Source organism: Crotalus tigris, unplaced genomic scaffold (genome assembly GCF_016545835.1).
Source record: "Crotalus tigris isolate CLP2741 ecotype Arizona unplaced genomic scaffold, ASM1654583v1 scf7180000019191.447624, whole genome shotgun sequence".
Lineage (NCBI taxonomy): Eukaryota > Metazoa > Chordata > Lepidosauria > Squamata > Viperidae > Crotalus > Crotalus tigris.
In genome coordinates this window covers 6,817-150,995 of record NW_024097426.1, presented here as the reverse complement: position 1 = coordinate 150,995, position 144,179 = coordinate 6,817, and the positions used below count along the sequence as shown (strand labels likewise).

Here is a 144,179-nt window from a genome sequence, read left to right as displayed (position 1 = left end):
TCCATTCAACAAGGGAAGGGTCAGTTGCAGAATACATTCAAGAGTTTTGCAGTCTGGTGGCCTGCTTGAGAGAATGGCCTGAGCCCCTGATAGTCTACAAGTTCCAGGATGGGCTGAACCCAAAGCTATATCATAACTGTCTACTCTAGGGGATGCCAACAACCTCAGGGCATGGTACCAGCTGGCCACTAACATGAAGCTAGACCTGATGGATTACTGACAGCACACTGCCCATGAGAGCTGGCCCTGCCAGGTGGCTGAAATATGCCCCACAGCACAAGGGGGGAAGGTAGGTACTCCCTTGGGTCCCAAGGAAAAATCCCGATGAATCCCAGGAGCCTGCTTCTGCTGCAAGAAGGAAAGCCACTGAGTGGCCAATTGCCTGGTTCTGCATCCATCATGTCAAGGATGAAACTTTGGCAGCTACATGCCTGTGTGTTTCAACTTGCCTTTAGAGTAAAGGGGGAAGGTGTTACTTTCAAGTGGGTTAGTATGGAGAAACAAAACTTCTACAATTTCCCTGAAGACTGTGAAACATTTTCAAGGACACCATAACATGTGTGGATTTGAAGCAGATGGTTCCCAAAATAAAGTGAACTTGTTTATATGGACTACATAAGACATTGGAGGTTTGGCTGGGAAAATTATTGTTTAAGTCTATGAATTGGTGTTGGAACCTCAGAGTTAATTTTGCTTTGACATTACCATGCAGTGTATTCAATAAACAATAAGAGTTTTGGAGACAGAATGAACCTGAAGTTTTATTTGGATTCTCGAGCTGGATGTTGACACAGCATCTGTATCACAGACCCCTACCCAACCCAATGAGAAAAAACTGCTGGTGAAGCCAAAGGAGAAGACACAAGTTGTGCAGCAGGTCATGGAGGTCTCTCCCCAGTCCAGTGAAGGGGAGAGAATTCCAGCTTCCAATAAGCTTGGTGTGTTTTTTTTATGAGACTGACAGTGAGGGGAAAGATGACCCGATGGTAAGTGGCACCATCACCCCAATGACTCCCAGGGTAGAGATCCTGGTGTCCTACTCAAGAGTAAAAGACACTCTCATGTCCCTGTTAGATTCAGGCAGCATCTGGTGCCTGATCAGCTTATCAGTGGTGAAAAGATTGGGGTTGAGACTCAGGAAATTAAGGCGGCCCATCAGGTTCGAACAGCTAGAGAGTTCCCTCCTGGTGTCTGATGGAGCCAGTGAGCGTAAGGATCAGGAAGCATGTAGAAACTATCTGCTTTATTGTAGTCCCTGGAATGACTAAGGCTATGATCCTAGGGCTAGTCTGGTTAAAGAAGTGGAACCTGGTGGTAGACTGGAGCGATAGCAAGTGGCACATGAGAGAAAGGGCAGCAAAGCAGCAGAAACTGAGGAAAGTGCCTGGAGACAGTCACAAGCCTGCACTTAGGGAGGCGGAAGTGGAACCAGCTTATGCACTAAAAGAGGGCAAAGAGTTAGAACCACTCATTCTGGAGGAATACTATGATCTTGCTAAGATGTTTAGTGAGAGGGAGTCAGATGTGCTGCCACCTGATCATCCAATGTACTGTGCCATTGAAATTATGCTGGGGGCTAAACTGCCAAAGCCAAAGATGTGTTCCATGACACCCAGGGAGATGGAGGAGCTTAGGGGATTCATAGACAAGAACTTAGCCATGGGTTTCATCCAACCAGCCAAATTCAGGGTGGCTGCCCTTCTGCTCTTCAGGGAAAAGGAAGATGGCTGCATGGATTAGGGGGATAAATGCCATTTGCATGGAAAACATGTACCCCTCCCCCAATGAAGGACATATTGGGTTATTTATCCAAGGGGAAGATTTTCACTAAGCTGGATTTGAGGGAAGCATACTGCCAAGTGAGAATTAGGGAAGGGGATGAGGGGAAGATCATGTTCAACTGTCCTTTGGGATGCTACCAATTTCAAATGATGCCATTTGGGCTGCAAGGGGCACCCACCATGTTCATACAACTGATAAACTAAGTCCTATATGAACACCTATATAAAGAGGTGCTGGTGTACTTGGGTGACATTTTAATCTATACTGAGACAATGGAAGAGCATGTAAAGCTAGTGTGAGCTATGTTAGAGAAGCTGCTAAAAGCTCAGCTGTATGAAAATCTAGCCAAATGTGACTTCTACAAGATTTGGTAGAAGATTTGGTAATCTCTAGGGAGAGAGTTGAAATGGATCCAGGAAAGATGAGGGCAATCTTAGAATTGGAGGCCCCATGGACCAGAAGGCAACTTCAGAGTTTCCTGGGATTTGCAAATTTCTATAGGTAATTCATTCCCATGTTCACACAGATAGCCTTACCCATCACAAACTTGCTAAAAACAGAGAAGGGGACAAAGCCCAGACCAAGTCATCCCTTGAACTGGACTGTTGAGTGCCAAGTGGCTTTCAAAAGCTAAAGAGATTCTTCACCACTGATCCTATCTTAAGTCACCTGAACCCAGAGGAACTGTTTGTGATCCAAGCAGACACTAGCAACATGGCAATGAGAGTGGCTTTATTGCACAGAAATGGAAAGGGAGATCTGTAACCCTGCACCTATACATCTTGGAAACCGTCTCACACTGGGAGGCAGTAGGCCATCTGGGAGAAGGAGTCTTATGCTGTCCACTGGGCCCTCCTCATCTGGAAACAGTTTTTAGAGGGCAGTAAAATCCCGTTTGAAGTTTGGACCGACCACAAGAACCTGGAAGCACCAAAGGCCCCAAGGAAACTGTCCCCTAAACAGGTCCAATGGGCTCAATACTTCAACAGGTTCAACTTCACCTTATGTTATTTACCGTGGGAAGAACTTCTTTGCCAATGCCTGGCTCAATATAAGAACACTAGGGAAGAGATAATTAATTCTATCATCATTCCATCTAAGCAACTTGCAGCACTGGAGCATGTGAGATACTTACAGAAGGACCCCCTTCAATCATGAGGAGACTCACTGATTTAGTGACTAAGAGAAATCCTGGGAGGGCAGAGTGGTTCCAAAAGCATAAGAGGAACTTGATGCTGAAACAAGGCTCAGTGTGAAAGGGGAGTAAAGTGTATGTTCCAACCAGCTAGAGAACCATGGTCCAACAAAGGAGTCACAACACCAAGCCAGTGCGGCACTTTGGATTTGTAAAGACCTTGGAACTTATAGGCAATTTTGGTGGCCAAGGATGAAAAAGGACATAGAATCCTATGTGGCAAGTTGCCCTGTATGCACATCTATGAAACACTTGTCAGGGAAAACCCCTGGATTAATGCAGCCAGTAGCCAATCCAACCCTGCCATGGGAGGAAATAGCCATGGACTTCATAGTCGAACTGCCAGAGAGTGGGGGGAATGCTATAATATGGACTGTTGTTGACCTGTTATCCAAGCAGGCATATTTCATACCATGCCTGAAGCTCCCCTCAGCCTGACTCCTAGCAAAAATGTTCGTGCAGCATATTTACAAACTGCATGGAGTCCCAAAGGGAATTATCTCGGAGTGGGGGTGCAGTTTACAGCAAAATTCTGGCAGGAATTTGTGAGCCTGATAGGCTCATCCTAGGGGATTAGTACTAATAAGGTGGTTAAATGAGCAAACTCAATGGTAGAGCAATATCTAAGATGTTATGTAAATTATCAGCAGACTAATTGAGATGAGCTGCTGTTGTTAACTGAGGTAGCTTACAAAAACTCTGTGCATAGCAGCCCAGGACTTACCCCTTTTAAGGTGGCTACAGGGGTTGAGTTCGTAGCCATGCCAGAGTTTCCCCCCGGGACCCCAACTTCCACAACACTGGTGGAATGGATGGATTCTTTGAGAGGCACATGGGTTACCATGTGCAAGGCACTAGGGAAAGCACAAGAGGCCCAGAAAAAGCAAGCTGATCAGAAGAGAGCCTTTCAAAGGGAGTTCAGGGTGTGAGATAAAGTGTACTTGTTCACCAACTATCTAAACCTAAGACAGCCCTGAAAGAAGTTAGGTCCTAAGTATATAGGACCTTTCTCCATTATGCAGCTTATAAACCTGGTGACAGTAGAGCCATAGATGCTGAGAAGTCTTAAGTGGATCCACCCAGTGTTTCATTGCAGTCTGCTAAGGTCTAAAGTCCATTCGAGATTCTAAGGCCAGTCGGAGGGACCACTTCGCCTCCAATCCTTATAAAAGGGGAGGAACACCATGAGATTAAGCACATTTTGGACTCTAAATATTACAGGGGAAAGTTACAGTACCTTGTGCAGGGCTATCCTGTAGTGGAAGCACAATGGGTAGTGCCAAATGATGTTAAAGCAGCTAGACTAATACAGAAGTTCCATGCCAGGTACCCTAAAGGACGAAAAGATCATAGGAAGCTCGCTCCCTGGTATTCAGGATGCTGCTTATAAGCACTTCTTGCTTAGAGCTCAAAGCATTGTTAGAGACCCCACACATCCACTTTATGGTCTTTTTCTGTTGCTTCCCTCTGAGAGGAGGTTTTGAAGTATTTCTAGCAGGACTACCCAATTCTGTAGTAGCTTTGTTCCCTATGCCATCCATCTGGTAAACTCGCGAGATTTGGGTTTCTTTTGTTGTTGTTTTTTTATAAATTTTTACAATTTTACAATAAAATCCCTCACCCACTCCCTCCCAGCCCCCCAAAACCCTCCCCCCTTCTTCCCAGAGCTGAATACAGGGTTAACTAGAACTAAAAAAAGAAAACCATTTAAACTTGAATACAATTCAAACAAATATAACTACATTCAAAAAACAAATTTTTAAATACTTTAACTCCAATATATATAAAAAAGAAGAAAAAAAAAGAAAAAAAAAGACAAAACAAGTCTACATTTCTAATCATTATCTTAAACTTTAAATATAAATTATTCAAAAGCTAAATAATATTTTCTAATATCATACTTATACTGTATAAAGTTTATCCATCTTTTCCACACTAATAAATATTTCTCTTGCATTTGATCTTTCAAATAAGCCGAAATTTTTGCCATTTCAGATAAATAAGAAACTTTAAAAAACCATTCCTCCAAAATCGGCAAAAATTCCTTCTTCCAATATTGTCCTATCAACAACCTTGCCGCTGTAATTAAGTTTAACATTAAAATAATTTCTTTATCATCACAATCAGATACAATACCTAACAAAAACAATTGTGGAGTAAATTTTATCCTTCTATTAAAAATTCTTTGAATATTCCACCATATCTTAATCCAAAAAACTTTTATACTTTTACATGACTACCAAATATGATAATACGTTGCATCCAGACAGCCACATCTCCAACATTTAGGTTGCAAATTTGAGTACATACGAGACATCTTTTGTGGATCAAGGTGCCATCTATAAAACATTTTATAAAAATTTTCCCGTAAGTTTTGAGCTTGCGTAAATTTAACATTCCTCACCCATATTGTCTCCCATATATCTAATAAAATCGGTTCTTCAAAATTGAGCCCATTTAACCATGCAATTTTTAACTAATTCATTTTTGTCGCCATGCACATGTATACATAACCTGAACTAGACTGTTGTTTCTCTGTGTCATATAATATATGTGGGTATATGCATAATTCTATATTTATTTATTTTGTCATATTTATGTAGTGTATATCAGAGATGGTGACCCTTTGGGAGCTGAATGCAATGAAATTTCATTTTAATGTATGCCAATTAGTGTACATTTAAAGTGACAGTAAAGTTATTATTCTATTCTAAATGGTAAATTGTTTATGCTTTTGTGTATTTGTATTCATTCCAGATGTATTGTTTTCCGGGGAAGGTCGACATGTCAAGAGTGGTTTATTTTTCACCTAGTTTCTTCTCTACTTTCAACTTGACAACAATAGGGAGGGGGTGGGAATGGAATGCCAAGAATCCATCTATAGATCATGAAGCTCTGCTCCCCCCTTCAAGGACACTCTGTGCAGGTGTTTGAATGATCCAGACAGTTCCCATAACAAATGGCACGTAGATGATTGGACAACGCAATGGACTAAGGGGAGTGGCCAAAAGGGGAATTCATATTTAATTATATGGATCTTTGGTTTTGCTTCTTTTGTACCAATTTAGTGTATTCCATAAAAGTATTAATTTTGGGAAGAACAATGTCCCAGGAGTTCCTTTTTTGGATTTGCTAGCTGGACATCCACATGACCGGACCTGTTTTCACAATCTTTTTTGCAGCAGTCATAAAGCAACCACCACAGTTGTAAAGTGAGCCCATTATTCATTATGGGCTACTTTTGGCAAAACTGAAGTAAATGCCAAGTTTTGGCAAAAAATCATAAAACACAATCACTTGACCACATGATGCTGCAAATGGCTATAAATACAGGCCAGATGTCAAGCACCTGACATATAGTGATGTGACTGCTGGGGGGCTGTCATAAGTTTGAACTGTTGCTAAGACAACAACTATGTATAATAGAGAGAAATGAACAGTGAAATGTATATTCTTTCATATGGGATGGAGCAAGGCTGACTCATCTCACACACGTTATTTAACATCTACATGAAATCATCAGGAGACATCTTACATCAATTCTAGATGAAGCATCATTGTTACCATGCTGATATCCAGGTATGTACAGAATCTCATTATAGAACCAAAGAATAAAAATGAAAGAGATCTTTACATGATGTTTGAAGGCTGAAAGACAGGACAAAACAAGTTGAGGTATAATTATAGTGATATATAAATCTTGTAAATAGCTATATACATGCATGTATATATCAAGATCATCTAGGTCCACCAAGATGTGTTTTAGACACATATAACATGGCCATTTTTTCTTTTTTGCAAGGACATGTCTTCAAGATTTCATCTGTTTCTGAAGAAAATAGCAGGCAGACTAAAAAAAATGCTTATTAACTAGTGAATTTAGAACCCATTTCAGTTCCAGCCACTAAATATAATTAATACATGCAATTCTGCAATAGAAGGTGCTACTTCTGTGTGGGCCAATGCAAGCAAAGAATATACCTGTCTGAGGACCATTAACATCACAAGGGTAATGACTGGGTTTTAATTAATCTCTGCTATATATTCAAACTGAATAAACCTCCTTTGTGTATTTCATGTATATCTAATTCATATTGCCAGAAAGTCATTGCAAATATGTCAGAAGGAACAAATATTCTTTAAGGCAAATGGTAAAAATACTATATAATTTTGGGATAAATAATGAAGCATGACTACAAAACTATATTGGCTGATTTTAACTTCAAATATGACCTTTGTTCTCTATGTCCTTCTGCACAATTATAAACATAATTATAAAAAAGTACTTATTATTTCAAAGATATTTATCTGCTAAATAAGTTTTAATTAATAAATACTAATGAAATGAAGTATTTTTTTTTGCGAACCGAACAAACTTTCATTAAAAAATTGTGTATAAAATACATGATAAAAATCATGAAAGACTTTGCAACATTACTGTTCCAGTGGCTGAGGCAATAGTTTTGCTGTTATTGTTTAATGTTTACAAATGTTAAGTCCTGGGAGCGGTGATGAATGAAGAATACACATGTCTCTGGAACAGCTCTTTATTATGCTTATTTCAAACTCCAACAACAACGAGCAAAGGCAAGCAGGCCTCGTTTTATACATCCCAATTCCCCAGACAAGATGACAACATCACTAGGCACTTTTGCGCTTTGCGCATGCGCGCTCAGCCAGCAATACTCAGTCTGGTCCCGGGCAGCTTTTGCAATTGCCCAGGACCCTTGCAATGTCCCGAGCCTGCATTTGCAGGCTCAGGACACAACACCCCTTCCCCCCTTAGCTAGAACACACATGGTACTTGTTCTTACAATCCATACAAGAATATAAAATAATTTATAAAAAAAATAATATTTTTTTTCCATCCTACAGACACTCCATTCCACTACAACTTGTTTGCCACTCTCTAATGTGTGCTTCGTGGGTTCTATTGCTACCCACATAGGTTCCAACTCCTCACCATAGACTTGTACTGTTCTTATGCTGACAAGAACCTGTTGGGAGGAACTCCCCCGTTCGGTCCTTCCAGCCAGGATTCCCCTTGACGGTGCGGCGCAGAAGAAATAGATTGTGAAACCAGCTACCAGAAAGAGGCTTAATTTCGAGGATCAGCGTTGAGTGACAATTCAGCTCGAGTCCCCGGCTAGCTAGACAGAATGATCTTTTAAACAGAGATTTTATACCTTTTTGTGGTTTCCAAATTTGTCATTTTTGATTGGTGAGTTTGAATCTGCCTTTTCTGATTTGTTGGTCAGTGACTATTGTTGGTTAAATTTCCTTGCTAATCCTGCCTGAAAGGTGTTAATTACTTTATTGTTGTGTCCTGATTGTTGCTAACTGGTTCCTCATTGTGTATGTCAAGTGTTTGCCATTTAGCCTCAGGCTGCTGTTGACCCAGTTTAGTTGGGGTGTTCCTAGGTTATTTCTTAGTTGGGCTGGGGAGGGGGTGTCCAACTCTCATCAATTCCCCCATTTTGGGCTATCACTGGAGTATCAGTGATTAGCCCAACTGGTTCATATATACGGTAGTGGTGATCAATTTGGCACATCATGAGAGATGTTTTCTTGCTCTGTCCCTTGCTTCTGATGGGAGTTGTGCAGACCTTTAGGCATTTTAACCCTAAAGGTGCTAATTGGCATAGGCAACAAAGGAGGGCTCCACCTATTGCCACTGTGATTATACTAACAATGAGGATTCTTAACTAGTGGAAGTCTGGCAACCATGAGAAGAGCCAGGAAAGGTCCCAGGATGACTGGTTGTGCCCAATGTTTTGTGCTAGTTCTCTTAAATGTTGGATGTCACCTTTAGCTTCCAGTCAGGTTTGCATACCCCCCAAAATTCTTCACAGCCATGGTTCTCCTTAGTACATGACCACTGGCTGCCCAGTTTCAAGGGTTGTTTCCTGCCTTAGCTCTTAATTCAGTGCATCCAGGTTTGTAATGCCCAACTGCCAGGCTATTACATTTTCTTTAAATTGCACATAATGAGTTCTAGGAATCCCAATCTGAGCTCAACAGTGCAAAATATTCAGGGCATAAGTTTGGGATTTTTCCTGTTGCTTCCTTAGTCAGGGCATACGAATTGCAAATCACCTGAGGGGGCCTAGTTCCCTCCCCTTTGGAATCTGTTGGAAGTTGGTCCCACAAAGCTTTCGTGCAATAGAGCAAAAATCAGCCTGGGGAACTTTACTGAAGGTAGGTGGAGGGGATAGACTCAAGTGTGATTCTGAATGGTGTCTGTGTGTGTGTGCATGTATGTGCAGCTACTTTTACAAAATAGTCAACACAAACATTCTGGATAAATTTTCCCTCTGTTGAGAGGAACTCCCCCGTTCGGTTCTTCCAGCCGAGATTCTCCTTGACAGCGCAGTGCAGAAGAAATAGATCGTGAAGCCAGCTACCAGAAAGAGGTTTTATTTCGAGGATCAGCGTTGAGTGACAATTCAGCTCGAGTCCCCGGCTAGCTAGACAGAGTGATCTTTAAACAGGGGTTTTTATACCCTTTTGTGGTTTCCAAACTTGTCATTTCTGATTGGTAACAAACTTACCATTTCTAATTGGTGAGTTAAAATTTGTCTTTCTTGATTTGCTGGTTTGTGACTATTGTTAGTTCCTTTTTCTTGCCTAAAAGGTGTTAATTACTTTTATTGTTGTGTCCTGATTGCTGCTAGCTGGTTCCTCATTGTGTGTGTCAAGTGTTTGCTGTTTTAGCCTCAGGCTGCTGTTGACCCAGTTTAGTTGGGGTGTTCCTAGATTATTTCTTAGTTGGGCTGGGGAGGGGGTGTCCAACTCTCATCAATTCCCCCATTTTGGGCTATTACTGATGTATCAGTGATTAGCCCAACTGGTTCATATATACAGTAGTGGTGATCAATTTGGCACATCATGAGAGATGTTTTCTTGCTTTGTCCCTTGCTCCTGATGGGAGTTGTGCAGATCTTTAGGCATTTTAACCCTAAAGGAATTAATTGGCATAGGCAACAAAGGAAGGCTCCACCTATTATGACTGTGATTATACTACCAATAAGAATTTTCAACCAATGGAAGTCTGGTAACCATGAAAAGAGCCAGGAAAGGTCCCAGGATGACTGGTTGTGCCCAATGTTTTGTGCTAGTTCTTTTAAATGTTTGATATCTTGTTCAATTAGCCCAGATTGGTCGGATAAATTGAAGCAGCAGAGCCCTCTGAATTCTTCACAGCCATGATTGTGCCTCAATAATAGGTAGTCAATGGCTGCTCTATTTTCAAGGGTGGCTTCTCTGATTTGCCTTAGTTCTCTGTTTAAGGCGTCCAGTGCATGGGAAGTGGTGTTTAAACTTTTAGCTAGGGTACATGCCAGGCTGTTTATATTCCTTGAGTTTCGTGCTGCGAGCCCTGGCACTCCCACTAGAGAGACAGCCAATGCAATATATTCAGTTTTCGTGAGAAGGGGGGTTTTGAAATCGCAGTCAGGAGGTAATGTGTGGAAGCTCCTTCTTTGCCGCCTTTGTAGGGAGGGCATTAGCATGGTTAGTTGTCCTAACGTGCAAGGGCCCCCAGTGGAATTTGCAGGCAGGTAGGAATAAGCTCTCAGGCCACATAATAGAAACCATCCTGTAGGAAGTTTCACATAGCCATATGAGAAGGTGATGGTCTTGGTGTTGTTGCAGACCTGTTCAGTGTTTGTGAGGTTGTAGCAGTTGGAGACTTTAGGCTGGTGGCATCCAGTCAGTGTGAAACAAGTAGCTGCTTGGGTTACTGCTGCTACTTGTAATGTGTACATGCTGTTGTCCTTTATGTTTGTACTGGTTCCCCAGTCAAAAATGTTATAGTATGAGGCTATCAATGAGTGTCCCCTTAACTTAGTATCATTGGTGATAGCTTTTGGTGCTATTGCTACCCCCATCAAGCATGTGGTTAAGATGTCTTTCACTGACCTACCTCCAGCAAGGCAAAAGTCTGTAGTGTTCAGTACTTCCTTCGCTAAATACTCCCACACGTTCCCCTTTTCCGGAAATAGTTTTGGTTCTATGAACCCAGAGGTACATTTCAAATATAAAAACATCATACAAGTTGCATATAAGATTCTAACAAAGGTAAACTTAATTCCCTCCCCCATTTGTTTCAATCTCAAAAAACGTTTTTAGTGTCCATTCTTCAGTTTCGGGGTTTTTCTTGAGCTTCAGGGGTGGAACCTTGGGTGTTGTCTCAGGTGTAATGCTGTGGTCTATGACTGCTGGCTTGATGTGGGTCCAGTGGATCCAAGCATTCCTTTCAGCCACCTTGATTGCTGTCTGGGTGGTTAGTAGAACTTGAAAGGGTCCATTCCACTTTGGTTGCAGTGGTGACTTGTGGCTGTATGACTTTATCCAGATCCAATCCCCTGGTTCAAAATGGTGTAGATTTTCTTCTAGTGGTAAAGTCTGCATCAGGGCGCTTTGCTTCCACAGTTCTCTGAGCCTCTGGTGCAGAGCTGTAAGATAGGATGATAAGACTACCTCCCCTTTCTCCAAGCAGAGGGACTGGGGGTCCAGGCCTTTGAGTGTGTCAGGTGGTCGACCAAATAGCAGTTCGAAGGGGGAGATGCCTATGTCTCGCCTTGGTCGGGTTCTCAGATGGAACAAAGCTATGGGTAATGCTTGGGGCCAGGGCAGGTGGGTTTCCTGACAGAGTTTGCCTAGGAGAGTTTTTAATTCTCTATTTTGTCTTTCCACCCCCCCTGAGGAGCTGGGATGTCCGGGTGCATGCAGTTCTTGCCTGATACCCAATGCTTGGAGAACATGCATGATTACTTGTGACACAAAGTGTGTGCCCCTGTCCATGTCTAAAACACTTGGGATTCCAAACCTGGGCACAAGTTCCTTTAGCAAGTGTCTGGCAGTTTCCAGAGCTGTGGCATGGCGGCATGGGTAAGCCTCCACCCAGTGAGTTAGCTGGTCCCTGCAGACTAGCACGTATTGGTAGCCGTTACTTTTAGGGAGCTGAATGTAATCCAGCTGCAGTTTCTCAAAGGGGCGTTGGGCCCATGGTCTTCCCCCTGTGTGTGTGGCCTTTCTTGAGGAAGCATTATTTGCTTGGCATACCTGACAGGTTTTAGCTATACGAGTGGCCTCACTATAGACTCCTGGGGCATACCACACCCTCCTTATGGCATCTACTATTGCCTGTGTCCCACAGTGCCCCTTAGAGTGTAACTGTTGACAGATCAGCCGTAGCAGACGTCTGGGGGCTATGGGTCTTCCATCCGGGACCCACCAAAATCCTTCCTTATATATTGCCTCGCATTTTTCCTCCCATAATTTCTCTTCCCCAGGTTCCAGCAATTCTTGGTATTGTGTTACTGGTCTTAATTGTAACGTGGGGAGCATGGTGAATGCCTTCAGGGGTTGAGTGGCAGCCCACTTAGCCGTGACGTCAGCAAAGTGGTTCCCTTTCGTGATCCTTGAATCGTCCCTTTGGTGTGCTTTGCAATGGATGACTGCTAGGAATGAGGGTAGACGGATAGCTTCCAACAGGTCAGATATGAGGTCCGCATGAGCAATTGGCTGGCCGCTGGACGTAAAAAACCCTCTCTGTTTCCAAAGGGCACCGGTCGCATGGCAGACTCCAAAAGCATACCTGGAGTCTGTATATATATTGGCAGACTGGTTCTCGGCTATTTCGCATGCCTTTTTTAATGCAATGAGTTCAGCTGCTTGAGCGCCGTAATGTGGAGGCAAGGGGGAAGCCCAGACTGATTCATGCAGAGAAACGACTGCTGCTCCCGTTATGCGGGTCCCATCCAGAAGGTAGGAAGAGCCATCGGTAAATAACTCTAGGTCTGGGTTGGGGAGAGGATTATCTGTTAAATCAGGACGTGGCAGTTCAGCATCCTGGACTAGGTGCAGGCAGTCATGTAATGCTTTATCTGTTAGGTTAGTTGGTAACAATGTCTCTGGGTTAAGCGTGTTGCAGCGTTCAAAGGAAATATTTTCCGAAGTGAATAGTTCTGCTTCGTATTGGGCCAGGCGTTGTTGGGTAAATGCCTGGGTTTGCGACTTTAAGAGTATGGCAAACACGTCATGGGGAACCCTCAGAGTGAGGGGGCATCCCAAAACCAGGTCCTTTGATCGCTTAACTAGCTCTACTGTGGCGGCCACTGCCCTCAGGCATGGAACAGCTCCTCTAGCTACCGGATCTAGCTGGACTGAATAATAGGCTACCGGTCTAAGGTTTGGACCAAACTTCTGCGCCAACACCCCTGAACCTATGCCTTTGCATTCGTGAATAAAAAGGAAAAAGGGTTTCGTATAGTTAGGGAGACCCAGAGCTGGGGCTGAGGCTAGGGTCTGCTTTATTTTCTCTAGGGTGTTTGCCAATTCCTTTGTCCATGCAATAGGATCAGGTTGGTCCTTTTTTGTTAGTTGGACTAAAGGTTTTGCTAATTCCCCAAAGGCTGGTATCCAGGGTCGGCAGAATCCTAAGACCCCTAACAGGGCACGCACCTGGCGTTTTGTTTGTGGGTGCTTCATTCTTAGGATGGTCTCGACTCTTTCGGGTGCTAACTTTCGGACCCCAGGGGCAATAATATACCGTAAATAGGACACTTCCCTTTTTAAGTATCTTTATTTAGCCAAATTGGTTTCCCAGCAAAGCCCTAAGCAAAGTCTATTTTTTTCTATACACTACACAGTCAAAGTCTCCTTGTGAGACTTCTTTCCTAACAGTCGAAGTCTCCTTGTGAGACTTCTTTCCTAACAGTCGAAGTCTCCTTGTGAGACTTCTTTCCAAACACAGTCGAAGTCTCCTTGTGAGACTTCTTTCCTAACACAGTCGAAGTCTCCTTGCGAGACTTCTTTCCCACAGTACAGTCAGTCGAAGTCTCCTTGCGAGACTTCTTTCTCCTAATACAGTCGAAGTCTCCTTGCGAGACTTCTTTCTCCTAATACAGTCGAAGTCTCCTTGCGAGACTTCTTTCTCCTAATACAGATTCTCGGAGGTGAGCGGCCACCTCCGCTCGGGGCTACTGCTTTAATATTTACTGGCAGAAGGGGTCCTGGCTTACCCAGAATAGGGTTCTCTTTCTCTGCCCACTCGGTCCTCCTCTCTCACCAGAAGGTCTCACGCTCCGATGCCCCCCCTTGCTTTCCCGAATTCCGCCGGTCACGGCTCCACTGGAGCTAGCAGCAGGTCGGGGTGCGGCTAGAGGGCACATGGAGGGAGCGAGCTCCAGCTGATTCTAAGAGGAGGATGCCTCACACACACACCCATGCATTCTTCCTTTCGTCCCCCCAGACCCTTTAACCTAATAGATTTAAATTTGGTGGCACTTACCCTCTTTCCTGGTAGCTGTTCGAGCGTAAGACTCAAAAACTCCCTTTGCTACCCGATGCCGACCGGGCAGGGTCCAAGGAGGCTTCCCCACGGATCAAAGTGTCCGCTGCCGGCTGGGTGATGACTCTTCCGGGCCCGGTCCGGTGGCTGGGTGAGCTGGAAGTCCCTTCGTGGTCGCCAGAGTGTTGGGAGGAACTCCCCCGTTCGGTTCTTCCAGCCGGGATTCTCCTTGACAGCGCAGTGCAGAAGAAATAGATCGTGAAGCCAGCTACCAGAAAGAGGTTTTATTTCGAGGATCAGCGTTGAGTGACAATTCAGCTCGAGTCCCCGGCTAGCTAGACAGAGGGATCTTTAAACAGGGGTTTTTATACCCTTTTGTGGTTTCCAAACTTGTCATTTCTGATTGGTAACAAACTTACCATTTCTAATTGGTGAGTTAAAATTTGTCTTTCTTGATTTGCTGGTTTGTGACTATTGTTCGTTCCTTTTTCTTGCCTAAAAGGTGTTAATTACTTTTATTGTTGTGTCCTGATTGCTGCTAGCTGGTTCCTCATTGTGTGTGTCAAGTGTTTGCTGTTTTAGCCTCAGGCTGCTGTTGACCCAGTTTAGTTGGGGTGTTCCTAGATTATTTCTTAGTTGGGCGGGGGAGGGGGTGTCCAACTCTCATCAATTCCCCCATTTTGGGCTATTACTGATGTATCAGTGATTAGCCCAACTGGTTCATATATACGGTAGTGGTGATCAATTTGGAACATCATGAGAGATGTTTTCTTGCTCTGTCCCTTGCTTCTGATGGGAGTTGTGCAGACCTTTAGGCATTTTAACCCTAAAGGTGCTAATTGGCATAGGCAACAAAGGAGGGCTCCACCTATTGCCACTGTGATTATACTAACAATGAGGATTCTTAACTAGTGGAAGTCTGGCAACCATGAGAAGAGCCAGGAAAGGTCCCAGGATGACTGGTTGTGCCCAATGTTTTGTGCTAGTTCTCTTAAATGTTGGATGTCACCTTTAGCTTCCAGTCAGGTTTGCATACCCCACAAAATTCTTCACAGCCATGGTTCTCCTTAGTACATGACCACTGGCTGCCCAGTTTCAAGGGTTGTTTCCTGCCTTAGCTCTTAATTCAGTGCATCCAGGTTTGTAATGCCCAACTGCCAGGATATTAAATTTTCTTTAAATTGCACATAATGAGTTCTAGGAATCCCAATCTGAGCTCAACAGTGCAAAATATTCAGGGCATAAGTTTGGGATTTTTCCTGTTGCTTCCTTAGTCAGGGCATACGAATTGCAAATCACCTGAGGGGGCCTAGTTCCCTCCCCTTTGGAATCTGTTGGAAGTTGGTCCCACAAAGCTTTCGTGCAATAGAGCAAAAATCAGCCTGGGGAACTTTACTGAAGGTAGGTGGAGGGGATAGACTCAAGTGTGATTCTGAATGGTGTCTGTGTGTGTGTGCATGTATGTGCAGCTACTTTTACAAAATAGTCAACACAAACATTCTGGATAAATTTTCCCTCTGTTGAGAGGAACTCCCCCGTTTGGTTCTTCCAGCCGGGATTCTCCTTGACAGCGCAGTGCAGAAGAAATAGATCGTGAAGCCAGCTACCAGAAAGAGGTTTTATTTCGAGGATCAGCGTTGAGTGACAATTCAGCTCGAGTCCCCGGCTAGCTAGACAGAATGATCTTTAAACAGGGGTTTTTATACCCTTTTGTGGTTTCCAAACTTGTCATTTCTGATTGGTAACAATCTTACCATTTCTAATTGGTGAGTTAAAATTTGTCTTTCTTGATTTGCTGGTTTGTGACTATTGTTAGTTCCTTTTTCTTGCCTAAAAGGTGTTAATTACTTTTAGTGTTGTGTCCTGATTGCTGCTAGCTGGTTCCTCATTGTGTGTGTCAAGTGTTTGCTGTTTTAGCCTCAGGCTGCTGTTGACCCAGTTTAGTTGGGGTGTTCCTAGATTATTTCTTAGTTGGGCTGGGGAGGGGGTGTCCAACTCTCATCAATTCCCACCAGATAGAAGTCCAAGGTGTTCAGTACTTGTTCTGCCACATATTCCTAAATGCCATCTCTCCATTAATACATTCAACTGGCTTGTTACAATACAAATGGGGCAAGAAAGAAAAGTTTACAATGAGTTTCCACCCCCCCCCCATAGTCTAATTTTCTCTTCTGAGGCTTCACATGGCACCAGGAATCTTTCCTTCTGCAGCTCTCACAGGCATCTGGGGAAATGGTAGGACTTGGGAAGATGTTCAGCTTAGATTGCATGGTTGCTTTTTAGTGGATGGCTGGATTCAAAACTCAATTCCATGGCTCAAATGGATGGAGGCAGCATCTGGGTCTGTGTGTTCTGCTTCCAAAGGCTTGGGAGAGGGTTTCAGGGCTGAAAGATACAAGAACAAGGTCTCCCCCGCCCTTTCTGGGTTGACTCTACCAGGAGAGGCAGACAAAAGGTATGGAGAACAAAGGACAGGAAAAGAATTGGAAGAGGGGTAGCTTGCAGGCAGTTTGAAAAGGGCATTAATACTGCAGTTATTAAACATAGACAAATGGGGAACAACAAAATGAAATGTTTCACCTTTGAACTTGACCATTTGCAACATATTATGGACAAGAACTTGCAACTTGAAAGGAAGAGGATAAAAAAAATGCTAGGCAGCTTGAGAATGCTGAAAACTCCAAATAATTTTAAAAGCCTAATATTTTAAGGTGTGCAACTTTCCAGAGGTAGGAGAACATTTATTCTAAAATAGACCACATCATTTTAGAGATTGAGAAATGCTTATGTTTTGGAAAGCTTCATAGTAGTTTCACCAATAAGTGATAGGATAAGAAAAGTAACTTAAGAAAATTATTTCCCCACACAGTCAGACTTGAACTTCAAAATGCTCTTGTAGATAGACACACATTTTTCAGGAAAAGGATAGATAAAACACATACAGTAAATGCAAGTGAAACTTTTCCAACAGATAAACTTAAAACAATCCCTCCTCGTAACTTAAGGCTGTTCTTGAGCGTACACAGAGAGAAAGAGGAAAACAAACAAACAAACACTTTTTTTTTCTTCACTCTGTTTGTTGGCCAGACAAACAGAGTGAGGTATTTCCTTTTTGTGGCTTATTTTAAGCAGAATTTCTAGCAGAATTTAAAATTCTTTTTCCTTTGGATTTGAAACAGTTAACAGTCACATTTACCTCTCACGCACAGACTTTGACAAACATATATACAAAGACAAGAGAACAGAAGTCTTAGTTTTACACATCCTAGTCATTCCCACCATAAATTTCAGATAACTCAAGTTAGGGAAGGCACACATTTTAAACATACCATGTGGTTGCATAGAGAAGAGAGAGAGAGAGAGAGAATCACTATTTCTTATTTTCCCTTTTAAGTACCTTTATTTAGCCAAATTGGTTTCCCAGCAAGGCCCTAAGCAAAGTCTTTCTTTCATACACTACACAGTCGAAGTCTCCTTGTGAGACTTCTTTCCTAACTTTGCATTGCTTACAGGGCCTTACCAGCTAGTTGCCCAAATCCAATTCTTTCATTCACTCATTCCATTTCATTTTCACACATTCTCTCCCTTTTCCCTAACAAAAGGTTCTGTGCTCTGGCCAACCCCCATGCTTTCCAGGTTCTGCCAATTAAACAGATCCTTTCTGCGGCTAGGAAAGACCAGAAGCAGCAAAATCCAATTGTGAGTGTCTACAATAGACTTTATGGTCTCTATAATGGTTTGGGGATCCGCACGAAAGGTGGCAGTATCCTTTTTCCAAACAACCAAATCGGACGGGGAGAAAGGGGTGTGGGTTAAAATGTGTCCTGTCTGGCCCCTCGGTCGCCCGGGTATGGGCCTGTTCAACAAGGGGGCCATGAAGGTTGGTTCAGGGTGATCTAAGGGAGACTGGGGGTTCAAGGCGACTTGAACCGGGTTTCTCTGTCTGGATAGTTCAGCCCAGCAATACCAGTAGGGTAGTTGGGTTGGTTCTATCCTTGACCTAAGTGCTTTTAGTGTTTTGATTTCTAGAGTACCACCATCGGGCCAAATTTGTCTTCCATTTTCATCTTTAAGCAAAGCCCATTTCTTACATAATTCCTTTAATCATTTCTTCTTCATCCCGGCCTGGACAGGAAGCTGATTCCTGACCCAGGCCCCGAGCAAGCTTTCAACCGGGAAACCTACGTCTGCCCTTGAATTGGAACCTCCCATGTTTCTATAACGGGATTTCCTGACCGCTAAAGGGCACTACACGTCGGAAGCCTCCTTGTGAGACTTCTTCCTACCACCACGATTTTGTGAGTCTGGAAAAAAGGGGACTTACGGAGCTTCTCTGGATCCCTCTCAGAATTCATGGGCTCCTCCGAGGGATCCTCCACGTTTTCAGACCAAAAAGGGGTCTGCAGAGACCTTCCAGTTTCCCTCAGAAGGTACGGGCTACTCTTCGACCGGCCGGCTTTACCCCACCGTTTACGGACACCTGGACCTCCAGTGTCCGTGGGCACCTCCACCTGCTCTCAGAGGTAGGCGGTCGCTCCCTTTTTTGGGGCTACTGCTTAAGTTTTTTACTAATGGAAGGGGTCCTAACTTGCCCAGAATAGAGTTTTCTCTCTCTTTCTCTGCCCGCTCAGTCCTCCTCTCTCACCAGAAGGTCTCATGCTCTGGTGCCCCCCTGCTTTCCCGAATCCTGCCGGTCACGGCTCCAGTGGAGCTAGAAGCAGGCCGGGGTGCGGCTAGAGGGCACACGGAGGGAGTGAGCTTCAGCTGGTTCTAAGAGGAGGATGCCTCACACACACTCATGCATTCTTCCTTTCGTTCCCCCAGACCCTTTAACCTAATAGATTTAAATTTGGTGGCACTTACCCTCTTTCCTGGTAGCTGTTCGAGCATAAGACTCAAAAACTCCCTTTGCTACCCGATGCCGACCGGGCAGGGTCCGAGGAGGCTTCCCCACGGATCAAAGTGTCCGCTGCTGGCTAGGTGATGACTCTTCCGGGCCCGGTCCGGTGGCTGGGTGAGCTGGAAGTCCCTTCGTAGGTCGCCAGATTGTTGGGAGGAACTCCCCCACATATGCTGACAGGAAAATGGACCAACGCAGCATATGTGGAGAAAGAATATGTGGGGTCTGTTTGGTCATGGTGAACAACCCTAGCAGTGGCTTATGGTCAGTGTATACCGTGAAATGGCGGCCATATATGAAATCATGAAACTTCTTAATGCCAGCCACAAGGGTCAGCACCTCCCTCTCAATCTGAGCATAGTTCCGCTCAGCAGAAGACAAGGTTCTGGAATAATAAGCCACAGGGACCTGTGTCCCATCAGCCAAAAGATGTCTAAGAACTGCCCCCACTCCATATGGAGAAGCATCGCAGGCAATGCAAACAGGTAACTGCTCATTGAAGTGAGCCAGTACAGCATTAGAAGTAAGCAAGGCCTTAACCTCATTGAAACTTTTTTCATGGACCTTAGTCCACTGCCAACAGGCTTGTTTGTCTAAGAGCCTGTGCAAGGGCTCAGCTATAGCAGCTTTGTTAGGCAGAAAGGCATGGTAAAAGTTTAGTAGCCCCAAAAAGGCTTGTAGTGCCCCTTTAGACTTAGGGCTTGGGGCCTGCTGAATGGCCCTTAATTTAGCTTCAGAAGGGTGGATACCTTGAGCATCTATCCTGAATCCCAAAAAGTCAGTAAAATTAACTCCTATCTTATACTTGTCCTTTTTTAACTTGAGACCTGCTTCCCTAAAACGAAGCAAGACAGTCCTTAATCTCTCAGCCAAGTTTTGAGGTGATTCTCCTGCAATGAGGACATCATCAAAATATGGACAGATTCCTGGAATACCCCTCAGTGTGTTTTCCATAATACTCTGGAAAATGCCAGGGGCTACATTTACCCTAAATTGCAATCTCTTCACTTTAAAAGATCCTCTATGAGTCACAATCGTCTGAGCCTCAGCAGCTGCCTCATCAACAGGCAACTGTTGATAGGCCTGTGCCAGGTCAAGCTTCGCAAAAACCTGCCCCCCCCTTTAGGGAAGCCAGAATGTGACTTACAACAGGTACTGGATAAGCGTGTTGCTGTAGTGCCTTGTTTAGTGTGCACTTATAGTCCACACAAATACGAATGTCCCCATTAGCCTTTAAAGGCGTTACTATGGGGGTTTCCCAAGAACTTGAATCTACAGGTTCTAGAATGCCCTGCTGGAGCAATTTGTCCAGTTCAGCATCAATCTTGTTTTTAAGATTGCAAACGGAACTCTCCTAGGCTTGGCCCTAATGGGTATTATGGATAGATCTAATCATAGTGAAACTGGAGGCCCCTTGTAGATTCCAAGCTCAGAGCTAAACACATCTGCAAATTCCCTGCAGATTTCTGCAAGACTAGACATTTGCAAATGGTGCAGTCCCCTGACCTGGATTCCCAGAGCCTCAAACCAATTGAGTCCAATAAGACTTGCACGTTCACCCCCAACAACCAACACATCTAAAGGACCCTCAAAATCCTTGTACTGTACCTTAAGGGTGGCCTCTCCCTTAACACACACCTTAGAATTCTGAGTCTGTAAGTATCACAGTGGATGGCCTGAGTTTCACTCGAAGGCCACTGCTGCTGCAAATCTTCCTGAATGTGTTGAGGGAAATTCTGGAGAGAGTGGAACCAGTGTCCAATTCCATGGATAAGGGAACCTCTTGCAACTTTACTTTAAGGGACAACTTCTTTTTTAGGGGGTTATGTGTGCCTGTCCTTAGAATACTTCTGTATGTTGCGCAGAAACCCACCCTATTTTGGCTGGGGACCTTGGTACCTTTCAGATGCAATTCTTCTTTAGGTTGTACCTTCTGACGACTCAGACATACGGCTGCAATGTGGCCTTGCCTTCCACAGGCCCTGCAAATGGCGAACCGGAACCAGCAGTCTGCTCTTCTGTGGCGTCCTCCGCATCTGAAGCATTGTGGAGTTATTGAAGCCTTTTCTGTGCGATCCCTCTGTCTTCTTCTGGCTGCCTGGTGGAGTTTATTCACCTCATCTTCAGGAACCTCTTCCGAATCTTCTTGCACGTTCTCCTGGTGGACAGCAACAGTCTCTGGGGAGCTTCTGGTGGGCCGCATGTTTTTTACTGCTCCGCCTGCTGCTTCCTCTGCTGTAACTTCTCACAGAGCATCCTGGAATGAAATGTCTTCTTTTGCGAAGATCCTTTGCTGTAAGTCTCTATTTCTCAGTCCACACACAAAACAATCACGCAGTCTTTCCTCTAAATCTTTAAATTCACACGGTCTGGCTGCTCGCCTCAATGCTGCGATAAAGTCCTTAGCAGATTCTCCTGCCCTCTGATCCCTTTGTTCAAATGTGTGCCTCCATGCAATGATGGACAGCTTGGGCTGAAAATGTTCCTTTAGAAGTTTATTTAAGTCTGTGTACATTACATCTTCCAGCGAAGCAGGAGCCATGAGGTTTTCAGCAATTTCAAAAGTCTCTTGGCTGCATACACACAACAACGTGGCAACCTTCAGCCCATCTTCACGAACTTGGTTAACCCTAAAATAGTTCTCTACTCTTGCAACATATGATTCCCATCGTTCCGGATGTGCTACATCAAATTCTGACAAGCGGCCAATTTTCGCCATTGTAGTTCATTCTTCACCACTCGCTTCTGCAGGGAAAGGGTCTCTCAGCCAAACTCACCCTCCAGCGATGCTGTACTGGCAGGATAGCTGCTGAATTTGATGCCATTTTCCCTTCCAGGACTTCTTTTGGGTAACTCTTAAAGCTTCCTTCTAGCTTTCCTTGTTAAGAATCCCATCCTTGTCGCCAGTGTTAAGTCCTGGGAGCGGTGACGAATGAAGAATACACATGTCTCTGGATCAGCTCTTTATTATGCTTATTTCAAACTCCAACAACAACGAGCAAAGGCACGCAGGCCTCCTTTTATACATCCCAATTCCCCGGACAAGATGGCAACATCACTAGGCATTTTTGTGCCTTGCGCATGCGCGCTCGGCCGGTGCCACTTAGTCTGGTCCCGGTCAGCTTTTGCAATTGCCAAGGAACCTTGCAATGTCCCGAGCCTGCATTTGCAGGCTCAGGATACAGCACAAAGCATGTACAATTTTGTAAGCACTGAACTGATGTCAAAAACGTGGCATATTTCTGCTCTCCAATTAATAGGAATAGAGCCAAAGGAGACAAGAACTAGGAGTGAAGAAGAAGCGATGAATTGCTCTTTCATTTGCAGAGGGATAAGGCCAGGATAGTTTTTTACTTCAGTGTCATTTCTGAGACCTAGGAATTACTTCCCACAATCCTAGATCTCTTAGCAGATGGCAGAAATTATAGCATGTCTCTTTTATTTCACAAACATTGCAACTTCATTGGTTGTACATAAACACATATAGAGGCACATTTTTCACTTTTGGGGGGGCAGTGTTCTGTTTTAAAGCACTTGTGGTTTGAACTCTTCTCTTCAAAGAACTAATTAGGTGGAACTGACCAGTTGTCAAATTTTTCCTTTAGCCTCTGCTGGTCACACAACTTTATTCACTGATAATGGTTATCCCTCAGGCTTGCATTGACTATATATGTTTGGCCATCCCCAGACATTACATAAGCTATACCATATATATAGTTGGGAAGAACTTGTTGTGATACGATATGGCTCAAGCACTCTGGTCCATAAAACTTCCCATGGTTGAACTATTTTAAAATATCCTGGATTTGTATCTAGGTGATCCCAGATACAAACTATCATGAATGAAGGGACCAGTTTGCCTCTCCTTTATATAAAGATGTTGAGACTCTAGAACAAGGGTGTCAAACTGCCGGCCTGCGGGCTGGATATATCATGTTGAAATCGTACCCATCCCAGCTCCAGCAGTGGGAAAAAAGTCACGATACGTCGTGACACATCATGTGACATGGTGAGTTTGCCACCCCTGCTCAAGTAAGAGTACAGAGAAGAGCAACAAAGATGATTAGGGGACTGGAGGCTAAAACATATAAAGAACGGTTGCTGAAATTGGGTATGTCTAGTTTAATGAAGAGAAGGACTAGGGGTGACATGATAGCAGTGTTCCAATATCTCAGGGGTTGCCTCAAAGCTATTCTCCAAAGACCTGAAGGCAGGACAAGAAGCAATGGATGGAAACTAATCAAAAAGAGAAGCAACCTAGAACTAAGGAGAAATTTTCTGACAGAACAATTAATAAGTGGAACAACCTGCCTCCAGAACTTGTGAATGCTCCAGCACTGGAAATTTTTAAAGAAGAGACTGGATAACCATTGATCTGAAATGGTATAGGGTTTCCTGCCTGAACAGGACTAGAAGACCTCCAAGGTCCTTTCAAACATCATCATCATCGTCGTCGTCGTCGTCGTTGTGTCCTGAGCCTGCAAAGGGGGTTGCTGCAAGCTGCCCGGGACCAGGCTGAGAGGCGCCAGCCTTGCGCGCATGCGCGAGGTGTGAAAGTGCACCATTAACTGTAGCCTTTTTGCCCGGGGATCCGAACACAAAAGTGGAGACCTGCGAGTCTCATTGTTGTTGTAGTGAGCTGAAGGAGAAATAAAGAACCATTACTTCTAACATGTGTGATCTTCATTCACCATCGAACGAAGGACTTAACACTGGCAACGAGGGTGGGATCTTGCAAGCTTGAAAGAAGAAAAGCTGTAAAGACTTACCCAAGGAGTCCTGAAGAAGGGAAGAGGGTGTTAAACTTAGCGTTGTAGCCTTCCAGTACTGCGTCGCTGGAGGTAAGCTTGGCTGATTGACTCCTTCCTAAGAAAAGAAGCAAGGATGGCGAAGATAGGTCGCTTATCTGAATTTGATGTTTCACACCCAGAGAGATGGGAGTCTTATGCTGCAAGAGTAGAAAACTACTTCAGAGTAAACCAGGTCAGAGAAGATGGCTTGAAGGCTGCAACTCTGTTGTGTGTCTGTGGTCAGGACGCATTTGAAATTGTGGAAAATCTGGCAGCCCCTGCTCCTCTGGAGTCTGTAACATACACAGACTTAAAGAAGCTATTGAAAAAACATTTCCAGCCCAAGATGTCTGTTATTGTGTGGAGACACACGTTTGAACAGAGAGACCAGAGGGCAGGTGAATCAGCCAAGGAGTTTATTGCGGCCTTGAGAAGAGCAGCTAAACCATGTGAGTTCAAAGATCTGGAAGAAAGGCTGAGAGACCATTTTGTATGCGGTCTAAAGAACAGGGACTTACAACAGAGGATCTTTGCAAAGGAAGATATCTCGTTCCAAGATGCTCTAAGAGAGGTGATGGCTGAGGAAGCAGCAGGTGGAGCAGTCAAGAACATACGGTCCATCAGAAACAATCCGGAGGCAGTCACCGTTCACTATGAGGGCGTTGAAGAAGGATTGGAGGAAGATCCTGAAGAAGAGGTGGATCAGCTTTACCAGTCAGTAGAAAGAAGGCAGAAGGAAGGCAAAGAAAAAGCCTCAACAGCGCCCAAATACTTCGGGTGTGGAGGTCGCCATAAGAGAGCCGACTGCAGGTTCCATTCCACTATCTGCAGAGCGTGTGGCAGGCAAGGCCATATAGCATCCATCTGTTTGGGTTGCCAGAAGGTACAACCTCGAGAAGAATTGTGTCTGAAAGGTACCAGGGTCCCCAGCCAAAATAGGGTGGGTTTCTGCACATCGCGCAGGAGTATTTGCAGAACAGGTACACACAAACCCCTCAAGAAAAAACTATCACTTAAGATTAGGTTGCAAGGAGTTCCTGTAGCCATGGAGCTGGACACTGGGTCTGCTCTTTCCATTATTTCCATTCATACATTTAAAAAGATTTGCAACAGCAGTGGTTTTCAAGCCAAACTGAGGCCATCCAACATAATACTAACAGATTTTCAAAATTCCAAGGTGTGTGTAAAGGGGGAGGCCACCCTTACATTGCAACACAAGGAGTTTTAGGGTCCATTAGATGTGTTGGTTGTTGTGGGTGAACAAACGAGTCTTATAGGACTCGATTGGTTTGAGGCCTTGGGAATCCAGGTTACTGGGCTACAACATTTGCAAACATTGACCCTAGCAGAAGTCTGTGAAGAGTTTGCAGATTTGTTTAGTTCACAGCTTGGGTCCTATAAGGGGCCTCCAGTTTCATTGAGGTTAGATCCAACCATCACACCCATCAGGGTTAAGGCTAGAAGAGTACCCTTCGCACTTAAGGGCAAGATTGATGCTGAGCTGGATAAATTGATCCAGCAAGGCATTTTAGAACCCGTGGATTCAAGTCCATGAGAAACCCCCATAGTAACGCCTCTCAAGGCTAATGGGGACATACGTATATGTGCAGACTACAAGTGCACACTAAACAAGATGCTACAACAGCACGCGTACCCAGTACCAGTAATCAGCCATATCTTGGCCTCCCTCAAAGGGGGGCGAGTTTTTCCAAAGCTAGATCTGGCACAGGGATATCAACAATTACCTGTTGATGAAGCAGCTGCTGAGGCACAGACCAGTGTAATGCATAGGGGTGCATTGAAGGTCAAGAGACTGCAATTTGGGGTAAATGTAGCCCCTGGCATTTTCCAAAGTGTCATGGAGAGCACACTTAGGGGTATCCCTGGAGTCTGCCCCTATTTTGATGATGTCCTTATTGCTGGAGAGTCATCTCAAAACTTAGCAGAGAGGTTAAGGGCTGTCTTGCTCCGTTTTTGAAGAGCAGGCCTTAAGTTGAAGAAAGATAAGTGTAAGATTGGAGTCATGTCTACTGATTTCTTAGGATTCAGAATAGATGCCCAAGGTATTCACCCTGCTGAATCTAAGTTGATGGCTATACAGCAGGCTCCAAGCCCCAAGTCTAAAAGTGAGCTGCAGGCTTTTCTGGGCCTCTTGAATTTTTACAATGCTTTTCTTCCTCACAAAGCTGCTGTAACAGAACTAGTACATAGGCTTTTAGACAAGCAGGCATCTTGGCAGTGTAAAAAAGTCCACGAAAAGAGCTTCAATGAGGTCAAGGCCTTGCTAACGTCTAATGCTGTGCTTGCACATTTCAATGAACAATTACCTGTCTGCATTGCCTGCGATGCATCTCCTTATGGGCTGGGAGCTGTACTTAGCCATCTGAGGGCTGATGGGACACAGGTTCCTGTGGCATATCACTCTAAGACTCTGTCTTCTGCTGAACGTAATTACGCCCAAATAGACAGTGGCTGGCATTAAGAAATTTCATGATTTCTTATATAGCCGCCATTTCATGGTCTACACTGACCATAAGCCTCTGTTGGGGTTGTTTACAATCAACAAACAAACCCCTCATATTATATCCCCTAGAATGCTGAGGTAGTCCATTTTCTGTCAGCATATGATTATACTTTAGTTCACAAACCGGGTAAGGAAATGGGCCACGCTGATGGCCTAAGTAAACTACCTCTCAAACTAGTAGAACCAGATCCTGATCTTGCCATCAATATTCTCTCTATTCAGGAGTTGCCTGAATCTTCTCTCAATGCTAGGGATGTGGCTGCAGAAACTGCCACCGACCACACTCTTACACATGTGTTGTCATGGGTGCTGTCAGGTTGGCCTGACAGGAGTCCAGGTACTGAGTTCCAAAGTTTCTGGCTCAAGAAGCATGAGTTATCCGCTTTTAAGGATTGCCTGTTATGGGGTAGCAGGGTAGTTATCCTGGCCTCATTGAGGCCTAGAATCTTGGTCTCTCTGCATGAGGGACATCCTGGCATTGTCAGGATGAAAGTGCTTGCACGCAGCCATCTTTGGTGGGCTGGGTTAGATAGGGATATCGAGGCTCAGGTGCACGGGTGTCAGTTGTGCCAACAGTCATGGTCAGAAATGCCTCAGGCCCCGGTTCATAGGTAGGAGGAAACTCAGGCACCATGGTCCAGGGTGCATATAGATTACGCTGGGCCCTTTCAGGGGCAATTTTTCTTGGTTGTTGTTGATAGCCATTCCAAGTGGCTAGAGGTTGTTCCTGTTTCCTCCACTACTACTGCCAGAACAATCCAGGAGTTGAGAGGCATTTTTGCAGCACATGGCCTCCCAGATGTTCTGGTTTCAGATAACGGTCCTCAATTCACTTCTTCTGAGTTCCAGGCTTTCCTTCAGGCCAACCTGATCCGACACGCGACTTTGGTTCCTTTCCACCCTTCCACCAATGGAATGGCTGAGCCTATGGTGCGCATCACCAAGAATGCCCTCAAGAAGCTGACTTACAGTAATTGGCATCACAGGTTAGCAGACTTTCTTCTTGCACATCGCACCACACCTTGTACTTCTACTGGGAAGAGCCTGGCTGAACTACGTTGGGGCCGCAGGCTCATAACTAAACTAGACAGACTGCACCCTGATTGGGTGGCGTCTCAGGCTTCACAGCTAGGGCACCAAGGAGCTTGCAAGTGGGTGCTCTGGTCTGGACTCGGGTCATCTTTGGATTCCAGCTGTGGTCTGCAAGGTATCTGGACCTTTGTCCTACGAGACTGGACTCTTCCTCTGCCATTCCGGGCCCTGATCTGGGGGGAGGTAGGTTATATTGTGCATTTTGAGGATCACTATCAGCAAAGAAGGCCCATCTCAAGTTTCCACAAGTGTTCCCAACAGGAATTCATTGGGACGGGGAACATTCCCCACACCATCACTTACTCCAGCCAGGGAGTCACACAGGGAGTACCCACATTACTCACACTCATCATACAGCACTCCAGACAGGGAGACTGCCCGGGGGTATCCAAACAAATCAAGAAATACAAGAGAACTGGCATCAACTCAAGGGAACTGGCCCAATTCCGCAACTGCTCCCAGAAGGAAGTCAATTGGAAGGGGAGTAGACAGAGAGGCAAATCCTGATTCTGGCACCTCTGGCACTGACTGGGGGGGGGGCACAAGGCATTGGGGCACAGCAACTACCCCGGACAATCCATCTGCTGGGATAGGGGATGAGGGGCTGTGTTCCCAAGGGAGGTCCATTGTGGACCACAAGTCCAAGGGACGCTGGTTGGGACTTAGAGGATCCTGCCAGCCAACAGATGGGCAGGTCAACCGGGTATGGGAATGAGCACAGTCCTGGCCTGCTGAGCCTGGTGGGCGAGCAAGCAGACCAGGCAACAGAACCAGGGTCACCTGGGTACCAGAAGCAGCAAAGAGTGGGCACACCTAACCCAGTAGGGGAGCAGGGAAGCCAAGGGTATTCCCTGGGTCCGAGGAGGTCGCAACTGGTTAAATACCACCTTAGGGAGTTTGTGACATTGCTGTCAAATCCTGGGGAAACAAGGTAGAAATGCCATAAATGAATGGTGAAGTTATTTGGTTTTGTTTTGAAGGTCAGATACAATTATTCCCAAAACGATAGCATGGTATCACACAAAGATGTGGTTTTAGAGTAACATCTATGTTCCACAGTCCATGCATTTGATTAATGGAATCTTATACCACGTCCCTTCATAAAGGTCGCACATGTGTGCGGAGAAAGCTTCATCTGGGGGGAAAGGGGTGTTGTGTCCTGAGCCTGCAAAAGCAGGCTCGGGACATTGCTATGGTCCTGGGGTTGTTGCAAGCTGCCCGGGACCAGACTGAGAGGCACCAGCCTTGCGCACATGCGCAAGGCGCGAAAGCGCGCCATTAACTGTAGCCTTTTTGCCTGGGGATCCAGACACAAAAGCAGAGACCTGCGAGTCTCACTGTTGTTGTTGTAATGAGCAGAAGGAGAAATAAAGAACCATTACTTCTAACATGTGTGATCTTCATTCGCCATCGAACGAAGGACTTAACAATCATCATCATCAGTATTATTTTCTTGTACTCTTTTCTTCAGATATGAAATTTAAACATAACTTGAAAAAATTCCTTGTTGCCATCCCTTCAAATGAATGAAATTGATTCTAATTGTTGTTAATAGATAAAAATAGCAGTTTGATCTTCCAATTAATATTTGCTTAATTTGGATATTGTTTATTCTTGATAAGTAATAGGTGACAGTATGTTAGTCAAATGGTTTTATCTTACTTCTAGATACTAGTTAAAACTCACATATACATATGTATATGTGAGTGAAAAAGGTGGGAAGATTCAGAAAATAGCTGAATAGCTATTTTTTTAAAAGTATCTGAATAGTTCATAAAACGCCTACTTGGTTGGCTCATATACATTAATGTTCAGAGGGCTGGAATATTTGAGTAATAAACAGCATCTACAATTATCAAATGCCTGAGCAGCATTTAATCATTTTCCAATACCATAAATTGCCTCATATATTTCTTTCCACCATGAGCATTACACTTTAATTAGACTAGATTAAAAAGTTTTAGGGATATTACATATTTATACATGAACTCTCCTAGATAATAAAAAGGATGAAGCAGATGCAATAGTAATGTAAATAATAACATGGGTTGAGGTTTAAAAACAGAGTTTGCCAAATTTCATTAACATAACTAGCCTGTTTCTACAAGATTTGGAAATATAAGAAATTATACAATCTAAAGGATGGAAATCCTTTAGTTGACACCCTGTTCAAGCCAGAATCCCAGTACTGCAGCATCCACAAGTGGTCATCCTCTTTAAACATAGCTCTGTTTAAGAGCAATCCACCATTTCCTGAGGCAATCAATTCCAATATACAACAGAAGTACTGATTTTTCCTGGTTTCCAAGTAGAAACTAATTTGCTTGTGATTTAAAGCTTTTTGAGTGTTTTTTGTCCTTTTTTCTGTAATAATTTGTGCCCCACCCCCATGTTATACATGACAGTCCTTCAAAAATTTGGAAACAGTTACTGCATCTCCTTGTAATCTTTTCTTCTCCAGGCTAAACATACCCAGACTCTCCAAGTGTTCCTTATATGTTTTTTTCTTTTGGCCCTTTTATCAGTTTTGTGACTTTTTCTATTCATGTTCCACTTTGTTAATGCCCTTGCTTAATGGTGTCAAAACTGGATATAGTATGCTATGATTAAGACCAATATTAAACATTTTCCCCAGTTTAATATGATGGTTCAACCAGTTTTGTATCCATTTAGTGATGACAGAATCCAATCCACATTTTGTCATTATCTCTACCACAAATCTCATGAGAATCACTCACCTTTCTTTTTTACTTGTTCTAAAATATACCTTAAGTTAATTTCAACAGATTTAACTATAGCTATGCTTCCACATATTCTTAACTTTATGGCTTAGCTATTGGGGTGATGGGTAAACCATAATGACCCAATAAAGCCATGACTATTAATTATTGAACTAGGTATTACTGAATAGAGCTACTGAAATAATTAGCTGTCAATCTCAGTTATGACCATATTCATTATTATTGAAATACAAGCAAAATATGTGTACTTGTTTCTTTAATTTTCCAGGATAAATGTCTACTAGCACTACAGTAATAAAAAAATTACATTTTAATTATTTTTAGAACCCTGTACCAGGGACAAAACCAGATTCTACTTTCCTTATTTCTTATCTTAAGCAGAATGGTTTCAGATCCTTTCATATTAATAAACCAGTAACAATTTTGTGACTGTTTTCAGCAATATGACTGAAAATAAAATGTGTATTTTTCATGAAGAAATTAGTTTCTATGAATAAAATAAGTGGGTCAACAATGTTAAAGTTCAAAAAGATTTAAATGATTGGCAAAAGCTACAACTATCGTTATTGGGGAGAATTTCAGTAGTGAAGATGAATGTTCTACCAAAGTTTCTTTTTTTGTTTCAGATGATACCCATTTTAAAGAAGGATGCTAATTTGGATGAGTGGCAGAAGGGTATTAATAAATTTATTTGGGGCAGGAAGAAATCAAGGGTAAAGTTTAAGATTTTACAAGATGCTCGAGAAAGAGGTGGACTTAAAGCACCAAATTTGAAATTATATTATGATGCGGCCACTTTAACTTTAGTAAGTGACTGGCTTAATTTAACAAATAGAGATATTCTTGTTCTTGAAGGGTGGGATTTATTATATGGTTGGCATGCATATTTAATTTTTGATAAGAAAGTAGATTTGGTCTTTAAGTCACATATTTTAAGATATGCTTTACTTCGAGTTTGGAAAAAATATTATTATAAGTTAAATTATAAAATACTTATTTGGGGGATCCCTGGACAAGCAATCCAGGGGGTTTCTAAGTGGGTGAATTTTGACAACATTTCGTATAAAGAGTTACTTATTTGGTCGGGTACTGATTGGCAATTAAAGTTTTCTGATGTGTTAAGGCAAGAAAACATTTTACAATCGTGGTTTCAATATTTGCAAATTGCGCAGAGATGGACTTTGGATAAGAAAGTGGGAATTACTTTAGTAGATGAAAATTTGGTAATTCAGATCAAGGATCAGAAATGTGCCCATATTAAAAGAATTTATAATGAGTTAATAAAATTGGATTCAGAAACAGAGTTAGTTAAAGATTGTATGATTAAATGGGCCCAGAATATTCAAGAACCGATCTCGTTGGACTTATGGGAGGTAATTTGGACTAGAAATGTTAAATTTACGCAGGCCCAGAATTTGAGGGAAAATTTTTACAAAATGTTTTATAGATGGCATTTGGATCCTAAAAAGTTGTCCTGTATGTACTCGAACCTGCAACCTAAATGTTGGAGATGTGGTTGCTTGGATGCAACCTATTTTCATGTTTGGTGGACTTGTAAAGTTATTAAAGCCTTCTGGATTATGATTTGGTGGAACATTCAAAAGGTTTTTAAAAGGAAGATTAATGTAAGGACCCACCCCACTTTGCATCTTAAGAAGACAGAACTCTTGGAATAATTCTTCCAACAGGAATCCTTTATTAAGAGAAAATGGTTGCAGGCATGCTAGACAGGACTTGGGGTTCAAGCTCTTCCATTCAAGGTTTTAAGGGGTTCCCCAGTAGTCCCACCCAATCAACCCCCCTTCCAGTGATAGTTTCAAGTATCACAATTCCACCCCCTTTCTTCTTTCTTCCATCTGAATGGAGACTTCAGGTAACTACATGAAAGGCAAGTACCCTGCTTTGTTATGATAAGGTTCTCTAGTGCTAATGCTTTGATGTTACAATAAACACACATTCAGCATTCAGCTCTTTGAAGTGTACTGAAGGAAGTGAGGGCCATAAAGCCCCTTTGTTCTCCCCCTTCTCTCCCTCTTATGGCAGAATCCAAAGAAGGCAGAATTGGGAGTTTCTATATTTGATAATTAAAGATGAAATATGATTGGATTCTGACATCCGGCCCCTCTTAAAAATAAGAGAGATCCACCAGGGGTTCGCCCTCCGAGCTGTCATCTGAGGCATCCACCGGCCCTGTGGTGTAGGCTGGAGTCCTTTCCCCTTGGTGAGCAGAGGTGGGGGTTTCTGCAATTTCCATCATTCTCATGGCCGTTTCTTTTGGCTTAGCTGAATACTTTCCGGGTTTGTTGATTGGGGATCTGTCTGGGTTGTGCTGGGGGGCCTTTGAGCGGCATTCTACAGCTCGATGCCCTTCTCTTCCGCACTTGAAACATCCCATTTGCTTCTTGGCTGTATCCGATGATTTCACCGGTTGGTGTGTCAGCTCAGGCGGGGGGCGGCTCCATTGTTTTCCTCGGCGGTGCCTCTTCAATATGTCGATCTCTGCTTCCTCTGCCAAGACGTACCATTCCTCAAGTCGATGTGGGTCCCCTCGGGGCAGGCAAGCATCATATAGATCATAGTTTAGTCCATCTTTGAAATGGCCAAGGAGGATGTCTTCTGGCCAATTCAGTTTGCTGGCAATGGCCCGGAATTCTTGTGTATACTCAGCCACTGGGCGTTTGCCCTGCCTCATCGTTGTTATTCTTTCACGGGCTTTGCGATCAGCCAGGGGGTCTTCAAATCGTCTTCTCAAAGAGGACATGAAACGGTTGAAGTTACTGAGTTCTGGGGCATTGGAGTCATGCAAGTTCACTACCCAATCCGCAGCTGGTCCATCCAGGGCAGATTGCACGATCCGGATGCGGGCTTTGTCGCTGGGAATATCCTGCCCATATTCCTCCATGTAGCTGAGGACTTGGGTTAGGAAAAACCCCAAGCGTGTTGGCTCCCCTTTGAATTTCACTTCCAACGGTGGACGTCTTGGAATGGATCGGTGCCTCTGTTGTGGGTGGTAGTGCCTTCCGTCCAGATTGCCATCTGTGGTCCGGTAGGGGGTGGGAGCTCCTGGATCAGTAGATGTCCCTGGGGTTGCAGGTTCCATGTCCTCCTCGGTGTCTCTCCCTTTGCGGCTCCAGGAACTGGGGCGGCCGTAGGGTTCAGTATTCTCCTCTCCTAGGGAGCTGAGAGTTCTCTTCATCAGGTCAATAGCTTTCTCTAGGATCCAGTCTGAGTACGGTGCCCAGCTTCCTCCCTCTTCACTTGCGTGCAGGGATTTCTCCATCTCCTGCTTCCATTCTGGTTGCTTGGTCCCCCGTCTCAGGGTCACCTTTCTTGATTCCTTTCCCCCCTCACTTTTCTTTCCAACGCCCATTGACCAGCGAGGCTTGTGGTCCCGTGTCTCCACCACTTCTTCTCCTGAGGAATCTGACCTCTCGGATCCCAACATCTGGCAAGGTTCCAACTGGGTCAGCGGCTCTCTTTCCAGGGAGTTTTCCCCCTCTCTTGCTCCATTGTCTGACATGGTAAATTTTTGCAAAATCCCCCGGCAAGGGTCTTCCTTCCAGGTGGATTAATTTTGCAAGTCCTGTCTAATGTAAGGACCCACCCCACTTTGCATCTTAAGAAGACAGAACTCTTGGAATAATTCTTCCAACAGGAATCCTTTATTATGGTTCCAAGCTCTCCCATTCAAGGTTTTAAGGGGTTCCCCAGTAGTCCCACCCAATCAACCCCCCTTCCAGTGATAGTTTCAAGTATCACAATTCCACCCCCTTTCTTCTTTCTTCCGTCTGAATGGAGACTTCAGGTAACTACATGAAAGGCAAGTACCCTGCTTTGTTATGATAAGGTTCTCTAGTGCTAATGCTTTGATGTTACAATAAACACACATTCAGCATTCAGCTCTTTGAAGTGTACTGAAGGAAGTGAGGGCCATAAAGCCCCTTTGTTCTCCCCCTTCTCTCCCTCTTATGGCAGAATCCAAAGAAGGCAGAATTGGGAGTTTCTATATTTGATAATTAAAGATGAAATATGATTGGATTCTGACAATTAAGTTTACTCCCCAACTGTTCCTTTTGGGAATTTTCGTGAACTTTAATGTTAAAGAAACTATCTTAATGTTGAATTTAATAACAGCAGCAAGATTACTGGTGGGTCAATATTGGAAGAAGGATACTCTGCCTTCTTTAGAAGAATGGGTATTTAAGGTTTCTAATTTAGCAGAAATGGCTAAAATTTCTGCTTATTTAAAAGACCATTCACAAGAGAGATATTTTAATGTATGGAGAAAATGGATAGAATATGTTCAGAAGAAATATGGAACTACAAAGTTTCACTTATTCTATGAGTAATGATTTTGTTTATAAACTTATGATGTTAAAGTTTGAAGAGAGTTAAGGGTTTTTATGATTTTGTTCATTGTATAATTAGTAAACTTAAATAGATTATGTTTAATATGTTTGCATAATCCTGTATTTTGCTCTGGGAAGTCGGGGTGGGGGTGGGGGGAGGGGGGTGGGGTGGATGGGTTGAAGTTTAAGTAGTTCAGATAAAGTAGAAATAGTCTTATTGTATATAATATTAATGTTTTAATTGTGAGAGAGGAACTGCTCGGGCATTTCCCCTGGACCGCATCAAGAGAGAGGAGAAGAAGGTAAGAAGTAAGTAGGAAGGTTGAGGTGAAGGAGGAGAGGGGGTGAGTGAAGAAAAAGAGGGAAAGAAGTAAGTTGGTTTGAGGTGGGATGCGGTTTGAGGGGAAATGGGCGGACAAGACCGAATGTGGTGTGTATCAATTTGTTTTATTTTTTATCTGAAGTATTTGTAAGATTGTTATGTATTGTAAAGTTGAAAATAAAAATTTTTACAAAAAAAAACCACCAATGTATCTCAATGTAAGGGAGTTTTTCTAAAGTTAAAAAAAGAGAAAAAATGATGCAACTCCAATATTTCACTTTATCAACTGAGGACTTTACTGCTTTACAGCCTGGTACCATCTATTAAACAGACATCAAGGTCATTTCATGACTGTTGTAGAAGGTGTTATCTCCAACTACATAGACACATGATTCATTAAAGCTAAAACCAAGCATAATTTTTGTTACTACAAACTAACTTTCTTTTCTAAATGCTGAAAAAACTTTTAACGCTCCATTTATTTAATTTATTTATATCCCACTTTTATTATTTTTGTAAACAACTCAAGTCAGCTAACATCTCTAATACTCCTTCCTCCTTCTTTTTACCCCCACAACAATATCCAGGAAGATGTGTTGGGCTGAGAGAGAGTAAATGACCCAAGGTCATCCAGCTGGCTTTCAGGTCTAAAATGGGACTGGAACTCACTGTATCCTGATTTCTAATCAATAGTCTTGGTCAAAAAAGAACAAATCAACATCCTTTCTTTTTTCTCTTCCAGATCATTTTTATTATAATAATTATTATAACACAATAAATAATACATAATAAATAATAATAAAATAAACAATTATAGAACAGCCATTTCATGACCATCAAAAATTTTACTAAATAATTACAGGGAAGAAGCCCTATGTTTATCCTATCTTAAAGTGGGTGAAAGGAACATAGTTTGGCCCTTGATGTGGTCTTTCAACAACCTTAATATATTGAGGTAGGAAGTCATGCATTGTGAGAAGAACATGCATCTGAAACAGCAGGGTCCTGGATCATTCACAGCTGCCTTACAGATTCCCTCTGGATTCTCCAATTTCTTTCCACTTTCTTTCCATAAGTTTAGGCAAATGTGTAACCAGGATCGTAGTCACAGTAAACTCTGCAACACATTAGAACACTATATTTTTCATTCTTTTTCATTATAACACTGAATGCTCCTTATATTGTTATGTATTTTACATAAAATATAACAATTCTCTATTTTGTCACAATTTTATTAGATGAGTCTCAGATAAAGAATTTTAGTCATATTTCTTTTATTAGTCTAAATATATGAGATTCACTAAAAATTATTCAAAGTTAGCTGAAGTTATATAAGGTACAAAACAGTAATGGGACTGTAACTTATAGTATTCAGAAACTATATAAGGCAAAATATTAAATGAGACATTTTGAATTTATCTAATTCATAATTTATCACACTTTTAAATCAAGTATTATACTGAATTATGGAAAAGAGCAACTAGCAAAAGTGGTGCTTGATTAAAAAATATAATATTTAAAGCTAATAAACTGATATAATATAATTTGAACTATTTTGTTTAACAACCTTTTTGTTCCTCCTTTCCTCCCTCATGCCAAAAACTCTTCAGACATCAAATTCTACTTTATATTAAAAATATAAAACTGTATATTAACATATATATATTCACAAAATCCTAAATACCTGTTTATATAATAATTTTTCATATCCTGATGTACAGCGCATGCTAAATGAATGTATACTTCAAATTTACTATTTAGAACATTTAAACCAATATATTAAAATGTTTTTAATAAAAACATATTAAGAAACAGAAAAAGGAAATTGAGGAATTTATACAATGTGATAATCTAATATATTAAATTATACTTGTACCCATTTCTTTTATTAACTGTGAATTCTGAAAATTATCTTTCAGATAACTTTCCCTATAATACTGATAAATGGTTATGCTATCAATATAATATTTCTAGTAATATAGAATTGCCTTTCATTAGTAGATGTTTGTTGTAAACATAAAATAAGAGGTAAATTTATAATTGTATTTTAAATGCTGTAAAGGAGATGGAAGCTACATTGTATTTTTTTTTCTTGCCTATGTTTCTTTACTTTTTTCCTTTCTCACATTTTAGCTTCTTTGATTTCTTCCTTTTTTCTTTTTCTTATTTTATATTAGTTCATATCTATCTTTCTGAAAATCTTTAATTAAATATATAAGGAACTGCCTCAATAAAGCCTCCCAAGAATGCAGAACTCTTGAAACGAACATCATTTCAAAAGGAGCTTTTATTGGAAGGTGTTGAAAGCAGTAATAGAAGGCAGGATCTGATGATTTCCCACATGAATCAATAGCTTAAAAGAGACAATGAAAACCCTACCCCAACTGTCCATCTGGACAATTCAAATAGGCCAATCTGCAGGTGTTAAAATGCTGTGGGAAGGTGCCGCTTCCAAGGCTGTTAGGTCTCCATGCTTCTCCCCAGCCGGAGGTAAGAAAATGGCCAGAGGCACATTTCATTCTCACCCTGAGGAAGAAACATCAAAGAGGATAGAGGAAGGAACAAAGCAGAGGAAATACACTGTAGCCACCCCGAGCTCCCCCTCTCCCCCCAGAGGAATGACAGAACCCAGGAGAGAACAGAAACCCCAATGCCCATAGAAAGACTGGGTTCTGATATGCCCCCTCCCCTTAAAAAATGAAAGATCCACCTGGAGAGAGAAGAAAATAATAACAGGGAGAGGCAAAAGATAAGGGTTAGTCAGGTTTATCAGGATACTGAGCATGAAATTTCTTTAGCAGCTTGGGGGCCTGACATGTCGCTTATGAACCCACTCATTCTGGGAAGATGGGAGGTTTTTCCAAGCTATCAGGTATTATGTTGACCCATGGTGCTTCCTAGAATCTAGGATCTCCTTGACTTCAAAATGTTGTTCCCTTTCCACCATAATAGGTGGAAGAGGAGGAACTGTGGCTGGCTTTAAGGGCGAGCTTAGCTCACTTTTTACTAAACTACAGTGAAATACTGGATGAACCTGTTTTACCATTTTTGGGAGTTCTAATTCTACTGTTACTGGGTTAATGACCCGTTTAATAGGGAATGGTCCCACAAACTTTGGTCCTAACTTCTTCGATGCTGCAGAGATTTTAAATACCTTGTGGACACACTTTAAATGGCTTAGGTTCTACTCACTTTTTATCTGCCTGAGCTTTGTAAGCTTCCCTAGCCTTGTCTAGCACTTTTCATGATAGTCTTCCTGGGTCATTGAGAAGTCTTCCCAGGCTTCCCTCCCCCCAATTGGTCTGGCTTGTGCACTGGAGTTTTCGAATGGCATTCTGCAGCCCAGTGCCCTTCTTTATCACATTTGAAGCAGGCCATTGAACATGGTGCCACTGTGGGTTTTTTTGTCATCTCTCATTTTCCCTCCGCAGCAGAGTGTCTCCATGTCTAGCCAAGCCATTATTGACTTCAGGGTTGGTCAATCTCGGTTTCCTTGGCCAGGATACACCAGTCATGAAGCAATCCGGATCTCCCCAGGCAATGCATGCATGGTACAGATTATCATTCAGCCCATCTTTGAAATGGCCCACTAGGACTTCCTCCAGCCACTTGAGGTAGCATGCCAGGTCTCTGAATTCCTCTGTGTACTTGGCCACCAGGCAATGACCTTGCCTCACTATTTTGATGTGTTCTCTGGCTTTCCAGTCAGCTAGGGGGTCCTCGAATCTCCACCTCAAAGCTTCCATGAATTGACTGAAGTTTCGGAGCTCGGGAGCATTGGTATTATGCAGGGTCACTATCCACCAAGCAGCTGCCCCCTTTAGAGCCATGGTCACCACCCTGACCCATCCACTGTTGCTGGGAATGTCTCAGCCGTGTTCCTCCATGTAGCTCAGGACATGAGCTAGGAAAAACCCTAGCTGTTGGGGCACCCATCGTACTTCATGCCCAAGAGTGGGACCTTCCGGTTGGGCTAGTGGGTCCTCCATCTGGCTCTGTGCTTATCTCCCCCAGCTGGGGTGGCTCGGGCTGGGGTTGTGGCTGTAGCCGTCAATTCTATAGCTACTGAGGTGCTGGTGGAGGGACCAGGATTTGCCAGCTCACCATCTCTGCATTCCTCCTCCTCCAGTCTCGGCACCACTGAGCCCCGGCAGGGGTCTACTTCTTCCTTCTTAAGATTTTTGAATGCTTCCACTATCAGACTTATGGCTTGTTTAAGGAAATGATCAGACTGGGTTGGTCTCTCATCTTCCTCTTTGCTGAGATTGAGTGACTTCTCCATCTCTCGCTTCCATCCTGGTTGATGGCTGCTGCACTTGAGGGTCACCTTTCTGGCTTTTGCTTCTCAGTCCTCCTTCTTTCCCATGCCAATCGACCCTTCTCAGCTTTTCCCGATTCTCTCTGGTCATGGCTTCGTCAAATGAGCTGAAGGAATCCGAACTGCTGCCACTCAGGCCAACCTTGGGGAGAGCTACAATCTGCAAAGGTTGCTTTCTTCTTTCTCACCACCGTGGTTTGACATCATTTTGCACAGTCCCCATGATAGGGTTTTCCCTCCGGGCTGACCACTTCGCAGATCCTGCCTAAAGTAAAGAACTGCCTCAATTAAGCCTTCCAAGAACGCAGAACTCTTAAAACAAACATCATTTTAAAAGGAACTTTTATTGGAAGGTGTTGACAGCAGTAATAGAAGGCAGGATCTGAGGATTTCCCACATGAATCAATAGTTTAAAAAAGACAATGAAAACACCACCCCAACTGTCCATCCAGACAATTCAAATAGGCGAATCCAAAGGTATTAAAATGCTGTGGGAACAGAGCAATAAGGTGTCACTTCCAAGGCTGTTAGGTCTCCGTGCTTCTTCTCCCCAGCCAGGTAAGGAGCTGGCCGGAGGCACATTCCATTCTCACCCTGAGGAAGAAACACCAAAGAGGATAGAACAGGGAACAAAGCAGAGGAAATACACTGTAGCAACCCCAAGCTCCCTCTCTCCCCGCAGAGGAATGGCAGAACCTGAGAGAGAACAGAAACCCCAATGCCCATAGAAAGACCAGGTTCTGACAATATGTATGTATAATATAACTGCCATGGCAAGCCAAGACCTTGAACAATCAAAGCAGCACAACAGGCATTAAGCACCAGATTCACAGAAGCAGGAGTCTACCACACTTAGACTTGACCTAAGGTATACACTATGTAGAGAGGTCTCAGAGACAATCCAACACATAGTAGCAGGGTGAAACAAAAGTGCATTTTCAGGAGGCAACTGGACTTTCTTGTTGTTGTTGTTGTTGTTTTTCTTTGAAGTTGTTTTGCTTCTCATCCAAGAAGCTTCTTGAGCTCTGACTGGATGGTGGGGAATGGAAGGATTTATATTCCTTTCAGACAGTTGGTCATTTGCATTCTTTTAGAGAGTCATTGAGGCCATTTAGAGCTTTACCTGTGTCCTCAGGGTCACCTGAGTAGTGCAAAGAATGCAAATGACCAGCTGTCTGCAAGAAATATAAATCCTTCCATTTTCCACTATCCAATCAGAGATGAAGAAGCTTCTTGGATGAGAGGCAAAACATCTTCAAAGAAAAAAAAGAAAACAAACAAAAAAAACCCCAAGAAAGTCTAGTTGCCTCCTGTAAAAGCACCTTTGGGACAACCATGATGTGGATGACTGAGAATCTCCATAGACATTTAGCAGGGTGAAAGTTGCAGGCAGGAACAGCATACACTGAATGGCACAATCAAGTAGCTAGTACTGTGTATAGGAACATCTGCAAGTATACATGCTAGACCCTTCCAAACCCAGATGGAAGGTTCCACTGAAGAATGTGGAGAATAACAGGGATAAGATCCTATGGGACTTCCAGATCCAAATGGATAGGCAGATATTGGCCAATCAACCAGACATCATGGTAGTAGACAAGGACCAGAGGGCAACAATGATGATAGATGTAGTGGTGCCAAGTGACAGCAACATCAGGAAGGAGCCAAAGAAGCTGGAGAAGTACCAGGGCCTAAAGTAGGAACTAGAGGAGATGTTAAAAATAAAGGCCAAAATGGTGCCAGTAGTGGTAGGAGCACTGGAGGTTGTGACTTCCAAGCTGGGAGAGTGGCTCCAACAGATCCCAAGAAAACATCAGAACTCTCTGTCCAGAAGACTATTAGGAACAGCTAAGATTGAGGAAGACACATACCACTCAGGCCTGAGAATATCTATCTATCTATCTATCTATCTATCTATCTATCTATCTATCTATCTATCTATCTATCTATCTATCTATCTATCTCTATCTACCTATCTATATCTCATTAGGTATCATCCTGAGTCTAGTTACTATATTATAAACCATTAATTCTCTAGACAGTAAAACATATTTATTTACAAATTTATAAATGTTACACTCTGTGGATTTTGGCACATTGCCATTAATGAGAGTTCATTTAAGAATTCAACTAATTTAGTTTCTATGAAGTGAATATTAAATGCTTTCAAATAGTGGTTTTGAGAAATGACAGTTTCAGTTTGCTCCTTCACTAGTTTCAGAGCCTAGAAAATTTTGGTCATTATGTAATTTTGAATTTATAAATAACTGCATATAAGTTGTAAGCATGCATTCAAACCTATAGAAAGAAGCAGGTTTAATTTGTTGTTGTTATGGAGAGATACTGTCAGTCGGCTTACTCAAAGATTCTTTGAAATGCACTGAACAATTTCACTTTGTGTTACTTTGACCCCTATTTATATTTAGCATGGTATAATACAACACTTCTTTCATTACTGCTGCTACATTAATTGTGCAGTTTTGCAAGGCAGACCAGAAAGGAAGCTCAACCAGAACAGCTAATTCAATTTTATTGTAAGGTTACATTAAAAAGTTTTTGCAAGTCTAAAAACAGATTTCCCCCCATCCCATCTTTTTTAAAGCCCAAGAAACTAGGGAAGGTCCCCTCTGAGCCACTTGTCCCATTTTAGAATAAGTTGCCCTTTATTGACCATTCCCTTGGCTTTATCGACCATTCCTTTGGCTTTATCTCTTGTCTCTGTCTCCCAAGGTCATCCCCTGATCCCATTATATCTACTCATGAAGAACTGTTATCCTAAAACCCATCCATTGCTCTCCATTATTTGCTTGAATAAAATTTCCATTAGAATTTCTGCACATTTAGCTCTGGTTCTGATAATTTTTGACATCAGAAACTATAATTCCAAGTCTTGTATTTTATGAAAATAAATGAATTAGAAGATGTTTTAGAGAGGAAATGTGGTTCTTTGAATTTTCTTACAAATATATGGCTGTTTTAGTCTTCTTTTGAATTGCTTATTGTAGATGGTGTAAACTGAATTCCACTAAGTTGTAGAAGCATGACAGAACTACTTTTATGTGCATGTATAGGAACTTCTTTTTATACTATAAAAGATTTAACTATGGGTTCAATATAGGGGACTCATAATATGCAAGCACATTTTCCTTTTAATTTGTATTCACAGCATAAACACTCAAACTTTTCATGAGCTGTTACAACATATGTTCCGAATATAAATTAAGAACAGTACATAATATGCAACTAAAAGCATGATGTATAATGAATCTATCATGTAGAAAATAATAATATGCTATAATAGTTCAGGATGAACTTTTATTGTAGATGAATGGATTAAGTATCATATAATCCACATCTTGCCTGAATATTTATGGGTAAAAGTAATTTTTTTTCCCATGGTCAGTCATTGTAGAATCTAGGGCTTAAAATGAATTTATATACTTGGGAGAGAATAAATGGTCAATTATTTAATCTATATAATGATTCTAAATCTACATGCAGAGATCATTGCTCAATATTTCAACTAATTTGTTTTGCATTTCTTTCTTTATGTGTGTGTAATGCTTGTAATGCTTGTGCTTGTGTTTGTGCTAAATAATAAATTCTGGAGTGCTTAAAATTTTGTAAAATTTTTATTGATACTAATGAAAGAATTCTTCTATTATGATAGCATATGGGGTAGAAATCATTTTAGCATACCATTCATTATTTGCACAACAGAGATATTTTACTATTTTAGAAAGCACTAGAAAATAGGCTTTTATATGGAAATCATTTTTTGTGAAAACATGACAAAAAATCCTGATAGGTGGAGACATATCAATAGATTTATACTTTAATACTGTTGAGCAAATGCAGGGATTGCTTACAACCCTCTACAAATACATATATAAAATATAAATTTCAAATTACACTAGGCCAAAATGCCACTTGCTTACCAAGTGGAATGAAATACTGTAATCTGGAAAAATCTTGTTTTTCTTCTCAATTGTATTTTTCCTATTATATGTACAAATAACATCTGAAATTACAGTAATTGAAATACACTAGTGTGATAAAATTGTTTCCATTTATTCAGTTTGTTTACTCTGTATATTATAGCACTTTTTGTTCAGCTGATATTACTATTTGCTGATGGTGATTGGTACTTTCCTCGTGTGAGTCCTCTTCCACTAGCAATTTCATGCTGATGCCATTCAATCTACTTCGCTGGAAACCTTATAAACAAAGGTTGGGCAGAATCTCTCTAAACCTATTTCTTTTTCATATGTGTGCATGTACAATCTAAGATAGTGAGCATTATAATTAGGATATAGTCTATAATGCTCTTAACTGAAAAAAATTTAAAGCTGCTTTTTTACACAATGTTATAGTTCTTATTAGTAATTTCTAAAAGGTTATGTTTCAGACTCTTGAGTTACACTGTGACTCTCAGCAGAGCTCACTCCTTGCGTCGTTGATACTTAATTTGATCCTTAAACATTTAGCTATTACTGTAATCCTTGGACATTATGGATATTATTTAGGTGAGATGTGAGTACAAATTATTTTATATGCTGTTTTATATGCAGTTTGGACTAAGTACTCTACTTCTCTGCCTAATTTTATACAGGTACTGTAGTATAGTATTTTGCAAAGTATTCTGGCTGTTAAATTAACAGGGACAAATATTGTCCGATTCCCTTAGGTTCTAACATATCAACATAGTTATATAAAGAGTTGAATATTGTGATTTTTCACTGAGCATATAACATACTTTGGATGTTATATTCCCCAAAGTTTTTATAAACACTTGATAATAAATATATTGAAACTTCTAAAAAAGAATGAATTGGATGTAAATAGATAAAGATCCAATTATTCCTCTGGGGTAAAATGTTAATATAATGAATATTATCCTCTGTTTGATTTTTGTCCTTCAAAATATCCCACTGTAAATACCAAATGAATATTTTCCTCAGATTGATAGCTTATTTAGAGAATTTATTTGGGATAGCCAACCAAGGCCTTCATGTCAGGGCTGCCTCCGATCAATCCCTAGGAAAGAAAACCCTTGACTCCATAGATTCAGCGAAAAGATACTTTTACTAGAAAAGAACTGATTGCAGCAAAAGTCAGGCAAGGTCTGAAGCAAAATGTGTGTGAAGAGACAAATTGAAACTCACCCCAGAGCCTATTTACCAGTAGTCAGGCAACCAGAGTTCAATCATTGGCCAAGAAGATGTTTTGACAATGACCCTGGTCCAAGTGCATTGCTCCTCCTTCATGTATGCAGTTCCCAGGACGGTTGGTCTTGAAAATGTTAAACAACCCAAACTGGCCTTTCTGAGTCCAGGCCTCCTCATTGCTTCTCAAAAATTCCAGTTTTACTTCCTGCATGCTTCACCTCCCAAATACTCATTTCTCTCCCCCCCCCCACACACACACTGTGTCCATGGCAGCTGGCAGCAAGTTTGAAGGAAAATGAGGATGGCTAGGCTGACATTCTCCCCCTCCCCCTGTAACAGAAGTGTTAGCCCTAAAACAAAACAAAACAAAAAAACCCATACACATAGGTAAAGCAATATAACAAGGTGGATTGATGACATCAGCAAGTATTTAGGGCCCAATTTACAAAAGAAAACTCAGGACCATATAGTTCGGAAACAAGCAGAGGAGGCCTTCAGCCTGTAGTGGATAGACAATGGCTAAATGATGAATGATGATGATGAAAGCAATATAAACCACTAATCCACCTGGGATTTGTTAGGGTATTTTCTGTGAAAGATTTGGAAGAGTTTAGATGCCCTGACATATTTAGCACCTACCCACTCAGATTGCAAGGGAAGGAAATGCTTCCATGCAAATGTTCACCCAAGCCCTCTGCAGGGATGTCACCCACTGAATCAAAGTTTGCAAGGAGCGGGGCTCCTGAGGATATTCAAGCATAGGAACAAATTCCCTGCTGGTTGCTACTTTAAACAGGGTAAGTCCAGTGCTGCTATGAATGGTATTATTGTATGCCACTTCAGCGAAAGGGAGGAGGTCTGCCCAGTTAATTTGCTGACAGTTGACCTAGCATCTCTCCACCATTGTGTTTGCATATTCAGCTGATCCATTAGTGCTCGGGTGAAAAGCTGAGGAGAACCTCTGGGTTGATCCAATTAATTTTACGAACTCCCTCCAGACCTTTCCTATAAATTGAACTCCCCTAACCAATATAATCCTTTTGGGGGCTCCATGGAGCCAGTAGATATGCTTTAAACATAGCTTGGCGAGTTTTTGGGTGGAAGGCAGTTCGGAACAGGTGATGAAGTGAGCCTGCTTTGAAAAGAGGTCTATATCAGTCCAAATTACTATATTTCCTCTGTTCTACAATAAAATCCACTGCTATCTCTTCCCAAGGTTGGGAAGGGTCTACTACTTGTAAGAGACCAGGTGGTGTCCCAGGTTGTTTTTTCATGGAGCACAAACTGCACAGTTCTTCACATAACTCTCAATATCCTTTTTCATTTGTGACTACCAAAACTGACATCTCATCAAATGTAAAGTTTTCAGGAACCCAAAGTGGCCAGCTTGCTTTGCATCATGGCATTGCTGGAGGGCTTAAATCCTAAGGGTACTGGGAAGGTATAAGATTCCTTCCATGCCAGCTTGTCTCAACAAGTCAATAGCTGTTTGTTGTCATTGAACCATGGTTGAGTCTTTAGCTCATCCTTGAGTTTCTGGGTTAAATGGCTGTCGGGCTTGACAGATTGCCTCTGAGTCTGACCTCTGGTGGTTACTTGAGAAGCTTTTTGTGGTAGGGGAATAATTGTGTTAATTACTTCCTCACGGTGGCTCTTATATTGAGGTATTCTGACAATGTGTCGGCCAGGATATTCTTTCCCCCTGGAATGTATTTTAAGGCAAAGTTAAAATGGTTGAAGTATTGTGCCCATTGGATAGGGGATAGTTTTCTCAGGGAATAGTTTTCTCAGGGACTTTAGTGCCTCCAAGTTTTTGTGAGTAGTCCATACATCAAAAGGTGTGTTGTTTCTTTCCAGGACAACCTTTTTAATGCCGTGACCCCCAACTGTTTGTAAGTCGAGGACTACTCAACCGGTCGTAAGTCGAGGACTACTCAACTGGTGCAGCACCGTTTGCAGAATGGGACTTTTGGTGGGCTCAGCAGGGCAGAGACAGCCTGGACAATTCCTATTGGCTTTTGAAAGCCAATAGAATTAGACTCTATTCAAGAGAGTCTATTCTATTGGCTTTCAAAAGCCAATAGAATAAAAGGGAGTAGCACAGCTAAGGAAAAGGGGGAAAAAATGGCGGACTGCGTTGTTTGGCGACACCCGTGAAATGGTCGTTTGACCCCAAATGGGGTCCTGATTCACAGGTTGAGAACCACTGTTCTAGGAAATGCCGCCAGGTGAGTAGTGCCAATCTTATTACAAATACCTCCTTCTCTCACACAGCCCACCACCTTTCTGTGTCTGTGAGTTTCGTTGAGGTGTAGGCACATGGTTGTAAGTCTCCTTTATTATTTCTCTGTAGAAGTACTGCACCTACAGCAACATCGGAAGCATCCACTTGGATAATGAATTGTTTCTCAGGGTTGGGGTGTCTGAGGATTGGCTCTTCTGCAAACAGTCTTTTGAGTTGTTCAAATGCCGCCTGGCATTCCAGGGATCTAAGTTATACCTTCCCAGTACCCTTAGGATTTAAGCCTTCCAGCGGAGCCATGATGCAAAGCAAACTGGCCTTCTCGTAAGCCCTGTTAGTTTGAGGATGATGGAGGAACTTAAGCCCTGGGCAGTTCCTAACAGCTTCAAAAATTCCCACCAAAACTGTGATGTGAACTGAACCCCCCTGTCTGAAATGATGCATTCAGGAACGCCATGCAACCTATACATGTGTTGCACAAAAATCTTAGGTAACATTTTTGTGGAGGGGATTATGGGGCAAGGGACAAAATGCACCTGTTTCAAAAAGACATCAGTAACAAATAATAGTGTTTTCCCCCACTTTATTGTCCATTGATATTTCTTTCCATGATGCCTGAGGGCTGGCCACAGTCTGCAAAAGTCCAGTTGGCTTCCCTGGTGGTTTCTTAGCCACTTCACAGATTGGACAGCTGGCCACATAGCTTTCAATGTCTTTTTTTCAAAGAAGGTCACCAAAACTGCTGCTTGATAAAGTGTAGGGTCTCTAGAAATCCAAAATGTCCTGCCAACTTAGAGTCATGAACCTCCTTTAAAACAGTGCTCCTCAAGCTTGAGGACACATACAATTTAGCCACAACTCGAAAGTCCATTGCACATAATGCAGTCATTTTTATGAGCAGCGAGCCTCTCATCAAGTTTTAGTGCTTCTTTAAGCTTCTCACACAGATCATTTGAAATCTCAGGCTCCTTTTTCTCCTGAGAACTAGTGGTTGCTGGGGTGGCTAGCTGTTTCAAGGGGGTGACTGGTTGAACCACTTCAGCTTTAATACTATTATATTGAGGCAATCTGGACAAAGCATTCACCATAATTTTTTTCCTTCTGAAATATAGTGCGGGTGAAATTGAACCGATTAAAGTATTGAGCCCAGGACTTCCGGTTTGCCATTGTGGCCATTAGAACATCTTCCACATTCGGTTTCGCTCCACTGGGGGACCCTGGAAAGGGTCGAGAGTCACCCTGTAGGGGCAACAAGCAAGGAGGGGACCCCACCTGATTGCGGGAGGGTGGTAGCCCTTCCGCTTGATCCAGGGCAGCCCTCCAAACCGGTAGATGAAAGACCGGCCATAGAAATATGGCTCGTCACTAGATTGCAGACAGCTGAAGTCAAACTTACCACTTTTAAAAGGTTGATGATTGGCAACATGATTTTTGAGAATGAAGGGATGAATTGCCAGTAGAAATTAGCAAAGCCCAGGAAATGTTGTAATTGCTTCCTTAGTGCAGGGAGGGCTAACTCTAACACTGCCTACATCTTTTATGGTCCATTTCTACTCCTTCATTAGATATACAGTAAGCCAGGTAATCAATCTTATCTTGGTGAAATTCACATTTAGAAAGCTTTGCATATAATTTGTCTGCTCAGAGTCTTTTTAGGACTGCCCACACCAATTTCATATGCTCTTCCATAGTCTCAGTATATTAAAATATTTTCCAAATACACCAACACCCCCTTGTACAAGTAGTCATGCAACACCTCATTGACCAGTTGCATGAACACAGCTGAGGTCCCCTGCAGAAGCATGCCATAGATTATGGTCTGGACCCAGATTCACCCTTCACTGACTTTGGGGTTTCCTTACACCTGGGGGATAAGATTTGTACTATCCGTGGCTACGATGGTGTTGATTTCGGGCTAGGTCAATCTCTACCTCATCCACCAGCACATACCAGTGTTGCAGAGTGCATGGGGCCCCACATGAGATGCAGGTGTTAGATGTCATCATTGAGGCCATTTTTGAAACAGTTGATCAGGATGTCTTCAGGCAATGTGGCTATCTGGCATGCCAACTCTTGGAATTTCTGGGTGTACGCGGCTACTGGCCGCCGACCTTGAGTAGTGGTCTTCATTTGAGTTTGAGCCTTGCACTCTGTCAGTGGGTCCTCAAACCATTGGAGAAGGGCTGCCATGAAGTGGTTGTAGTTCTGCAGCTGGGGGGCATTATCATTATGGAGGGAGACCATCTATTCAATGGCTGCATCCTCAGTGGTTGGTCTTGAAGATATTAAACAACCCAAGCTGGCCTCTCTGTGCCCAGGCATTCCCACTGCTTCTCAGAAATTCCAGTTTCACCTCCTGCATGCTTCCCCTCCCAAATATCCATTGCTTCCCCCCCCCCACACACACACACCATTTCCATGGCAGCTGGCAGCAAGCTTGAAGGAAAGCAAAGATGGCCAGGCTGACACTTCATCAGCTTAACTGAGACTACCATTTGAAGTGTCTCTTTGATTTAGCTTTTTTTCCAAAAGTATCATTGGGTTTATATTTTATCAGCCATGAATATTAGAATGAAAAGTTAGTGCAACTTTTTTTGTGGACTATGGTTTTACATAGATGCTGAAAAAAAATGACGGAATAATGTAGGATTTTATTGGCTAGTAAAGTCAACATGTGGCCTCATATTTTGAAACCTGAGGCATCCTAGAGTATGATTAAATATTGAATGAAATATTCAAGAACATATCATAAACCAAAATTGCTTATTTATGCTGTAGGCCCATGGCCATAGGGTAGAACTTTCTGAACCAATACTAATACAGCCAAATGGTCCAGAAGGGAATATTGGTACTGAAAGACACTGACAGTGGCAGGATTCCACTGCTCTCATCTCATCCCTTTGCACTTTTAGATTTTCAAGATTGATATCAACCTCCCAGGTAAATCAGACCTGGAAACATTTCAAGATGAGCTAATTCTACTTTATTGTAGAGTTACATTAGAACAATCTTGCAAGTCTGAAAGTACACATTTATCACCATTTCTTTTTAACCACTTGAAAAGTTAGGGTGGATCCTTCCTTCCTTCCTTCTTCCCTTTCTATTCAGTTTCAGGTTCCTCCCTCTTCTATCAGACCATTTCTAGGCAGCATCTCTTCCCTTCGTTTGCCAAGGTCCATTACAAATCTGTTTACTAAATCTAAGTAATGTCCTCAGTTACTTTGTTTGAGAAGCTAGTGCACCATTTTCACAAAGATGTAAAGTAGGAGATTTGATTAGCTTAGCTGTAAAAATACTAAATGTCTTTTTCTCTTTTTCCATTTTCATATACTCTGTATATTCAGCAAATAAAAACAGACACAGAAAATGGTTATTGGTTTGATAAATTGTTAAGATTTATAAGGAAATGACAAAATAGCTCTTCTGTCATATATTTTTCTGTAATTCTGTGATGAAGGAATGAGTTCAAATAGGCACTTAATTAAGTTAAATTTCTTTTCAAGAATTCAACTTACAGAAGGCAGTAAATAAGAAATTCATACTCCCTTAGGATACCAAAGCAGAATACAATTTGTAGCTCAAGATCAATAGAGCCCTTAAAAGGTAAATGGCAGAAAGTAGCTTAGTGGGTAATATGTTAGCAGTATTCCTATCCTCAAAACAAATATATTTTCTAACACTTCCTGCTTTTCCTATAGAAGAATTCCTACTGATTGTACATAATAAGGAAAACAGAGTAAATATTAAAAGGCCAAATCAATATTTGAGTCAATGTAATTTTTAACATTCTAATACAATGTCTAACATTCCAGTACAAGTAAAACTTCAATTTTTGAGAATGGGGAGACTTAAATAATCCAAATGATTTTTAGATTTAAATGTTTTCCCTCTTTCTCTTTCTTCCTGGAGTTCTACTATAGCCAGCTACAAAGACAACCCTAAGGGTATCATTCTCAGTACCTGCCTTAGAGACAATTGAAGGGACCAGTTTTTATTTTTATTTTTTGCATTGCTCTGTCAGCAAGGAAGTGTTGGTCAGGGCAAAAGCCATAGTGCAGGTAAACCCAAATTTTAAGGAAAAGCAGCAAGCAATGTCTGGAATGCTTCACCAAATTCCCTATGGCATCTATTCTTTCCAAAGGTATATTGCAGTTCAGTTTGTGTGGATGATGTACTTCCTCCCCCATTTAAACTTCAGAATTCCACATGGCACTCACAACCAGATTTATTCCTGGTTCAATTTCTCATATCAGGACCTTTCTCATCACCATATGGTTATTGGATTCTCAAATCTTTCATTCCAAAATGGAATTTAGATGCTATATTGGGCTCAGTTCCCAGACTATAATGGAAATGCTACAAATAGCATTTTTGATTAGACAAACTTTCCCTTTGTTTTATATGGAACCAATCACTGATGCTGCCAAAGAACCCATTTTCTTAGATCATCATAGTCCCCAAGGCACACAATATCTATCCTAAATGTGATTGCACTTGAAGGGAAAGACGAGATCTACAATTTGAAAATAACTTCCGCACAGTACTTTTCCCATTCCCTCTGAAGCATCTTAAAGCTTGTTATACAATTGTCTCACTCCTGTTGATTTTGGAAGTCTAAAACTGGTAGGAATACCATCTCTCAATTGGTGCTTCCTCCAGCTGAGCAACAAGTTGGCATACAAATTGCTAATACATTAGTACTTCACTTTTTCGAGTATTAACAAAGAATCATTCGGACTTCCAGTGGTGATGCTGTGCTGATGGCGGCTTTTTTCCGGCTGCCAGCCCTGTGATTGTGTAAAAGCGCGTGGAGAGCGAAAATCAGCTGTCCCGTAGCTTGAAAACCTCTCCCCTCGGGAGAAGAGGGGGAGGAGAGTTTCCCATAGGTACTGTAGAGGTAGAGCTCCCCTAGACCTCCTTAATTATTTGGAGGTCAGAGAGTGAGAGTTCCCTCGGAGCCCGAGGCTTTCTCCGCACTCCAGGACGTCTTTGCCCTGAGTTTCAGGAGCAAAACAAGACGCCGCATTCACATCTGCATTTTAAAGGGATTTGTGAGTAAATTAAAAGCAGACAGAGCTGACCAGGAGAAGTTAAAATTGCAAGTGCTGGAATCTTTAACTCGGGGAGAAATAATCTTCTCCATATTTTCATTTGACTTAAAAGGGAAAAATGGCACTGGAATGCTTTTTTTTTTTTGAAAAGACAGTGTCAAGAAAGAGATATAATTGGTAGCAAAGTTTAAGGGGGAAGTGAAACTTATAAGAAGTGGATTCATATAGGCAGGAAAATGGCTTCAAAGCGTGTAGGATTTTCTGCTGTTTCTAAAAGTACAATTTCTTCTCCGGTAGCACAGTCTGTAGTGCAATCTAAACCTAAATCCCCACCACCACCCACATTTACACTTAAAGATATTCAAGATGCTTTAAAGCAAGCAACACAAGAAATAAAGGAGGAGATGGCTGATCTCCTTGACAGTAAAATGAAGGAGGAGATGGCTGACCTTCTTGAGAATAAAAATAGAGAAATGAGGGAAGATATATTGCTTGCACTTCAAGGGTTAGCTACACACATTGAACGTTTGGATGACCGGGTGGATGAAGTTGTGGAAAATACTGAAAAACTAGAAAGCAGAGTTGTCAAAGTTGAAAATAAGATTGATATAACAGAGGATGAAGTTACCATCTCACAATATAGAGATATGGAATTTGCATTGAGAATAAGAGGATTAAAAGAGGATCCACATGAAGATTTGAAGGAGGAGGTGGCAAAAGCTATAGCTCCTATTTTGGGATGTGTACCTGAGGAATTATCAAGAGAGATGGATAAAATATTTAGGGTTAATTCATGGATTGCAAGGCAGAAAAATTTACCCAGAGATGTGGTTATTTATTTTTCTAGAAGATCACTTTGAAATGTAATTATTCAGGGTTTTTACAAACATAGATTCCAAATTGCAGATCAAAATATTATAATCTTAAAAGAGATACCTCCAAAAATTCTTAGAAAAAGAAAAGACTTTGCCTTTCTGTCTGAGGAGCTTAAAAATCAACAGGTCCAGTTTAGATGGGAGATACCTATTGGAATAGTGGTGAATTACGCAGGAACAAGATATAGACTTAATACAATTTTAAAGGCAAAAGATTTTTATACTTATGTCCTGAAAGCAGGTTCACCACCATCTTCATGACCTAAGAGAATAGAAGAAAGGCTAGAAGATAAACAACTAGTTGAAGGCGCAATGTCGTTGATTGTAGAAGATTTGCCGCAGGTTGTGCCTACTGATCAGAGTTTGGAGGTAAAGATGATTCAAAGGAACAGAAGATGACCCGTGCTGTGTATAGACATAAAGAAAAGGAGCAAAAGCAGAAAACTAATTCTGGACCATGATACAAGGGCCGATTATTATCGAGCCTGTGGGAGGGGCACGACGGAAGAGATCAACAGCTGATCTTCAAGCTATGTTCCAAAGGTTACAGGCCACTAAGGATGGCAAAGCTTTTGACATGGAATGTTAATGGCCTGAATTCAACACAGAAAAGAAAGAAAGTATTTCACTACTTGAAACAACATAAAAATGACATTGTTTGCTTACAGGAGACTCATATTGTTGCAAAAAATCAAAAGTACTTGATCAATTCTCAGTTTGGATCACATTTTATAGTTTCTGCCCCAGATAAAAAGGGGGGAGTGGTTACTTATGTAAGAAGAGATTTATCGGCTAGATTAATTGAAGCTGATGTACAAGGAAGATATGTTATTATTGAACTAGTGCTACAAGGCATGAAAGTTGTTATTATTGGATTATATGCCCCTAATCAACAACAAAAAATATTTTATAAGTTTTTATATCATAAACTAATTCAATTGGATTATAAATCTGTTATTATGATGGGTGATTGGAATGGTGTTTTGGATTCAAGTAAAGACAAGAAGGGATCTTTCAAAAATTCTCCTAATTATTCTAAATTACCTAAAGCCTTTTTTGATTTGAAAGATGATCTGGAATTTAGAGATATTTGTTGAGAATGGAATGTGGAAGATAGAGACTTTACCTTTTTTTCGGATAGGCATCACTCATTTTCCAGAACTGATTTTTTTTAATTACTACTGATCTTTTCCTCAGGGTCAAGAATGCTAAAAATTTTTCTAGAACATTGTCGGATCATAGCCCTGTATGGTTGGAGATATGCTGAAGATGGGAATAGAAGATCTTGGAGACTGAATGAAAATTTATTTAGATATGAGAGGCTTTCGCAGAAATATAGACAACATTTGAAAGAATTTTTTGCTTTGAATATGCATAAAGGTACTTCGATGGCTTGGGATGCTAGTAAAGCTTATATGAGGGGGCTTTTGATTTATATGAATAATGGATATAGGCGTAAACAGATGCAAAAATGTAAAGAGCTGGAAGAAGAGATTAAATTGAAGGAAAAGGCTTTTATTTTGAACCCATCAGATAATAGATTAAAGGTTTCTATAAATATGTTGAAAGAGCAATTTAATATGTTAATGGCTGATCAGATTACAACCAATTTGCATTATGCGAAAAATAATACGTTCTGTAATGCAAATAAGCCTGGTAGGTGGTTAGCTTATCAATTACAGAAGAAACAGAAATCATGTATTATAGAGAAAATAGAATATAAAGGTAAAGAGGTATATCAACAAAAGTTGATTAAAAAGAGTTTTTTAGATTTTTATACAAAATTATATGCTAGTGAAAATACACAAGCTTTAGATATAGATAGGTACCTACAGGCAGCACATTTTCCTAGACTTTCAAATAAGCAACGAAAGGAGATGAATTGTTTAATTACTTTGTAGGAAATTATTTGGGCAATTAAACAGTTAAAGGGGGGTAAGGCTCCTGGTACAGATGGATTATCAGCAATTTATTATAAAATATTATCTGTAGAGATGATAGAACCATTAAAGGAACTTTTTAATAGTATCCAAATTGGAGGAGAAGTGCCTCCATCATGGAGAAGGGCTTTTATATTGCTGATTCCAAAGGAGGATCAAGACCTTACCCAGCCTAAGAATTATAGACCTATATCGCTTCTGAATACAGATTATAAGATTTTCTCAAAAATATTGGCAAATAGATTAATGCAAGTATTGAAGCAAATGATTCATAGTGATCAGTCTGGATTTATAACTGGAAGATATATGAAATATAATGTAAGACAAATTGTTAATTTAATTGAGTATTTGGATAAGAACAACCAAGTCCCTGTGGCATTGATATTTTTGGATGCTGAAAAAGCTTTTGATCAGTTGAATTGGCAATTTTTATTGAAAGTTGTTGATAAAATGAATTTTGGGGATAAATTTTTATATTCTCTTAGGGCTATATATCAACAACAATCGGCACAAATCATAATAAATGGGGGATTAACAGAGACATTTAAAATTGAAAAGGGTACAAGACAGGGATGTCCACTATCGCCATTGTTGTTTGTTTTAACATTGGAGATTTTACTGATTAAAATTCGTGAATCAACTATAATAAAGGGAATAAAAATAAAACAGAATGATTATAGATTGAGAGCTTTTGCGGATGACCTGGTTGTGACATTATCTCAACCGATTCAATTGGTTTTAGACTTGATTGAAGTTATAACTCAATATGGGAAAGTTTCTGGTTTTAAGGTAAATAATAATAAGACTAAAATATTATCTAAAAATATGACTATGAAGGAAAAGGAAATGTTAATTCAATTGACAGGTTTCGAAATAGTGAAAAAGGTTAAATATTTGGGAGTATATATTACAGCTTCTAATGTAAAATTGTATAAAAATAACTATGAGATATTATGGTTTAAAGTGCAAAAAGACTTAAACAATTGGAAAAAAAATACAATTATCCTTGTTGGGGAAAATTTCAGCTGTTAAAATGAATGTTCTACCAAAGTTTCTCTTCTTGTTTCAAATGATACCTATTTTGAAAAAAGATACCAATTTGGATGAATGGCAGAAGGGTATTAATAAATTTATTTGGGCGGGGGAAAAAAACAAGAATTAAATTTAAGATCTTACAAGACGCACAGGAAAGAGGAGGACTTAAGGCATCTAATTTGAAATTATACTATGATGTGGTGGTTTTAACATTGGTTAGTGATTGGCTTAATTTAACAAATAAAAGTATACTTCATCTTGAGGGATGGGATCTATTATATGGGTGGCATGCATACCTAATTTATAATAAAAAAGTTGACAAGGTTTTTAAATCTCATATTTTAAGAAGTGCTTTATTGCGTGTCTGGAAAAAGTATTATTATAAGTTAAATTATAAAATACTAACCTGGGGGATTCCTGGACACGCGATAGAGGGGGTATCTATGGGTGTGAATTTGGATAGGATTTCTTATAAGGAATTACTTAGATTGGTAGGGAATGATTGGCATTTAAAATCATTAACTGAGTTAAAGCAAGAAAATATTGTACAGTCTTGGTTTCACTATACTCAATTGTTGGTTAGGTGGAAGTTAGATCAAAAGGTTGGTATTACATTAATGGAGGAGAATTTGGTGAAACAGATCAAAGATCAAAATCGAGCGCATATAAAGAGAATTTATAATGCTTTAATAGAATTGGATTTGGAAATGGAATTAGTTAAAGATTGTATGGTAAAGTGGGCACAAAATATTCAAGAACCGATTTCACTGGATATATGGGAGGTAATTTGGGTTAGAAATGTAAAATTTGCTCAGGCCCAAAATTTAAGAGAAAATTTTTACAAAATGTTTTATAGGTGGCATCTGGATCCTAAAAAGTTATCTGGTATGTATCCTAATTTACAGCCCAAATGTTGGAGATGTGGTAGTTTGGGTGCTACTTATTTTCATATCTGGTGGACTTGTAAAAATATAAAAGCTTTTTGGATTAAGATTTGGTGGAACATTCAAAAGATTTTTAAGAGAAAGATAAAGTTTACTCCACAATTATTTTTACTGGGTGTTATTACAGATTGTGATACTAACGAAACTAATTTGATGTTGAATTTGATAACAGCAGCAAGGTTATTGGTAGGGCAATATTGGAAGAAGGATTGTTTGCCTACTATAGAAGAATGGATGCTTAAAGTATCAAATTTAGCAGAAATGGCTGAGATTTCTGCTTATTTGAAGGATCATTCACAAGAAAGATACATTTCGGTTTGGAGAAGATGGATAGATTATATTCAGAATAAATATGGGACTAAAAAGTTCCACTTAGTTTATGAGTAAATCTTAGAGTATTATTAATAGTTTATTATAGTGGAATTTTTTTATTAGTTTTAATTATACGATATTATTATTATTAGTATTAGTATTGTTTAACAATTTTTATTGTTTAATAATTAGTTTAATAACTAGGATATTATGTTTATGTTTTTATTATTATTATGTTTACTTTTAATTTGTTTATATTTATGCTAAAGGGGAGTTAAAGCGCATTATGGATTTGGTTATTTATATAGTTGGCTAATGTTAGTTAGATTATGATTATTATAATTGTAACCCTGTATTCAGCTCTGGGAAGTGGGGGAGGGAGGGGGGGTGTAAGGTGGTTTGGTTTTGGGGTTTATATTGTAACTTTTATAAAACTCTTCAATAAAAAAAAACAAAGGATCATCCATGCTTCACACAGGAAAGAAAAAGTGAAATTGCTAATTCTTTCCCCTGCCCTACTCTGTATTTCAGTATATGCATGTATATCTATTGTTTAGCTCATAGATATTTTTAAGCTCTGCATTCAATCACAAAATGTTTTATAAATTTCCACTGAATGGAATGACGATTGTATGATACCATGGCTTTACAGCCAGGTTCTTCTCTCAACAGCCTGCAACTGAAGTTGTACATAATTGTTTTGATTTGTGTACGAGAAAGAAAAGAGAGGGGGAAAAGGATGAGAGATGGGGTGAAGTGAAAGTGTAATGATGTTGCCTATGAAGTATGAAGGTTTGCCAGAACTAGGTCATAGCTTTTTGGGGAAGTTGTAACTTTGAGTGGTTGCTATGTGACTGGTTGTTAAGTGAGAATTATCTGTACAATGACTTGAGATCTAATAGAGGGGCACAGAAGGTCCATTTTCAAGATGGTTGCCCTGTGAACTATGTGTAAGGGAAGTGTAATTTTGCACACATGCGCTGTAGAAGTGGAAGATGAGCCCTTCCCATAATGTATGAGGTAATTATATGGATTAGCCCTTGATTTACTTGGCCTCTCTAATAAAGTAGTAACTGGTTATATCTGGGAGCAGCCTTGATCAGCATCACATTCTTTAGGAAGGAAAGATAGTTTAGATGCTTCCTCTCTGTATCCTGGACTGAGGGCCAGCAAGAAGGGCAGAAGCAGTGAGCTATGGTCTTTTCTAGGCAGGACAGTGAATACAATGCACGGCAACATTTCTCTTTACTGCTGCCCCACAGAAGAAACAGACCGTTATATGGAAATAACAACTGAAGGAGGCAGGAAAGATGCAAAAAGGGCCTTCCGGATTCTACTTATATTATTTTGGGATGAAGTTAGAGAAATACCAAACTTGAGCAAAAACTAGCGGGCACTTTCCACTCTGCGAGGTTGCGTCTGGGCCCACTCGGTTCACCCAAGAAGCTGCCAGGAGGAGGAGGCAGGTCGGTGCAGTCGAAAAGGCGCAACAACGAAGCGGGACGCGGGCAGAGTGGCAGAGAGCGAAGAACCGCTTCCGCAAAGTTTTTCCTTTCCAAGCATGGAATGGGCGGAGAGAGAGAGAAAAAGGACCTGACCTCCCAAAGTTAATATCACGGTAAAGGTGCTTTTGGGGGGAGGCGACGGTTATTTTCAGCGTCTATTTTAGCTCCTTAGAGATCTGGCTCTGCGCATTTGGGTTCAAACGAAGTCAGTGATCGACACGCGCCTGCCCTTAAATTGCCGGGGGCGGAGGGATCTTTTTGGCAACAATCCTCCTTCCTCATCTTTTGCCTCCTACGAGTAAAACGTGGGTGGCGGGTGAGGCACCCATTTGAGACACTCCATTTCTTTATGCTTTCAGGGTTGCGCGCTAGCTTTGCGGAAAGGAGGGGGGCAGCTTTTGCAGGACTCGGCGGAGAGGACTGGCAGATGTCCCAAGCGAGAGAATCTCTTCCTTCGGGGCCTAATGGGCCAGAGCGTGCCACTTCGGCGGAAAGCAGCTGCCTAACCTCGCTCTCTTGCGGTGAGTTGTTGGGAAGTTTTCTTAGAAGTACGACGATCAAAGCGTAACCGCAACCCCCAAGTTTGGATTTGGGGTTTTCTGCCCCTCCGAGGCTTGCCTATGCTGGTCCCGCTGGCCTATGCCGGTCCCGCAGTAGGACGTGGTGTTCCACGTTTCACTTCTTCCCGTGCCTTTTCACTTGCACTTCAAAACACGTCCCAAAAACTCGAGCTCCTCTGTCGGTCCCGTTTTCCTGCCCTTTTGTTGCGGCGCCTCCCTCATTCCTAGGCGGGCTGAGGAATGCAGGAGTACGTGAAACTTCACTCACCTAATAACTCTACTGAAAGGGCTGGGTGGGAAGTTGTGATAGGCTTGTTTTCCTTCCTGGCCTTCCTCCTGCAAGTATTTGCTTAGGTAGCTGACCTGGAAGGCAGTATTGGCGCCTTGAAATAAATGTGAGTGATTGGTTTTCTTTCATTGCGTTAGATGTTAAGTTTGTCTGAAAAACAAATAGTTGAAACAAGAAGGGTTAGAAGATGTTCCTATGATAACATTATCCTGGTGATAACCCATAAGTTATGATAGGCTCTTCTGTTAATGAAATCAATCAGCAAGTCAATCAGAATACAGCTGGCTGGCTTAGTCGGCTTTCCTCCAGATTGCGGCTGCCTCTTTTGATCAGAGTTTTGCAGCGGCATTCCACAGTATGATGACCCTCCTTGCTTCATTTGAAGCAGGCTGTCAGCAGGGGAGCACAGCAGCGGTCTTTGCTGCTTCTCTCTTCTTCTCTGGAGTGGACTGTTTCCACAGTTTTCCAGAGTTGTACAGGTTGTGGGCTGGTCAATCTTCACCTCTTCGGCCAGGAGACACCAATCCTGTAATTGAATTGGGGCACCCCTAGCCATGCATGCATTTTACAGGTCGTCATTCAGTCCATCCTGGAAACAGCTGATTAAAATGTCTTCAGGCCAGTTAAGGCAGCATGCCAGGTCTCGGAATTCCTCCATGTACACAGCCTCAGTTGAACCCCCTACCTCACGGTCTTTATTCGATCCCGGGCCTTCCAATCAGCAAGGTGGTCTTCAAACCTGTGTCTCAGGGCGGTCATGAAGTGGTTAAAGTTTCAGAGCTCTGGTCCATGGTAGTTGTGCAGGGTAACCATCCATTGAACTGCGGTTCCTTCCAGGGCTAGGTGATGACCTTGACTCTGGCCTCCTCACCAGGGAGTGTTCTCCCATACAATTGCATGTAGGTGAAGACATGAGCCAGCAAGAAGCCCAGTTTGCTGGGGGTCTCCATCAAATTTCACCCTTAGGGGGAAACAGCTTTGATTCCTCCAGTGGGGCTCTCCCTCTAGGGGCTGGTGGAACATTCCCCCCTCTGGGGGCTGCAGGCTGTTGTGCCACTGGGGTGGCTGCCATCATTTCCGTAGATCCAGTTGTCCCCACTGCGGCTTCTGTTGCTCCTGACTCACTATACCCAAACTTGGTTTCTTCAAGTTGATCCTTTCTTTTGTTCTGGCATTGCCTGGATTTTGTCTTTATGTCCTCAAAAGGCTTCCACCATGTATTGCACGGCTTGTTTCAGGATCTGGTCGGTCAATTCCTGCTCTCCTTCGGATTCGTCCCTGTCATCGGAGAGCAGCTCCATCTCCTGCTTCCAGCTTTTCTTCCAGCTTCCTCGGGTAAATGTTACTCACTGGGCTTTTTCTTCCCACTCTTCTCTCTTCCCTATCTCAACCATCTTGGCTTCACGGGGCTTTCTGCATTTGCCATTTCCTCCATTCACCCGAAGGAGCTTTCTTCTGGGTGGGTCTTTGCAGTGGACTCTCTCCAGCACTCAGTCTCATCTTGTTCACTGCCATGGAGGGACATGATGTGCATGGTCCCCACGATAGGGTGGTTGCCTCTGTGGGTTGACCTTTTTGCAGATCTTGCTTAATGTAAGCTCCTGCCTCAACTACTCCTCCCAAGAAAGCAGAACTCTTGAAACAGGCATTGTTTCAAAGGGAACATTTATTGAGAGATAGTGATAGCAAAAGAGGAAAGCAAGATCTAAAGTTTTACCAATGCAAATTGCTACATTAAACTTTTATTTCACAAAACCCCTCCCCAGAGCCTCCAGCCAATCCACAGGTGCGAAGTTGTTATGGGAACCAGAGCTGATAAGGGATGGTTCCCAGGTGCTTCACCAGATCTCACAACGGAGTGGAGATAAGGCAGATAGCTCCTGGCACAATCCATTCCCCATTTCACACTCAAAGAGATACATCAAAGTTGAGGAAGAACAAAGTAGAGGAAATACATCCACAAGCCCCCCTCCCAACAGAGAAAACCCTCCTCCGTCCCACCAGAATGGCAGAGCCCCGAAAAGAAACACTGAAGGGGTTTCTGACAGGGACATTGTTCTTTCCAAAAGTAATACTTTTACTGAATCCATTACATTGGCACAAAAGAAGCAAAACCACCTCTGAATTTTCCATACAAAAGTCCGTATAATTAAACATGAATTCCCCCTTTGGACACTCCCCTTAGTCCATTGCATTGTCCAGTCACCTATGCTCCATTTGTTATGGGAACTGTCTGGATCGTTCAAACACCTGCACAGCATGTCCTTGAAGAGGTGGAGCAGAGCGGATGGATTCTTAGCATTCCACTCCCACCCCAGACAATTCAACCCCCCCTCCCTATTGTTGTCAAGTTGAGAGCAGAGAAGAAACTAAGTGAAAAGCACATCACTCTTGACACATACATTGAGGTGTTCTGGTGTTACCCACATTTCCTGTAAAGTAGTATCCCCTAATTATACTTCTGCTAGGTAGACCATCACTGACGTTCCAATGGAGGTCATTCATAACAATCCCATTTTTGTCCCTCACGTGAGCCTGAATCTTGACTGAAAGGGATCCAAATAATTGACTTTGTGCAAGATCTTAGCTGTTGAAGATGAATTCCTTTCTCTAAAATATTACCACAGAAGAAAGAAAGGGGATTTAGTAAAATTTTTCTAATGTCATAGATTTGGAGGTAGTTTCCTCAACCACCTATTGAAACCTAAAAAGATCCATAAGGTTTACTGTAGACTTTCTCTATGGAACTATGTTTTCAATAAGAATAGAATAGAGCTGGAAGGGACCTTGGAGGTCTTCTAGTCCAACTCCTTGCTCAAGCAGGAGATCCTATACCATTTCAGACAGGTGATTGTCCAGTCTCTTCTTAAAAATCTCACCCACAACTTCTGAGGGAAAGTTATTCCACTGGTTAATTGTCCTCACTGTTAGGAAATTTCTCCTTAATTCCAGATTGCTTCTCTTCTTGACTACTTTCCACCCATTGTTTCTTTTCCTGCCTCTGGTGCTTTGAAAAATAAGTTGACCTCCTCCTCTGTGTGGCAGAATCTCAAATATGGAATTGTACTATATAAAAAAGACCACTGTATTGCTACAGAAATGCACAAGACCAAAGATGAAAACCTCCTAAAATGCATATGGGTCAACATAAAATAAAAAAAGAATGACATTGCCATAGGTGTATACTACAGGCCAAGCAACCAAGCAAAAAACCTCAAAAAACAGATGTACTTTTTGCCAACCAATTAACAAATGTATGTAGGAAACACACTACAATAGTAATGGGGGACTTCAATTATCCTGACATCAACTGGAAGACTAACTCTGCACCAAATAAGATAAACTAGAAATAAAAGTTAAAATAAGCAAAAAAATGGTAAGAGAACACCTGATATAAATCACCAGGACTTAATGTATGACATCCCAGAGTTCTAAAGGAGCTGGCAGATGTCTTCTCAGAACTACTGTACCATATCTTTCAAAAATTCTGGAGCACCAGGGAACTACCAGAGGATTGGAAAAGAGCTGATGTGGTTCCCATCTTCAAAAAAGGAAAAAAAATAAACAGACCCAGGAAACTACAGACCAATCAGCCTAACATCAATACCTGGGAAAAGATAATCAAAAACAGATCTGCGAATATCTAGAAACAAGTAAAATAATAACTAAAAGTCAGCGCTGGTTTGTTAAAAATATATCATGCCAAACTAATCTTATTTCATTCTTTGACAAAGTGACTAAATTAATAGACCAGCGAAATGCTGTGGACATAGTAAACTTAGACTTCAGCAAGGCATTTGACAAAGTAGACCACAACCTACTCCTTAGTAAGCTAGAAAAAACGGGATAGATAGCATCACTACCAGATGGATTTGTAACTGGCTGACAAACCATACTCAATGAGTAGTCCTTAATGGTACTACTTCTACATGGAGGGGAATAAGGAGTAGGGTACCACAAGGTTCCGTCTTAGGCCCAGTATGCTTTAATATCTTCATAAACAACTTTAGATGAGGGAATAGAAAGGGAACTTACCAAATTTGCAGTTGATACTAAGCTGGCAGGAATAGTCAACTCCCTGGGTGATAGGCTCAAGATAGATCTTGACAGATTTGAACACTGGGGTCTACCTAACAAAATGAAATTCAATCTAGAGAAAAATAAGTCTTACACTTAGGCAAGGAAAACCAAAACTACACATAGATTGGGTGAAACCAAGCTTAATAGCAGTAACCATGAGAGGGATCTTGGAGTCTTACTGGACAATCAATTAAATATGAGCCAACAGTGTGTGGTGACAGCCAAAATAGCCAATCCTAAATTGCATTAATAGAGGGATTCAATCAAGATCACGTGAGGTACTAATACCACTCTAAAGCTTTAGTAAGACCACACCTTAGAATACTGCATCCAGTTTTGGTCTCCACACTATAAAAAAGAAGCTGAGACTCTAGAAAGAGTACAGAGAAGAGCAATAAAGATGATTAAGGGACTGGAGACTAAAACATATGAAGAATGGTTACAGGAACTGAGCATGGCTAGTCTAGTGAAGAGAACTGTAAAAACCATGCAGTTAGGAATTCTTTGAGATTAAGTACTGAAATACTGGAATACTGCTATGTTCCCCCCAGTCCTTCTTCTCTCTAGACTAGCCAAACCTAAATCTTGTAAATGTTCTTCATATGTTTTAGTCTCCAGAGGGTCTAGAGCCATAAGGTTCTGACCCTTGGCCATGCCTCCTCCGCCTCCCATCTCCTGCCTCCACCCATTTGCCTCCAGTGTTCCTCCTCGGCTGGCCCTCCCCCGTCCATTTTCCCTGGCCAGTGGGCCCCTTGTCCTCTGCCCCATGCCCTTCAGCCTGGCCAGTGGGTCCCTTGCCCTCCACCCTGTGCCCTTTGGCCTGGCCCTTTTGCCAAGGCACCCTTTGTCCTGCGCCTTTGGTGGGTGGCAGGCAGGCAGAAGCCATGGTGCTGCAGGGCGACAGCATGTGATGGGTAATCACAGGGGCTGTGTTGTGGGGTAGCAGGTGAACGGTGCTGGCGCAGCTTCTCCGATTCCGGGTGTGTGTGTGCACAGGAGAACGGCAGCTTCTCTGATTGCGGGGGGGGGGGGGGAAACCGCAGGCAAACGGCAGGGCCAGCACAGCTTCTACAGTTGTGGGGTGGAGCAGATGGGTGTACAGGCAAACAATACTGGCACAGCTTTTGCGATTGTGGGGGAAGGAAGCGTGGCGTGGGGCAGCAGGCCTACGCCCCATTGTGTGTCAGCTGTGCCAGCCCTGAAGCTGTGCCAGCCCTGCCATTTGCCTGCGCCCCCTGCAATCGCTGAAACTGTACCAGTCTTGCCATTCGCATGCACCCCCTGCAATCGCTGAAGCTGTGCTAGCCCTGCCATTCACCTGCGCACCCATCCACCTACCCCCCGCAATTGGAGAACTGTCCCAGCCCTGCCATTTGCCTGCACACCCACCCACCCCCTGCAATCGGAGCTGTGCTGGCCCTGCCATTCACCTGCGCACCCACCTACCCCCCGCAATTGGAGAACTGTGGCAATCCTGCCATTCGCCTGTGCACCCACTGCTCCCCACAATCAGAGAAACTGCTCCAGCACCATTTGTCTGCTTCCCCACAACACAGCCCCTATGATTGCCCATCGCATGCTGCCACTCTGCAGCACCATGGCTTCTGCTTGCCACCCAATTGGCTGGTGGCTAACTGTCCCATGCTTTGGCAAAAGAGTTAGGCTGAAGGGCGTGTGGTGGAGGGCAAGGGGTCATTAGCCAGGAAGAATGGGTGGGGAGGGCTAGCCGAGGAGGAACACTGGAGGTGAGAGATGAAGGAGGCGTGGCCAAGAGTGTGAGCCTAAAGGCCCCATTCTGTCTCCAGACCTTTAATTATCTTAGTTTCTCTTCTTTGCACTTTTTCCAAAATCTCAACATCTTTTTTGTAATATGGTGACCAAAATTGGTTGCAGTATTCCAGGTGTGGTCTTACTAGGATTTTATAAAGCAGTACTAATACTTTGTATGACCCAGTTACTGTTTTTAAGCCGGTCTTGGCCAATCTGTACTTGAACCTGTGATTTTTCCTACCTAAATGTAAAACTTTGCTTTTCTCCACATTGAAACTCATTTTGTTGGATAGGACCCATTTTTCAAGTTTGTCAAGATCTTTTTGGATTCTGAGCTTGTCTTCTGGGGTATTGGCTATTCCTGCCAGTTTAGGCTGTCTTCCTTTTTGAATCTGATTTTATATTGATTTTCATTATTTTATATATGACTTGAATTTAAAAGATACTAAATGATGCAACTTGCATTTGAAGAAAAAAGAAATACAATGCTCTACAACTATTTAATGAAAATCTCCTTGGGTGATAGTGATGTAGATAATAGAAAATAATTAATTAAACTTGAAATGCTTGATGATAATACACTTTCTTCTTTTGTAAGTATTTAACAGGATTATCTTTGCCATCTTGATTTCTGAAGAGCTATTTTATAAGAAGACCTACTATATAATATGGGTCATCCATCCACAATAAGTAAGCATAACATTAAAGCCTCTTCCTTAGTTGGCTGTAAGTTCTATTGAATACAGTTGTACTTATTTCCAAGTAAATCATGCATAGGATCCCATGATTGGTGTAATGAATGCTGCAGAGGTTAATGCAGCTGGCTTTAACACACATACATAGCAGCATTGGTTAAAAGTTATTTTAAAATTTAATTCAAAGTGCAGGGAAACCATCCTGATGAAAATGGTTTCTCTTCCATATTTCAATTGGTGGTACAAAAAAGTTCCCTTTGTCATGACAAAAACTCTTGTATTTCATTAATGGACTTACATTTTAGTCAGTGGTGGGATTCAGCCAGTTCGCACCAGTTCGGCAGAACCAGTAGCTAATTTTTTGTTGCCCAGGCCCAGAATAGACTTCCAGAAGTGGCATCCACACAGAGAACCAGTTGTTCACATATTTGAATCCCACCACTGATTTTAGTTCAGATCAGGATTGGAGAAGGAAGTGTAATCATTCACATTTAAAATTATGTCTAGAAACTTCACCTAGTGAAAAATATTTCATTCTGAGGCAATGAACATGGCCCATTACTCTGGTTTTATTTTTTTTAATTCATGTCAGAAGCATCACAATTAAAGTAAGGCATACTATATGATATAAAATTTAAAATATTAAGTGCAAGATTAAAATATGTACAAATTAAACAGATTTTGCCCAGAAACTGTTCTGTCAACGCTGCCATGAGGTCCTCAAGTGTACACTGATCGGGGCACAAAGGGCAGGTATACATATGTGTTGTTGTCTGCATGTCACCACAATCGCAAAGAGCAGAAGCAAGCAGATAACCCATTTGTTCAGAGTGTCTCTGGATCTTGTACCTGTGCGTAGTCTATTCAATAATTTCTATACTTCCTAGCTTTGATCAGACCCAGATGCCAGTTCCTCTGTTGGTTCCATCCAGTGTTGGTTCTTTATAGCTTTCCATAGATCCACTCTGCTTTAAAAATCTTCAAAGTCTTCCATTTTTAGGAAGCATTTCCTGAATTTTAGTCTCTGCTGGGCTCGTTGTAGGTCATATAGAGGGTGTTGTCTAGATATAGATGATTTAAGTCTCTCTCTGTATGCTGTTGCTTCTTTGAACAGCAGACGGGGTAATGCCAGCTAGATGGTAGATCTTATCTAGAGGGATAGGTTTAAGGCATTTGGTGAGAAGCGAAATGTGTTCAAGGAAAAAAATCCAATTGCCTTTTGAAAAAAGTATTTTTGGGACAACCATGGCCTGGATGACTGAAAATCTCTATAGGCATTCAGTAATAATTCTGCTAACTTCATTCAGAGCAGCATCTACTTTACCAGATGTGCTGATGTATACCAGACTGGACAGGTGTATTCGCCTGCTGAAGAGCAAAGAACTAGAGATGTTGTCTTAAGGACCCTTGGTTTGGCATCCCAGGTAGAGCTCATTAATTTCTTGAGGATGTTATTTTGTCCACTGACCTTCAGTTTAGTATTGGTACAGTGCTGCTTATATGATAGGGCCCTATCTAGAGTGACCCCTAAATATTTAGGGCTGTGACAATGCTCCAATAACATCCATTTCCATATAATATGCAGCTTCCTAGCAGCCTGCTTATTGCAAAGATGGAAGGCAGATAGCTGAGTTTTTGTTGAGTTTGGTCTTAACTGCTTATCACAAAAGTATCAATCCAGATCTACCAGGGCTTCAGTTAAACACTATTCAATCTCCTCAAATGTTTTCCCCTATATAGCCATTGCTTGATCGTCAGCATCCATATAGTTGTTAGTACTTCAGGGAGCTGCTGATCATTGGTATAAATATTAAATAGAGTTGGAGCCAATACACTATCTTGTGGTAAGCCGTTCCTTTGGTTCCTCCATCTACTTTGCCTTCCCTGGCATTCCACAAAAACATATGATTCTGAAGCAGATTCCTGATGATATTTGTAATTTTAAAATCTTTAGTCATATCATAAACTTTCTACTTCAGTCTACTGCTTATGTTATCATATGTGGCTATGAGATAAATGAATACAGATCCTGTTACATTGCCTTTGGGAATCCATCTTTGGTGTACTGGATTAACTTCAGAATCTGTGTGATGTAACTTTTTTGGGGGTGAAATCCATGGTATGAAAAGGTCCTACAGCCAGTGAAGATACTTTGTATCATTTGTATCATTCTTTCAAAGATTTTGTAGGTATAGCAAAAGAGAGAAATTGGACAGTAGTTCTTAGGGTTTTTGGCCTCTTTACCTGGTTTTAAAACAGCTACATCCTTAGCCTTTCACCAAATACCAGGTATCTTACATTGTTCCAAACATTCATTAAACATTTCTAGTAGCCACTGTCTTGTTTTCAGTCCAAATTGCTTTATCTGTTCAATCTAAACCAGCAGCTTTCTGTAGCCTACTCTTCCTTATAGCTTCTCTCATTTCTTCCACAATAGAGGGGGATGATAAGTTAGTCATTTCATCCTCCTTATTTCTATTGATCTTAATCTTGTGTTTTAGTGGCCTTTGATCTGGGTTGCTGTTCTTAAGAAGCTGACTGTCTATTTGGTCTGCAGTCGTATTGGCATGATCTCTAAGGTGATTTGGATCATTATTCAGGCGCCTCAACAATCTCCACGCTTTGTGGCTACTTGTGCTCATGTCCAGTTCTATTTAATCTTCATTAGTATTCACTTCAGGCTTTAATTAAAGTATAATTTTACATATGTTGTTGTTGTGAGTAAAATAAGAAGTGGAAGGTGTGTTGGACAAGTTCGCCGCATTGAGTTATTTGTAAAAATAATAAAGGTGGGATACAAATAAATAATACAAATAAAGTTGCTACAGATAATATATTATTTATTAATATATGTACATATACTTCAACATGATTCATTTAATGACTGAAACCTTGCTGTAGATTCTCATATTAACTGCATTTTGATGGCTATTTATGAGGAACAGGGCCTTTATAAGGATGGCACCAATTTTATAGAATGCTGAACCAAAACTTTGTCTTAAATTTAGATTTATATTGTTTTTTTTACAGAGAAATAGCTTCTGTTATGGTTTTTTTCCCTGCTACTGTTTCATCTTTTTACAGCTTGTATTACTGTATCTGATACATTGATTTGATTTTTTTTCTAGCAAGTTTTGGCCTGTGTCATTTCATATTTAGCTATTTCAATTTAGACTCTAAATTTTCCGATCATTGCATTAATCAAATGCTGCAATATATATTTTCATTGTCAAGGAAGTTCTTGAGTGTTTTGTGTATCTTAGTATCTTGACTCCTGCAGAGATTATGGGATTTTTTTAATGATATGTTTTCCTTGTTAATATGGTACAAAGAGTTCATCTTTGATACAACTTCGGATATATTTAGTTAGTATATATCCTTGAAGAATTAGATTGGTGTCTTAAAAGATATATAGCTTTGAGATTTTTTCTACACATGCATAGATATCTGATTTATTTAAAATCCATGGAGTTACAAACTACTTAAGAGAATTTTGTACATGGTTAGAGATTGTATCATACTTGCTAGTGGCATCATAGATGTTGTATAACATTCTCCTTGGAAAGATAACTTGATGCCTATCTAAAATAATAGTAAGGAAAGGACATTTCATTTTCCCAGTAATTAGATGCAATTTTAATCCTGCTATTTTATCCTGTTTTTATAATGTGTATGTTTTACATTTTAACTGTTAGCCTATTGTTAAATCATCCCAGAGATATTATGAAAATATCTCAGTGACTCAACAATTTCTGAGAAAACCAAAAGTATAGTATTTCTGTGTCACCCCATTTTGGAACTACAGCCAGACCTTTTTCATCTCAGATTTGTATCTTATATATTATTGTCTACCTCCCATTATTATAAGTCTAATAAATATTTAAACAATATTGTAAATATATTACCTATAAGTACTTGCAATATTCTGTTTTGAAGATCTGCCCTCTAAATTTAGAAATGGATGGGTTTAAAGTAGGCTTTGGAAAAGACTCAATGACACTTAGCATAAGCAATTTCAGGTTATTTATATACAGATAAATACGACAGGTAGTATAATGTTTTCTCTGGTGGACAAGTGATTTGATTAAATTCATGTTATAACTTTGTGTCTCAGTCAATTAATAATTTCATTGCCTTAGTCTAAACTGGGTCTTAACAACTACCCAAGGAATTATGCATCAGCATGCCATTTATATTTCCCTATCACTAGGTTCTGTAATTGTTTGATACAGTAAGAAGAAGCCACACTACAGTCACCAGATTGAATTGTAGCAAAGTTATTTGTCAGATTTAAATTTCTGTTCTTAATAGGGTAGTTTCTAATCTCAGTTCTGCATTACAAAACCATTTAGATATTTGAAAGAGAGCTCTTAAAAATACAGTTATTACTTTTTCATAGATATCAAAATTGTTCTTCATAAAGAAGTTGAGAATTTATCTTTATGGCAAACTGCTTGACTGCATCAGTAATACAGTTCCTTCCCTATTTTCTATGAAATCTTGGAACTGCTGTTCTTTTTTGGGCTGAGCTTAATTCAGTCCCAAATTAACAGTTTAATTAAGCAGTTTTCCTACTGGAAGATTGAAAATTTTTAAAATTATTGATAGCCATCTTGCTGTTCTTGCAGTGTTTACAAGGGCTTTAAGCACTCTCCTTAAGTGACTCTGAGTCAGTGACATAATAGTGGCATTATCTACATAAAGCAAAATCAACAGATGCTTTTTTGCCGATTTGATGCATGTTTTAACACTTTTTTGTAAGCATGCTAACAGTGAATTTGCATAGTCACTAAACAAAATTGAGCCAGTACACATCTTAATTCAGTTTGCTGTTGAGATCAATTTGAAAAGCTGTCCAACATCTTAATTTAGGGCCTAATTTTGCTATACAGTTTATAACTTAACAGTAATAACCTTTTGTTAGTGCTGAAGTTCTTGAGTTTTCTTCCAAAATAAGGGTTTCCAGAACTGAATCAAAAGCTGCTGTCATGGTTCCGGACTTCCGGTTCCGGTATGCAGTGATGCCGGTCGTGTCTGGGGACTCGTCTCCAGTCTGGCCGGGTTTTCTTCATTGGTAGACTCCTTAGTGGGTCGAAAGTCACCCTGGACTTGCTGGTGACTGCAGGAGAGCGGCAGCTTCTCCCATGGCTCCAACTATTTCCTTAGGGCCGACGTAGCAAAGATCATCCTGCAAGATGGCTGATTACCCTGCTGCACCAGCCGAAGTCACAATTACACCTAAGCATATCAGACCCACCGCGGAGGATCCGGGTGAGACCTTCTTTGCCCCTCTCTTTGCCCTCTTTGGTTTTTTTATTGCCTGTAAAAGCTTGGTTGGAATTACTTCCCCGTCTGGAAAAAGCAGCTTTTGTATATGTGGGAAGAAAGGCGCTGAGAACAAAAAATTGTAAAGACTACATTTTATTTTCATTCATTTGGGGATACAGAAAAAAATGCTTTTTCGAATTGTATTATTATTTTATATTGGAAGATTATTTCTTTCTCCACTTTTTTCCTTTAAAAGATAGAAAAAAGGGAAAAAAATGGTGTCTGGAAAAGATTTTTTTATTTACTGAGGACATCTAGTGGTGAAAAGTTAATATTGTAACTGTGGATTATTCTTTGGAGAGAAGGATCTGACCTTCAAACTATTCCTGGAAAACATAAGCTGATGCAGCTGTGGGAACTGTGGGGGTGGACACTGCTTAACTACAGTTTTTACTAAAAAGAATAAAGAAAGGATCTTCTTTAATTACTTTTAAAATGGAGAAATTTTACTCTCACTTAAATTGCAAGCTTATACTGGAAAAGATTAATGAGGCTACTGAAGAAATATGTACCATAAGGAAAGGGATTACTACAGAACAAAGAGCCAACTCTACCCTAAACTCTCAAACTGACTTTCAGATTACATTTGATTATTCTACAAACCAAAAGAGGAACTAAGGGAGATTAAAGAGGAATTTGCTACAATGAAAGAGATTACCACAGAACTAAGAGCCAGAAACTCTCCTTCAAACCTTAAAACTGATTCTCAGACTACATTTGACTATTCTACAAACCAAAATACACTAAAAGATGACTTCATTGAGAATGAAGTCAATGACTTCATTGAGGTGGAGCAGCACTTAGAGTGCAGTACTGCAGGCCACTTTAGCTGACTGTGTTCAGTAGGTCAGCGGTTCAAATTTCACCGGCTCAAAGTTGACTCAGCCTTCCATCCTTCCGAGGTAGGTAAAATGAGGACCCAGATTGTTGGGGGCAATGTAAAATATATATATACATTGCTTACTGGTGTACACCGCTTAGAGAGTGCTTGCACTTAAAGCGGTATATAAGTCTCATAAATAAATACAGAGGAGCTTATTTTACCTTACAAGCATCTTATCTATATTTTTGAGGATCAGAAAAAGCAAAGATTGAGATTTGAACCTTTAAAGCAGCAAGGCTTCAAGGACAAGAGAAATAGAGGTCCAATGCAGAGGACAGGAGGCTTTTTACTGTCTCAAATGGTATTACAAGTAACAAAGAGAGACCCATCGGCTGAAAGAGAAGTTCTGTTGTGAAAACCTGCTTGGCATAAAAAGAAGCCCAGAATAAGACTGAAAAGAGAAACTTAAAACTATATATACTGGATTTAAGGCATTTTAGAACTATGGATTGATTTAAGTACTAAGTTCTTGAGTTAGAAGTAAGAAAAATGGGTGATTATTAGAATATATACATTAAATAGAGTAAGAATGTATTTTTTGGAATAATAGGTTTATTTGTATGAAAAGTATTATGTAATGGAATGAAGAAAACTGAAGAGGTGTTTTAGATCGGGATTGAACTAATAATTAATTGAATGTTATTTTAACAAGATGATGTGTTTGTTTGATAATATGGATGTTATTAGGTTTGATAATTAATTGGATGAAATCAGAACCTTGTCTAATGGACTTAAATGATTTAAGGTTATATTTTGATATTTGTCAATTTAAAGAAATTGATTGATTGATGGATTAGATATGTATAGGATAGATCAATATTTTATTTTAATTGGGAGATATTAGTGGAAGAAGAAATAAATAAGATTTATGATAAAATTAAGGAATTAGGATATATTTGGAAAGGATATCTGAACTGATAATGTGGTTATTTAAAGTTAAATTTGATTATGGTATTGTAATTGCATAAAGCTCTAAAACAGGTTTAGGATTAATAGAAATTTAAGTTAGAAATAGACTATTTTAAATATATTAAGCTATTTGAGGGAAATAGAGAGGGAATATTTGATGTATTGATTGAGTTATTTATATATGTTTTGTCTTTGGATTTTTGATTACCCCAGCACCATGGTGTGTCTCGAGCACTTTGTTTTAAGAATTAAAAAACCAATAAAAATTTGTTTTTTAAAAAAAGCTGCTGTCATGGTTCCAATACATGAGACCAAACAAATCAGAACTCTGAGGGTGGAAGTTTCTTCAAAGAACATGTTTTTAGCTACATAATATTGGCACGGTCAAAAGTGAAACTAAGTCTGAAATTCCCTCCAATGAGTAACAATATTACAAAGTTAAACTCCCCCCTCCCCCGTACTATGCAATTAACTATGTTTCCCAATATAATAGTTTTGCGGGCTTTCTTTTTTTTTAAACAAGTTTTATTGTTTTTTTCATTTTACAGACAAGTGCTTAAGAAACAACGTGGTGGCAGGGCAATCAATTATCCACACAACAAAGTCATACTCATAAAGTTCAGATTAAATCATTAAAACCCCCTCTCTTTTCTCTCTAATAACATATTATATTCAAATTAATATATTTCAATACAACTAGATCAATCATATCAATCCTCAATAACCTTTCATCTAGATGGATCCATAAATCCAGATCCTGTATGAAGCTTACTATTTCAATTATTCCATATTTCTAATCTAAGTACATAGTTAACACTTCGGGAGTCTCCCCATTACCTTTTTCCTTAACATATTCAATAAACATTAATATCATTTCTTCTTTTTCCCTATTCTTCTTCCATTACAAAGTGACTATCAGTTCTAATATATATATGTGGGGGGGGGCTGTGAGGGAGGAGGGGTTTCTGGCGTTCTTGTAGTCTTCAGAGTTTGTTGGTGTGTGTGTCTATCTTGAGGGTGGTCTGTGTTTCGGCTCTCCAGATGGCGAGTTGTTTGGATTTGTCCCAAAGTACGGGGTGGATCTTGTTGCTGAGTTTGAGGTGAAGTGTGAGGAGATCTTTGTTAATTCAGTCTAGGAGGAATCTTTTTGTGTGAAGTTCATTTCTGATTAGGGCCAATTCTGTTCTTTTCAGGATGCGTTTGGTGGCTGCAGAGTTGGAGTGGAATTTCAGTTGGAAACATGTGGGGATTAAATTTTGATCTCGGCAGTTGCGTAGGAATGCGAGGTCGCATAAAATGGAAGCTCTTTGAACTTCAAGTTTTTCATAGGTCCTGGTCAGATGGTGGATTTCCTCCCCGTAGAGGTTCAATATTTGTTTTCTCAGCAACAAGATCCACCCTGCACTTTGGGACAAATCCAAACAACTCGCCATCTGGAGAGCCGAAACACAGACCACCCTCAAGACAGACACACACACCAACAAACTCCGAAGACTACAAGAACACCAGAAACAAACCCCTCCTCCCTCACAGCCACACATGAAACAAACAGTGCATAACATCTCAGATAGGATTCTCACCAAAGCCGAAACCAATGTCCTTTCCAAAGGATTCAACTTTGCAGTCGCTCCCAGATACATCCCCACTGAAACCATTATATGTGGAGTTGAAACCAGCCTGACCAAAATCAACCCCGACGACGCTAACAGAATGAGACTCGAAATCACCAACATCCTCTGCACCAGCAAGCCACCCAAAAGCAACTTACCCAAAGAGGAACAGACAGAACTACGTAACCTGAAAGAAGACACCAGCATAATAATCCTACCAGCAGACAAGGGCAACGCCACGGTGGTTATGAACACATCTGACTACCAAACCAAATTAACCAACCTACTCCAAGACTCCACATACAAACCACTAAACACAGATCCCACCACCTACCTGGAAAAAACAACCAGATCCAAAATAAAAGCCTCCCCCATTAGCGAAGAGATCCAGCAAAGAATCATTCCCAGAGAGAAATCATCCAGATGCCCCAAACTCTATGGTCTCCCCAAGATACACAAAGGAAGGAACCCCACTCAGACCTATAGTCAGCTCCATAGGCTCACCTCTACAAAACCTAGCCAAATTTCTCGCCAAACAACTACAGCCCTATGCAGAATCCATCACCTCACACGTAAAAAACTCATTCCAGTTTATAGAGATCATAAAGAAACAAAACTTACAGCCCAGCGACCTACTCGTGAGCTTCGATGTCATATCCCTCTTCACCCAAGTGCCTATCAAAGAAGCCTTGACAGCTATCCAAAACAAATATAACCCCCCCAAACACATCTTAGATCTGACCAACCACTGCCTATCCAACACATACTTCATCTATAATGGACAAAAATACAAACAAACAGAAGGAGCACCCATGGGATCACCCCTCTCACCTGTCATTGCCAACCTCTACATGGAACACTTTGAAACCCAAGCTCTAGAAAAATCGGATCACAAACCCAAACTCTGGCTCAGATACGTAGATGACACCTTCATAATCTGGCCACATGGGAAAGAAAAACTGGACAACTTCCTCACACACCTCAACAGCCTACACCCCAAAATACAGTTCACCATGGAAACAGAAGCTAACAACCAACTTCCCTTCCTGGATGTCTTAGTCTACAAGAAATCCAATGGCTCCCTAGGACACACCATCTACCAGAAGAAAACACACACAAACCGCTATCTGCACGCTCTCTCACACCACCACCCAGCACAGATCAACTCTGTAGCCAAGACACTCATCTCCAGAACAAAACGCTTAGCTGACGAACAACACCTAAAACCGAACTACACACTCTCACCAATGTACTAACATCCAATGGATTCCAAAGAAATAAGATTACAAACCTAATCCAAAAAGAAACCCCCACTAAAATCCAAGACAGAGAACAAGAAAACGGCAAAGCCCTCCTCCCATACATAAAAGCACCACAGAGAACAAGATCCTCCATAAACACAACATCAAAACAGCATTCTGCCAAACAGAAAAATATCCACCATCCTTAGAAACCCCAAAGATAAAATTGAGTTAGAAAATCAAGGAGTATATGAAATCCCATGCACTGCTTGTCCAACACATACATCGGACAAACCAACAGAAGAATAAGTGCACGCATTGAAGAACATAAGAACTCAGTCAAAAAAGAGGAACCAACATCTTCCCTGGTCCAACACCTTAAAGCCACAGGACATGAAATTGACTTTAAAAATACCAGAACCATTGCCAAAAGTGAACATTTTAATAACAGAATAATCAGAGAAGCCATCAAGATAGAAAAACGCCCACACAGCATGAACAAACGAGATGGTACCTCCCGCCTACCAGCCATTTGGAAACCCGCCCTTATTGACAAACGACTCCCTAACACAAAAAATGACACCAGACCCACACTCACAAAAACCACACAGGATGTCACCACCACACATCCACACAAAAAGCAAACCTAAAGCCACACCGATGATGAGGCACGACCACAAACCAGAAGCCAGACCACAGCTGCATCATTAGCCACTTTAAACCCCTCCAATCCATACATGAAGCAAACTGACACCCACCAACGCGAAGCCAAAAAATAGCAAGGCAGCCCACGATCTTAAACTCCCCTGCAACTCAGACCAACCTGAGCACAACAAAGCCTCCACCCAAACAGAACACTCCCCCAGCCAATCAGAGCACAGCCAACCCCCCACCCAATCAGAGCACAGCCAAGCCCCTAGGCAATCAGAACACACTTCCACCCAATCAGAACACAGCCAAGCTCCCACCCAATCAGTTCATACCCCCACTGGCAGTTAAACGGAAGAAACAGCCAAGACCACACATTGCTCCTCGAAGCACGAAGCTGAAAACACCAGCCTGAAGATGACGAATGAGACTTCGTCGAAACGTCGCCAAGACACTTCCAATTTTACACGGGAGAAAACCTGAATAACCAAAGACCTACACACACACACACACACACACACACACACACACACACACACATATATTAGTTCATATCAGAAAAGAAAAAGAACAAAGAAAAAAAACTAAAACAAAACAGAAAAAAGTGAAAAAAACCTAACAATCAATCCCTTAATATCTATATCACATTTCTTTAACCTCCTCAAAGTTACTATATCCAAAACATATTAATACATAGACAAACACCTTATTATTAAGTTCAGACATTTAATTAATTTTTATTCAATCTAACATCTTATTTAACTGTAGCCTTTTAAACTCATTACATAAAACCTTAAATCACATTCTTAAATCTTATTCTAGCTTTCATTTTATGCCAAACAGGTTTCCATAACAATGCCACTATATCAATAAAGAAGTCATTTTTTATGTCTTGTAGTATCCTTTGAATCAAACAGAGACGTCTTGTTTTCTGTTTTAGAAACCTAGCTCCTTTGTAAATAATCCCTTGTTATTTGGAAAAGTCAAATCTCCATGTTTGAAACCATTGAATGACCGGCTCAATTACGTTCAACTTTGTGGCTAATAGTTGTTTATCCAAGCTACCATAGTTCTCAGTTCATTGGGCTTGTCTGTCCATTTCTGTTAGTTTTAGGGTTGTAAGTGGTTTAATTACAGTCCTTTTTAATTCCTCAGAGATCTCATCAGACTGCGTATGAAATAAAATGGAATCTTCTTTACCTTTAGTTAATCCCGCTTCTGTTGTTTCTTGGTCCATAGAGTGCTCAGACAAAGTCTGGGAGTCAGTTTGTAAATTCAAAGCAGAATTTCTGTTTTTTATTTCCATCGTGAATTTTTTTATTTGCAAACATATTTCATCAGTAGCGTCATAAAGTTTTTCCAATATAGGTTTATAGTCAAGTTGAACCAACGGTTGCTCCATTTCAAAGATAATTAAAAACAGTCTGTATCATTTAGTAGAAGCTGTGTTCAGAGAACATTTAATCAGTGTCCACCCCCACCAGTACAGCTGTTAATTTTCTTTGTATTTTCTTTTATGGTAATCTGAAAATCAAGGTCAATCCAATCCTCAAAAAAGAAAGTTGCAATTTTAACTTTTTCCACAAGGTGTCCCCAGTACAATGTAAAATCTTCTCCTAGAGATCAGGAATCTCATAAACAAGATCAGGAAACACAGAAAAAAGAGGAATTCAAGTCCAATAGCAGATCAATATTCACAAATTTTTTCAAGACCCCAAAGTGAAAGAAAAAAAAATAGAAAAAAATCACTTTAAATTAATTCAGTCCATTTAAGCTTCTTTTTCTCACACTCACAAAAGCTGCCTTCTTAGAGTAGGGAAATCATTTCAAAAGTGCTCTTTACAGGCACAAAAGAAAAAAGAAAGCCAAGAGAAGGAGAAAAAAAAAGTCTCACCCGGCTCAGCCACGGTAGTTCCTGTGCTTAGGTGTTCTTTTGACTTCTGGTTCCAGCGGCTAGGTGAACGGCCATTTTACTGGCCGTTCTTTCCACCTTCGGCCCAAAGGAGTTATCTCTGTCCTTGGAACAAGCTGCCGCTCTCCCAAGGATGACCAGGACCTCCTCACCAATACCCGCCCCTCCAAGGTGGATTTTCGACCCAATTAAGGGTGTACCGGCAGCGGAGAATCAGCTGGCGAGGAGAGCCATCTCCTCGCACAGCTGCAAGCGCTGCAATCCAGAACCGGAAGTCAGTTTTGCAGGCTTTCTGACAGCATGCCAACCCTCCAATTCAACTGGTAGAAATGACCTTGGTTCCCACGGGACAGAGAATCATTTAGACTAGCAGAAAACCTCCATTTCCCTCTCCCATTCTTGTGGCAACCTAGAACGAGCAAGCTGGCTTCAGCCAGGTTCATTGTAGAGTTGACAGTCGGACCCCCCCTAAAGAGAAAGCAAATCCTGTAGGGAAACAAAAATAGAGATTAGGAATCCCCTTGAGGTTTTTGAAGATGCTCATCATAGAATTGTTGTATCAGTCTGCCTTAACATCTGAACTTTTCACCCAAGTAGCTTTTGATAATGGATAACCTTTCCACTGCACTAAGTACTGTAATTTTCCTTATTACATCTAGAATGCATTTGATTTTGTAGTATGTTTCCTCTTCTACTAAAAAGGGACCTGGCGTCTTCTTGGTCGTAATGAGGATTCCCTGACAGGCTTTAGCAAACTGCAATAAAAAACAGGGTGAATCTTTCCTAATAAATTGTTTTGATTCCTTGCCTGTCAGTGGATCCAGCAGCTGAATCCGAGGAATCGGATGAGGAAGTGCCTGGGTTCAAAGTGGGGTCTGCGGAAGGCTCTGAGGAACAAGAAAACTCAGAGCCAAATGTGGAGCCTGGCCCATCTACTCACGCTCAGGCAGAGACACAGCTGTTTTGGGGGCCAGAACTAAGCAATGAGGAGGAGCAGCTGGGGCCTGTCCCGGATGCACAGATGCACAGAAAGGAAAGGAGAACAAGACAACAAAGGGCTCCATAGGCAAAGTAAGAGTCACCAAGAAGGCACACCCTGGCTGGACTATAAAGAGGAGAGGTGTGGGAGGTGATGGTTGCTGAAGGCAACCGTTCATGCTATAGCTTTGTGCTTCTGTTGTTGGATTTCTTGCCTCAGGATTCTCAGACATTTAACCAGGTTTGTCGGATTTCTCTATGTTTGAGTGACTTGAAACTAGAGCATTCCAGCTGAGTCAGAGACTGATCTTGTTCATTTCAACAGCTAAAGGACTGGTTGAAGTTTGTTCCATAAAATCTGTGTCAAAATAAAATAAATAAAAGGAGTTTTTTCTTACAATGTCCTGCTTTGTTCAATGAAAAGGGGTTTTCCTCATAAGTAAGCAATTGAGCAGTACTCACGTAGGTGGGGATAGAACAGTTTGCCTTCAGTGCTTTAACCCCCACTACCATGTGTGGAGAATGCCCAGTTCTCCCAACAGCTGGCTTTGCTGGCAGCTCAAGTTGCTTAGCTTCAAGCTCCTGCTGCTCCACAACCCCATCAGAAGTGTCCAGTAGCGGTACCTGATAAATTTGATGGCACTCTGGATATGTTTCCAGCTTTTTGGGGACAATGCCAGCTCTTTTATCAGCCTGAGAGTGGCAGACTTGATCGAGATTAAGTGGGGTTTGTGATCAGCCTGCTCTCTGGTGCTGCAGCCCATTGGCTCACACCCCTGTTGGTCCAGCCTAGTCTGTTGTTGGATAATTTTGGGTTTTTTTGTGACTACATGCACTCATGTATGAGGACCCCATTAAGATATAGACTGCTACCCGACACCTAAAAGCTCTGAGGCAGGGCCAACACCCTTTACAGGGATATATCAATGAGTTTTGGCTGCTTAGCCAGGATTCGCCCTGGAACAAAGCTGCATTCATGGACGCTTTCCAGGATGGCTTGTCGGAGGAGCTATTGGATGAGCTGGCCCGTGTCGATGTTCCCCCAGACCTCAATGGGTTGATCCATCTCTGTTTATGGAGCAATGCTCGGCTGCGGCAGCATAGGATCGTTGTGCCACCCCAGAGACCCAGGCGGCCAAGGTGTGTGTGAGACCCCAGTTCTGCGGGAAGAGCCTATGGAGTTAGGTGCTGTCAGGCCTCACGGTGGCAGAAATGAATACACAACGTTCAGGAGGTTTGTATTTCTACTGTAGGGAACCTGGGCATTTAGCCACATTCTGTCCCAAGAAGTGATGAGGCGCATCAGCTACTGGGCCTGCCCTGCAAAAGCAACCTCATCTATCGGGAAATGCCCCGAGCACAACCTAAAAGGCATTTTGGGTCAGGCTTCCCCAAACACCGAGCGATGTCCATCAGATGCTGCACTCGGACCCCCACGGCACTTGATACTGGTGACACCCTTGATCTTCCCTGGTAGGCCATAGGGTATTGGTCAATTCTGGGGCCACTACGAACTGTATGGATGCTGTGTTTGTGGCCAAAAGGGCTGTTCCCCAATGCCTCGTGGAATCGCCTCTGTTAGTGGAGATTATTGATGGCCAGTTGCTTCTGTCTGGGCCAATTAAGGCCACCATACAGCTGTTGGGTATGGCTGTCAGCTCTCATGAGGAGGCCATTCAATTTTACATAACCTTTGACCTGCATTTCCCCATGGTCTTGGGCTTGGCGTGGCTCTGGATGCATGACCTGCAGATTTATTGGTCCCAGAAGTTGGTCACCTTCCCGAGTTTACAGTATGTGGTCACACCCACCAAGTCTGCACCATCCAGGTGAGGAGTCCCCCAGGGATTATCCGGTTCTCCGAACTGGCGACCTACACAGACATGTTCAGCGAGACTGAGATGGATCAATTGCCCCACACAGACCATATGACTGCCCCATAGACTTAGTCCCTGACGCGTCTCTCCCAGTGGGGCATTTGTATTCCAGGTCTGATCCCAAGTTGGCTATGTTGCGGGACTTTCTGGACAAAATCTGGCTCGGACCTTTATCCAGCCCTTGTCTTCGCCAGTGTCCACACTGGTGCTCTTCATAAAAAGAAGTCTGGGGAAGTAAGGCTTTGTTGCGACTATTGAAAATTGAGCGCCATTATGGTGCGTAACCGATACCCTCTGCCCCTCATCCCCAAACTTCTGGAATGGCTCTCGGAGACCAAAATCTTCACTAAACTGGACCTGAGAGGAGCCTACAACCTAGTTAGGATCCATCCCAGTGATGAATGAGCACCCAGTACAGCCACTTCAAGTATACAGTGATGCAGTTCAGGCTGACCAACACTCCCGCAGTCTTCCAACACTTCATGAATGACAGATTCTGGGACTTGTTATATCAGTTTGTTGTGATCTATTTGGATGACATTCTGATCTACTCCCCTTCATGGGAGAGGCATCACCAGCATCTCCGTCAGGTCCTGCAATGGCTCTGAGATCATCATTTGTATGCCAAACTGGAGAAATGCCAATTCTATCAAACGACTATTGATTTCCTAGGTCATTGCATTTCTCCTGAGGGCATCGCCATGGAGCAGAGCAAGGTCGAGTCCCTGCGTAGTTGGCAACTCCCACATTGAGTTAAGGATGTCCAGGGTTTGCCAACTACTATAGAACTTTCATCCCTGATTTTGCCTTCATGACTGCGCCCCTCACTCAGCTTCTTCAGAAAATGACCCCATTTCACTGGAGCAAGATTTCCAGGCTTTGAAGCAAGCCTTTATGCAGGAACCCATCCTGAATCACCCTGACCCACACTGATCATTTATCGTGGAAATGGATGTGTCCAACATTGCCATCGGAGCGGTGTTACTCCAAGCTCGTGTGCCCAGCAGTGCCTCTTCCCTTGTGCATACTATTTGCAAAAACTTAATCCGGCTGAGCGCAACTACACCATCTGGGAGAAGGAGCTACTGGCCATTGAGATGGCATTTGAGGCCTGGAGACATCATTTAGAAGAGGCCCGGCATCAAATTGAAGTCCCGACAGACCATAAGAACCTGGAAAATTTGCAGATCGCCCAGAAATTGAACCAAAGACAGATTCTGTGGTCTCTCTTCTTCGGTAGGTTCAATTTCTGCATTATATACACACCAAGTGGTTGTAACCAAAGAGTGAATGCTCTTTCAAGGAAACCAGAATACTCCCATATGGAAGACAAGCTTCCGCCTAGGACGGTTCTGCCCATAGAGTCGTTCTCTATGGTTTGGGAGCCAGTAGATGTATGGGCTCAGATTTGGGAGGCACAACAGCATGACATGTGACTCCCCATGGACCATCACGGAGGGACTCCTGAAATATCATGACCGGCTCTATGTTCTGGGAGGGCCGCTCAGAGGGGTCATTCTCACGCAATGTCATGATGATAATCCTGTGGCAGGACATTTTGGCTTTTCAAGACACTGAACCTAGTCTCCTGTACATTCTGGTGGCCCCGGTTATGACATGACGTCAGACCTATGTCATATCTTGTGTACGTTGTCGGCAGACCAAGTCAGTGAAGGGAACCCCACCTGGTCTGCTTCAACCCTTGCCGACGCCTGAGAGACCCTAGAGAGCAGTGTCCATGGACTTCTTGACTTCTGGATTCACAATGGTGTTTGTGGTGGTGGACATGCTGACCAAGATGGTGCATTTCATTCCTTGCCGTGGTTTGCCAACTGCCCTCTACCATTCACATGTTCATCCAGCATGTTTCCCGGCTGCATGGCCTACCTGATAGGATAGGCCATTTCAGATAGGGGGGCTCAATTTATGGCCTGTTTCTGGAAATGGCTGCTGAAGGCCCTAGACGTACAAATCTGCCTGTCAGTGCAGCATCCTCAAACAGATGGTGGGACTGAGAAAGTGATTGGAATCCTGGAACAATATTTGCGCTGTTTCATGAATCGGTAATAGGATAATTGGGCAGACTCTTGCAGTAGCCAAGTTCGCTTTTAACAACTCACAGCACACCTCCACGCATATGACACTATTTCTGGCCAATGTGGGGTATCATCCCTGACTTTTTCCCCTCACGCAGCTTGACTCACCAGTTCCCACAGCTAATGAATATCTTGCCGAGTTACAGGCTATCCATCAATTGATACAAGATATGCCTGCATTAGCTGTGGGAGATTGGGTCAGACCGGCGTGCCAAGAAATTGGATCACTGGTACCTAAGCCCTTTCCCTATCAAAGCTGTCATTAATCTGGTCGCTTAACATTTAACATTGCCATGTTTGTTACGGGTACATCCAATCATTCACCGGTCCCTCTTGGTCCCAGAACAACCGGCTTGTCTGTTGTGCCGACCAGAACGTCCCCTACCAGAATTTGTGACGGAGATGGCACTCTTAAGTATGAGGTCACCAGTATTCAGGACTCCAGTTGGCTGAAAGTCCGATTCCAATATTTGATTGAGTGGAAGGGCTATGAACCAGAGGAATTCACCTGGGAGGACGTGACCACTGTGCATGCTCCTGCCTTGGTGACGTTGTTCCACGAACAGCTCCCTTCACAGCGACATCTAGCCTGTCAGACCTGGGGAAGGGTCCTGTGGTGAGGGATAGTATTGTCATTCCATGCCTGCCAGCAGCTCCAGCAGCTGAATCCAAGGAATTGGATGATGAGGAGGAAGTGCCTGGGTTCACACTGGGGTCTTCGGAAAGCTCTGAGGAGCAGGAAGACTCAGAGCCAGATGCGGAGTCCAGCCCATCTACTCACACTCAGGCAGAGACACCGCTGTTTTGGTGGCCAGAACTAAGCAATGAGGAACTGCTGGGGCCAGTCCTGGATGCACGGATCCACAGAGAGGAAAGGAGAGCAAGACAACAAAGGGCAGTGGGGTGGCTCCATAGGCAAAGTAAGAGTCACCAAGACGCCATGCCCTGGCTGGACTGTAAAGAGGAGAGGTGTGGAGGTGATGGTTGCCAAAGGCAACCGTTCATGCTATGGCTTCATGCTTCTGTTGTTGGATTTCTTGCCTCAGGATTCTTGGACATTTAACCAGGTTTGTTGGATTTCTGTGTGTTTGACTGACTTGAAACTTGAGCATTCCAGCTGAGAACTCAGAGACTGATCTTGTTCATTTGAACAGCTAAAGGATTAGTTGGAGTTTGTTCCATAAAAGCTGTATCAAAATATAAGTGTCATGCTTCCGAAAGAAGCAGATTTTCAAAGAACTTTGAGGCTTTATTTACCTTAAAGAATCGTTTTATTTCTGCAAAGCTTCGGCACGTACATAATGAAGCCAAAAACTGAATCCTCCCACCCCCAATCACCCGTAACAAAGCATAACTCACTCCTTCATTTTACAGTCATCAATCACGTTCTCCAATTAGTTTGAAGTGTGAACTTTCCCTCCCGTAACTACTCTTATTACAGCTGACCTTGGAAATACTGTACTGAATTATTGTTGTGGTTAACTCTCCCCCAGTACATACTTTCCCACCCGCTGTTCTAACATTGTCTGACTTTAACTCTAGAAGTGATATGCAGGTTAAATAAAATATGTTTGCTTCTTCATATATGGTAAGCAAGAACATCCGATGTTAGCAGTCTTGACATCCGCCCCCCCTTACAAAAAGGACAGATCCTGGAATGTAAACAAAAGCATAGATTAAGGGTTATTTTTCGGTTTGTTGGGGTATTTCACATGAAACCTTTTGATGAGCCTGTCAGCTTTCACCTCACTGGATTTCACCCAGGTGGCTTCAGACAACGGATATCCCTTCCATTGTACTAGGTACTGTAATTTCCCTTTAAAGATTCTAGAGTCAAGAATATGTTCCACTTCATAGTGGGTCTGTCCCGCAACTACGAGGGGCCCAGGTACCTTCTTTGGGGGAGGTCTTAAAGTGGAGCCCCGATAAGGTTTCAACAAGCTACAATGGAAGACTGGGTGAATTTTCCCTAAAAGTCTAGGGAGTTTAGTTCTATAGTGACCGGATTGATGATCCTTACTATGGGAAAAGGCTCCAAGAATTTTGGTCCCAATTTCTTGCTGGACAATTTGAGGCGTAGATATTTAGTTGACAAATAAACCAACTTGGAATGTTCTTTGGGGAGCTCTCTTTTTATCAGCCTGCTTTTTATAGGTTTCAAAAGTCTTTTTTAAAGCAGTTTTTGTGTTTCTCCAAACTTATTCTCACCTCCTCACCCACTGGTCAAGTGTCTGGGAAGCGGAGGATATTCAGGTATTGGGCTGAACTCGTTTCCTGTGGCCACTCTGAAAGGTGTGTAGCCAGTGCTGCTGTGAACAGAATTATTGTACGCCACTTCCGCAAAAGGGAGGAGATCAGTCCAGTTCATCTGTTGGTAAGAAACGTAGCATTTAAGATATTGCTCTACCATTTTGTTAACAGATTCTGCAGCCCCATTGGTGGCAGGATGAAAAGCAGAGGATAACTCTTGAGATGATCCAATTAATTTAAGAAAACTCCTCCAAAACTTCACTGTGAACTGCACCCCCCTGTCCAAAATTATTCGCTTAGGGGTGCCATGCAGCCGGTAAATATGTTTCAGGAACAATTTGGTCAGTCGTTGGGCAGATGGGAGTCCTTTGCAGGTGATGAAAAGAGCCTGCTTCGAAAACAGATCTATCACAGTCCAGATGACAGTATTTCCACTACTTTCAGGTAGGTCTACTATAAAGTCCATAGCTATTTCTTCCCATGGTCTGCCACGGGTTGCAGTAACCCAGGGGTTTTCCCTGGAATTCTTTTAATTGTGGCGCATACAGTACAACTTTTTACATAGTTTTCCACATCGTTTTTTAGCCCCGGCCACCAAAATTGCCGGCGGGTGAGGTGTAGGGTTTTCAAATATCCAAAGTGTCCAGCCTGTTTTACATCATGGCTGTGTTTGAGAGCATTAAGACGGAGGGCTTCTGGCAAATATAGTTTCCCCTCTTACAAGCCAAGACATCCCTGCACGTTAGGGAGGGTTGATTATCTTTGAACCATTGATCGGTGAGGAGCTCTCGTTTTATTTTCTTTACTCCAGGGTCATCAGGATTGGGGACCCTGTGAGGTGTAAATTGAGTGGCAGTTTGTGGATTGGGGATAATAGCCTCGTTAATCTCTTCCCGTTCGCTTTTGTATTGGGGTAGCCGGGATAGTGCATCAGCTAGGAAGTTTTTTCCTCCTGGTATGTACTTTAGAGTGAAGTTGAAGTGGTTAAAGTACTGTGCCCATCGCACTTGTTTTGGGGTCAATTTATGGGGAGTTTTCAGTGCTTCTAGATTTTTGTGGATCTGTCCTGCTGCTTTGAGGCCAATGGATGGGTCCTCAAATCTTTCTCTCAGTCCTAGGAGAAAAAGGTGGGGATCTTGCAGTTCGGGGGCTTGTTCAGTATGTAAATTATTCACCCATTCAGATGCTTCTCCCTCTAGGTTGGATGCAATAACATCAACCATGGCACCTGGGTCCGGATAGAGATAGGCCCAGCGATTCAAGTGAGAGTGCACATGGTTCAGAAAAAAAATCAGCTTCTCTGGGTCCCCATCGAAGGTTGCTCTGAAGGGTGGTGCAAATACAGGCTGTTGCGTCCCCCACTGGGGCTGTTGCTGCTGACCCCACCCTAGCTGCTGGTTCCACGGCTGCTGGTTCCACGGACTCCCCTCTGTGCTTGTGGCCCTCCCAGCTGCTGTTGGCCCCATCCTGCCTGCTGAGCTCTCTGTTGCTGGCCAGTGGGGGCTGGTGGTGCCCCCTTCTGCTGTAGGCCTCTCAATGGTGGCTGTGCAAGTGGGGGTTGTAGTGGTCTTCTCTGCTGTTGGATTGCAGGGGTTGGTGACACCCTCTGCTGCTGCAGGCCCTCAATGGCTTCTGGGCGAGTGGGGGTTGTTGCTGGCCCTCCCTCATCTGCGGCCCACCGGCTGTCGCTCTCCTGGCTTTTGCACCACCCCAAGCTGCTGCAAGGCCTCTATTAGTTGATGTAAGCTCAGAGATGACTGATCACTCATCTGTGAGGTTGAACAATTCCCCATTGCTGCAGGGGGCCCAGGCTGGGGTTTTCTCTATCTGTGGGGCTTGAGGCCCTGGCAGGGGACCCCAAGGTCTGAAAGGCTGTTTGATCTGCGAGGGAGGGGCTGGGGACCTCTCAACGGGAGCTGCTCTTCGCTCCTCACTTCTAATTCTTCAAATCTTTCTGCCAAGTATTCTAATGACCCACTGCGAGCTGCAGGTGGGTATTTCCACTCACCCGAGTCTTCGGTGACAGACGGCCGGGCAGCTTTCCACTGGGGGGGGGATGCAATATGTAAGAATCCCTTTGTCGTGACTCACGCTCATCTGTTGGTAGAGCTGTATGGAAGCCTCCAGAGCCTCCACTCAGTTTATCCCAGTCTGATGACTAAATCAGCTCTCCTGACAGTTTTGGCTTTGCTCCCAGCTGGGAGATCTGCAAGAATTTCTTCTCCACCGGCTGGCTAGCTGTCGTTCCCCTCCCTGGGGAAGCTGCGGCTGGGGGGGGGGTGCTGGCCTCAGGCATTTCTTCCTCTTCCATGATGATATCTTCCCCAAATCTTTATCAAACTATCCCTGTTAGTTTAGGGATAGTGACTGGGGAAAGGGACCCCTAAATGGTTTTAAAAGTTTGTAGTTTTTGGCTTGATGTCATGGTTCCGAAAGAAGCAGATTTTCAAAGAACTTTGAGGCTTTATTTACCTTAAAGAATCCTTTTATTTCTGCAAAGCTTCAGCACGTACATAATGAAGCCAAAAACTGAATCCTCCCACCCCCAATCACCTGTAACAAAGCATAACTCACTCCTTCATTTTACAGTCATCAATCACATTCAATTAGTTTGAAGTGTGGACTTTCCCTCCTGTAACTACTCTTATTACAGCTGACCTTGGAAATACTGTACTGAATTATTGTTGTGGTTAACTCTCCCCCGAGTACATACTTTCCCACTCACTATTCTAACATTGTCTGACTTTAACTCTAGAAGTGATATGCAGGTTAAATAAAACATGTTTGCTTCTTCATATATGGTAAGCAAAAACATCCAATGTTAGCAGTCTTGACAATAAGTTTTTTTCTTACAATGTCCTGCCTTGTTCAATGAAAAGGGGTTTTTCTTGTGAGTAAGCGATTGAGCAGTATTCGCGTAGGCTGGGACAGAACAGAAACAAGGAGTTTCAACTCAACTGTGACAGGATTTATGATCTTAACTATGGGGAAGGGACCAAGGTATTTAGGTCCTAATTTCTTGCTAGGCAATTTAAGTCTTAAATACTTGGTAGATAGGTAGACTTTCTCCTCCACATAAAACAGCCTCTGAGGGGACTGCTTCTTTTCAGCTTGTTCGTTATATGTTTTTGTGGCTTGGGCTAAAGCTTTCTTTACATTAGCCAAAACGCTTTGCCATGATGTGACCCACTGATATAAGGCTTGCGAGGCAGGGGTTCCTGGGGATATTCGGGCATAGGAATGAACTCTTGGCCAGTGGATATTTTACATGAAATATGCCCAGTGCTGCTGTGCAGTGTATTATTATATGCCACTTCAGCAAAAGGTAGTCTCTTGATAGTTGACGTAGCATATGAGGTATTGTTCCACCATTGCGTTTGTACATTCAGCCAATCCATTCATGCTTGGATGAAAAGCTGACAAAAGCCATTTAATGGACCCAATTAGCTTGACAAAGTCTCTCCAGAACCTCGCAGTAAATTGAACCCCCTTATCTGATATAATCCTCTTTGGTGCTCCGTGGAGATGGTATATGTGTTTCAGAAATAGCTTGGCTAATCTTTGAGCGGAGGGGAGTACTGAACAGGCAATGAAATGGGCTTGCTTAGAAAAGAGATCAATGACAGTCCATATTACCGTATTTCCGTTACTTTCTTGACAATATAAGTCCATGGCTATCTCCTCCCATGGCTGGATGGGTGTGCTACCTGTTGCAATAACCCTGGGGGCTTCCCAGGACATTTCTTCATGGCTGCATAAGTGGCACAGCTTTTTACATAGCTTTCAATGTCTTTTTTCATTTCTGGCCACCAAAATTGCCGCCAGACTAAATGCAAAGTTTTTAAGAACCTAGAGTGGCATCATGACTAACACAGGGCTTGAATTCTGAGAGATTTTGGCAGGTACAGTTTGGACCCCTTCCAGGCTAAACCATCCTGATAGGTCAACAAGGTTTTATTTTCCTGGAACCAGGTATCACTCTTTAATTCCTCCCTGAGTTTTTGGGTCAAGTGGCTATCTGTTTTGATAGATTCCCTTTGCGTCTGACCCCTTATGGTTACTTGAGAAACTGATTGCAGCAGTAGAATGATAGAATTAAAAACTTCATCTCTGCACCTTTTGTATTGGGGCATTCTTGACAAAGCATCAGCCAAAAAAATCTTCCCGCCAGGGAAGTATTTCAAAGTAAAGTTAAAATGGTTAAGGTATTGTGCCTATTGGACCTGTTTGGTGGACAATGTTTGAGGGATCTTCATTGCCTCTAAATTTTTGGGATCAGTCCATACTTCAAAAGGCACTTTGTTCTCCTCAAGGAAGTGGTGCCAAGTTAGCAATGCCCACCTACTGCGAAAGCCTCCTTCTCCCAAACAGCCCACCACTTTTCAATGTCCGTTAATTTTTGAGAGGCGCAAGGTTGTAAACCCCCATTTTGGTTCCTTTGTAAAAGGACTGCTCTCACTCCTACTTGCATTGGCTTGGATGATGAAATGCCCCTCAGCGTCAGGGTGCTTGAGAATATGTTCGGCTCCAAACAGTCTCTTTAGGTGCTAAAATGCTGCTTGGCACTCCATAGACCATTGTAAAGGTTGATGTCAATGCTGCAAATATTGTATATTCTTGCTTTTGACAATATGTAGAATTGTCTGGTAATTATGGGGTTAATACAGAGCAGAAGGGGGGTTGGGGGTAAAGCCCGGGAAAGAAAGAGGAAGAAAACATTTGACCTTCACCCTAATTGGATAATGTGAGCTATGATGGCTAATTTAGGGAGGCAACATGCTGATAATTTAACTGCTCAGAGGAAGAGAACTTAGATCCTAGCATCCCTCCGTTGTGCCTGTGCCGACATTTTGTAACAATAAAAGACTTTTAGCAAAATAATGTCTGGAAGTTCTTTGAAATGTTTCATTAGCTGGAACCATAACAGTTGACAAGGTTGAGGCTTTCCCCCCATTTTTCCAGTTTTCAGTAGCTCAGTGGTTGGCCAAGCTATCTTAGCGAAAAAGAAAATGAATTACTTGTAAAAGTTTGTGAATCCTAAAAAACTTTGAAACTGCTTGTGGGTTTGTGGGGACTGCCATTCCACCACCACCTTGACTTTGGCAGGATCCATTTCCACCCCCTCACTGGAAATTCTGTATCCAAGGTAGTCAAGGCACTTTTGATGGAATTAGAGAGCTGGAATTTAGAGAGCTCATCATAAAGGTTAGCTCTCAGCAGCTTCTTGAGCACTTTGAGCACTAACGTGGCATGTCCCTCCATGGTCTCGGTGTAAATAAGGTTGTTGTCAAGATAGACTAAGACTCCCTTGTACAAATGATCGTGCAACACTTGATTATCAATTTCATGAACATGGCAGGGGCCCCTTGGAGACTGAAAGGCATAACCTTGAACTGAAAACTTCCTATAAGGCTGTTGAAAGCTGTTTTCCATTCATCCCCTTCCTTAATCTGGACCCAGTAATAAGCTTCTCTTAAGTCCAATTTAGTGAAAATTTTCCCCTTGGCTAAGTGGGCCAGCATATCTTTCATTAAAGGGAGGGGGTACATATTTTCCATGCTGACAGCATTTAACCCTTTAAAATCTATGCACAGTCTCAGTGATCCATCTTTCTTTTCCTTAAAGAGCACTGGGTCAGCTATGCATGATTTAATTGGCTGGATGAACCCCGTAGCTAAATTCTTGTCAATGTACTCTCTCAGTTCTTTCATCTCTCTGGGTGTCATTGAGTACATCTTGGGCTTCAGAAGTTTGGCTCCAGGTAGAATCTCAATCACACAGTCAGTCACCTGATGTGGGGGGAGGACGTCACATTCCTTTTTATTAAAAGCTTCCACCATGTCTCGATGTTCACTTGGTATTAGTTGGATCCCTGGCAAGTGTTCTGCAATAGCTTTTAGAGTTTCAAGAGACTCTCCTTGGGCCTTAGCTGTGGCAGCCCCCTGTATTTCGCTGATTGACGTGGGTGGGAGGTGCTAATCCCAAAAGTCCTCACTCCATCCTCCCACCAAATCATGGGGTGCCACTGACCCGAATGGCCACTGATTCTTGATGGACCCAATTCAATTTCTCCCATCCAGGTCATGGGTTCCTCTTTGGCTTTGCAGTCATGGCAGGTGCATTCTTGGCCTGGGGAACAGGGACAGGACAATCTGCAGCACTATGACCTGATTTCTCACATCTGAAAGTAGAGGTTTTCTGCTAGTCGAAACAATTCTCTCTCCTGTGGGAATCAATTTGGTGATTCAATCTGGCATTGCATCTTTAATTGTCTTCTTTGGAAATGAATGAGTTGAAGTAAACTAATCTTGTGTTTTCAATAAACAGAAACTGAATATGTTCATATTTTGCCTTTTAAGAGTTCAGAGATTCTCCTTATTGGATTTACACTGGCCCCACTCCATTTGACTTATACACGTCTTGATTATTTACATGAATCAACAATGATGCCAAGACTAGGGCTCACCAATCAGTTTTACCTTTAATAGCTCAGGGAAATAAAGTCATTACAAGGAGCTTTATTTGGCTTCATCTGATCAATTAGCTGTTTGATCTTGCTTACAGAATCTATGGACCAACTTTTTAATAGGCTATACTCTAAAAAAAAGAAATGGATTTTTATTTTACTAGGCATGTGTTAAGCTTAGCAGCATTTATTTGGGTGTCCTGGTGAAGATACCAAAAAAATAAGGAGTCATTTTTGTAGATTCAGTGACATATTGATATACACTATTTCTTTTTTTTCCCATTAAGCTTTTGCATTTTCTTTTGGTTTTAGATGTAAATTAACTGAATTAAAGATGGGATTTATTTATTAAAAGTATATGCCACCCATCTCACTATTAAGTGTCTCTGGGCAGCTTACAATATAATAAAAGCAAACATTAAAGATTTAAAGGTTTCCCCTGTCCAGTTGTGACTGACTCAAAGGGATGGTGTTCATCTCTGATTCTCAGTGGAGGGAGCCTGTGTCATCATATGGCCAGCATGAAAATATAGAACCTTCCCACCAAAGCTGTACCTATTTATATACTCACATTGGCATGCTTTCAAACTGCTAGGTTTTTGAGGATGCTTATCATAAAATTTCTTTACCAATCAGTCTGCCTTGATGTCAGTACTTTTCACTCAAGTAGCCTCTGATAAAGGATATCCCTTCCATTGCACTATATATTGCAATTTCCCTTTGTATAACTTAGAGTCAAGGATTTGCTTAATTTCATAATGAGTTTCGCCTTGAACTAAAAGAGGACCACATGCTTTCTTAGGAATTGGTCTCAATGACGATTCTCTAAGAGGTTTTAGCAAACTTCAATAGAAAACAGGGTGAATTTTCCCAAGTAAGCAAGGAAGTTTCAACTCAAATGTTACAGGATTTTTTTTTATTGAAAGTTTTTGAATTTTACAAAACAAATCCCTTCCCCAAACCCCCCTGCCCTTCCATACCCTCCCCCATCTCCCCAAACCTCCCATACCCTCCCTCAACCTTCCCAGAGCTGAGTACAGGTTAATTAAAATTTTTCAAAAAAAATAAAAAATAATAAAAAAAAACTTAAAACACATATAAATCCTAAACAAATCTAAATACATTAAATTAAACAGATTATCTTCTCTAAAAGATAATAATTGCAAACATTAAACACACATTATAATATACTCTAAACATTTTCTAGTATTATACTTGTATTATTATCCATCATTCTATATAGAATCCCCAAAACACAAATTTAAACATTACTTTCTTTAAATATCTATACCTACAATATAAGATCTAATCTCCCTCTTTCTTTACTCTAAAACACAAAAATAAGCATATAAACATTCATTATACCATTAAAACTGAATACTCTTTTGAATAGTTAAACTAAATGCTTAAATTTAAACTTCTTATCTAAAATTTTCATTCAATCTCCATAATCTTCTCTCCTATCAAATAAAAAAAAACTTAAAAAACATATAAATCCTAAACAAGTCTAAATATGTTTAATTAAACAAATTACCTCCTCTTAAAAATAATAATAATAATAGAAAGAGAAAAAGAAAAGAAGAGAAAAAAAGAACCAATCTTTAAACAAATTATAATATACTCTAAACCTTTTCATATCATACTTTTATTATTATCTTTATAATATACTCTAAACCTTTGCATATCATACTTATATTGTTATCCCAAAACACATATTTAAACATTACTTAAAACATTAAAATTCCCTTATACCTATTTAAATCTTTAACAATAACAAATTCCTTCACAGTAAACACATTCCTTCTCTTATCCATAAACCTCTTAAAGGTAGCTCCAAAGAATTTATGAATCTTACCTCTCCTGCAATCTCAATAGTCTTCTGAGTACTTAAACTAAGTACTTAAACTTAAACTTCTTATCTAAAATTTTCATTCGATCTCCATAATCTTCTCTCCAATAACCAGTTCCATCCACTATAAACACAATCCTTATCAGTCTCTCTTGTCCATAAACCTCGAAAGAAGTGCTTTAAAATCTGCCCTTAAAGGTAGCTCCAAAAAATTTGTAAATCCTGGTTCTCCCACAAACTCAGGAACCAATACTTGTGAAGCTTTCTTAACCTCCTTCTTCTGTTGGTCTTTTTCTTTACGTTTATATGTTGCACAAGTTGTCCTCTGCTCCTTCATCTCGACTTGTTGAGGCCCCTCAAACTGAGATTTCACATTTTTCATTAATATAGGCTCTTCACACTGCAATTCTGCCCTTAAAGGTTGCTCCAAAAAGTTTGAATCCCGCAGATTCAGAAACCAATACTTGTGAAACTTCCTTGAGCTTCTTCTGTTGATCCTTTTCTTTACAATTGTATGTTACACAGGTTGTCCTCTTCTCCTCCATCTCTACTTGTTGAGGCCCCTCAAACTGAAGTTTCCCAATTTTCATAAGTGTAAGCACTTCAGACTGCAATTCTGCCTTTTTTTCTTCCAAAGCTTTAAACGTGGTAGGTGGTGATGAACATACCCCCAGGACCGAAGTATAAAAGTCTTTTGCTTTAGAAACAGTATTAAGACTATAACGTATCCCCAGATAACTCACCACCATTCCAGTCGGAACATCCCATCTAAACAAAATTTGTCTCTTTTTAAGTTCATCTGCTAAAAAAGCAAACTCCTTTCTTCTTCTTAAAATTTTAGATGGGATCTCCTTTAAAATTATAACATCTTGTGAAGCAATTTGAAACCTCTTCTTATAAAAAGCTTGTATAATTTCATTGCGTAGGGATCTTTTCCCAAAATAAATTACCACATCTCTTGGCAAATTCTTTTGCTCTGCCACCACAGAGTTAACTCTAAATATCTGTTCAATTTCACTAAGTATTTCCTCTTTTTCTCTATTCAAAATCACCACAAAGTCCTTTGCAACCATCTCTCTCAGATCTACTTGCACAGACTCACCCAAACCTCTGATTCTTAAGGCATATTCCATTTGTTTATAGTGAAGCATAAGAATCTCATCTTGAAAAATTTCCATCTCTTTTTCCATGCTTTCAAATTTTTCCTCCATCAATTCCACTTTTTCTACTACTTCTTCTACGCGAGAATTCAGCTTTTCAAGAACAGAGGCAACTCCTTTTAGAGCCAAAACTATCTCTTGCCTCAAAGTCTTATTGTTTTCCTCTAAAATCTCTTTCATTTCTCCCCTAATTTGAAGTATAACATCTCCCATCATATCTTGCAAATCCTTCACCATTGTTGACTGTGCCAAAGAAGAAGGTAAAGCTATTGATTTAGATTGTTGCGCTGATGATGACACCGAAGAAGAAGCCACCTTAGGAGCTGTAGGGATTACTGGACGCTTTGGAGCCATCTTAAAAAAAATCTTTGCTCCTTCTTAGAAATTGCAAAAATTAAGCAAAGGAAAAAAAGAAATTAACTCCATAAAGTCAAAAAAAAAAATCCTTCAAGAGGAGATCATTATAATAAAAAAGGAGTTCAAAAAAAGAGAAGAGAAAAAGAAAAAAAAATAATTAAATAGAAAAAATCCATTCCATTTTTTAAAAGTACAAAAAGTACAAAAAACAAAACAAAAAAGTTAAACAAAAATAATAATACTAACACACCATTCCAATCATTAAAAAAAAAAAACAAAAGAAAAGGGAAAGGGAAAAAAGAAACACCAAAAAGCCTGCCGATCGCCATTCTATCTTCCCCCCCCAAAAAACACCGAAAGGCTTGCTGATCGCCATTTTACTTTCCCTTTCAACAAAGGAAAAAAAATAAAAAGAGGGAATATAAAAGTGAAAATAAATCTTTAAACTTAAAATCCAAATAAAATCAAAGAAAGCAAAAACTAAATCCTCTACTCAGCTCTGTCCGCTTCTAAGAAAAACTCACCAGTTCACTTTAATCGCGGAGGTGGTTGCAGCGGCTTGTTTTGTCCCTAGGGACAAAAGCAGCTGGGAAGCGGAGACAGTCTGAACTCCGTGGGAGCACTCTTTTCACCCCCCCCCAAAAACTTTGGGGGTGCATAAGAGGCTCTGCCACTATTCAGACAACCCTCTTCCCCCCCCTTTGCCCGGGAGGGGTTTTTTGAACTGCTGAACAGCTGATGTCTGCTGTTCATAGCGATTCAAACACTTACCCAGGAGGACGGCTACAAAGTAGCCGCCATCGCGCGCACAGATCCACCGGAAGTCCTCAAATGTTACAGGATTGATAATTCTAACTATAGGGAAAGGGCCAAGGAATTTCAATCCCAATTTCTTATTGGGCAATTTAAGTCTTAAATATTTGGTTGAAAAACCTTTTCCCCCACTCAAAATGATCTCTGAGAGGACCACTTCTTTTGGCTTGTTCCTTGTAAGGTTTTGCAGTTTGAGTTAGAGCTTTTTTTTTCTACATTAGTCCAAACAGTTTGGTCTAATGTCTGTGAGGCAAGGGGTTCCTGAGGATATTCAACCATAGGAACGAACTCTCTGGCGGTTCCTATTTTAAATGGAGTAAGTCCAGTACTGCTGTGCACAGTATTATTGTAAGCCACTTCAGCAAAAGGTAGGAGGTCAGCCCAGTTAATTTGTTGGTCATTAATGTAACATCTGATATATTGTTCTACCACTGAGTTAGCTCTTTGCCAATCCATTCATGCTTCGATGAAAAGCCAACGAAAGTCCTTGAGTGGATCCAATTAACTTGAGAAATTCTCTCCAAAATGTTGCTATTAATTGAATTTCTCTATTAGATATGATCCTCTATGGGGAACAACAGGCCATTCCGCCATTCCAGGTGACTCCCCGTCGGCACCTCCCATAGGGGGCTGACTATCCCTATTTGCCCACCAGTGGGAAGTCACCACCACGGACGCATGGGTGCTCAGCACTGTCCATCATGGTCTTTCCCTGGAATTTGTCACCAACCCCCAAATCGGTTTCTCTCTTGTCCATATCCCCGAAACCGAACAAAGAAAAGACTGATGAACGAAGCCGTTCAACATTTATTGCACATATGGGCCATAGAACCAGTACTACTGGACCAGAGAGGTCAGGGATTTTACTCCATCCTCTTCGTTGTTCTCAAGGCATCAGGGGGATGGAGAACTATCCTTGATCTCAAAGACCTAAATTTCCATCTTGCATACCACAAATTCAAGATGCAAACGCTTCGCTCCATCTTGGGAAGCATAAGAAAAGGGGACCTCCTGACGTCCATCGACCTCACGGAGGCTTACCTTCATATTCCTATCTCTCTGGCCCACTGACGTTTTCTACGGTTCGCATTCAGGGGACGCAACTTTCAGTACAGAGCACTCCCATTTGGCCTATCATCGGCTCCCAGGGTGTTTACCAAGATCCTGGTGGTTCTGGCAGCTCATTTAAGGATGATACCAGTCAGAGTCCAATGCTATCTGGACGACATATTAATCCAGTCATCGTCCACCCGGTCCATTCTGTCGGATCTCGAACTGGTGATAAAGCTGCTCCAGGAGCACGGGTTCTCGGTAAATTTTCCCAAGAGCCACTTCGTACCCACAACAAGCTATTACACCTCGGGGCCATCATAGACACAGTGGAGTGCCGGGTGTACCTATCTCAAGAACGCCGGACCAGCATAAGGGAGTCTGTTCTACAACTACGCAGGTGCCGGTCAGTAACGTTGGCCAGTCTCACCCAATTGTTAGGGAAGATGATCTCGGCCATAGTAATTGTTCCGTGGTCCAGGCTCCACTCCCGGGAACTACAATGGTTCATGCTCCCCTTCCAGAGGTAGAACCTCAGTGCATCCCAACAAAGGGTAAGACTCCCACAACAGGTGTTGCAGTTCCTCATGTGGTGGCTATCTCCAGCCATGCTCAGAAGGTCATGCTTCAAGGAGCCAGACAGGTTAGTACTCACGACCGACACCAGCCTGTTCGGCTGGGGAGCACACCTTCGGTCTCAGTGGGCGCAGGGCCGTTGGTCCACCTCAGATCTCCAGCACAACATAAACTGGCTCGAACTACGAGCCATCCATCTAGCCCTCCGTCACTTTTTCAACCTAGTGGCATGGCAGCATGTACTGGTCCTCACGGACAATGTGGCAGCCAAGGCTCACGTAAACTGCCAAGGGGCATCCGCTCTCGGACTCTATTGACCGAGTCTCTCTTACTGGGAGCCTAGGCAGAACAAAACCTGGCATAGATCAAGGCCGATCATATTTCAGGGGAAGCGAACACCCAGGCTGAATTTCTGAGCAGGACAACGGTAGATCACTTGGAATGGCGCCTCCATCCGAGGGTCTTCAAAGAAATTTGTCCCTGCTTCGGCCTACCAATTGTGGACCTCTTCACATCCCTGTCCAATGCCCAGCTGACTCGCTTCTTTTCCTGGTTCCCATCCGCTGGGATGGAACAGGCGGATGCTCTTTGGAGTCCGTGGCCACAGGGCCTGCTTTACACTTTTCCCCCTCTTCCTCTCTCGGCGGTAATACGCAAACTTCTTCGGGAGCGAGTGGAGATACTCCTGGTGGCCCTGTATTGGCCAAGGAGACCTTGGTTCGCTGATCTGATGAGCCTTTCCCTTGCAGACCCTTGGCGGATTCCTCCAGAACGGGTCTCTCTCAGCCAAGGGGTTATTCTCCATCCAGAACCCCAATGGCTCCAGTTAGCCATCTGGCACTTGAGCGCTCAATCTTAACAAGGGAGTTTTGCTCGCCAGGGGTCATCACGGTAATCCAGGCCTCTCGCCACCCTTTCACGAACGGGATGTTCATGGAAGAACTTTTTTTTTTTATTGAAAGTTTTTGAATTTTACAAAACAAATCCCTTCCCCAAACCCCCCACCCTCCCATACCCTCCCCCATCTTCCCCAAACCTCCCATACCCTCCCTCAACCTTCCCAGAGCTGAGTACAGGCTTAATTAAATTTTTTCAAAGAAAAGAAAAAAGAAAAAAAAACCTTAAAACACATATAAATCCTAAACAAATTTAAATACCTTAAATTAAACAAATTATCTTCTCTAAAACATAATAGTTGCAAACATTAAACACACATTATAATATACTTAAACATTTTCTAGTATTGTACTTATATTATTATCCATCATTCTATATAGAATCCCCAAAACACAAATTTAAACATTACTTTCTTTAAATATCTATACCTACAATATAAGATCTAATCTCCCTCTTTCTTTACTCTAAAACACAAAAATAAGCATATAAACATTCATTATACCATTAAAACTGGATACTTTTTTGAATAGTTAAACTAAATGCTTATATTTAAACTTCTTATCTAAAATTTTCATTCAATCTCCATGATCTTCTCTCCTATCAAAAAAAAAAAACTTAAAAAACCTATAAATCCTAAACAAATCTAAATACGTTTAATTAAACAAATTAGCTTCTCTTAAAAATAATAATAATAGTAGATCCCATAAACATAACTTAAAACATTAAAATTCCCTTATACCTGTTTAAATCTTTACCAATAACAAATTCCTCCACAGTAAACACATTCCTTCCCTTACCCATAAACCTCTTAAAGGTAATTCCAAAAAGTTTGTAAATCTTAATTCTCCCGCAATCTCAATAATCTTCTAAGTACTTAAACTAAGTACTTAAACTTAAACTTCTTATCTAAAATTTTCATTCGATCTCCATAATCTTCTCTCCAGTAGCCAGTTCCATCCACTATAAACACAATCCTTATCAGTCTCTCTTGTCCATAAACCTCGAAAGAAGTACTTTAAAATCTGCCCTTAAAGGTAGCTCCAAAAAATTTGTAAGTCCTGGTTCTCCCACAAACTCAGGATCCAATACTTGTGAGGCTTCCTTAACCTCTTTCTTCTGTTGGTCTTTCTCTTTACGTTTATATGTTGCACAAGTTGTCCTCTGCTCTTTCATCTCAACTTGTTGAGGCCCCTCAAAATGAAATTTCCCATTTTTAATTAATATAGGCTCTTCACACTACTTCTCCCGCAGATTCAGGAACCAATACTTGTGAAACTTCCTTGACCTTCTTCTGTTGATCCTTTTCTTTACAATTGTATGTTACACAGGTTGTCCTCTTCTCCTCCATCTCTACTTGTTGAGGCCCCTCAAACTGAAGTTTCCCAATTTTCATAAGTGTAAGCACTTCAGATTGCAATTCTGCCTTTTTATCTTCCAAAGCTTTAAACGTGGTAGGTGGCGATAAGCATACCCCCAGGACCGAAGTATAAAAGTCTTTTGCTTTAGAAACAATATTAAGACTATAACGTATCCCCAGGTAATTCACTACCATTCCAGTCGGAACATCCCATCTAAACAAAATTTGTCTCTTTTTAAGTTCGTCTGCTAAAAAAGCAAACTCCTTTCTTCTTCTTAAAATTTTAGATGGGATCTCCTTTAAAATTATAACATCTTGTGAAGCAATTTGAAACCTCTTCTTATAAAAAGCTTGTATAATTTCGTTGCGCAGGGATCTTTTCCCAAAGTAAATTACCACATCTCTTGGCAAATTCTTTTGCTCTGCCACCACAGAGTTAACTCTAAATGCCTGTTCAATTTCACTAAGTATTTCCTCTTTTTCTCTATTCAAAATCACAGCAAAGTCCTTTGCAACCATCTCTCTCAGATCTCCTTGCACAGACTCACCCAAACCTCTGATTCTTAAAGCATATTCCATTTGTTTATATTGAAGCATAAGAATCTCATCTTGAAATTTTCCATCTCTTTTTCCATACTTTCAAATTTTTCCTCCATCAATTCCACTTTTTCTACTACTTCTTCTACACGAGAATTCAACTTTTCAAGAACAGAGGCAACTCCTTTTAAAGCCAAAACTATCTCTTGCCTCAAAGTCTTATTGTTTTCCTCTAAAATCTCTTTCATTTCTCCCCTAATTTGAAGTATAACATCTCCCATCATATCTTGCAAATCCTTCACCATTGTTGACTGTGCCAAAGAAGAAGGTGAAGCTATTGATTTAGGTTGTTGCGCTGATGATGACACCGAAGAAGAAGCCACTTTAGGAGCTGTAGGGATTATTGGACGCTTTGGAGCCATCTTAAAAAAATCTTTACTCCTTAGAAATTGCAAAAATTAAGCAAAGGAAAAAAGAAGTTAACTCCATAAAATAAAATAAAAAAATCCTTCAAGAGGAGATCATTATAATAAAAAAGGGAGTTCAAAAAAAAGAAGAGAGAAAGAAAAAAGAATAATTAAATAGAAAAAATCCATTCCATTTTTTAAAAATACAAAAAGTACAAAAAACAAAACAAAAAAGTACAATAATAATAATACTAACACTCCATTCCAATCATTAAAAAAAGAACAAAAAAAAAGAAAAGGGAAAGGGAAAAAAGAAACCCCAAAAAGTCTGCCGGTCACCATTCTACCTTCCGAAAAAAAAACACCGAAAGGCTTGCCGATCACCATTTTACTTTCCCTTTCAACAAAGGAAAAAAAAATAAAAAGAGGGAATATAAAAGTAAAAATAAATCTTTAAACTTAAAATCCAAATAAAATCAAAGAAAGCAAAAACTAAATCCTCTACTCAGCTCTGTCCGCTTCTAAGAAAAACTCACCAGTTCACTTTAATCGCGGAGGTGATTGCAGCGGCTTGTTTTGTCCCTAGGGACAAAAGCAGCTGGGAAGCGGAGACAGTCTGAACTCCATGGGAGCACTCTTTTCACCCCCCAAAAAAAACTTTGGGGGTGCATAAGAGGCTCTACCACTATTCAGACAACTCTCTACCCCCCCCCTTTGCCCGGGAGGGGGTTTTTGAACCGCTGAACAGCTGATGTCCGCTGTTCATAGCGATTCAAACACCCAGGAGGATGGCTACAAAGTAGCCGCCATTGCGCGCGCAGATCCACCGGAAGCTCCATGGAAGAACTTTCAATCATGGTGCTCCGGCTGGCATTTGTCCATCGCGGAACTCACGATTCTCAATATCTTGGACTACTTGTTAGACGCTCTGGAGAGGGGCTTGGCCCCAAACATATTGCGCAGGCAGATCGCCGCTCTTTCCACGGTCCTCATTTGTAACTCCGTGGAGTCATTGGGACAACACCCTTTACTCCGTTCATTCCTTAAAGGGACCGCTAACACCAGACCCCCTACAGTACACAGATACCCTTCATGGGAATGCCACGGGTCTTACAGGCCCTTACCAAGTCACCCTTGAGCCCCTAAAGAAGTGTGACATTCGCTACCTGTCCCACAAGGTGACATTCCTGGTGGCAATCTCGTTGGCACGTTGTATCTCTGAATTGGCGGCGCTCTCAATCCGCAATGACCTATGCGTCTTCCACAGGAATCGAGTGGTCCTTCGACTTGACTCTACTTTCATCCCGAAGGTCAATTCCTTATTTCATAGGTCACAAGAGATAGTGCTGCCGGATTTTTGCCCTAACCCATCGCACACGCTACACCGGCAATGGCATAGTTTGGATGTCCGTAGGGCACTTCGGTACTATATCTCACGGACATCGGGATTCTGAAAATCAGAAGTCCTCTTCATATTGTTCCACCCTTCCTCCAGGGGTCGGAAGGTTTCCTCTTCCACTATTGGCAGGTGGATTAGGGCATGCATTGCCGGGGCATATCAAGCTGAGTCATTGCTGGTTCCTAGATGGGTTACAACCCACTCCACATGGAGTACAGCCACCTCTGTCGCATGGGCCACCCAAGCTTCCATTGAGGAAGTCTGCAGCGCGGCCACATGGGCTTCGCCATCTCCTTTCATTTGACACTATAAAATTGATAGGTTTGGCTTGGCAGAGGCCTCCTTCGGTAGGAGGGTTCTCCAGCAAGTTATTCATCAAAGTGCCACACCAGACCAGACTACTTCCCACCCTCAGGGACAGTAGGCTTTGGTATGTCCCATTGGTGGATTCTCCATATCCAGTGCTGGAGAAGGGGCGTTGTCTTACCTGAACACCTTTTCTCAGCACAGAGATGGAGAATCTACACCCACCCTTGTAGGTCATCTAGGCCTAGGGTTAGTTTAGTTTTGTGAGCCAGAACGTCTTGCTGTCAGTCAATGGCTTTGCTCGCGTCAAGACTGGGATCTCTATGGTCCAGGACAGGCGTGGCAACTTTGGCTGACTTGGTCTGATTGGGCAGGAATACAGTCTAAACCGATTGGTGGATTCTCATCTCTGTGCTGAGAAAAGGCGTTCAGGTAAGACAACACCCCTTCTTGCTTACAGGCAAATGATATTTCTTGCAGATCTTCCAATGCACCTTTGTTGCTACTTTGTCATGCCGCTGCTTGTAGTCAGTCTGTGTGATCTTCTTGCAGCAGCTTACCAGATGGTCCACTGTTTCTTCAGCTTCTTTGCATAGGCGGTACTTACTGTCTGTTGCTGTATTCTCAATTTTGACTTTGTATGCATTTGTCCTTAAGGCTTGGTCTTGTGCAGCCAAAATTAGTTCTTCAGTCTTTTTCTTCAATTTTCCTGTTCTTAGCCATTGCCAGGTCTTGTTATATCTGCTTTTCCAGCTATTTTTTTAATGTACTGGCCATGTAGTGCTTTGCCTTCCCACGCCTCTATTCTGTTGTTCATTTGGTCTTTCTTGTAGGCCAGTTTGGTCTCTCCAGTAGTCAGTAAGCCTTCCTGATATACTAATTTCAGTGCATCTTCATCATTGTCCTTCAGATATTCTTCCAAAGCCATTTTTTCTTCTTCAACCATCTGATGTACTTGTAGCATTCCACGCCCACCTATTTGCCTTGGTAGATAGAGTCTGTCAATGTCACTGCGTGGATGAAGGGCATGATTCATTGTCATTATTTTTCTGGTCTTCCTATCCATTGCTTTTAGTTCTGCTTGAGTCTAGTCCATTATTCCAGTTGTGTATCTAATGACTGGAATTGCCCAGGTATTGATTGCCTTCATGGTACTTCCTCCATTGAGTTTGGACTTTAAGATGGTCTTTACTCTCTTGATGTATTCACCTCTAATCTTTTTCTTGACTTCAGTGTGCTTGATGTTGTCAGCTTGAAGGATAACCAAGTATTTGTAGTAATCTTCCTCATGCAGACTCTTAATGTTATTTTCGTGGGGCATCTTGATTCCTTCAGTTTTCACTATTTTTCCTTGTTTGACAGTAAGTGTGGCACATTTGTCCAAACCATACTCCACTGGAATATCTTGGCTATATATATAGACAGTGTTGAGCAACGATTCTATTTCAGATGATGTTTTTCCATACAGCTTCAGATCATCCATGTAAAGGAGGTGGGATAGTCTGGCAGATGTTTTTGATGTTTGATAGCTAGGTCCTGAGTTATTCAGTATTGTTGACAGAGGAAACAGTGCAGTAACAAATAGTGGTGGTGATAATGAATCTCCTTGAAATATTCCTCTCTTGATATTAACCTCTCCCAGTCTCTCACCATTGATCTGCAACTGTGTCTTCCATTGTGCCATCGATCTTTGCACAAATTTTCTGATATTTCTACAGACTCCTGTTATTTCTAGGCACTTGACTATCCAGTCATGGGGCAGAGAGTCAAATACCTTTTTTAGTCAATCCATGCCGCATTCAGGTTGGTATTACTTTTCTTGCAGTTTTCCAAGATCATTTTGTCTATTAGGAGTTGATCTTTTGTTCTTCTGCTATTGGGATGGTTTCCTTTCTGCTCAGGTGGAAAGAGATTGATTTCAACTAGATGCTGTTGTACTGCATCAACTACCACACCTATTCTGTTCCAAACTGAACAAGCTGCTTTCTGAACAATCCAAACAGAAAAATAACTCAGGAGAATAAACAGAAATATAGCTTTATTCTGGGAATTCTAGACAATGGCTTTCAGTCACGTGGAGATGCATCCAGTACATGTTTGCAATATTGGTTTATTCCACAGGTAAATTAATATTGGATTTTCCCCTCTTCTCTTCCTGCGCGTCACATGTTGGCAAGGATCTCCTAACTGTGTGGCTAGGTACCATGTGGCTGGTGAACAAAGGATCCCATCTGGCTTGTGTCCAGGAAGTCTCTCAATGACTTTTGATACTCCTCCCGCTGACCCATCAACATACGTAGCATTTAACCCAATAACTGCCAGATATTCTAACATCCTGATACATGCTTTCTAGTTAGGGTCCAGAATAAGCTATTTTGAAGAGAATTTGAAGAACTTCTCTCTTTGACCACTAGGGGTCGCTACTTGTAGATCAGCTTCAGAGGTGCTGTCTGAGGGTGGAGATGCCACTGGGTGTGTTCTCCTGCGTTTGTGGGTACTTCAGTATAGTTCACCCCTTCACCACTAAGGGTCACTTGCTGCGGGTCAGCTACCAGGGTGCTCTGGCTTCGGGGTTCACCCTTTGTCCACTAGAGGGCCTTCTCTGGGTGCGGTTAAAGGCTTGCGTGTAGTGCCTCCTTTAACCACTAGGGGGCATCTGAAGAAAGGCCAGCCAAATTCTTCCTATTACCATTTTACTGCTAGTGGCCACTGACAGAATATAGAGGTACAAACTCCCGCCTGGCAACCACATTACTGCTAGCAGCCACTGAGAGAATGTAGAGGTACAAACTCCCACCTGGCAACCGTTGAGTTGCAGGCTGGAACCCTGGGTCATCAGCTGTGATGATAAGCAAAAGAATTGGCTTCACTTTCTTCTGCCTAAGTTCCCTCAAACTGGAACAGCTTGGTGTTCAACTTGAGTGAGTGAGTGAGTGCTTTTGGTAAGTTCACTCTGTGCCCTCTAGGGGGTGTTGGTAGCTTGGGATAACTTTAAGTAGCTTGCACTTTAACTAACAGATTCACTGCAATGCTACTGGGGTTGGTTCTGCCTCTGTAACCAGATGCCTTGTCCCATAACTTTGGCTGAAATTCCAAGCTGTGGCTGGGAGAAGAGGTTAATTGCTTTCCTTAGTGACTTGTTGCTAGGGCAACTGGATTAATAAAACAGCATTCAGCGGAGAGTTAATTGCCCTTTTATAGCTCTCAGGGGCCTCTTGCTGTTCTCTTTGGTGTTAGAATCAGGCTTTACATGCAAGAAACAATAGTGTAGATTTCTCTTTTTCTACTTTGTGATGTGAACATCACAATATTTCCTTGTAAACAGATCCAAAGGCAATTTAAAAACACTTTATAACTTTACTTTACTTTGAAGCGTTGGCTATCAAGCAGAATTTGACTGGTAATGAATCTTTGCCAGCAGAGGCTTCTCATTATACAGATAAACTTTGTAGCCTTAACAGCAAATTAGCAAAACAATGCATCTGAATCACACCTTGAAACACTTGGCCGCTAGACAAACACACTGACTTTGCTTTGCAGGCTTTTAAAGGCATCAAGAGAATCTTTACTTCCTTAAGGACTGACGTAGAGGAAGGCTATAAATTTACTTTTCTGCCTTCAAACTGTTGCAGGAGGTCAGAGGAGAATTAATCTTTATCCATTTAGTATTCTGTTCCAAACTGAACAGGCTGCTTTCTATACAATCCAAACAGATAGATATCTCAGAAGAATAAGCGGAAATATTGCTTTATTCTGGGAATTCTAGACAATGACTTACAGTCACGTGGAGATGCATCCAGAAGTACATGTTTGCAATATTGGTTTATTCCACAGGTAAATTGATATTGGATTTTCCCCTCTTCTCTTCCTGTGCGTCACATGTTGGCAAGGATCTCCTAACCGTGTGGCTAGGAACCATGCGGCTGGTGAACAAAGGATCCCATCTGGCTTGTGTCCAGAAAGTCCTCAACGACCTTTGATACTCCTCCCACCAACCCATCAACATACGTAGCATTTAACCCAATAACTGCCAGATATTCTAACATCCTGATACATGCTCTCTAGTTAGGGTTACATGGACCTATACGGTCCAGAATAACACCCGTTAGCAATTTGAAAGTTGTTGGTAAGCAGGTAATTGGCCTGTAGTTGCCTGGTGTTGCCCCTTTTGCTGGATTTTTCATTATTAGGTAGGTTTTTCCAATTGTTAGCCACTTTTCAATTTCTGCTCCTTGTAGTATATTGTTGAACTGCTTGGCAATGAGTGGGTATATAACAGTTAGATCAGTGGTTCTCAACCTTTTTAATGCCATGACCCCCCAACCGGTCGTAAGTCGAGGACTACTCAACCGGTCATAAGTCGAGGACTACTCAACTGGTGCAGCACCGTTTGCAGAATGGGACTTTTGGCGGGCTCAGCAGGGCAGAGACGGCCTGGACAATTTCTATTGGCTTTTGAAAGCCAATAGAATTAGACTCTATTTAAGAGAGTCTATTCTATTGGCTTTCAAAAGCCAATAGAATAAAAGGGAGTAGCACAGCTAAGGAAAAGGGGAAAAAAATGGCGGACTGCATTGTTTGGCGACCCCCGTGAAATGGTTGTTCGACCCCAAATGGGGTCCCGACCCACAGGTTGAGAACCACTGAGTTAGATGTTTCAACCAAAACCCATGCAGTTCATCTTCACCTGATGCTGACCAATTTTTGATCTTCCTTGCTCTTTTTTCTACCATTTTTGTTGTTATTACTAGTTCTTTCATTTCAACTTCTGTTTTATTTGCATCCTTGTTGTATTTCTTTGGGTTACCCCATATCTGCTTCCAGAACTGCACTGTTTCTTCCTTGTCAGGTACTGACGGATTCATTGCAGTTTCTCCATTGATGGATGGTAGAAACATTTCTGATTAGATTGAAATTGGAGGTTCTGCCTATAATTTGCAATTCGAGCTTCATATCTACTGATTTTCCTGGCTATAGCTGTTATTTGTTGCTTTATTATTTCCAGTGCTTCCTTGATCTTCCTTGTTTCTAAGTGGTATTTCTTGATTAGGTATTCTTTGGTTTTCTCATTCTTCAGCTTCTTTTCCTTCATCTGTTCTAGCTTGCTTGCATGTGATCTTACCTTGCTGATCTTATTTTCTAGTCTAACCTTCCATTTTTGTAGTGCACTGTTTGTTTGTTTTTCTTCTTTGTTGATTTTGCATCCCATTGTACATTAGTTAGTTTGTTTCTTGCAGTGAATTGGTGCTTATACTTGATATTGCTTAATTTAGTGCTTTTTGGCTTTGGTTGCATGTAGTTTGGACTAGAGTCACAAATGACGCTAGCCTTTCTTCTGTTAGTTTTTGGAGAGCTTTCCCCAGACATCCAAATCGACCAGCATCTCCCCAGGATCAGTGAGGCTTCCTTCCTTCCTTGCCATCTCTCCGGGGTGGCTTTGGGCCCATCTAGGGTCCCAAAACAGAGAGAAATCAGCCGTAGGGCGTGGATCTTTACGATCCCTTGGCTGTCGTGCTATCTGCGCAGAACCGGAAGCCCCTTAAGTTTCTTATTACTCTTATTTTCTCTATTATACTATTCTCTATTATACTGTACTGGCAACCAGTTTTAATGTTAGGTTAATAAGACTTCCCATATTTCTCAAGAAAATTGCTGAGATTAGTCAGATTAATTAACTGCTGCTGTTTTGGGTTTTTAGTACTACCTTCTGCGAATCCTGATTATATGGTACTATTTGCCTTCATTCAAATACTCTTATGAATCAGAAGACTTACATTGTTAATAAACTTAATCTGCTTCATTTTAAATCATAGAATCATAAGGATGGAAGAGGCTGTGGAGGTCTTCTAGTCCAACCTCCTATCCAAAGCAGGAGACCTTAATCCATCCAATGCTTGTCAAGTCTTTTCTTGAAAGCCTCCAGCAATGGTGCACCCACAATTCCAGGAGGCAAGCTGCTCCGTTGATTAATTGTTCTCACTGTCAAGAAATTTCTCCTTAGTTCCATGTTGGATCTCTCTTTAACAAGCTTCCACCCATTGCTTCTTGTCCTGCCCCCAGATGCTTTGGAGAATAAGTCACCCCCCTCTTCTCTGTGGTAGTTCCTCAAATACTGGAAGACAGTTATCATGTCATCCCTAATTCTTCTCTTCATTGGCTAGACATACCTACAGTCTTACTTATAATCAATATCTTAACTGTGCCATGTTGAATACCTGAGAAGCATCAGGCAGCTTTCAGTTAACTAAATGTGTGAGTCTGTCACACTGATTCTAGCTAAAATGTTTAAGCAAGAGAGTAACAGTCATATAAATAGGTATATAGTGCAATATATACTGTAAACATAGAAATTGGAACTTTCTAATTAGAAGTCAGTTATTGAACCCACCCAAATATTCATACTTTTTTAAAAGTCACTTAATTCCAAGTATGCTTATTTAGTCACCTTTCAAAAATTTCTTTCATCTTTCCCCCTTTCATCTTTTCTCCCCCCTTCTTCTTTTTATGGCAGGATACCTATGAGGCCCAGCCAAGTGAGGCAGAGCTGGCAGTGATATGCAGCAAGAAAAGCGGAATTGATTAATTCCTTCTTTGCATCTGTCTTCATGCAAAAGGAAAATATAGCTGAACCTACCCACTGTGAGAGACAGAATAGGAATGTAGATCAAACTAGGCAAGAAATTGGTAAAATCAAACCTATCCACTTCAGAGGAGTTCAGGTTGCCAGGATCAGATAGTTTACATTCCAAGGTACTGAAGGAGCTGGCAGATGTAATCTCGGAACCATTGAATGAAAACTTTCAGAGTTCCTAGAGCGAGGGGACAGCCAGAGAACTGGAAAAGAACTGATGCAATTCCAATATTCAAGAAGGGGAAAAAGTGGATCCAGGAAACCACAGACTAATCAACTTGACATCAATACCTGTGAAAATCCTGGAAAAGATAATCAAACAGCAGATTTGTGAGCACCTAGAAATGAATAGGATAATCACTAGAAGCCATCATGAGTTTATTAAAAATTGAACATGCCAGACAAATCTTATTGCCTTCTTTGATAAAGTGACTAAATTAGTGGATCAGGGAAATGCTGTGGCTATATTATATTTGGACTTCAGTAAGGTTTTGACAAAGAAGACTATAGCATACTTATTGGAAAGATAGAACAGTGTGTGATTGATAGTTTCACCCCAAAATGGAATTGCAATTGGCTGACCAAACGTGTTCAGTGCATAGCCTCAATAGAGCTACATCTACATGTAGAGAAGCATGTAGTAGGGTACCTCAAGATTCTTTCTTGGGCCCAGTGCTCTTTGACATCTTCATAAATGATCTAGTTGAGGGGATAGAAGGAGAACTAGTCATATTTGCAGACAACACCAAGTTGGGGAGAATTGCCAACACGTTAGAAGACAAATTCATTTGGCAAGGAAAAAAAGCTAGAATTAGATTGAAAATGCTTCAAGAAGCGAAAGAAAATGGAGGTTTTGGACTGCCGGACTGGACTTTATATTATTAAGCAGCTGTATTAACATGGCTAAAAGAATGGATAATCCTTAGAGATAGAAGACTACTATACCTAGAGGGACATGATCTACAACTTGGGTGGCATGCCTTCCTATGTGTATAAAATACACAGATACTTTCAATATCATTATATAAGAAATGCACTTTTTTTAAAATGGGAAAAAGTACAAGCGAAAATTTACATGAAAATACCTGGATGGCTCTCAATAATGGAAGAGTTTATTCACCCAAACCTAACTAACTATGGAAAAATTGTGACTTATAAAGACATTTTGAATAATGAAGGGAAATTAAAACAGAGACAAGAATTGGAAGAACAGGGTATTGACCTACCATGGTGACCATATTTGCAAATTCAAACAAGTTATGAAAAAGATGTTAAAACATCTGGATTTTATAAAGAACAGACAGAATTTGACAAGATATTACTGACATCAGATGAAAAATTGATTAAGAAACTTTATAAATATATGTTAAGGTTAATAATGGAAGAGGAACAAGTTAAAGAAACAATGATAACATGGGCAAAGATTTTTGGACATAACATAGAACTAGAAAATTGGCAAAGTCTTTGGGAAAGAAATTCTAAAATAACAAAAGCAGTGGCATACAAACAAAATCTATAAAAAGTGTTTTATAGATGCCATTAACACCGGTGAGGTTAGCAAAAATGTTTAAAAACGTATCTAGCAACTGTTGGAAATGTAGACAAAACCAGGCCCTTATTACCATCTTTGGTAGACATGCCCCAAAGCCAAAAGATTCTGGTCAAGAATACACATATGGAACATCATAGCAACACGGGAGTAGGGGAACAAGGCTCCATTCCCCATGCCCAATTTCTACTTGCTCGGCGGTCCAAAAGGACCGAAAGCTGCCCCGTAGAGGCAACTAGCCAAAGGGGAAAACTTTGTAGATTGCAGGCCATCAGTAGCTGTCCCGCTTGATCCAAAGAAGCCCTTGGGATTGGTGAGAAGAAAGGCTGATCATACCCATGCTGCCAGCCAGAAGCTGCTAATTGTCGGAGACAACGCATACAAACAAGCGGAAAGAAAACAACTGATCTGGGTGAGACTACTTTCCTTACCTCTCTACAAGTGAAAATACCGGTTCTGGAAAAAGCTCCCAAAAGCAAGAAATCCCCAAGCTATAGGGAGAGGAGGATTTTTCTTTTACTCCTCCCTCCTGAACAATAAGCGGCAGTTTAAGCTTCTGGGGAAATTAAAAGTGACTTATAATAATATTGTGAAGATAAATGAGGGACTGAAGAAGGATATTTTGGGAAGCTTTTACATTTATATATATTTTTTTCTATTTCTTGTTTGGAAACCATTGGATTATAACTTCGTAAACTTTTTAAAGTTTGGCTGGAATGGACATCTAATGACATCTAGTGGCAAAACTAAGAACTACATTTAGCCTTGTATCTTTAACCTTATCAAGCTGTTATCACTGGAGCCTCAGAACTTGGCTAGACTCCCAGACACAACTTACAGTTTAAACTTTTTAATGTCCTTGGAATCTATAGTACTGGAGATTGTGGCTGGAAAAGAGAAGAATATTTTTGGATTGCCTTTCTTTACAGGGTTGATTATAATTAAAAATAAAAGTTGTTTTGAAGTCATCTGACTTCTCTGGATTACAAATACAGCTTGACCTGGAATTTTTACAAGCTGTTTTGAGACAAGAAACAAGAAACCTCTACTAGCAGAACACTTTGGATTACAATTTTGACAACATACTTTTTCCTTTTTTCACTTTTTTTCTTTTTCTTTCTTTCTTATTATTACTGTTAATCTCTCTTCTTTGTTAGGAGCCTATTGGATTACAAATTCTGACTTACTTGGTGGATTACAAATTATGATTAAAAGACAAAGATGAGCATCTCAAAGCTATCTAAAGCTGGAAAAAAAGTAACTTCTACTCCCTTCTCTGCTTCTGCAAGTCCAGTTTATCAGAGATCAATTGCTACAATATTCCAACAAGAAAAGGCTAACAACTTCCAGAAGGAGACACAAGTGACGCTACAAGCAATCCAAGAGGCAATTACTACTCATATGGCAGTTACAACGAAAAATCACGAGGAGATGAAAAGTGATTTTGATAAAATGAATAAAAACATTAATAACATGAATTCTCAGGTCAAAAATTTTAAACAGATGGTCACAATAAATCAACAAAGAATTCAAAAAATAGTAAATAAATCATCTGAGGTTGACCAGAAATTAGAAAAGTTAAAAAAATTAAAACCAGAAATTGATGCCAATAAATGGAGAATTAGAAGACTTGATAGCTGTCATGGAAATGGAAAAAGCTTCTTACTTGTTAATATTTCAAAATGTAATGAAAGACAAGGAAGAGGACCTCCTAGACCTAATAATGAAATTATTGCAGACACATTAGAAATTGAGAAATAGGAAATGGAAGGAGAATTGGATCAGATCTATCAAGTCAATTCAAATTATTCTAGAAGAAATAAAGTTCCTAGAGAAGTGAACATTAGATTTCTTAAAAGATCCATAAGAGATGAGATTTTGAGAAGAGTAAGAGATGAACCTTTGAAATACAAAGAAAAAGAAATTGTAGTTCTCAAACAAATCCCTAAGAGAATAAGAGAACCCAGAAGAGAATATCAATTTCTAACAAAGAAGAAAAATAACATCTCTCATAAGAAACCAGCATGGCTGCATAAAGGCAGGTAAGGCACCCGCTGGGTCGCACATGCTCCAGCAACCTTCCCTGTGCCCGCCGCTGCCCCGCTAGCCTTACCTTGACCACCACCCATTCGGGGCAGTGGCAGGCAGGCCCAGGCGCTCCTGGGCGGCCACGGCAAGTGGCAGTGACGGCGCAGGCTGACCACCGGCTGTGCCACCAGCTGGCCCAGCCCAAGGCAGGTAAGGAATCCGCCGGGCCCCACGCGCACCAGCAACCTTCCCTGCGCCTGCCGCTGCCCCGCTAGCTTTACCTTGGCCACTGCCCATTCGCCGCGGCGGCAGGCAGGCCCAGGCACTCCTGGGTGGCCACGGCAAGCGGCGCCGCCCATTTGCGGCGGCGGCAGGCAGGCCCAGGCACTCCTGGGTGGCCCAGCCCAAGGCAGGTAAGGCACCCACCAGGCCCCACGTGTGCCAGCAACCCTCCCTGCACTCGCCGGCCTCCCACCTCCCACCCCCGGCCCTTTTTTACTTACATTTTTAGTAGTTGCTCAGCAGGGAGGAGTGGAGGCTTCCAGACAGCTCGCCTTCGCTGCAGACAACTTGCAGTACCGTTTGCAGATTGGGGCTTTTCGTGGGCTCAGCACGGCAGAGACAATCTGGACAATTCCTATAGAATAAGAGGGAGTAGCACAGCTAAAGAAAAGGGGAAAAAATTGGCGGACAGCCTTGTTTGGTGACCCCCGTGAAATGGTCGTTTGACCCCAAATGGGGTCGCGACCCACAGGTTGAGAACCGTTGGACTAGAAGATTAAGACCTAGATATAATTGAAAGAGATGGAAAAGGAAAGTGGGATCCTGTCAATGAATACAAACAGACTGAAGTCCTCCTGAAAAAGGGAAAAAATATTTACGTAACTATTTAAAAATAGAGATAATTTGCCTCCAAGAAACATATATTAAGAGACATTATAAATTACTAGAAAAACTGAAAATTGGTAAACTCCATTTTGCATTAGCACAACAAAAGAAAAGAGGAATAGCCCTATATATTAAAGAAACAATGAACCCTAAACAAATTTATATGGATGAAGAAGGAAGAATATTAATGGTGGAAATAATGATGGACCAAACAGATACTGATGGTAGCAATGTATGCACCAAATGATAAACAAGAACAATTTTACCAAAAACTATATACTTTTTTTTTAGAATTGGACTATCAGAATTTTTGTATAATGGGAGATTTTAATGCAATAATAAATGGAACTTTGGATTTATAAAAGCACCGAACAAGAAAAGAAATGAAGAAATATATTACCTAAAGCATTTTTAAAAATGGCAGAAGAATTCTGTATTCAAGACATGTGGAGAGAAAAAAATCCAAACAAACTGCAATATACATTTTATTCAAATAGACATAAATCATGGTCTAGAACTGATATGATATGGATATCCTCGGAACTTAGCACAATGATACAAGAAATAGAGATAGAAACTAATATCTGGGCAGGTCACAATCCAATAAAGATGACTTGGAGAGGAGCCAAGACAAAATTAAGATGGTCCTTGAACAAATCTATGTTGAAAGAAAAAGAATTTATACAACTAGCGACGAAGGAAATGGACTTCTTTTTTAAAATACATAAGAAAGAAGAGACGTTGCTTCAAAATGTGTGGGACACAGCCAAAGCCTATTTCAGAGAGTTGGCTATAACCTATATTGCTAAAAAGAATAAAGAAAAAAAACAACAACAGTTAAAGTTGAAGGAAGAATTTAGAAAATTAGAATTAGAACTACAAATAGACCCACAAAAGAAAATACTAAAAAAGCAAATGGAGATAATAAAACATAAACTAAACCTAGTAGTGGCAGAAATAATGGCTCAACAGGTTAAAAGGGTTAAACAGAACTTTTTTTGCTGAGGAGATGATTAGCATATAGACTGAAAAAAGAAAAAGAAAAAACTGATAAAAAAGTTGCAAGACTCAAAATGTGAATTACAGTTTCAAAATGACACAATTAAAAATATTATTAAAGACTTTTATGAGATACTTTACAATACAGAGGAAATTTCAAAGGAAAAAATACAGCAGTACCTAAAAAAGCAGACTTATTAAAAATTCCAGACAATATTCAAAACATATTAAATGGAAAAATATCAATGGTGGAGAGATTACAGAGGCCATAAAAAGGCAAAAAAATGACAAGACCCGGGCCCAGATGGATTACCTGCAGAGCTGTATAAATCATTACAAAATATACTAAGCCCAATATTGAAAGAACTGTGTAATGAAATACTTTTGGAGGCTAAAATTCCAAATACATGAACTGAACCTAACATCACTTTAATGTCCAAAGAAGATTCTGATTTGATACAAATAAAAAATTACAGACCAATATCATTATTAAATGTAGATTATAAAATTTTCGCCTCAATAATAGCAGAAAGATTAAAGAAATTTCTGACCGAATTTATACATACAGACTAAAATGGCTTTCTACCTAAAAGACAGATAAAAAATAACACAAGAATGATCCTAGATGTTTTAGAGTACTATGAAATTCATCCAGGGAAACAGATGGCTTTAATATTTCTAGCTGCACAGAAAGTGTTTGACAACGTAAATTGGCAATTTATGTTCCAGCAACTAAAGGAAATGGATTTTGGAGAAAACTTTATAAACGTAATTAAAACAATTTACCATAAACAAACAGCCAAAGTAATTGTAAATGGAGATTTTACAGAAAACTTTGACATTAAAAAGGCACAAGACAGGATGTCTACTTTCTCCACTTGAAGTATTGAATAGAAACATCCGGTAAGATATAGAAATTAAAGGACTGGAAATAAAAGATGAAAAATACAAACAACAGGCATTTGTAGATGACTTGGTTTTTATATTGGAAGAACCACTTGAAACAAGAGTTCAGTTTATGGAGAAAATAGAAGAATTTGGAGAAGTGGCAGGGTTGAAAATAGAGAAAAGACTAAAGTGCTAACTAAAAACCTAACAGAAGAACAAAAAATCCAACTAGCAAAAAAAAAAACCCCTTCAAATAGTCAAAAAAGTTAAATATTTGGGAATTTATTTAACAGCAAGATGTTGCAACAATAAAAGAAGACAACTATAAGATTGTTAAAACAAATAAAATTGGATTTGGAAAAATGGAAAAATTTACAACTCTCAATGCTGGGAAGAATAGCAACAGTGAAAATGAATATCTTACCAAAAATACTCTTTTTATTTCAAATGATACCTATAAGACTGGGAAAAACTTTTTTTGATGAACTAAATACAACAATACAGAAATTTATTTGGCAAGGAAAAAAAGCTAGAATTAGACTGAAAATGTTACAAGAAGCGAAAGAAAGTGGAGGACTTGGACTGCCGGATTGGACGCTATACTACCAAGCAACTATATTAACATGGGTAAAAGAGTGGATAACGCTTAGAGACAAAACACTATTATACCTAGAGGGGCATGACCTACAACTTGGATGACATGCCTTTCTGTGGTATGGGAAGATATACCTAAATATGAGCCAGCAGTGTGCTGCAGCTGCCAAAAAGGCCAACACAGTGCTAGGCTGCATTAACAGAGGGATAAAATCAAGATCACGTGAAGTATTAATACCACTCTTCAATGCCTTGGTAAGGCCACACTTGGAATACTGCATCCAGTTTTGGTCACCACGATGTAAAAAAGATGTTGAGACTCTAGAAAGAGTACAGAGAAGAGCAACAAAGATGATTAGGGGACTGGAGGCTAAAACATATAAGGAACGTTGCTAGAATTGGGTATGTCTAGTTTAACGAAGAGAAGGACAAGGGGGGACATGATAGCAGTATTCCAATATCTCAGGGGCTGCCATAAAGAAGAGGGAATCAAGCTATTTTCCAAAGCACCTGAAGGCAGGACAAGAAGCAATGGGTGGAAACTAATCAAGGAGAGAAGCAACCTAGAACTAAGGAGAAACCTCCTGACAGTGAGAACAATTAATCAGTGGAACAGCCTGCCTCCAGAAGCAGTAAATGCACCAACACTGGAAGTTTTTAAGAAGAGACTGGACAGCCATTTGTCCAAAATGGTGTAGGGTTTCCTGCCTGAGCAGGGGGTTGGACTAGATGACCTCCAAGGTCCCTTCCAACTTTACTACTATTACTATATATCAAAAGACACCATAAACTTTTTTCCAACCAGACCACTGTCACAATACTTTCCTCTGCTCTTGTCCCAACTGTAAAAGATAAAGGACCTGTGAATATTTTTGCTGGAAAAAGAGCTGAGGACAGCTATTTGGTTGTAAAAATCTTCTTCTAGAATATTTCCCTTTAACCTACCAGGACCCTAGCTGTCACCTCATCTTTTTTTTCAACACAATGGATACAGACTGTAGGGACTGTAATAGTACTAAACTAATTTCCAACACTGTTCTTCTTGATTTCTTTCTCTTTTATCTTTAATGTCAATCTGTCCATTTCTGCAGATGTGTATTTCTGACCAAAATCTTTTAGCTTTAGGGCATGTCCACCAGATATGATAATAAGTACCTGGTTTTTGTTTACATTTCCAACAGTTATTTGATGTATTTTTGAACATTTTCACTAATCTCACCGGTGTAAGATGCCATCTGTAAAACATTTTGTATAAGTTTTCTTTGTAAGCCATCGCTTTCATTAATTTAGCATTTCTTTCCCATAATCTTTGCCAGTTTTCTAGTTCTATATTATTGCCCGTGTTATCATTGCTTCTTTTACTTGTTACTCTTCCATCTTTAAGTTTAACAAATATTTATAGAATTTCTTAATCAATTTTTCATCTGTTTTTAGCAGTATCTGGTCAAATTCTCTCTGTTCTTTATAAAATCCCGTTGTTTTAGCATCTTTTTCATATCACGTTTGAATTTGCAAGTGTGGCTTTCGTGATAGATCAATACCTTGTTCTTATAAATCTTGTTCCTTCATTGTCTAAAATATCTTTACAGATCACCACATTCTCGTAGTTAGGTTTGGGTAAGCAAATGCTTCCATTGTTGAAAGCCATCCAGCTATTTTAATATAGATTTTCGCTTTTATTTTTTCCCATTCTAGAAGAAGTGCATTTCTTATAAAGTGGTTTTGAAAGTATCTATGTATTTTGTTCTTAATAATAATAGTAAAGTTGGAAGGGACCTTGGAGGTCATCTAGTCCAACCCCCTGCTCAGGCAGGAAACCCTACACCATTTCGGACAAATGGCTGTCCAGTCTCTTCTTAAAAACTTCCAGTGTTGGAGCATTTACTGCTTCTGGAGGCAGGTTGTTCCACTGATTAATTAGGCCAGTGGTGGTGAACCTATGGCACTGGTGCCAGAGGTGGCACTCGGAGCCCTCTCTTTGGGCACACACACCGTCTATCCAGCCCCGTCTCCTCCCACAGCCCCCTCTTCACAGCAGCCCCCCCAGAGGAGAGTCGCCCCTGGGCACGGCCCACACGAAGCAGTGCAGCCAAGGACATGGTTGCCGGGCAGTGGGGACAAGATGATGTTGCGGGGCACGGGCGGAGAGCGTGGCCGCCATGCTGCTGGGCTGCCTGGGTGATCTGTGGCGGGCCGCGGAGGTGGTGGGTGGCCCATTGGGCAGGGTGGAGTGGGGACGGGCAGTTTTTGGGCACTCGGTCTCTAAAAGGTTCGCTATCACTGCCTTAGGCACAACAAGATGGAGACTATGTTATGAAGACAAAATACTCAAAAAAAGGAAAGAAAGAAAAAGAAAGAAAGAGAAAGAAAGAAAGAAAGAAAGAAAGAAAGAAAGAAAGAGAAAGAAAGAAAGAAAGATCAGGATATTTGGATAAGCCTTAGTAAGACCAGCCTGAAGTCATGTTCTGAGTACCACAATTCAAGGAATAGTCAGTAAAATGGGGGCAAGTTTAAAGAAAGGCAGTAAAGAAACTAGAATTTAATTTTTTTTGAAGCAAAATTAATGGACATAGATAGGTTTAGTCTTGAGAATATGCAACTTAAGGTGGATATTTTTCAGATCCTGAGGTTATAAAAAAAACTGAAAGATTTGTTCTCTCTGCTTGTTTCATAGTATGTGCCATTGAATAATGAGTCTTAAGGTAAAGCAGATTGAATACTAGAAAATATTAGATTCTAACTGAATATTAGAAAAAAGACCACATTTCTGACAGTATGAATAGTTTGAGAGTTGAAACTATTACTGAGAGATAGGATGGTTCCTTTTCATTAGATGTGTTCAAGTAAGAGCTAGATATCCATCTGTCAGATAGTTTAATTTGGTTTCCTGCACTTAGTTTTGGACTTAATGATCTAAGTGACCTCTATCACTTCTATGGTTTTATGATTCCAGTTTATCAAAAGTAACACCAAGTGACAAAGAATATAATAGCTGAGTTTTGGCTGATGTATTGACTATGAACTTAACCCAGACAAAAATGAGCATTCTTACTAGAGTACTTTGATGTCTCAGGGTGTCTTGGTGTTGCCTGTATCAGGATCAGTGCCTCAGTATTTTTAGTGTGAATTGCCCTCAAGTATAGAATAGTTTTCTTTAATCTGGGCTCTCTCCTTAATTGTGAATTTCAGCTCCTTGAATTTCTCTGTTACCAAGTTAAATTCTGAAGTGTATACATAAGGAGCATGCTAAACTTTGCAAAGAATGGCTAGGAAATAGGAAAGGACAAACTTGCAGAATACAATGTTTCTATGGCAAAAATTACTGCTGTCTACCTTGAATGCTCTTTTAACTTTGAGATGTAGGGGGTAGTTGCATTTAGGGATCAAAGTTGAAATCTTTAGGTTCATATGCAACAGTAGCCATGAGACCATAGACACAAAACATGAGTAATAAAATAAACTGTTTTATTTAAACAGTTTCAATAATCAATTCCCATTCACACTCTCATTCACTCCCTTTAGTGCACCTTGTCTTAGCAGGCTAATGAGGTACAGAAGAGGGACAGGTCTAGTGATTAATGAACCAGGTTAGAAATCAGGAGACTGTGAGTTCTAGTCTTACTGGAGGCATGAAAATTGGCTGGGTGACTTTGGGCCAGTCTCTCACTTCACAGGGTTGTTGTGGGGAAAATATAAGGAAAGTATATTAGGTACGTTTGCCACTTTGAGCTAATTATCAAAATAATAAAGGCCGGATTAAAAAATCTAAATAAAAAAACCAGATCAAAAGTTTTCCACTAATTCTTGTAATGTACTTTACCCGCAATCGTGGGAACTTCCGACTGGCCTGGTGACCCCTCCTTATTTTGTGTCAGTGACCAGCTCCGTCAGCTGGTGTGGCTCGTGCAAGAGTGGCCGCAGTCTCCGAAGTTCTGGTAAAAGGACCCGGGGTTGCTGCCTCGATTCCAACGGCACCTGCATCCTCAGTTGTGCCTGGGTTCTCTGTCCACGACACGGATCAGCTCTCTCTTCCTTGAGGGAATGAAAAGCAACTCTCAGCATGTTGATGGCTTGCTCTAGGAACCGGCTGGAGTGGGCTGGTCTTTCTTCCTCGTCTTCGCTAGATGGAGTGATCTCTCCATCTCCACTTTCCATCCCGGTTGTGACTGCTGCGTTTGAGGGTCACCTTCTGGGCCTTCTGCTCCCAGTCCTCCTCCTTCTCAATGCCCATAGACCACCTCGGTTTATCTCGGTGCTTGGCAACCACGGCTTTATCAGAGGAGCTGGAGGAATGTGAGCTGCATCTGCTTGGGCCAGCCTGGAGGGAAACTTTCTCCCCCATGGCGGCTTCTCCGTACCTAAATCAGACATGGTTTGAGTGGTCCTTGCGGTAAGGATCTTCCTTCCGGGTTGACCAATTACTGCAGATCCTAATGTGAGGACTTGCTTCAAAACCTCTTCCCAAGAAAGCAGAACGCTTGGAACAGATTCATCCCAGAAGGAACTTTTATTAGGAGAAGTTGACAGCAGGCATAGAAGGCAGGATCTGAGGGTTTTCTGCTCAAATCAATAGGTTAAAGGAGCAAAAAGCAAATCCCACCCCAACAGTTCATCCGGTCAGTTCAAACGACCCAATCCCCAGGTGTTAAGTCCACTGTGGGAGTGAGGCTGATAAGACTCCGTTCCAAGATTGTGAAAACGTTGTTGGGTCTTCACACCTTCCCTTCTGCAGCGAGAAATAAGCCAGATGGCAGGAGGCACATTCCTTTCTCACCCCAGGTTGGCATCAAGGGGAGAATAGTTCAAAGAACAAGTAGATAGAGGAAGCGGAGAAGATACATTATAGCAACTAAGCGAAAGGCCAACACACACACAATCTCCCAAAAGCCTCCCCCCTCCCACCAGGAGTTTGCAGAACCCATAGAAAGGAAAAGAGAAAGAAAGGAAAAGAAAAAGCCCCCCCCCCAAAGAAATGGGTTCTGACATCCATTCTTCTTTTATAGACTGCATATACAACTTTTTTCCTGTGAATGAATCTTCCCTTCTCTGCTGGAATATACTATTAAATAGTTTGTCTTTTAATGCAGACTTCTTTTTCTAATGGAATATGATGCTAAGTTGTTTCCACTTACTCATTTAGAATGCTTTTTTCTCACAAGCTTAGAATCTTCTATTGATCTTCTATTGATATAAATTGATGCCTGTCTTTCCATGGTCAAAAATGGTATATCAACTCATTTATAACATTTCTAATTTCTTTTGCATTTCATATGGGGAAAAGTTTGTGTGTAGGAAGTTATTGTGGATAGACTATAGATCTGTTGAGTTTCTGAACAACTGTAGTAGATTGAATTTTGGTGAACAACTATTCTTTCTAGAGTGTATCAGTTACAAATTCCTAAAGGTCTATCTGTAAAGTAATTGTTGAAACTTATTTATCACAGTAAATGTTTGTCTGGATCCATTTTTTTTCTTAGGCTAAAATCTGAAATTTGATGTGAAGGACTAATACTAAGGATGTATGGACTCTGATTTATATTGCCATTTAATATACACAATGTGGGTCTTTTGTCTTTTGGGTCCAAAGTCTGTATCTTTTGGGTCACATGGATTATAAGATGTACATTGGAATTTCTTAGACTTTTGAAACACAAATGGTGATTGCAAATATGTTAAAATCTCACTTTAAACCATCAATTTTTTTTTTTAAATTGTTGATCCTGTTGGAAATTCTTGAAGTAAATTTGAAAATAGAAAAAGAAAATGTTAACTATACCTTAATATTTTGTGGTTCTTAGAAAACAAGAATGAAAACAAAACAGCTGTAGGAGAGATAAGAGTGCCAGAATATTCAAGTAATCAAAACATACAAGCAGATACACAAGACCAGCCCATTTGGGGAAATTGCAGTGATGGTAATATTATCAGAAGTAAGTATTTGCAAAACAGCAAAGCAAAAAAAAGTTCCTTTTTTTGAGTGGGAAGGAGGGAGTTTAATGTAAACTTGAAGTTTAATGTATTACAATATGTTACCAAGTATATCACATTTCTTCCCAAGAATTATTTCTGTAAATTTTCTGTATTAAAGAGGAGAAACTGTAACACAGATAAGTTATATGGATGATTTTAGTTAGGTTCATATGTTGTATTGAATTATAAATCATTTATAAAGTATAATGGCTAGATTCACATAATGTTCTACCCTAACCAAACAAGTCACATTGTAATTTAGGGTGGTAAATCCATACAATATTTGAATTGCTGTTTTTATAATTATAGCAATATATGTTATATAGTTCTGGTTATTTTCCAAGATGACGTATTTTGTTAAACTGCAACAGAATTTGTTTGTTTGTGTTTAGTTTAGAGGTCTCCAACCTATGGGCCACGGGGCTGCGTGAGTGGCTGGCCAGTATATGCATGGACTTATTTCTTCCGAGAATCTGCCTGAACTAATATGACATCTCTTATATAAGAGAAGGGTCTTATTAGGGATTCATTAATTTACGGAGCAATCTTTTTATTTCTTATGAGTAACAAGTGCAGAAGTATTTCATCAAGATAAAGTTTTTCTCCTTGTGAAATGCAGAAACAAATAAAAATTCACAAAATATATTAAACAAGATATGTATTATAATTCGTGTTAGTTAAGTTTATAGAATAATGTAAACATTTCTCACATTATTTCATGTATCATATTATTTTATATATGATTCCATCATGGATGCAAGTCAATACTATCAAGTAAATAGTGCTCTTGAAAAGGTCAAGCAAAGATGGTCTTGCTTAATATGTGAATTGGAAATTATGAAGAAATCTCAGAAGTGTAGCTATACCAGAAAGTCCCAAAAACAAAACAAAACCATCTTTGGAGAAGATAATAGTTTTTGGCAATACTGTTTTGCCAAAAACAGTACATGAAAAAAGTGGTGAAAACAGCATTAAAGAAAAATTACTGTGCTGCAGATTTTTGATCTGTTAACACAGTGGTTCTCAACCTTTTTAATGCCGCAACCCCCAACCGGTTGTAAGTCAAGGATTACTCAACTGGTCGTAAGTCGAGGACTACTCAACCGGTCATAAGTCGACTTTCCCTGCCTGGGAGCGCCGAGCATACGTGGTGCCACCCCCTGCGCCGGCCGAGGCGTAGCTGGCAAGGGGCAGCGACGGTGCAGGGCAACCACAAGCTGGGCCATCAGCTGGCCCAGCCCAAGGGAGGTAAGGCACCCGCTGGGCCCCATGCACACCAGCAACCCTCCCTGCGCCCGCCAGGCTCCACCTCCCACCCCTAGTCCTCTTTTACTTACATTTTTAGTAGTTGCTCAGCAGGGAGGGGTGGAAACTTCCAGATAGCTCGCCTTCGTTGCAGACAACTTGCAGCATTGTTTGCAGAATGGGACTTTTGGTGGGCTCAGCAGGGCAGAGACAGCCTGGACAATTCCTATTGGCTTTTGAAAGCCAATAGAATTAGACTCTATTCAAGAAAGTCTATTCTATTGGCTTTCAAAAGCCAATAGAATAAAAGGGAGTAGCACAGCTAAGGAAAAGGGGAAAAAATGGCGGACTGCATTATTTGGCGACCCCCGTGAAATGGTTGTTCAACCCCAAATGGGGTCCCGACCCACAGGTTGAGAACCACTGAGTTAGATGTTTCAACCAAAACCCATGCAGTTCATCTTCACCTGGTGCTGACCAATTTTTGATCTTCCTTGCTCTTTTTTCTACCATTTTTGTTGTTATTACTAGTTCTTTCATTTCAACTTCTGTTTTATTTGCATCCTTGTTGTATTTCTTTGGGTTACCCCATATCTGCTTCCAGAACTGCACTGTTTCTTCCTTGTCAGGTACTGACGGATTCATTGCAGTTTCTCCATTGATGGATGGTAGAAACATTTCTGATTAGATTGAAATTGGAGGTTCTGCCTATAATTTGCAATTCGAGCTTCATATCTTTCTTATATTTTCTTTCTATAATTCCCAATAAAAAAAATTCCGGTTTGGCCTTTATATCTATTAGCAAAATTTCTTCCAGCCATTTCTTTAATAAGTTCCAAAATTTTTATGCCTTTGGGCATTGCTACCACATGTGATAGTAATTCCCAACGGTCTCTCCACACTTCCAGCATATCGAGGATTTCCCCTTGTTCATTCATGCTAATCTTATGGGAGGGAGGTGCCACCTATAAAACATCTTATAGAGGTTTTCCTTATAGGAGGTTGCTAGAGTAATTTTTAGATTTTTTTTCCCATAAACTTTGCCAATTATCCAAATCATTGTGCCCAAAATATTTACACCAAATTATCATCGTTTCTTTCACCTGTTCCTCAATCATATCTTACTCTAATAAATATCAATATAGTTAACTTATAGTCTTGTCTTCCCTACTAAATAAGATTTTATCTAATTCTGAAGAGTCTTGCTTTATGCCCCGTTCCTTTTTGTCTTTATTAAATTTGGATTGGATTTGAAGATACGCCCACCGTTCCAGATCAATTCCTTCTTCCTGTAAGGTATTTCTCGCTTTTAATTTATACTCATGTAGATTGCCGTAAAGTTTAATTTTTATTAATATTATTAAAATACTTAGTTACAATCAGGAATTTGTTACTCTTTCATTTAAAATACTGTTCCATTTAGAAAATTAAAATTGTAAAACAAAATTTGAATGTAATTATAAGCATACTCTTAAAAAATACTGTTCATGAAGAAAATCTATGTAGTCCCAAAGAGCTAACAATATTTATAGCAGATAATCCAACAACACCTTTGAACTGGTTGTCATCAATTTATATTTACTTATTTGCAACGATAAAGTGAATATGAACTTCACCATTTTAAGTATGAAATTAGAATTCCGTAAATAATCTTATCTAGTAAGAAGCCTTGAAACAAGGTGTTGCAGGGTTCATTCCAAAAACACATATTTACTTCCAAAATGTTAAGTTTACTGCTAAAGCAAATTAGATATTCCCTGCTCATATTATGCTTGTTGTAACAAAAAATATTGCAAATATCAAACAATTCTGTTTGATCTGTAACTTTAAGAAAGGTATAAAAGATGTTATGTTAGTTTTAAAGAAAACAGTTTAAGACATTGTTCCCCAGAAAGGAATATCACATAGTACTTTCTCTCCTCATTTGCTTTTATTACCATGTTTCAGTACCTTTATGATTATACTCATGTTATAACAATAATTAATTTGGGAAGTGATCTAAGTCTTCCTTCCAACTCTAAGTTGAAATTGCAGTAGACATTGAAGATTGTAGTATCTTGTACATTTATTCAGATTTAATCTTCCTGTTGCTCAAACAGGACTTCTGCTTTGTGATATTTAACAAAACAAGAAGCATCTCCCATAGATTCAGACTGTCATGAATAATTAATAATAATCTCAAGATTAAATAGCCTATTATATGCTGATGTTTTACAGATAGAAAGGTCACTGCCATCCATCACTTCAGCTTCAAATTTATCCTCTTCTTCACTAAACATCTACCTTTTTCTTTTTGAAAAGGCATATTTTCATCCATAAGGGAAGAAGAAAAGCTTATGATGGACATTTTACTATAAGTCTACTGTTCAGTAAGAGGAGAAATTTAAACGGGATATGACTAAAATGAATGCCTTTTAAGATAAAGCATGACATTTTAAAAAATTAAATTCTCTATGGTACTAGAGAAATTGAAGTGGCTATTTTTGCAGAGTCCCCATTTGCAAGAATTAGTGAATTGTCTTCTGAGAGGTAATCATTTAAGGTTGCTTCACATGATCATCTTTTCTCATATGATGATTACAAATATGCTAGTTTGCTTTTGTGAAATCTCTATTGCAAATCAGCTCTTACTAGTAGAGATTCTTTATCGGTACAGTTGACAGGCCTCACTAAAAGCTAATTTGTGCTGAAGTTTTTCCAAACAGACAAAATGATAGTTAACAGATAGTGATTTTAATCACGCATGGGATTTTCATTCATAGACAATGTGGTATTTTTAAGGTGATTTTAATTTGGAAATCAATACATGAATGAGAAAACACTATTTGCATATTTCAGTGATGTACTTTTATATCAGTCTTTTTTTCAATAAGGTCTTCCCTATACAAGCTGATCTTAAATCTGAGAAAAGGCAAGGACTCAAATTGATTCCCCCAGAAGGAGTGATTATAAAGTAGATTAAATTTTAGTACAGAGAATATATTACATAAGCAAAATAACTTTTCTTTCTTGGATAACATTTGATGTTTTTATGTTGCTTTTATGTTTTACTTAATTAAAATTTGTAATAATGGCTTGGAATAACCCCCAGCAAACATAGAGAAATTTGCTTTGGATTAAAATGCATAAAATTATGCTATGTGTGTGATAATTGGTCATTATTTATTTGTTTTTTTTATAGTATGGCACATTCACGTCACATTTTGATAAAAATACAAGAGATAAAAATGCAAAATATGAAATCTAAAATATTATAAACATATGTCTAGATTACAGATATAATTTTTCTCAGTAGTGGGATTCAAATACCTGAACATCCTGTTCTCTGCGTGAATGCAGGGCTGGGCTTCCGAGGCCTAGAATGGACTTCTGGAAGTGACATCCATTCACTTCCTGTGGGCTGTTCTCGGCCTGGGAGACCTCCTCTAGGCCTCACAGGTCTAGAACGGACTTCCGGAAGTGACATCAATGCACTTCTGGTGGGCTGTTCTAGGCCTGGGAGATCTCCAGGTCTCCGAGGCCTAGAATGGACTTATAGAAGCAGCATGGGTTCAGCCGGCTCTCCGAACTCAACAAAATATAGCTACTGGTTCTACCGAATCAGTGCGAACCTGCTGAATCCCACCACTGATTTTTCTGCTTCATTTGTCACAGCCAGGAAATCAGCAAAGCTCCATTTAGGTTCTGTTTTGGCCCTCTGTTACTATATGTTGGATAGTTTGTTTTTTGGTCCTGCAGTGACAATTCAGTGATGGTATTTTGCTCCATTTATAGAAAACATCTGCATATCTACCATGGCCAGTGCGGATTTGATTCAGTGTTGTCCATATTGCACAGGGCTGGTCAAATCCAGGTAGTTTTTCCAAGATGCAAGGCAAACTTCAATATTGTGGGGGAAGTTTTCTATCCAATATTGTTTCCACATATTGTATATGTTAAAATTATCTTCTACAAGTATTTTAGCAGTAGAAACAGTTGAATGTCTAGGTCTGAATCATTTTCATTCCAAGCAATTGGTCATTACATTGTAACTACAGCTAATGGTTTGCTTACTTGATTTTTATCACTTTAGCACAGTGGTTCTCAACCTGTGGGTCGGGACCCCATTTGGGGTCGAACGACCATTTCACGGGGGTCGCCAAACAACGCAGTCCGCCATTCCCCCCCCCTTTCCTTAGCTGTGCTACTCCCTTTTATTCTATTGGCTTTTGAAAGCCAATAGAATAGACTCTCTTGAATAGAGTCTAATTCTATTGGCTTTCAAAAGCCAATAGGAATTGTCCAGGCTGTCTCTGCCCTGCTGAGCCGCCAAAAGTCCCATTCTGCAAACGGTGCTGCACCAGTTGAGTAGTCCTCGACTTACGACCGGTTGGGGGTCGCGGCATTAAAAAGGTTGAGAACCACTGCTTTAGCACCATCCAAAATCCCTGAATTGTATATTTTTCCCAAACTCACTGAGAACAGTGTATTTGAAGTAAATGCTACCTAAAGCAATACATTTTTGTTGTGCTGTATCTTCCATAACTACTGTAAAAGAAATTGATTTTTTACAGTAGTTATGGAAGATACAGCAGTTACTAGAAAATCTTTATTCCAATACCAAATAATAACTACTGGTAAAGGATGCTAAAATTGCTAAATAGTTGTACTTATTTCATATGCTAGTAAGAGATACTCAGGATTTTGCCGTTAAATAATACATACAACAAAACTACCACAGAAACAAGTTGGTTTCAAGAGAAGCAGAGGCACCTAAAATCAGACTGTGCAAATACACAATTATTAGTCAGGAAAAGGCAAGAATTCCCAAAATATTTTTGCTTTATCTGTTATTAAAAACTAAAAATTTTGTCTGTGTAGACTTCTACAATCATGGATAGCCCTTAAAAGTCATCTCCATCTTAAAGAATTTGAATGCCGACTAGGAAGCGACAATTTAGAACAGCATATGGATTAACTAAGAAAGTAGTTCTTTGGCTCAAAAATCCACAGGCGTGGTGGTTACACTCCTGAAATAAAGTAATATTTGTTTCTTGGGGAAAAAATTGTGAAAAGTCTAGACACTATGCTACAGAGTACAGATACTACACTGGCAGCTAAAATATGCACTAGCTGTGTGGTTAGGAAAGCTGGACCATCAGAAAGGCTGAACAGAGAAAATGTGCAATTTTGAACTGTGATGCAAGAGAAAATAGTTGAAGTCACCTTGGAGAGCAAGCTGAATGTAACATTGGATTTGCCCCTGTACAGTTCTGTATCTAGTTTTACTCCCCCTAATGTTCACTTGGACTTGGGATCAGGTGTAGAAAATGGAAGCTAAGTAGAGAATTGGATATATGTGTGATACGGGATTACAACTGTATAGAATATTACAATGATCACTTTCTTACAGGTTCTAGAGACTTGCAAAAAAAGTTCAAGCTTTGTTTATTTTATCTTTAATAAAATTCTGATGGTAGTAAATACTTTAGCAATTCATTTTTAGTAAAAATAGGGAAACAAGTACAGAAGACTTATTATTAAACATTTTCCATAAATATATATAAAAGGATAAAATAATTGGTTTTGGAAATATATAACAAAGAAACTGGAACAAGGCCATACTATTTTTTCTTGATATTTCTGGAAAAAGCAGTGTTCAACTTTTAACTGAAGAAACTTGTCATCTCTAAATTGTTGCATACATATTACTTAGTTCTTCAAAAATATTAAAGATCAAAGAAAATGCTCTAAATATATTGGTTCCCATTCAGTTAATTCCATAAGATAAGGACTTTTGAATACCCCTGCCCTCAGCTATATTGAAACTATGTGAGCAGAATAGAGATTTATATCGTCTGAACTGAGAGGAGGAACAGAATTTTAACTTGGGAAAAAATAGCATGGATAATTTCCTCCCATTACAGCAGTCTTTACCATCTCTTCTGCAAATGTTCTGTTACAAATGTTCAAGAAGAATATGAAAAATTTGTCCTGTTCACTTTTCTTTTAATACTGATTTGATTTGACATAATCCTATATTCTAATAGTAAGAATCCTTCAACTGTTAGGAAGTTGGAAACTAAAGTGGCTACATTTTATGGCACTGTTGTAAAATAAGAATTGTAATGGCATATCTTTTCAGCGATCCTTGGCCTGTTATTTATTTATTTATTTATTGGAACTCTTGATTTGGCTCCTTTCCTTTTTTGTTTTTCCCTACTAAATAGACCCCACAACGTGGATTGTATGGAGAATGAGTAAGTAGCTTGGTCACCCAATGAATTTCTATAGCTGAAGAAAGACAAAGATCTGGGTTTTCAGTGCCCATCTAACACATTAATCATTACATTGCATGGGCCTCTTCATACTTTATTGTAGTAGAATATTCATATGAGAGGCAGATAAGAATTATATTAGTAATATATCTAAAATACCTTTGCCGTGTCATGAACATTATGTGTAAGGCTTGCTGTATTTAAGGCATACCTGAATTCTCATTTCTCTCCCACTATGAAGTTGAAAGACTTTTTCCTAACAAATAAATCTAATGTTAATATTTTTAAATTATGAATACTGAATGCATATTTCATTGATGTCATCATTACGTTACTCTGCTGTGTAAAATATCTTAATGTGAGAACATATGTATTTTGTAAAAGATTTAGACTCTTTTGGAACTTATGCAAGTTCAGCATCTCTTGGCTATTCTTTAGGAACCTACTCTTTCGTTGACTGTGGCACAGGCCTAGGGTGGGAAACTTTCTTGTAAAGGCAGAACTGTCAAACTGCCAGCCCACAGGCCAGATTCGTCATGGCGAAATCGTGCCCACCCCATTGCCGACAATGGGGAAAAAGTCGCAATACATTGCGACACATCACGTGATATTGTGAGTTTGACACCCCTGCCTTAAGGAATGGATTTATAATGCAATTCCTAAAGAACCGCAACGGTGGGAGCATAAGATAGCATTTTTCAAATACATGAAATAAGGTAAAAGTCTATTCTGTTATTTCAGAATGCAAGACAAGAAATAATTGATTTAAGTTACAAGAAGCAAATTCTGATTGAATGTTAGGAAAAAGCATCAAAAATCATTACCCAAAGACATGGACTTCCAGAGTAGTTCAGAGCATGGACTTCCAAGCAGTTACCAGAGAACCATCAGTTTGGGAAATTTTAATTTGGATTCTAATTTTATGGTTAGATATGTATGTAACTGTCAATTGGGTACAAGATGTTCTAATCCCACTCAGCTGGGATGTTCTGCCCTCAGCTGCAGGAAATTATATATACATATTTGCCTACTGTCAGAGGGAGAGAAGGGGGAGAACAAAGGGGCTTTATGGCCCTCACTTCCTTCAGTACACTTCAAAGAGCTGAATGCTGAATGTGTGTTTATTGTAACAAAGAAGGGTATTTGCCTTTCATGTAGTTATCTGAAGTCTCCATCCAGACGGAAGAAAGAAGAAAGGGGGTGGAATTGTGATACTTGAAACTATCACTGGAAGGGGGGTTGATTGGGTGGGACTACTGGGGAACCCCTTAAAACCTTGAATGGAAGAGCTTGAACCCCAAGTCCTGTCTAGCATGCCTGCAACCATTTTCTCTTAATAAAGGATTCCTGTTGGAAGAATTATTCCAAGAGTTCTGTCTTCTTAAGATGCAAAGTGGGGTGGGTCCTTACATTAGACAGGACTTGCAAAATTAATCCACTGGAAGGGAGACCCTTGCCGGGGGATTTTGCAAAAAATTTACCATGTCAGACAATGGAGAAAGAGAGGGGGAAAACTCCCTGGAAAGAGAGCCGCTGACCCAGTTGGAACCTTGCCAGATGTTGGGATCTGAGAGGTCAGATTCCTCGGGAGAAGAAGTGGTGGAGACACAGGACCACAAGCCTCGCTGGTCGATGAACGTTGGAAAGAAAAGTGAGTGGAGAAAGGAATCAAGAAAGGTGACCCTGAGACGGGGGACCAAGCAACCAGAATGGAAGCAGGAGATGGAGAAATCCCTGCACGCAAGTGAAGAGGGAGGAAGCTGGGCACCGTACTCAGACTGGATCCTAGAGAAAGCTATTGACCTGATGAAGAGAACTCTCAGCTCCCTAGGAGAGGAGAATACTGAGCCCTACGGCCGCCCCAGTTCCTGGAGCCACAAAGGGAGAGACACCGAGGGGGATGTGGAACCTGCAACCCCAGGGACATCTACTGATCCAGGAGCCCCCACCCCCTACCGGACCACAGATGGCAATCTGGACGGAAGACACTACCACCCACAACGGAGGCACCGATCCATTCCAAGACGTCCACCGTTGGAGGTGAAATTCAAAGGGGAGCCAACACGCTTGGGGTTTTTCCTAACCCAAGTACTCAGCTACATGGAGGAATATGGGCAGGACATTCCCAGCGACAAATCCCGCATCCGGATCGTGCAATCTGCCCTGGATGGACCAGCTGCGGATTGGGTAGTGAACTTGCATGACTCCAATGCCCCAGAACTCAGTAACTTCAACCGTTTCATGTCCTCTTTGAGAAGACGATTTGAAGACCCCCTGGCTGATCGCAAAGCCCGTGAAAGAATAACAACGATGAGGCAAGGCAAACGCCCAGTGGCCGAGTATACACAAGAATTCCGGGCCATTGCCAGCAAACTGAATTGGCCAGAAGACATCCTCCTTGGCCATTTCAAAGACGGACTAAACTATGATCTATATGATGCTTGCCTGCCCCGAGGGGACCCACATCGACTTGAGGAATGGTACGTCTTGGCAGAGGAAGCAGAGATCGACCTATTGAAGAGGCACCGCCGAAGAAAACAATGGAGCCGCCCCCCGCCTGAGCTGACACACCAACCGGTGAAATCATCGGATACAGCCAAGAAGCAAATGGGGTGTTTCAAGTGCGGAAGAGAAGGGCATCGAGCTGTAGAATGCCGCTCAAAGGCCCCCCAGCACAACCCAGACAGATCCCCAATCAACAAACCCAGAGAGTATTCAGCTAAGCCAAAAGAAACAGCCATGAGAATGATGGAAATTGCAGAAACCCCCACCTCTGCTCATCAAGGGGAAAGAACTCCAGCCTACACCACAGGGACGGTGGATGCCTCAGATGACAGCTCGGAGGGCGAACCCCTGGTAAGTGGATGCATCACACCCATCTTCAAAACAGTGACTATATTAATCCCCCCATGCCCGAAGCTGTGAAGGTGAAAGCCTTAATAGACTCTGGCTGCACCCGCTGCCTCATTAGCCCAACACTAGTGGGGAATCTGGGCATCCCATCCAGGAGACCGGAACAACCAATCTCATTTGGCCAGCTAGATGGATCCATAGGAGGGGGGGTGCCAGCTACCCTAGCCACTCTGCCAATACACCTCTCCCTGGGCAACCATGAAGAGGACTTAACGTTTGTGGTGACCCCAGGTATGGAATGCCCAATGATTCTAGGGATGGAATGGTTGAAAAAATGGAACCCCTGGGTAAATTGGAGGACGACAGAAATCAAATTCCCGAAGGGGGACCCTATGGACTTAAAACCCCAAGAGAGGCTACCAGAATCAAGAATAGAAAAAGCATCCATAGGAGAGGAAAAAAGATTAACAGAAATACCAGAGGAATATAGGGACCTTGCTGAAGTCTTCAGTGAGGAGAGGGCGAATGAGCTTCCCCCCCACCGACCCACAGACTGTACCATTGAATTCAAGCCTGGGGCAAAACTCCCGAAGCCCAGATTATACTCCATGAGCCCAAAGGAGAAGGAGGAAATGGAAAGATTTATAAAAAAAAACCTGGAGAGAGGTTTCATTGAGCCAGCCAAGCCTAAAGTGGCTGCCCCGGTCCTTTTTAGAGAGAAGAAGGATGGCTCTTTACGTTTATGCATGGATTATAGGGCCCTGAATACAATCAGTGAAAGCAACCTATACCCGCTGCCCCTCATGAAAGACATGCTGTCACACCTATCGAAAGGGAAAATTTTTTCTAAACTAGACTTAAGGGAAGCTTACTATCGCGTGAGAATCAAGGAAGGGGACGAATGGAAGACTGCATTTAACTGCCCCATGGGGTGCTATCAATTCAAAGTCTTGCCATTTGGATTACAAGGGGGCCCTGCAGTCTTTATGCAATTAATCAATGACGTTCTAAGGGAGCACCTATTTAAGGGGGTCCTTGTTTACTTGGACGACATTCTTATCTTTACTGAAACAAAAGAAGAACACGTCAAACTTGTCAGAGCGGTTTTAAAGAAGCTGCGAGCCGCTCACCTATATGCCAAACTCTCAAAATGCGAATTCCACCAGGAAAGGATAGACTACCTAGGCTATCGCATATCCCCACAGGGCATTGAAATGGACCCAGAGAAGGTCAAAGCAGTACTAAATTGGGCACCACCCCGCACAAGAAAGCAACTACAAAGTTTCCTGGGCTTTGCAAATTTTTACCGCCAATTCATCCCCTCATTTGCACAGATAGCCTTGCCCCTCACTAACTTACTAAAAACGAAGGGAACATCCTCAGTAAAACCTAGCCAGCCACTAACATGGACAATGGAGTGCCAAGCAGCATTTGAGAGACTAAAGAGACTTTTTTCTGCCGAACCAGTACTAAGGCACCCAGACATGGACAAACCCTTCATAATACAGGCAGATGCAAGTGATGTGGCAGTGGGGGCTGTGCTATTACAAGAAAATGATGATGCAGTATTGCAACCCTGTGCATATACATCCAAGAAACTCACGGAAACAGAACAGCGCTGGCCCGTATGGGAGAAGGAGGCTTATGGGATACGTTGGGCATTACTCACGTGGCGACAGTTCCTGGAAGGCAACAAAATCCCCTTCCAGGTGTGGACTGATCACAAAAATTTAGAAGCCCTGAAAACTTCCAGGAAACTCAATCCCAAACAAGCCCGCTGGTCCCAGCATTTTCACCAATTCCAATTTAAGCTCAAACATTTACCAGGAAGAAAGAACTCACATGCCCCAATATAACAGCGCACGAACCACAGACTCTAGACCAATAATGGCAGAGTCACAACTGGCAGCGCCAGTAACCACAAGAACCCAAGCCAAAATAAAACCACAACTGGACAGCCAAACTGGGATTGAATTCAGAAAAAGTTTGGAAACAGATGATTGGTTCCAGAAAAACAAAATGTGTGCACAATGAGAGACGGATTGCCTTGGGTAGGGGAAAAGTTATATATACCAACAACTCAAAGACTAACTTTCATGCACCTTTGCCATGACACAAAATCAGCAGGGCATTTTGGATTTGTAAAAACTTTACACTTAATTAAACGGCAATTTTGGTGGCCATCAATAAAAAAGGACATAGAAAGTTATGTTGCCAGCTGCCCAACCTGTGCATCAGCAAAGAGGTTGCAAGGGAAATCGCCAGGGCTATTACAACCAGTGGCAAGTCCCTCAGCCCCCTGGAGGGAAATAGCCATGGATTTTATAGTGGAATTGCCAGAAAGCAATGGGAATACTGTTATCTGGACAGTCACGGACCTATTTTCCAAACAGGTGCACTTTATCCCTTGCCAAAAAATTCCCACTGCAAAGGCCTTAGCAAAACTTTTCATCCAGCACATTTACAGATTGCACGGGGCACCCCAACGCATCATCTCTGATAGGGGAGTGCAATTTACGTCTGCATTTTGGAAGGAATTTTTATCCCTCTTAGGGACCACTCAGGGATTGACATCTAGCCACCACCCTCAAGGGGATGGACAAGCGGAACGGTGCCAGTCGGTACTTGAGCAATATTTGAGATGTTTTTTAAATTTCCAACAGAGTGATTGGACGGACTTACTTCCTTTTGCAGAAGTTGCCTACAATAATGCAGTCCACTCCAGCACAGGCTACACTCCTTTTCAAATAGCCAACGGTCAAAGTTTCAACCCTATGCCAGAGTTAACCCCAAAAGAACCAACGATCCCTTCACTGAAAGAATGGATGGAAAACCTACAAAACACCTGGCCAATAGTCAGAAAATCACTAGATGAAGCTAGGCGGGCATACAAAGCACAAGCCGATAAAAAAAGGGTTGAGCCTACACCATTCATTATAGGAGAAATGGTGTACTTATCTACAAAATACCTAAAGTCCCTACAGCCCTGTAAAAAACTTGGACCAAAATATATAGGACCTTTTCCAATTAAAAGAATCATAAATCCAGTAACAGTAGAATTAGAATTACCCAAAAACCTCAGGCAAATACACCCAATTTTTCATTGCAGCTTGCTGAAAAGAGAGCATCAGTCACCTCTACGGCCAAAAATCCCCCCACCACCACCTCCAATCATGGTGGAGGGTGAACAACACTTCGAAATAAAGGAAGTCCTTGACTCTAGGAGATACCATGGAGCAACTCAGTACCTAGTTGCCTGGAAACACCTCCCTGCCTCACAAAACGAGTGGGTCCATAAACGTCATGTCAGAGCCCCGAAACTATTGAAGAAGTTTCACACAGAGTATCCCAACAAGCCTAACTAACTTTTATACCTGTTTTGTTTTCTTGCAGGTGGATCTCTCTTATTGTTAAGAGGGGCCGGATGTCAGAATCCAATTATATTTCATCTTTAATTATCAAATATAGAAACTCCCAATTCTGCCTTCTCTGGATTCTGCCATCAGAGGGAGAGAAGGGGGAGAACAAAGGGGCTTTATGGCCCTCACTTCCTTCAGTACACTTCAAAGAGCTGAATGCTGAATGTGTGTTTATTGTAACAAAGAAGGTATTTGCCTTTCATGTAGTTATCTGAAGTCTCCATCCAGACGGAAGAAAGAAGAAAGGGGGTGGAATTGTGATACTTGAAACTATCACTGGAAGGGGGGTTGATTGGGTGGGACTACTGGGGAACCCCTTAAAACCTTGAATGGGAGAGCTTGAACCCCAAGTCCTGTCTAGCATGCCTGCAACCATTTTCTCTTAATAAAGGATTCCTGTTGGAAGAATTATTCCAAGAGTTCTGTCTTCTTAAGATGCAAAGTGGGGTGGGTCCTTACACCTACAGTGTATGAAAATCATATTTAACTCCATTATTCAGGTGAGTAATTAAAAACTTTATAAGAATTACATACACAATTTTTCAATAATAAGTCAGGGCTCTATCTCCCTGGGATATGACTGCTAACAAATAACTTTAGAGTTGTTTTTTCTGCCAGAGTTTTCAAGAGATTGGCCTTTGAGTTAACTGACCTTCTGCATCTTTAGAAAACTTTATTATTTTCTTACTATTTTGCCTTACTGTCTTTAAACTTCTCTTCACTATTTATTAATTTTTTGAGAGTTTTCTGCCAAAACAATTTGTCATCCTGTCTGAAAGGGAAGAGGTAGGATTTTCTTTTTTCAATGTCTGTGTGTACCTTTTTTTCATTCCTCCTGTGATGCTTTCAGCCTTATGGCATAAATTCTCTGCTTCACAAGATCCTAGTATTGTACTTAAAAAGCATTAGGCTTTAGGTTTTAGTAGACTGAAGTATTCATGATCCTTTTGTTAACATCAGTGAGACATGGATGATTACAGTACTGAATGTATGATAAAAAATAAATACAGGTAGTCCTCAAATTATGACCACAATTGAGCCCAAAATATCTGTTGCTAAGTGAGACTGTTAAGTGAATTTTGTCCATTTTATGACTTTTCTGGCCACAGTTATTAAGTGAATGACTGCAGTTATTAAATTAGTAACTCAGTTTGTTAAGTGAATCTGAATTCCCCATTGTCAGAAGGTCGCATCACATGACCCTGGGACACTGCAACCATCATAGATATGAGGCAGTTGCCAAGCATCCAAATTTTGATCGCGTGGCTCTAGGGGATGTTGAAATGGTTGTAAGTGTAAAAAAAGGTCATAAATTACTTTTTTCAGTGTTGTAAAATAAAAAGCTTATTATATCAGGTGAAATGGATGGATCAATGAAAATGAGACAAGAATTCAGGGGAAGAAATGTGCCATTCTGAGACACATGTATATTTAGAATAAATGTTTTAAATATAAACCTATTTGTCTATACATACAGTGAAGGATGAAATCTAAAAAAAGCATATTGATTTATGATAAGATTGAGAAAATGTGTGATGGATACAAGTTGAGAAGTTCTGAATATGGGTCAGAATTTTATTTGCTAATGTCAGTATCAGATCATTAGGGGAAAAACAAACTTGAGAGAAAGATACAAATTAAAATGAGAATGAAAGATTGATTGCAGGAAGAGAAAGTAGAAATTTCACATGTAAAATATTAGGTGCTAGGTTAATCTTTCAGTGGAATGAATGAAAAGTGGCTATGTGGAAAGAGCTGCCTTTCTGATAGTCTATTCTTCCTTTTTAAAGACTATCTAGGCAACTTAATAATACCAAAGCTGTATTGGATGACCTTACAGCAAAACTTTATTATACAAATATCACACTGAATTATCATCTGAATGACAGGCCAGCAACAATTCCAAGGGAATGGGTTCTGGAAACCTCTCTTAAATAACCCTGAGGTCAGCAGCACCTTTATTTAAATATCGGGAGGAAGGAAACTGTGATCTCTGCTCTCAGGTGAAACTTAAAATATCTGTCTCTCCAGCCTGTGAGGGTGGATTGGAGGGTGGGGCTGACCACCTTCTGGCCCTCAGCCAGAGCCTTGAAATGCTGTGAATTTTTGAATTCGGAGTAGAGTGAGAATAGGGTGTGCAGAGGCTGGATGTGACCCTTGTAGACAGGAATGTCTAGAATGGCACAGATGATGTCTGTGTATTCAGCTAAGTTGCCGTCAACCTCAGCAGTCGGGAGGCTCACCTTTCCCAGCAAGTATTGGATGACCTAGGTTTTGAGATCAATTGCTTCATCACCTACAATTCTTAAAAAAGTACTTGCTCCTTTTGAATTTTATGATTGCTTGCATGTATTTGCCATATTGGCAAATAAGACAAAACTTGATCAAAGGTTCACGTTGGTTATACTGATATATAAAGGGAGTTTATGTATAAAGTTTATGCATGTTTTTTGTATCATACAACTATACATCCTTTTCTCCATATCTGTTTTATTTCCATGAAGAGAATATAAGTAACATGCATCCCTAATCTGAAAGCTCCCCCCCCCCAAAAGAAAACATTTAAGGTCACAGTCCCTTTTCAATAATTTGAACCTTTGAACCTATCTAGTATAATTTGCAGCATTTATAGATATTGTTAGCATATTTTAGCATTATTGGTTAAATACTGCTATAAAACAAATTAAAATAAACTCCAACGTTAGTATATTTAAAAAAGAAACAAAGTAAGAAAAGTAATTCTTAGAGGAATAACCATCTGCCTTATCTTGAGACTTCATAATTTTTTATGTGGCAAAAACAAAACACCCTTGATAATGAGATTAATGTAAGTGTAACATACAGATCAAGAACACTAATACATAAATTATTAGATTATAAATTAGTTAATCACTATTGTAATTGGTCATAAAACCAGTCACTGAAAATCAGTAATACAATGCATATGTTTAAAATTAGAGACAGAGTAATATCTTTCTAGGATCTGGTAAAACAACTTCAATATTCATTTACTCGAATTCATAGCCTGCATTCATTGTGACCAGAGTTATTTGAAGCTGAATGAGATGTATTTGTTTCATTTGATTTTCTGTACCTTAAATGCCAAGTTTTGCATTTCTCTCTGTTGAAATTCATTTTAATAGTTCACCCCAGTTTTTTGTTTTCTTTTCAAGTTCAGTTTAAATGTTAGTTTTATCTTCTGAAGGATTTGGTATGTCATAAACTTTTGTGTGGTCTGAAAATTTAATAAGAGATATTTTGCTTCATAGTCATTGATAAACAAAATGAAGAATGGTGGTTGTAAGTTATAACCTTATAGCAACTTGAATCTTCACTCTTGTCTTGTGAATCACTATTGGCATTTGAGTAGAAATGTTCAATTTTGACTCAGCTTGATGATAATATAATGAAGTCTAATAAAGGAGAATATTTGTATTGTGAGGATCCCTCATAATCAAGTCTATTCTAAATTAGGTTTCCAAATAAAATAGGTGATCTGTTGCTATAGTTAAAATAACACTGTTATGGTTCCGATAGATGAAACCCATCAAAAGAACTTCAAGACAAAAATTCTTTCTTAACTGTCACAGGTTCCGACTAATGAAGCACTTCATATAACTTTCAGGCATGTTTCCTAAAGTCTTTATTAAAGAGCTACAATTTTGCCAGTCACCATCATGGACGTATTGATGCCAGAATCTGACTTCCTCTCGCTGGCGTCAATCTTTTCTTGCTAAACCCCTCCCTTGTCTTGCAGTCACAAGTCACATTATCCAATTAGTGTGAAGGTCAAAAGTTTACTTCCTCTTTCTTTCCCGGGCTTTCCCCCCCCCGCTCTAAGCTATGTATTAACCCAGTAATTACCAGACAGTTTTGCATATTGTCAAAGCAAGAATATACAATATTTGCAGCATTGACATCCGGCCCCCCTTACAAGAAGGACAGATCCTGTAAAGTAAACAAAAGCATATGTTAAGGGTTATCTTTCGGTTTGCTGGGGTGTTTCACATGAAACCTTTCGATCAATCTGTCAGCGTTCACTTCACTAGATTTCACCCAGGTGGCTTCAGACAATGGGTATCCCTTCCATTGTACTAAATACTGTAATTTCCCTCTAAAGATTCTGGAATCAAGAATACGTTTCACTTCATAGTGGGTCTGCCCTGCCACTACAAGGGGTCCAGGTGCCTTCTTTGGAGGAGGTCTTAAAGTGGAGCCCCGATAAGGCTTCAACAAACTACAGTGGAAAACTGGGTGAATTTTCCCTAAGAGTTTAGAGAGTTTTAGTTGTACTGTGACTGGGTTGATGACCTTTACTATGGGGAAAGGCCCCAAGAATTTTGGTCCCAATTTCTTGCTGGGCAATTTGAGGCGTAGATATTTAGTTGACAGATAGACCTTTTCCCCAACTTGGAATGTTCTTTGGGGAGCCCTCTTTTTATCAGCCTGCTTTTTATATAGGTTTCAAAAGTCTTTTTTAAAGCAGTTTTTGTGTTTTTCATTTCTAAGTTTTGAAATCTTTCCAACGACTCACCCATAACTGTGTTATCTGTCCATTCTGCTTTTGAAGTCTTCGCTCTCAGCTGGGAAATCTGCCAAATTTCACTCTCCCCCGGCTTGCTGGCTGTCGCTTCCCCCCCCCCCCAGGGAAACTGTTGCAGCCACGGGGCTGGTCTCAGGCAATCTTTCTTTCTCCATAATGAGATCTTCCCCGAAACTTTGCCAGCTCCTCTCAGGCATAGAGGCAGCTGATGGAGTTCGGGACCACAGGTCGTTTGAAAAGAGTGTTGGATTCTGGCATGATGTCACAGGTTCCGACTAATGAAGCACTTCAAAGAACTTTCAGGCATGTTTCCTAAAGTCTTTATTACAGAGCTACAATTTTGCCGGTCACCATCATGGATGTATTGATGCCAGAATCTGACTTCCTCTCGCTGGCGTCAATCTTTTCTTGCTAAACCCCTCCCTTGTTTTGCAGTCACAAGTCACATTATCCAATTAGTATGAAGGTCAAAAGTTTACTTCCTCTTTCTTTCCCGGGCGTCCCCCCCCACTCTAAGCTATGTATTAACCCAGTAATTATCAGACAGTTTTGCATATTGTCAAAGCAAGAATATACAGTATTTGCAGCATTGACATCAACATTTTATTCAGGAAACAAAGTATCAGCACTATATAGTTGAACCCAAAAACTAAATTCCCTTCCCCCAGATACAAAGTAACAAAGTGCAATTCCCACCTCCAATAAGCTGTCATAAATCACATTCTCCAATTAGCCTAAAATGTGGGCTTTCTCCCTAGCTCCTCAGCCCGCCAAAATGTTATCAGCTCAACCTTGGATTCCCACAAAGCAGCATTGATTAACTGAGCTCAAGCTTTCATCCCAACCTCCCCCCTCTGCACCTGATTTCTAAATACCAGAAAAAGCATGTTAAAAGCAAAGAAAAAATGGCTGCAATTTTCATCAGTTGTCAGAGCGGGAACATCCAATGTTTACAGTGTTGACATCCGGACTCCCTTAAAAAAAGGATAAATCCTGCAATTCAAACAAAATCATAGGTTAGGGGTTGCCCCTTTACTAATGAGCCTGTCAGTTTTTATATCACTAGATTTTACCCATGTGGCTTCACACAATGGATATCTTTTCCGCTGCACTAAGTAATGTAACTTTCCCTTAAGAAGCCTAGAATCAAGAATACGCTTCATTTCATAATGGGTCTGTCCAGCTACCACTAGAGGGCCATGTGCCTTTTTAGGGGGAGGTCATAAGGTAGAACCTCGAAAGGACAAGATAAGATAAGATAACCTTTATTGTCATTTTTTTTTAACCATGGGCACAAGGGCACACATCAAAAAATGAAATTTAGTTGCCCGTTCTCAAAGTGAAACACATACATGACACACACTTAAATATACTATATATAACATATGTATAGATCCACACCCCTACATAACTACCCTGACATCAACTGGGAGACAAACTACCCTGACATCAACTGGGAGACAAACACCGCACCAAGTGAAAGACCAAACAGGTTCTTGGCAAACCTAGCAGACAACTTTGTCTCCCAAAAAGTAGAGAAGGGAACTAGGGGATTAGCCATTTTGGATCTGATTCTCACTAACAGAGATGAAATGATAGAAGGTGTTGAAGCCATAGGAACCCTGGGAGGAAGTGATCATTCAATATTAGAATTCAACATTATAGAAACACAAGCAATAGAACACAGTCAAACTAGGGTCTTTGACTTCAAGAGAGCTAATTTCAAGAAAATTAGAGAGGGCTTGGGAAGGATTCCATGGATGAGAATCCTCAAGGGGAAAACAACTCAAGAAGCTTAGGAAATTTTGAAAAATGAGATAATAAAAGCACAGTCTAGCACAATACCAACAAAGAGGAAAAACAACAGTTCTCAAAAGAAACCAGCATGGCTGCACAAAGAACTCTCTGACAAATTGAAAGATAAAAAGGACAAGTATAGAAAGTGGAAAGAGGGGAACATAACTAAGTCAGAATATCAGCAGATAGCCCGAGCCTGCAAAGATGAAGTGAAGAAAGCCAAGGCTCAAAATGAACTAAGGCTTGCGACCAAAGTCAAAAATAACAAAAAAGCTTCTTTCAACATGTAAAAAACAAGAAAAAAGTGAAGGAAATGATTGGTCCATTAGTGGGTGGAAGTGGCAAAAAGGTGACAAGCAACAGGGAGAAAGCAGAACTATTTAACTCATTTTTTGCATCTGTCTTTACACAAAGGGAAAAAACAGACCAACCTATCAAAAATAGTGCCATAAAAAACAAAATAGAAACACAAGTTAAGATAGGCAAGAAAATGGTAAGTGAGCACCTGAGCCTAGATGAGTTCAAATTGCCAGGACCAGATGGATTACACCCCAAGGTTCTCAAGGAACTGGCAGATGTGATATCGGAACCACTGAACTATATTTTTGAAAGATCCTGGAACACGGGAACTACCAGAGGACTGGAAAAGAGCTGATGTAGTTCCCATCCTCAAAAAAGGAGAAAAAATGGATCCAGGAAATTACAGACCTATCAGCCTGACCTCAATACCTGGGAAGATCCTGGAAAAGATAATCAAACAACGAATCAACGAACACCTAGAGGCAAACAAAGTCATGACTAAAAGCCAACATGGGTTTGTCAAAAATAGATCATGCCAGACAAATCTTATTGCATTCTTTGACCAAGTTAGTGACAAAATTAGTGGATCAGAGGAATGCTGTGGACATAATTTACTTGGACTTTAGTAAGGCATTTGATAAAGTAGATCACAACCTACTACTTGATAAGATAGAAAATGTGGGGTAGACAGAATCACCACCAGATGGATCCGTAGCTGGCTGACTGGCTGTACTCAGCGAGTGGTCCTCAATGGAACTGAATCTATATGGAGGGAAGTGTGTAGTGGGGTGCCCCAGGGCTCTGTTCTGGGCCCAGTGCTCTTCAACATCTTCATCAATGATTTGGACGAAGGGATAGATGGGGAACTCATCAAATTTGCAGACGACACCAAGCTGGCAGGAATAGCCAACACTCTAGAAGACAGGCTTAAGATACAGAAGGATCTGGACAGACTTGAACACTGGGCACTAACTAACAAAATGAAATTCAATGGTGAAAAAAGCAAGGTTCTACATTTAGGCAAGAAAAACCAATGCACAAGTACAGCATAGGTGGCACCATGCTCAATAGTAGTAACTGTGAGAGGGACCTCGGAGTCCTAGTAGACAATCACCTAAATATGAGCCAGCAGTGTGCTGCAGCTGCCAAAAAGGCCAATACAGTGCTAGGCTGCATTAACAGAGGGATAGAATCAAGATCACGTGAAGTATTAATACCACTCTTCAATGCCTTGGTAAGGCCACACTTGTAATACTGCATCCAGTTTTGGTCACCACGATGTAAAAAAGATGTTGAGACTCTAGAAAGAGTACAGAGAAGAGCAACAAAGATGATTAGGGGACTGGAGGCTAAAACATATAAGGAATGGTTGCTAGAATTGGGTATGTCTAGTTTGACGAAGAGAAGAACAAGGGGGGACATGATAGCAGTATTCCAATATCTCAGGGGCTGCCATAAAGAAGAGGGAATCAAGCTATTTTCCAAAGCACCTGAAGGCAGGATAAGAAGCAATGGGTGGAAACTAATCAAGGAGAGA

General features: G+C 41.0%; 1 protein-coding gene across 2 annotated transcripts; it reads left to right on the top strand.

The window, feature by feature from the left end:
- Window positions 1-58,404: 58,404 nt before the first annotated feature.
- LOC120315991 (myoD family inhibitor domain-containing protein-like) lies at window positions 58,405-123,206 on the top strand. 2 transcript variants are annotated; one of them, XM_039361068.1, is made up of 4 exons: window positions 58,407-58,482; window positions 58,741-58,902; window positions 122,057-122,188; window positions 122,621-123,206. In XM_039361068.1, the coding sequence occupies exons 1-4, from the start codon at window positions 58,443-58,445 to the stop codon at window positions 122,623-122,625; spliced, it is 339 nt and encodes a 112-aa protein (XP_039217002.1). In that variant the 5' UTR covers window positions 58,407-58,442; the 3' UTR covers window positions 122,626-123,206. The 2 variants fall into 2 exon arrangements, 1 of the variants encoding a protein (XP_039217002.1); XR_005558835.1 differs by having other exon boundaries at window positions 58,405-58,494; window positions 122,057-123,206.
- Window positions 123,207-144,179: the final 20,973 nt, after the last annotated feature.

What these genes read in the sequence shown, in the direction of transcription:
- LOC120315991 (XM_039361068.1), top strand. Translation starts at nt 58,443, where the DNA reads ATGGGCGGAGAGAGAGAGAAAAAGGACCTGACCTCCCAAA. An exon ending in AAAGGACCTGACCTCCCAAA is followed by an intron (nt 58,483 to 58,740) that starts GTTAATATCACG and finishes TTATGCTTTCAG; the next exon opens with GGTTGCGCGCTAGCTTTGCG. An exon ending in CCTAACCTCGCTCTCTTGCG is followed by an intron (nt 58,903 to 122,056) that starts GTGAGTTGTTGG and finishes TGTGGTTCTTAG; the next exon opens with AAAACAAGAATGAAAACAAA.